This window comes from Sceloporus occidentalis, unplaced genomic scaffold (assembly GCF_023333645.1).
Source record: "Sceloporus occidentalis isolate IW3139 unplaced genomic scaffold, rSceOcc1.0.p SCAF_18, whole genome shotgun sequence".
Classification (NCBI taxonomy): domain Eukaryota; kingdom Metazoa; phylum Chordata; class Lepidosauria; order Squamata; family Phrynosomatidae; genus Sceloporus; species Sceloporus occidentalis.
The window spans coordinates 4,844,229-4,988,407 of NW_028316998.1; the positions used below are offsets into that span (position 1 = coordinate 4,844,229).

The following is a 144,179-nucleotide window of genomic DNA, read 5'->3' on the forward strand; positions in this document are numbered from 1 at the left end:
ATTCAGATCATTTCCAATAAAGAGAAAATTGCGTAATAGGCTATGTGCAAGCTATGCATTTTTCAGTACCAGCAAAACAAATATTTTAAATGTGGTTTTCATAGTATTTTTAGATAACGACCTTTTTTCTTTTATATTAAAGAATTGGTGATATATCATTTTCAGTATCTCAGAACCTGTCCTTCAGGGCTACAATGTGCTAAAGTGTTTCATTTACACTTATATCATTGTGTCACTGTCTTAAATTTGAATTCCTGTTAAATGGATGGAGTTCATCCCAGAGTTAAATCTATGACAAGTAACTGAAAAACAATCCTTGAATAGACTGCAATAGAAAAGTATTTTGGTTTTTTTTATCTAATTTTTGCTTTGCAATCTATGTGAGGAATACTTTTCAATACATTGAATACCGCTCAGTGTGATCAATAATGGAAATATAAACTATGTGATGCAGGAAAATTGGGGGCTTTATTTTAAGTAAGAGCTTTTCATTGTTGTTTTTTAACGTTGACGTATTTTCTACATATGATCTTTTCTTACTCTGCAAACTATATGCTAATGAATGAAAGCTGCATATGTGTAGCAAATACATCCAAAACGTTTAGACGTCATATATTAAAAAGAAAAAAATATCCTAAACCATTATTATTATTATTATTATTATTATTATAGTGGAAATATATATTAAAGTATACATCTGGGGACGTCACAAACTCACTAAAGTAATGTTCTAAATATAATCAACTGTCTACGATACCTGTCTTTATGTAGTTATGTCTAAGGTTTTTTTTTTTTTACTTATGCAACATTCATATGTTGACACAGATTGATTTTACATTACAGTTTATATGCTCCTGCCAGTGCCATGGTGTTACCAAATGATCTTTACTTTATTGATGATGAAGAAATGTCCATTATCATGTATAATAAATTATGACAATAGGTAAGAGGTAGCTTATCGTTTCTAGTTCATAACAAAAGAAAAAGTTGGAACAATATATTCCATTCCAGATTAATTCTACTGAAATTATTGAAATTATTGAAGGAATAAATTAGTCACTAATATATATATATATATATATATATATATATATATATATATATATATATAAATAAATATATATATATATATATATATTTATTTATTTATTTATTTTTGCTTCTTATTGTCCATTTTGCATGAAATTGGCAAATCTATTCTCTATCTAGTTATTGGAGTTAAAAATTGCACTTCTGTTTCATTTAACTCCACTCCCTGCTGCCTCTGGTACATATGCTTTATAGTATTCCCATAGGAATCGATAGAAGCTGAGCTGCTGTTGAAATCAATAAGAGTAGTGGCAGCCAAACACAAGTATGCTGCATGTGATTAGCTGTCACTAATCCCATTTCCCATTAAAGAAGCTCAGTGACTATAATGAGAGTTCTACTGAGCGTGTACGGGAAGCATACTTAAGTATGCCTACTGCTTTTAGTAGTGGTAGGAAGAGTAGTTATTCTCTCAAATAACTAAAGAGTGCATGCATTAATGTGCTGTGATCAAATGCGTTACTGTCTATATAACATGGACTCCGATATGCATTTAATTTGAAAACAGGAGTAATCCTTTAAAGGATGTTCAGAAATGTAGGGGTATTGCATGAAAGTAAAAGACTAGCAGACTTCAACAATACACTGCCCACGGAAAAGAACAAACCAGTAAAGGGATTCAATGACGCTGTTTTAAAGAACAGATGAGTAGACATCTAAAAATGGGCATATTAAATTGGCTAATTAGGATTTACCTGCCATGGCATTTTATTGACCTGTTCGTGGTTTAGCATTTTTTTTTCCAAACTCGTTTTTTTCAAGTTCATATGGTTCAAGAATACATTTCCATCAGGCGTGGTGAAAAGAGCCTGGAAAAAAAATAATAGAACATTATGTTGTTCCATGATACTGTTAGTGCTGTTGCTGGGCAAGAGGTATAGTCTGAGTGAAAAGATAATCAACGGCATTTCATTTCACCACTACAAAGCCAGATGCACATTTTTAATCCTGTCTCTACTGGATTCTGGTGAGGATTAAAAAAAAATACATCAGTGACCTGCTTGGTGCCTATTTATTGACACTTATATGTTACTTCTATGTCTACCTATGAAAGGACATGTCCTCCTGCAATCGATACATGGGTTTATTCTCTGTGTAGAGAGGTGATTTCAGATGTGACTTATGTTATCTGTTTTTTTTCTGCCCTTATTAAGACATGTGAATTACTATTACACATTCTTAATTTACATGTAATTAAGTAAAAAGGAAGCATTTTTTTAAACATATGCATCGTTATGAATTAATAATTATAATATTGCTATCAGCTTGGTTGTTTAATGTAACTGAAATGTCATTACTTATTGACTAACTACTAAAGCTAAATATCTTACATATATATATTTTGCACAAAATGTTTAATTTCTCATTTCATATGCTGGTCAGCTAAGCAAATTTGCAGTTTTTTTTAATGATCAAAGTATCCCTATGAAAAAAAATGTTCAAGTTTAAATATCCTGAAATCGTAAAACCTAAATTTGCAGTTATGACCTTTCTATTTTAAGATACTACTATACATAAACCTTTTAGCCCGCTGTAATAAAATACATTTGACATTTTCTAAAATCAAGGATCAAAAGAAGAAATAAAAAGCTAAAAAAACCCTCCCCCAATTACTTTAAAGTTGCTACATCCATTAGCTTGTTAGTATGGTATAGAGTAAGAATGATGTATATTAAAAAGTTTGCATCTGTCATGTTACATTTCATCTGATTCATGTGATGCACTCTCTTGCCATTTAAAGTACCCGGGGGAACTACTCTTTCAGTATTTCAGTGGTTTGTAAAACTACTTTGCATTAGCTTTCAGGTCTCATGGTAGGAAGATTAATAAAACACTGGATTACTTGTAAATCAAATCAGGCAGAAATACAGCAGTAAAAGATGAACTATTAAATATGTAAGCACTGTTCCCATAAAATTAATCCCATACTCTTTGTGTGTATTCGTAAAGTTTTTAAAACCCAAAACTTCTACAATGCACGTTAATGAGTTCTAGAATTTATTCCCACACTTTATATATTTTATATCCAAGTCTCCTGAAGCTAGTGTTAATTTATATATGATTTCAGTTAACTCAGGCACATAGTTAATTTGTAATGACTGGAAGAAATATTGCACAGAATAGCCCAAAGATGTACCCCTTTGTCGCTTGTGTAAAGTTAATTATACATTGTCATAGCATATCATTTCAAATATTGTTATCTACCACAAATGTATCCTTGCATTATAGTTACATAGTTACATAGTTATATAGGCCGGAAAAAGACATGCGTCCATCAAGTTCAGCCTTTCCTATATCTGTTAATTGCTGTTGATCCAAAAGAAGGCAAAAAACCCCAGTTTGGGTCTTTCCAATTTTGCACTAACCAGGGGAAAAAAATCCTTCTTGACCCCAAAATGGCAGTCAGATTTCTCCTTGGATCAATAAGCTGTTTCCCCATAATCCTGTTTATGAACAGATTTCCACACAATGGTTTGTATTGGCTTGAAATAACAGATTGTGTTTTCTTTTTTTATATTGACTTAAAGGTTTATTTATGTAATATGTATTCTACTGTCATTTCCATTTGGCACAAAAAAAAGATTGGTCATGTAAATATCAACCCTTTAAGTTTGGGGGAAAAAGAAAAACATACCTACTTTAGGAAGAAAGGGCAACTGCAGCTTCCCCTTTGTGTGTTTTGTGCCAATGATAGAAAACATCTCCAGCACAGAAAATAGCTGGGTGCAGGGTGAATCTATATGGAGGTATTCTGCTAGCTAGGGGGTCTCTTTAAAGAGTCAGATGAGGTAGTGATGAAAGAGAGAGCTAAAATACTGAATATTTGTTCTCCCCTGTTTACACAAATGAAATAACCTCGTTCTTGTTAGGTAAAAAGCTAACTCAAGAAAAACGGGTAAATCAAAAACTACGATTTATAAGGCATCAGGTGCTGGTGACATTAGCCCAAGGGTTCTTCACGTGGTCAGCGAAGTTATCGCAAACCCTTCATTTATAGATTCTGTATCCTCGAGGTTATTGTCACAGAGCTCATACCAGGACGGATAACTGGTTTTAAAAAAGAGAGCAAAAAGTTGTTTTAAATGGATACATGTAAATGACACTAAATTTAGAAGGAATATGTTATGTTTGCAATCATTGCCTATTTTCTAGATAGCAGGAAGACATGTAAAAGAGCCAAATTTAAAAATAAAGAAGGACAAATTGCAAACCTCATTTGTATTTCAATAAACTTGGCCTAATTTAGAAGGGTTAAAAATTAAGCTCATGGTGGAAAATGTACTGAGAAAATGGGAGGTGGTATTTAGTATTCATCATTGTTAAGTATTGGGTTGTGAAAAAAAACCCAAATGCTAACTGTAAGTTAACCCCTTAATGACCAATGATGTACCAGGTATGTCATGAGAAATGGTTCCTATGGGACCAGTGACTTACCTGGTACATCATGGGTAAGAAAATGTCCCCACCTTACCGCCATAAATGGAAAATCACTGATAAATAAAGACATAGAAAAAACATTTAAAAAATGCTGCTGTCATGTATTCCAAAAGTCGTAAATTAAACCTGGTACTGATGGGGTTAAGTGTGGTCAAATTGTGAAAAATATTTTGGGGTTCTAATTGTTTGTTGTTTGTGGTCTTTGCAATACTTTATCAAGCAAATTCATTAGTTTACCTTCTACATTGAATAGGTTATTTTTTTGTAAATTTTTGGGGCCATGTACAATGACAATGGAAAATATTTAAAAATATTTGGGTGCACATCATTATATGAATACCTGCTAAATTCAGTTTGGGCTTTATTTTTATGTGGCTATTTTATAATGTTATTGCCCTTCTACTTATGTATTTATTTTTTATTTTGTTATTTTAATTTGAATTATTCAAATTCTAAACAATGATTTACATTCTCAGGCGTACGTGTGTGAGTAAACTTGCCCGCAATGGAAGGAAAGCATCCTTGCTGACAGTAGTAATGACCAACATATTGACCAGAATTTTGTGCTGACTTGGTTCCACTTCATACACCTTCCATCTTCATTAAAAAGGAACGGGGCGGGTATTGGGCTGGGAATTAGTCAGGCAACCTTTCAGCCAGTGGCTGATAAATAAAGTAAAAATAGATAAAGTGCGACTGCTAGCTGGACAAGTCGTGGCCACCTTCTTGAGCTGTCAGTGGAACATTGGGGGACTGGATCTGCTGAATTAGTTGTAGTAAAAGTAAGTGAGTGTGACCTTTGGGCACAGGCCCATACATGGCATTTGCTAAGTGATGGCTTGTTGGGCCTGGACCATCACCAGCTTGCCCAGCTGTTGATATTTTTTGCACCTCAGTACTTCCCAAGCTGATGGCATTTGTATATTTCACCAGTAATTGGCAAAATTGCTGTAAATTGTTAAAACAACTAAAGAAGATCACACGTATAGGTGCTCTTAACATAGGAAAACCTATTAATTGGTCTCAATGTCAACAAATGGAAGACAAGGCCCAGTTCAGGTTTTAAAAGTTTTGATTAAAAATATTATTTCTATATTGTGCTAGTCAATTCACCCGTAAATGTGTGTTTATATCTATATAGAAAGATACAGATGGATATCTCCTTACTATGGTTTCTACTGTGACAGTATTTATCTGTGATTATGCTCCCCAATCTGTAAAGACATTGCTTGAAACTGAACATATATATGAGAATCAGGCATTTTAACAATACATGGAATAAGTAGGTGGTTAAATTATCTATAATCTGTTACAGCTGCAGAAACTGCATTTTAATAACCCAGAATTCAGGTACAATTACAAACATGCTACCATTCAATGTTCTGTTAACCAGCAGCTAGAAAATAATAATGATTATAAAAATACCCTTAACAGGATAAAGTTCATTAACACAAATCGGTTTAGTCATGTCTAGTCATGAGACTGGAAATGTAGTCATGTAATATAGGTTAATGCAGCAACTCCGTCCTTACCCATTACAAGTGGTGTGATTGTGCTACAGATATCTGTACAAAACTATATGTTCTATCACCCTGAATCAAACAGGGCAAATTGCTTGCATTCTCTATTTAAATGGTTTGATGTTCCAAGCAAGATCTACTAAGATTAAGTGGGTTATGCCCTCATATTGAAATCCCAAAAAGTGCAGGTTATTGAACACTGACCATTTATACGAGTAGAAATGAGACATGGAAGAAAGTTTCTGAAGAAGCTACAGATCAGTGAAGAAACATGTCAAATAAATCTTTCTTCTAGAATACTTTGGCTAGGTGTTTATTTCAAATCCTGAGAGCATGTAACGATTCAGTCTATGTGTTGAGAGCTTTGAATAGCCAGGTCTACAAGTTTTAAGACAAACTATGAATTCTGCTGTTTTTTATTTCATAATTTATGTGAATAATATATTGGTGTGACTTATTAATTTCGAGTTAAACTACTAAGAGAAGAGAACTTATCTCACCTGGTAAAAAGATTGCATGATATCATATAATTGGAATGAGCATTTGATAAGTAACATTTAGATCTCAGTGTTTTTTATAAATATTTCCCATTTGACCTGTAGTAAATAAAGGTGATTTTGCACAAATAATCTAAAGTTTATATTGAAATACTAGTAGCATGCAGCAAAGTTTCAACCCATTTTCCTCTCCTCCTAAACTCTGATTACTGAGATATTGAAACACCTCAGGTCTTCCAGTGGCCCAGATTACATATTGCACGGGATAGCGCGCAACAGAGATGTTTTCTTATTTGCACAGCTCAATTAACTTGTCCCCATGCTGATTTACTAAGCCGCGAGGAAGTAACAGATGTGCATCAATGAGTGATAAGGGTGACTGCTATATATAATTAATGTATTTTTATATAAAACCAAAAATAACCCGCAGTTGCACTCAGCAGCAGTGCAGCTGGGAGTCCATTATAATGATTACAAAAAATTCCTGCCCCAGAAAAAGTGCAATGTTTAATTAACCAAATTACAATTATTTTTTATTGTGAATAAGTAAATGCATAACAGAGTATTGTTGGCTTGCCAATTCATGACCGCTGCTTCAAATGCTGCACTATTCTTTGTCTGAACCTGTTGTTTGCCTCTTTGCAAGAGTAGTTTTAGCAATCATCCCTAGAGAGATTATCATATGTTTTAGTACCTTCAAAGTGTGTCATTGTCAAATACCACGAAAATATATATATCTAGGGATATATGTGTTATATTGGACCAGTGCAAATTCGGTTATCCTAAAACCTAAAAGCAGTTTCCATCAATTGTGACTGTATTGGTATTGAGACTATATTGGTTCAAGGCCTTGACCATTAAATAACAAATGTGGCCACCACTACACTCTACACACATTTGTATCCGTCCAGCTGCAATACAAGAAATGGCGGGATCTGTTAGGTTAGTTTAAGCGTGATAAGATATATATATTTAACCCCTTAATGACAACGCCTGTGCATGTAGGGGCTCAAAATACATTGACCTTGTCCTTAAGGGGATAAAGACATATTATAATGCCTTGCTGTCGTATGATACGCTACAACTACTACTGACAATTTTATCCAATTCCGGATAAAATCCATCAGGCAAAGTCCAGTGCGTGTGTCTATGGTATTTGTAGTGTGTGTTACGTGACTGTATAGTGTTTGTGCTGTGAATATACAGCGTTCATGTGGAATCCTTATTCAGTGCATGTGCTGTGAAAGTTCTGACAAAGCCAGACATCGAGGCTCAAGTACCAAAATTTATTTGAAAACAGTACTTTTACATCAAACTTAAAGTGGAGCCTTTTTGTTCTAGTGTCGCTTTAAAAATACTTTTCGTTTATTGAGATCATATTAAAAGATTAAGAGATTTAAGGGTTATTAGCCGTTTCATTACATATCGTATTAATAGGAGTATGTGCCATCTAGTTAGTGATCTAGTTAGTGATCCTTAAATTATCTCAAAATTATCTCAAGTGGCTTGGGGATTTGGTTGGCACTGTCAAGTTTCTACGGCAAGAAGGACTGATCCGGCCCTCCATAATGCACTGCTCGAAGAGTGAGGAAACTTTGAAAAATAAGAATGCTATTGTTTGCTGAGATGACGCTGAGTTCTAGTCTTGGGTCAGGTTATCACAAAATGCTCCAATTAGTAATTATGCCCTCTTTTGCTTTTGCTAATAATGAGTAACAGAAGCCTCAGTTGAGAGCTATAAGCATGATATGAAACAGGACTTCTCAGCTGAGGCTATACCTTCCCGATGTTTCTCAATGTCTCAATTTCTTTAAAGAATTCATAATGCAATTAGTATTTCTCTGTGATTTAAAGACTATGAAATCTATCTTAGTTTATGCAAGCTTTTTTTGCTTCACTCTTAAGATAGCTAACACAAGCTTCCACAGTTGAGGGATGTTCCAGGCAGTATTCAAACAGAAAATCAGGTTATAAGCTTCTTAGACTCTTTTAGGTAATTTAGTCATTTTAATCTATTTTAGTAGTCCTCCATTAAAAATCGTTTAATCTATTTTAGTAGTTTTAGCAATCAGCCCTAAAGAGATTATCATATACTTTAGTACCTTCAAAGCGTGTCATTATGGAACACCACAAAAACCAAAAAAGGCTGTTTTAGGGGAATTAGAAAGTTTGCAATATCTAGGTATATATATATATATATATACATATATATATATACATATATATATATACATATATATATATATATATATTTATATGTATATATATATATATATATATATGTATATATATATATATATATACATATATATATATATATATATATATATATATATATATATATCTCCCTGTTTAAACATATCTCAGATCAATGCAGATTCAGTCAACTAAAAATTAAAAGCAGTTTCCATCAATTGTGGTGATACAAATCATTTCACCTCATTAACCACTAGTAAACCCTTTGTATCCAACTTATTTTAGACATGTTTATTTCAAAGTAATATGACAATTTTTGCTATGTGTTTGCTGAATTATGAATCACATTTTTAATATTTATTGCACCAATGTGTTTTTTGCAGAACAGAAAATGTTTTCTTCAAATATCTTATTTATATACTTCAACATCAGCAAAGATCAGTGCGTAAATCCCATAGATTGTGCAGATTCCTAAAACTAAACCCCTATTCTACCCCAAATGTAAAAAAAAAAATATTTTAATAACTATCAAATAGAAAAACTTACTCTTTCCTCGCCTGACGATCAGAGGTATAATGACTAGTTTGTATTCCTAATGATGTTCCATGTCATCATGATTTTCATGTCACGCTATATCCATCGTAACAACATAAAACATACGAACAGGCGTGGTTGCTGATAAAGGGTCTAAAGATATTCCATTAAAAATCAGTTTTTGATCAATTTGATGTTAACTAGACAAAGTTTGCATTTCTTTCAAAGTGATCCTAGACTTATCAACAGTGTTGTATATCTTGACAAACACTGCAGTCTACACTGGGATGTCAGTTCAGGCATGGGCACACCCGGCAAATACGCAGACTCTGACCAAAGGACACCTTGGGCTTGGATATTATTGAAAATTATGGAAGAGCAGCTAGTTCTGAACAATAGCTTCCTCTGCTGCCTGTTAGCAATAGTCTATTCAAAGTTCGAGCAGTATATTTCTAGGGTTTTTAACAAGAGATTTTTCAAAAAACATTTCATGAATACACATTCATGAATATTTCACTTTTTATCCTTATTTATTATTGACAGGTAAGGTATCAGACTTTCAAAAGCACCAATTGGGGAGTAGTTGGAATCAGTCTTATGAACTGCTTGGTTTCTACACATTTTTAGGTGATTTGTACAACAGAACAGAGTCAATTTTTAAAACTTAATTATTTAAATAGCTAAAAGACTATCAATTTTTCGTTTTCAAACAAGTAAATACCACCACTGATTTGTGTTTCTGCACTCACATATCCATTGCTTAATGTCTATTGACCTAAAATGTTTGGCTATCTGCTAAGGTATTTAACAGATTACCATGTGCTGATATCTCTATTTCTGATGCATATTATTTTATGTTAATACAATAATATAAGACATTTTTGGGTATTGGATATATTTGTTTTATTGACTTAGCTATATTTTTGGCAAACTGAGATGTTTTTTTCTAATGATGGCAATTTTGTGTTTGGAACCCTGATTATTGTACCCAAATATGTTTGACCTTATTTAAGTGAATCAGACCTGCCTACTTTATCAGATCAAACATGAGATATATACATACATGGGGAGTCTCTGGGTTTGATTTCAATATGTACAGTATAAGGGTAAAATTACTGTGTTCCCATAGCAAATCCTTTAATGGTATCAATCATGTTAAATTGTTTAAAGTGCCAGGGCCAGCTCATCATTGCCAATCTGGCCCTGGAATCTTTGTTTATATCTATCTTTCTAGATCAATAAATATATATTGTGCTATTTACTTTGTCCATGTATTATTCTGTGTGCTTATATACTAATTCCCTTTTTATTTTTATTTTAACAGATGTTTGAGACCATGGGAGCAACAAAGATGAATAAAATGGGTGCCAACTTTAACTGATGAGATATAATAGCAACCCCAATATAAATAACTACTTCCATTACTTGTACACATTGGTGAAACCCTTCTACAACTATGTTATCACATTCACTTCTAGTACTTCTTCTCTGGATTTCCAAACCAAACCCTTGCCATACTGAACTTTACTTTAAGAGGACTCCTGATGATCAACCTAAAGAAATCTTGCCACATTTTTCAGTGAATGATGGTAAGCTACTTAGTCGGCACAAGCGGGGCTGGATGTGGAATCAGTTCTTCTTGTTAGAAGAGTATACTGGATTTGATAATCAATATGTTGGAAAGGTATGTTATCGATGCATGCATATTTAATAAAAAAACTGGTATCTTTATACAAATATTACATAGATATACCTTTGCAGCGAATCACGAGCACGGAATTTAAATATTTTAAAAAAAACTGCGGTCTTCAAGGGAAGACGCAGTTTGCCAACGCTGGTCCTGAAGGGGTTAATATGTGAACAATTGTTTGTCTTTCATTGTGAAAAAAACATATTGATACTTATGAATTCACTTTTTTTTTTTTTTTTTTTAAAAAGGGCAGTAAATCTGGTAACTAATTTAAAGGGCAGTCAAAACCATTTGTGTCAGAGACATAAACTGATTCATGTCTTACAACTAACCAGGAAGTGTCTTATGTGGATCAATGGTACAAAAAGGGTTAACAGAGCATCTTGTCTGTCCATGTAGATATGTAAACACATGGTTATATGTGTAAAATGTTTATAATCTTAAATTATTGAAAAGAGCAAATGTACAAATTGCGCGACAGTCATGTAAACAACGCAATTCCTATCACTAATCTTAAATTAGTGAAAAAGGAAAACTGACCAAATATTTTTAATGAAAAAAAACATATTTTTTAGCATTTTTCTTTTATTTTGCACTTTAAATAAGACTGACCAGTACTGCCTCATTTTATTTATTGGTGTACTTAGGTTATGTTTCTGATTTCCAAAGGAAAAAATTAAAAGTTGGGAGGGACATTTTTTTCATCAAGACTGGGCATTCTATTAAAGAACATATCATACTGTATGTGTAAAGTACATGCACGTGGCATTGTTTTAGATTTATAATTTTTCATATTTTTATTTCTCATTTTTTGTCAATTTAAATTATATTTTTCATTTATAAGTAAACATGAGCAACTAGAAAAAAAAAAGTAAGCAAGGAAAAAGTAGCCTGAAACATTAAACGTCAAGGGAATTGTTTGACAGGTTTACTATCATATAACTTTTAGAACAATGAAGAATAGAGGGAGGTAAATATTAAGCATATTAAAGGAACAACCTTGTATTGTTCTCACAGTTTAAAGAATCTATTATTGTTTTACTGGCATTGAAATCTGTTGTGCAAACTTCTCAGGGTTTGATTATTAGCAACAGAGTATTCAACTAAATTTAATGAATAATACATATGTGGCAAAAATGATAAATATAATTTTACCAAAATACACAAAAGAATCTATTGTACTATGTGATAAAAGAAAACCTAAGCTATACTCATAGAGATATACTGTGAAACAGATAATTATTTTTTTTTATCTCTTGTTAAGCTTCTTTCTATGCATATATAATTCCTGCACAATCTAAGACTTTCAATTTCCATATTAATAATTGCACTCATTAAAACATTATCAATGTTAGTATAGTAAGAGCTGATCATAGTATCATGCATCCCAAGCAGCTGCCTAGGGTGCCTGAACCAGTCCTAATAATGAAGGACTACGTCTGTCAATAGCTTAGAAACACATTCACTGCTTCCATAATTAACACACGCTATTTGCTGCTTTGCGTCTTCGCACAAACTGATCGGGACATTCCAAACCAGAGATCTGGCGTACATTTTCATATCTTGCGTTTCATCCCAGTCAAGCAACTGCCTCTGCTGGACTGCAAATGAACTCCCCTCTGCGAATAGAAAAATCCCTAAAGTTTAAAGGTGGATCAGTACTATTCCACCACTCTGCCTAATTTAACACTTTTATAACTAAATGTAGCATTAGAAACATCATCCCTAGTGCCCAGACCCTTTCCAGGAATAATTCTTTAATCGTGTAAAATTTTTGTCTTATTCATATTTTTTGCTACTGTTAGGTTGTTGCCATAGAAACCATATAAAACTAAAATGGTATATAAGTATGTAAAAACATGAAAAAAAATTACAAGGAGGGACCAGGCAGTATTATTTTCTGGGGTGCCATTTGATTATTGACTGGCCCTACCAACCCCATTACCTCTTGATCTGCTCCATATTGGAGGGTGATCCTTGCACAACTTGATTCAGATTAGAGCCAGTGTAAGGTGGTATACAAGGGAGATCTGCATACTCCAAAAGATTGAGGGTGTGACCAGACGTCTCCTCTCCCTCCAACAAAGTAATATAAATTCATGGAAAAGAATCAGATTACCAATCAAGCAACCAACCTTTATCCATGTGGTAGAAGCTACTGCGGCAACAGCTGCATTTTGTTATTCCTTTTTAAATTCTTTCCCATTTCTTTAGTGTCAAAATTCAAGTCATCTGGTAGTTGTAATGTTAAGAGCACCTAAAATAATATTAATTTAAAGTTTTTATGCATACCCTGCAGTGCATTTTAAAGTATCTAGGGCAAAAATACATTTTGGCACCCGTCCATTTTTTATAGCATTGTGGTTTTAATTTAATTTAAAAACTCATTGTTGCTTTACTATTTTATCTAAACATTATTGTAAATTTAAGGGCTATAGAACACTATGATATACTTACACTCACCAAACATTCTCACATCTTAGAAATAAGGGGCATCAAGGAAAGAAATAGGGGCACAGGGGAAAATTCTGCTAGGGGCTGCCACCACTTTGGATATATCTCTTTAGGAAGAATAAGGTGCTGTTGCCTGGGGTGTCTGGTGTTAAAACCGACCATGGCATTAAGCATAGCGTCAATTCTTCATGCATATGGATGACTTGCATTAAAATGATTGGGGAATTAATCCATGGTTCAAAATTTAAATAAAGGCAACTCACAAGAGTAAGCACCCATTTAAAAGGGAACTTTATTTTTTATTACTAAGAGACAACTCAAAAGCTACAACTTGAGCTAAAATATACTAGAGGCACATGCACACAAAGTGTTAAAAGTACACTACATGCTTCTGTAAAGATAGCAAGGGGAGAAATGCATAATGATTAGAAGGTAAAACGGACGCCAAAGTGAAGCAAATTATAAATAATCTATATTTAGGGGACTGTACTATCAAAAGAAAAATCAATTTAGCCATACCCAATATCATTACAATTTGACGCTATAAAAATCTATAAATTATTACTTAGAGGAGAGGAGGATGTCATATACTGATTTTTTTTTCCAGTCGCAGTGATAATAGAAAACACCCGAACAGAAATTTGTAACACACGGAAAAAAAAATCCATGTTATTTAGCCATAAAGACCACCAAATTAAATAGTACCAAGGTACTAGCTTTGTATTACCGTCATAAAATAGCAGAGTTAAATTGGTATCTTTTTTGATTAGATCTGTATTTCAAGAAAATAATCTAACTCAAGGGACATACGCAATCAAAATAAAACCTAGCAATAGAAAGGAAATTGTAAGGGAAATGTTAAAAGTCCTCAGGTCCATACTATTATAAAAGACGATGCTTAGGGGAAGACGCATAGTAATGGCTTCTTATTTTGTATCCATCACTAGACCCATTTAATCATTCAGGTAAGGCTGTTGTAAACTATGTTTGTAATTTATTGCTGCTGTGTTTCAGTAAAGCACTTTGATCACCGTGCCTGGTGACACTTTCATTGACTTACCATTGTATGTGACCTCTACTTCTTTTTCTGGGTTCTGCAGCACATTGAAGTCAAAGTAAAGCTACTTAAACAATATGTTCTACTAAAGTTCCTTATCTATTAAAAAAGAAAAAAAAATGTTACAGTCACTAAAGATTCAATTATCACTTGATTTCCGGAAGAACTATTTGGTGCAATTTGCTGTTGTCAGCTTGAATCACAACATACAGTATAAGTTCAAGGAGGGATGATAGACCATGAGTTAAATTGAATTGTTGCATTTTTCAATTGACACCTTGTTGGGAACATGTTATCTTTAAAAATATCCCTCTCCCCCAATTAGAGTTTCGAATAAGTGAATGGATATAAATAATAATAATTATTATTATTATTAATATTTACAAAAAGGGAAACCTAGTAACAAAATGGATTTATCTGGTTGATTCAATGCATTCATTTGGAAACGGCTGGTGGAGAAAAATGCTTTGCACTTGTTTTTTTATTGTGAACCTGTCCTACCTTCTTTGATCTGAAAAATGTCTGACCATCAGTCTACTGTGCCCCTTTGTTATGTTTCTTTTAGACGTTGCCTGTGATTTTGCTTAGACCTTCTAGATTTTGCTGAATGGTTCTTTCATTCCTGCCATTGGGATCCTTATAATTCTGAGCCATTACAGGGACCTGATTTCTTTAAATCTTACTTTACCCTATGTACGTAAGGTCTGAAACCAGCCAGTCTTCAAGTTTATCTCATATTGCTAAATGCTGAGTTGCTGGTGCCACAACTAGGTGTGGTACACGTGGCCTACTAGGCTGTGGGCTTCAGGGAATTAAAATTGGCTGATTTCGGAGTTAGTTTGCTAACAAAGCACCAGTTAGTGGTTAGTGCAGTTAACATGATTGTGTATCTTTCCCACAAATGCTTCTTGATGTTGCTTGTAATTTTTTTCATGCTCGGTGACCTATGCATGTTTTCTGCTTCCTTGATTTCTGACATTCTTTTTGTGCTGGAGACCCATCAGTTCGGTATCTTCACATTCTCTTTAAGATTTATTATCCAGCTCAAATATTTATACTTATGCTGGCATAGCTGTAGATATTGATCGTTTATCTTCACATGCTCCTGGTACTCAGATTTGTCCAAAGAAAGCCCTCAGACATTCTACAACATTAATAAAGTAAGTGAAAAATGCTTTGTAGTAAATGCCAGCGGTGATGTTAAAATGGTTTAAAAGAACAGTTTTCTTGTATAATAATATCCATTTTGCTCTGGTAACCAGATAGAACTTTTTATTTTTTTTAACTGTACTGTGAAAGGAGGTCTATCATATTCTAGAACCAAGCCTACTCCGCTTTGTGTGGAAGAGGATAACTCATAAAAAAACGGATGCTTAAGAGGTCAACATACAACAACTTGTTTGTTGTATAATGAAATGTAATTGTCTAATTACTGCTTTTGCAGCACTGACCTCAATCATAGCTCCCACATGGCTTACTAGTCATACACTGAAGCTGAGACACATTTTGACACACTGCAGTAAAGTAAGTACATGGCCCACCGAAATTTCCACCTGCATCTAACAATGCCCTTCTACAAAGGAGTCCAACTTTGGGCACCTAAATGTTGGGAGTATGTGCTTATATTGTAGCACCAGTTTAGATTAGCTCAATTATGAACAGGGAGACATTTTAATAGCCTATACTACAGTGTATCTCTGCTCAGGAGAGTCTCACATTTTAGCCCACTTACAGAAAATGCCATTACAGGGAAAAAAATCTCCTTCATCATATCAGTTTAATCCTACTCACACATTCAATACAGAAGTGAAAGGGGCAACCCCCAAGATAGACAGCGGCATGCCCGACACTTGGCTTTCCCTCTTTATGTCCCTAATTTTCAAGAGGAGGCGTAGTTGATTGGGGACACAGAATGTTGCATTGTATGACCCCAAAGATGGGTTGGGCTTTTCAGGCTAAGTGTGTTTCTTTTGTGTGGGGATGTATGTGTGTCTGTCTGGGTATGTTAGTGTGTGGGTATGTCAGTGTGTGAACATGTGTCTTTGGGTATTGTGTGTGCCTGGGTATGGTAGTGTATGAACATTTGTCTTTGTCTGGGTATGTGAGTGTAAGTACCTGGATTTGTTAGTGTTAGTGCCTCGGTACGTTAGAGTGTGTGTATAGTATCTTAGTGTGTGAGCATGTCTTTGTTTGGGATGTAATCATGTGTGTCTGGGTATGTTAGGGAACATGTTTGGGTATGTTAGTGAACGTGTGTGTGTGTGTGTTAGGGTATGATAGTGAATGTGTGTGTACAGTATGTCTGTGTGTATGTTAGTATGTAAGTGTGTGCCTGGGTATGTTAGTATGTGTGTGAGTGTCTGGTTATATTTGTGAGTCTTTGGGGGTATTTTAGTGTATGAACATTTCTTTCGAAATGTTAGTGTGTGTTAATGGGTATGTTAGAATGTGTGTTCTTCTGGGTATGTAAGTATGTGTGTAGGTATATTTTTGGGTGTGTGGGTATGTAGATAATATAACTTATGTAGGTTTCATGTGCAAAAGGAAGGGTCAGAGGTGTATTGTTTAGTATGTATGTGCATAGGGTAATGTGACTGTATAGTATTGTAAAGATGTTTATAGTCTTGTGTGACTACACATGTATTGTGTAGTGTAACTGTAAATTGTATATAGAGTGACTGTGTATAGGGTATTGTTATTGTGTATTGCTTAGTATGCTTGTTGCTAGGGTAGGACTGAATTCTGTACTTGTTATAATGTATTGTATAATGTACTGTATAGTGTATTGTGTAGAGGGTAGTTCAACTATGTACAGAGTGGGAGGTATGGGCACAAGGTAGTGTCACTCTGAATTGTTTGGGACGTATGTCTTTAAGGTAGTGTGATTGTGTATAGAGTAGTAAGCATGTATATAAGGTAGGGTCCATTTTTGTTTATTAATATGCTTGTATAGGTGACTACATTGTGTGGTTTGTATGTGTTTAGGGTCGAGAAACTACAGGGTAGTATACATGTTCACAAAGGGAGAAAGGGTGAGAATATCGCTCCACATTTTTTTCAGACTGAAAGCTCTGGAAATTCAATTTGCTTTCTGAAAATAGATTTTAGCTTTCAACGGCCTCATCAGTGGAAAGCAATTGGTATCCTTCTAGTCGCATTCATGCAAGGACTCACCATTACACTTGAAGACTGATTCATTTTTTTTGTTCTGGACCACCCTCTGCACAGGCAACAAGATATGAGACTAGTCAAATTAACTTACATTTGAGTAAAAATCCAAGAGATCCAACACATATCTTGATAGCCTGCTATATATGCATCCTTACGCTCCCGAGACATTACAGGGATCTGGAGTGCGCTCTTCTCTAATTCTACCCAGTGCATGTAAGGTCCCAAATCAGCCAGCTGCCAAGTTGATCTGATATTGCTGACAGCTAAGATCCTGATGCCATATCTAGATGTAATACAAGATGTACACATGTAGACATGCATGATGCCCCAGGGGGAGCGAAGGCTGGCCTGTGTGGTCAAATCCAGGAGACGAGCTCCAATTGCTGAAAAGTTAATGCTGATTCTGATAGAAAGGTGTAAGAACACATCACAATTTGTTGTGTATGGGTCCGTGTAGACACAGACCAGTCAGAGTGCCTATGCTGACCCCTGTGCACTGCCTAATGCGCCTACAATGGGCACATGAGCATAAGAAAGGTTTTCTTTTACATCACATGGATGGCCACCTGTGTGTGTGCTGCTTACCAGGAGAACACATGGCACCAAGATGCATCCATGGAGGCCCCACTTCTCAACTTAATGGACCTGCTGCTAACATCTTGGTGCCAGATACCACAGGACACCTTCAGAGGTCTAGTGGAATCCATGCCTTGATGGGTCAGGGCTATTTTGGCAGCAAAAGTGGAACCTAAACACTATAAGGGAGGTGGTCATAAAGTTATGGCTGATTGGTGTACTTTTTTTTCACAATGTGGGGTTAGTCTGTTGACATGAATGAAACATTTGAATGGTTTACAGCAATTATAATTGTACATTTTTTAATTGGATTTAAATATTGTCTCCCCATATGTATTTGTTTTTCTCCCTACTCCATAACTTCATAACTTGATTGGCAGAAAGTCAGACCTGTGATATACTTACTGTCAACCAGATCCACCACTGCCTTAGCATATGTCACAGGGGGTCATCCCCCTATACATGCATGGAAAGGGCTCCCATTGATTTCAGTGGCTACTTCAAGCAGCCAAACAATGGTAAGTTAAAACCCAGATGAGATAGGGTCTGTAGCTTTTACCTAAGGTAAGGTTTTTGTTTTATTTATTGTTTACATTTTAAAGAATGCATATTAAAGTACTTTAATGTGCATTCTTCTTTGGGAGGCTGTCAGGGACATTAAGCTGCCTCACATTTAATCAGTTCAAATCGGTGTAAAATGTTCCATATATAGACCAAATGAGATCTGTTTTGGTAAATTAGTAAGATTACACATAATATTTCCTTCTAACCAATTCATGAAAATGATTCATTCAATTCCAATGTTGCATTTTTTTAGCTCTTTGAACTCCTTTGGATTTCTACTGTTCCCATGGGTTGATTTGCTTATCATAATGGCAACTCCGTCTCCATGAATTTCAATAAGGAAGCATGGCATTATGTATAGCAAATAGAATCAGTGAAATGTGAAATTAATTAAACTCTTAAGAACAATGTGGATTCAAACCAAGAAAACAAAAATCAAAGAGTGAAGGAAACCACTGGATTCTTTAAAAAAACAGTTAGCTTTTAAATGAACAATTTAAAGGGTGTGATATATTCTAAGAAAATGAATGCACCCTGTCTGTGGCCTAAAATAATGTAAAGTGTATATATTAGAATGATGATTTACAGAAAGGCTGAACTTCAACGCTAAAATCGAGCTTTTACAAGTTTTATATTTCATTATGCATTATAATGGGCATAGCTCCGTACCCTGGGGGTTTGAGTTTTCAATAAAAAATGTGTTAGGTACTTTAATAATTTTGTTTGAAATTAATGGAAAAATAATGAGGAAGATATTTTTAAGGGGGGGGGCTTGTATTTTTTAGATATCATGTTGTGATCCATTGATTGCCTAACTTTAGTTTATATTGATACAGTATATTAGACTTGTACACATGGACCAGAAAATATTCAGATCTTTTTTTGGATATTTAATTTTGATAATTATATTTGTTTTCGATATAATTTGGAGGGCTTTTTTGATTCAGCAATAAAATTAATTGTAACTCTCTCGGTCACTCTCACTCTCTCTTGTTTTCAGTCGCACATTCTTACTCTCGCTTACACTCTCTCTCTCTTAATGTATCCCTTATCTAACAGCTACTTTTCATCTCCACTTTTCCATCTCTTTCTCTGCAGCTCCTTTTGCATCCAATAACCTACAATTAAAATGTATATGTTGCTTGAAACATATTGCTCATAGAATAACCCAGTTATGAAACAATTATTATTAGGACCTTTAAACAATTTTGTTTATATGATTTATTTATGTGTGTTTGCTCATTAAAAGTTCCTTGGCACACGTCAATTTATGGTTAACCACTTTCACGTAAATCAAGAACTCAGCCGTAATTTAGTGGCCTTCTTTTTTGACACTTTCAAAAATCCAAATTAATCTAATTCTTTGTATTTTTGCGCTATTATTGACAGCCTGGAATATAGTTTGCAGTATATTGCAACATAATTATTTTGTCTGCTCTGTTCTGTTATGAATTATAATGTATTACGGAAATTTCCATTTTTCTCCTTCAGCTGCTGTAAGCTTTTAATCCACCAGTGATAATGGAATCCCTTAAAAAAGTTTAGGACAAATTCAAACTATAATTAGGTGCTTTATTTACTTGAAAATATTAGACATGCTACAATGGAATATTAAATGTACAGTCATTCTGAATATTTTGACTTTTAAATACCTTTGTTGACTTAACCAAATGCATATGAGTGGTCAGATTGTAAAGGGTGAAAATGCAATCACTCCCTGTCTTTCTCCATCATGTTGGCAATTATATACCTCACATGGATGCCTGACCATTACATGATGACATCTCATTCTTAATACATAGACATTAATATGAAGTTGATCACCCCATGTGCAGCTATAACAGCTTCTAGGAAGTCATCTGGGCATGGTTTCCACAAAAGTTTGGTGTGTTTCTGGGGCAATATTTGCCCATTCGTCCAGTAGAGCATTTGTGAGGTCAGGTACTGATGTTGGATGAGAAGGCCTGTCTTGCAATGTCTGTTCCAGTTCATCTGAAGGGGGTTTACTGAGGTTGAGGACAGGGTTCTGTGCTGGCCAATCAAGTTCTTCCACACCAAACTCATCCAACCATGTATTTATGGACCTTGCTTAGCTAGACCCAAGGTATCTGCATACTGCATATACATGCAGATGCATAGGAGACGTGTATCTGTTATCAAAAGCAAACATGTGAAAGGTAAATATAATATTTTTCCTTCTGTCCCCTTTCTAATTATCTAATACCTCATCACCACCAACTACCTGGATATTGTCGATGCCCATTTTTCAACTCTTGACAAAAACATTTGGCTATACTCCACATTCAAAAGTAACTGGTTGCTAAATGTCTAAAAAAACACGATTGTATTACAATCCTAAATTATTATATTTATTGATTATATGATCACCATGACTTGTACACAAACTTTAATGTATAATATTTGTAGAATATTTGACCTTATTTTTATCATAGAAATCCACATACACTCAAATACATACACTGATTTTCCATTATACGCCATACATATTAAATGATGCATGCAGAGTTATTGAATAGGGTTTCATATCTGCAAAGGAAATTGAAAACCTGCGCTAAACACCTGCACCAGATTTGTTGGGTTTCTGTGTAATATTCTAGGTCATGATTTTGCCCTGCCTAAACTCATATTTTACATCAGGAGTTGAATCAGAAGCATCCAATAATATTTGCAGATACACTGTAAATGGGGGAAAGGTAGACATCAATATCCAAAGTTCAGGAAAACAAATTTGTGCCTGTCAAGACCTAGTCAACACATAGTTAAGAAAATGCATTTCAGCTCTCTAGTTGTATAGAAGGTCTTCAAATTATTGACCCAGCATGGCTCTTTCTGTAATAACCCTCTGGAGAGATGTTATATACAATTTATTCCAATGCTTGTCACTTTCATTCAGTTTCATTATTCCTGTAAGTATAAAGATGGCTCTCTAGAGTTGTGTCTGTTGTCATGGACTAAAAATACATATGGAACCATATGTCTATTTAATCCAATTTTATAGGCTTGCGAGTTTGTTTTACCTCGCAGTAACCAGAAGGTATTTTATCAAGTAAATTACTTTTCTACTGTTACAAGAAAAGAAGTTTCTTTATTACCGCTCATACATTATAGAGTATATTATAGTCCTGCATGTATGATTCTACTGCAGTGGTTGCTGCTAAGATTTTTGTTAACTTTATGTTTTGTTAATCCGGTTAATCATGCCTTTTACAACTTTTTACTTCCGGTAGTCTGCTTAAAATTCTAAAAATAAATTAAAAAAAATAATATTGTCTGCTAAAAAACGTTTGAAAATGTACCTATTGCTTAAAATACTACATTTCTAATATACCTGTGTACTTTGCATAATACTTGCACTGCTCATAAATATCACAGGTGGCTATAGTAGTAGTACACTCTATTATTTCTCCTTAAAAATGACCTCTGTTTTAATTAACTGTTTAAAAAATGAATTCATTAACTTACTTTAATGAGATACCTTTTGATATTTGTAGATCTTAAATTAAAATTTAGCCACCTATATTTGGTTTATAAATTCTAAAACAAAATCATATAATCTAAGACCTAACGCAGAGGCTTCCTGTTTCCAGCTGTGGATGAACAACCTGCATATCAGATGCATTTTCTATGAAATGTTAAATTTTATGACAATAATAGTTACATGAGTGAATTTGCAGGAATCATTAACTATAATGCTTGTTTGGCCATTTATCTTCTTTGCTGCAGCTGTGACCTTTCTTATGGAGGTCTCTTGAAGACATTTAAAGTGAAGGTCTAAGTACACTGGTAAAAAACACAGTGTATTTGAATTATATTATGCAAAGTATAAAAGTGATCAAAGCAGTTAACCATATCATAAAAAAAATCCAGAATACCTGACAGCAAAAAGTGACATATAACATCTTATATTGTCCTGTTACAGCAGAGTCCTCATTTTAATATCCTGCTTCGTGATATATATTTGTAGTTGAGCTCACACAATTGTAAAAGGTTTTTCTAATGATCAGTTAGCCTTTTAAAATTGAACTTGGATTAGCTAAAATATTGTGCCATTGGAACACAAGAGTGGTGGTTGCTGATAAAGGTCTCCAGCTACAATATGCATCTTATACACCATAACCATGTTTACACTGTATTTCTGATCCATTTCATGTTAAATTAATGGACACAAAAAAAAAAACTAGGACATTTCTCAGTGACCCCAAACTTTTGAACAGTAGGGTGTGTGTGTTTGTGTGTGTGTGTGTGTGTGTGTGTGTGTGTGTATATATATATAATCATTAAGAGTATGTTTATATATATTTAGTCAAACATTTTATTTTGTTAATGGTCTTTTTACTAATTATCTTTTGTATCATAGTGTTTTAGTTAACTTATTTTGTACAAAAGATGGCTCTACAATATTTACTACAAATAGGACAAGACATTAAAATAAGTTGTCATTGTCATAAGACGATACACCATAGAGGATAAATTATACCCTGTATTAAGTTGCTCACATACTTTTTTACTATAAAATAATGATACTAGGTTATTCATTTTTACTATTGGGGCTTAACTAGTTCTGTGTCCATCAAAGTTCTGCAGACTGCTTAGTTTCCTAGCGCACACACGTGTTAGAATATGGTTCATGACTTTTTTCTTTCTGATTTGGATATCAGTCTTTCTTGTAAGTCTTTAGTGTTCCCACCAGCCTAATGCAGTTAAAGAGAATATGTAAATATTTCCGCAGTTCTATTATCTATACTGAAATGAATTGTTAAAAGAGTAGAATGTATCTAATCAGTTGTCTATGGACAGACTCGATGGGCTGAATGGATTTGCTTTCACATTCTATGTTATATGTTAAAATGATTAAAAACTGGATTAGATGAAATACAAGCAAAAAACCCCGATTTGTTTTAGTTTAGTTTACAAAGGTTTTGTCTACAATATGAGTTTCTTGTCTCAGGTATCAAACAATGATCTATAACAATACATATTTATGATCAATAATTATGTTTGGGTGATATTTTTATACATACATTTAAAAGGAATGACAAAACTACATACATTTATTAAAGAGAGACTGCTAGGAAGCTTACAAACTGGAGGGTGTATATTGGTACAAATTGCAGTAACTAACTAGTTAAACTAACACATCTTACTGAAACAGTTAAAGTTTAGTGATTAAGACACAGGGAAAGACTGGAGAAGTGAAAGAACGCACGTTACGATAGTTTTAATTGATTTCTATAATGAAAACAACCATGACTTAACACATTCTTAGTATTTTAATAAAACGAATACAAAAGTCAAGATTTTGTTGCCAGTCTGAAGGATATGTAGTTTTTCTACGGCATATGAATCGATTGTAGGCTAAAAATCAATGGAATCCCATGGTCCTTGAAGTCTTGCAAGCCAAATGGAAATTGTGTTGACAGATCCCCCAAATTGTTTAACTTAGGGAAAATCACACTTATCTCAACCAAATTTCAAGAAGTATATTAGGTTTTGTTGTTAACACTTTGGGGAAAACAAAACTACTCACTGAATAGAGAATTCAGCCAAATACAAGTGCATTCAGTTTGTATTTGAAACATATTTGCAATGTGATCTATTCAGACAAAACATTTACTGACCACTCTAGCATATTCACCAAAACATTTAAATAATCAAGTATTTCTTCCCATTTTGGAAACATGTCATATGCTTTGGATAATATATTAAAACTAGCTGTTTTGAAAATTTGGTATGCTGGGACATCAGCAAAGTATTTACCACAATGTCCTAGGTTTGACCTAAAACAGGGACCCCAGCCTCCCTCTCCTCATTTGTACTGCATGGAAACTCATGACATGTCTTTAATACATTGAAACGAAAGTGGGCCTCCACGGCCAGCTATATAGGACATAATCGGCAATTATCACCCTCCACAGCCCCATCAGCAGCCTTTAGCTGGTTCAAACCCCCTTCACACAACAAGGCAGTCTTTTTCATGAAAAAAGCTGCATGATCCCCATAGGTGGCTTCAGGGACAGGTTGGAGGGTTTCTCCATTCCCCACACGAGCGTGAGGCCCAGCCCTGACTCTCTTTGCTGAACTATTGCCCTCATAGAGCATTAACCCCCTTCAGCGTCTATGGAGCACTAAAATTTATATAGTAAAAAAATAATTTTTGACATCCGTGACCTGAAAGTCAAAGGTGGTCAATCGCTATCAGAATGTTCAAAGTTCTTCAGAGTTAATCAGTAGTGTGCTGATGATGGTCAGATAACTCCTGACCAATAGGAGCCACTTGATGACACCTCCCATTATTGACAGCTGTCATAGAGAGAGATAGGTCATCCAGATCATACAGGTAAAAACAAAACGCACACACATTATAAATAAAAAAAAATTATTGTATTACTATTTTTTTATTGTTACATTCATTTTGACTATCTGATCACTGATTAGGTCATAGATTATTTAGTGGTCTCAACAACTACACCTCTCACAAGTGATCTAGTTAATTTGTAATTTAGCAATATTCATTTTGTTTTTAATTTTTTTTTTTACCATTTTTCTAACAAATTGCTCGTTGATCATTGATTTACTTTAAGGTCACTTATAGGACTCACCCAATAATATCCAGTGACCTAATCAAATAAACTCTACCACTAACACCATACACTAGCTGTAACATAACCCTAACATCTGTGTTTGCAGTGGGCCACATAGAAAGGGTAGGGTCTTTGAAATCCTCAGGTGATGTGTTTTCAGGGAACATATAGTTTGTGGGGGTTATTTTGTTGTTTAGTGGTAGTTGTACCCCCAAAAATACGTACCTTTAAAAAAAAAGTTTAAATCCCTTTACACTCTCATGATGTGTGAAAAGGTAGAGAAAGAAACCCACGAGGGTATTCTGCTGCCCTAGGCTTAGGCATAGTCAATATAGGCTAGGACATGCCACTGGGTAATATATCTTTAATATAATGCACAAATTCATAAAAAGGCAACCTATGCTGTTTTACAGGGCAGTGTTATATGATAAAATATTCTTTGGGGTATTTTAAAACCCCAGATATCTTCCTTGCAATTAGATGGTCCTCCTAACAATGTCGTAGTGGGATTAACAGTGTTTAATTATTTATTTATAAACGTCTTTTTATTTCTTAATTTAGTTTTTATAATTAGATTTTTTAATTTTTATTTTATTTTCCCTTCTTCACACTCAATAATCCCTTCACATCTTTTCACTCGTCTTTCTCTCTCTCTCTCCCCATTCATTGTATATAAGTTTTGCTGAAACATTTATTGTATATATTTAATAAATTAAAATTATTATAGAAATAATTACACTAATAATAACCCAGGTATACAGCTAAGTAATAATACTTTTGTAATTGTCTATCGTTTGTACTAGATGATTCAAATCTGGCTATTATTATCATTATTTATTTACAAAGTGCCATCATTATTGTTCTACATGCAGTTGTTCAAATAGACGTAATATAAAAAGACATTTGGAAAATATTTTTTAAAGATTTAGACAGTAGTAGAAGTTAAAAAGTGTGAAAGCAAAAAATATTTCCAGCTAATCTTTACATTTTAACATCAACTTTAACACTGTCTTATGTCAGTCTATCTTCCTTTACTCAAGTGCTACATTATTACTCCCTTTCATTATCTCTCACGTGTTAGTTATTGTTGGTCGCAGATTCTCATTGATTGGTTCAAGCAGTCTTTGTAACACAAGTGCAATGGATTAGAAGAGAGTATATTAAGAATCTACCAAAGCAAAGCTGTGTTTCCCACACTATCAATATTGCATCATGTTTACACAATTAATGGCTACACACAAGGGTATAAAAGCAATATTTTAAGTTTATGTTCCAATAGCATAAATAAATTATAGATTGAAAATGCAAAGTAATGGCAAAAGTGTAAAAATGTATCAGTCGACCAAGTTAAACAGACATGTTGAATCCCCATTATATACTGTAGCACTTTTACCAAGGGGGGGATTCGTTTGTGTGCATTCCGAATTGCTCATTAAGCATTAAAAGTACAACTTAAATATCACACTAACCTGGGAGTGCTTGCGAGTTGGCTAAAGGTGCAATTCTGGCAGAAGTTTAATTCCCTGCTTCAAAAAAAAACACCTTTTTGACATAATAACTAACAAAGATGAGCTTCATTTCTTAAACAATTCTCTGTCAGGGAAGACATGCTTGGCAAAAAATGTTTAAAATCAAGTTGTAGTTAAACAAAACCTGGAGAACCATATGTTTCCCAGACTTGAGTTGGGGGTTTATTTACTAAAGCAGGCATATCCAGACGAATTTGTAGGAAATATAGAGTTTCTCTGCAAGCAGAGATGAGTTCACTCAGTATAATTAATAGTCAAATCCGTTCTTGGAAGTTAGATCACTAAATTATGCAAGGCCATCACCACTGCCTTGTAGGAGAAACTCTCCAGGGTTCGACTTATTATGTATAATAAAGCAGGTGAAAGCGCAACATTCCTGCTAACTTGCCTGTAAACGGCTGCTTTCGTAAATAAACCCCTTAAAATATACATATATTTTATGTGGGCAATGATGCAATTTATAATTGGGAAGCCTTGTAAGGAAGACATTGCTGTTCTAATTTACTATGGCTACTTTACAAAATCTGTAAATACTGCTACATAAATTATACCTACTTGAGATTTGTAACAGCACTCAATTTGATTTATTAAACAATGTGTCAAGTAGATAAATTGCTTGCAAAGTTTTATCTATTGTCAGCACTAATGGTACATTAGGCACAGGATTCTGTTAATAGAAAAAAAAAGATATTAGCTAAAGCATTCAGACATACTGTAGTTTTAATTAATGGTCATGGAAAAAATATATCTTAAAGAACTAATAATAGATGTTACAAGTGATGCTGAAGCATACAAAGATGGATGAGTAAACTGACATTGGTAGATGCAAATTTTAATGTAAATGAGAATAAAATTCAGTAGCATGTTTAGATTTATGGATATATTTAGTAACAGTGAAATTAAGGAAAGCAATAATATTATATCCTACAAAATAGCCCTTTGCGACACTTTAATAAATGGTTTTCATTTGATTATGTTGAATGTTTAATCTGCAACTTAAAGAAAGTAATTGAAATTTTAATTATTGTGCATTCTGTGTCTCACTAAGATAATAGTTTGCAACTAACATATTTCTAAAGCAAAGCAGTGACTGTATTCATCGTTCTGGAATTCATAAGATTAGTAACAATTAACTGGGTTATTTTGTCACCTCGTGTATGTAAAAGACAGAGGAAAGTCTAAAAAAGTGGTATGTTTAAAGGTACCCATCTATTCACATGAATGGTAATGTACAGAATTGGTCTCATGAGGCATTATTTTCTATATGATACAAAGGTATGTTAAAGATTCTAACTGGCCAAAAATCTATTCACACAGACCTTCACTTAAGTGCTCCCTTGTGGCACACGCCATTTCATTGCTGAGCATTGGGATATAATCTCATATCCTGGCGCTTAGCATCAATGGCCAGCACACACCGTGAGGAAGTACTGAAGTGAAGGAACAGACCATGCACTCCCACCACAGAGCAATCAAGGGTTAATGCAGGTCAGGAGAAAAAAGGGGAAGTGAGAGAGTGTGAGAAAAAGAAGAGTGAGTTAGAGAGAGAGGAACACAGTAAGAAAGGAAGGACAAGAATATGAGGGAAAAGGAAGAGAGTGAAAGAAAATAAACAGATAAAGAAGCCGGTGTGAGCCTTATAGGGCCATCCGGAAGAAGGAGAGATTTGGAGAAAAGGAAAAGGATGAGAGAGGAGGAAGAGAGAGAGGAAAAAAGACAATAAGGGAAAAAGGAAAGTTGTTAAGGCAAATGTGGCTGTTTAAGGGCAAAAAAGCAGGTGTCTATAGGAGGAGGTTAATGATAGGATCATTATGTTTTGGACCTTTCTTAAGATCATACAATAATTAATTCTAACACATTTTTAACCTAGGAGAACTAGAATAGTACTTTAAATTGAACTAAAAGGTGTTCCTTGAAAGAGTCCAGTAATGTTACACATTTCCGCAAAAAAAAACAAAAAACAATGTCAGTGCCCATTCCTGCAAATGGGTAGCTGTATACCATTCTATCATGTATTCCATTCTATCATTTGACTTAATTATCTTTTTTATATGCTTTGATGGAATAAATATCTGGAGCTTGTATAACTTTATTATTTACTTAGTTTAACTGTCTGTGAGGCCATACGTTTCACTTGTCTGTAGCAATGCTGCCGGTGAATAATGTGAATAATGCTGAGCAGCAGCGAGGTCAAGCGAGCTCCTGGTTAGAAGGAGATCTATGATCTCCCCGACCGGTTTTCCGTTCCTCCAGTGGTGGACAGTCCAGCCATCCACAGAGGAGGTGTCCTCAACTGATCTGTGCCCTAGGTCGGCACCAACCTCGCCTGTAGGCAAGAAGATAAATTGTTCAACTACAAAAAAAATCTTTGGTTTTATTTTTTAACCTAGGTTTTTTTACATACCGAAACTAAAAAATATTGCATTATATGTATTAATATGATTTTAAAAGAATGCTTACATGTCCTGAAAAAAGAAAGGAAAAACATGGATAATCTGTGTAAGCATAGAAAAAGGGTGATAATGGTTTAGCAAACATATGGCAAAAATGGCAAAATGTTTATACCTTTAGGAAATACAAAGCTTTTGGTCATGAATGGTTTAAGCAATCAAACGCTAGGCCAAACAAACTATTAACTGTAATAAATTAACAACAGATGCAACCAAGCAGCATATTCTCTCATTCACTATGTATTGTGTTGTTATACTGAACAGTCAATCAGTGTGTTAAATCTTAATATTTGATATTTGATATTTCTGAATAACAAACATACATAGTTATTCATTATTATTATTATACTTTATTTATAAAGCACCGACAGATTCCACAGCGCTGTACAAGATGAAAATTTGAGAGATAACAACAAGTACAATACAGGAATTGACATACAGATACAAGAGGAATGGAGGGCCCTGTTCCCATAAGAGGAGGACTGTGTGGTAGTGAATGATGATAATGTAGGGCGAGATAAGGGTTGGAAGTGGCTGAGAGGGAAGTTTTGATGTTTTATATCAGTGGTAGGCTTCCTTGAAGAGAAAAGTTTTTAGGAAGCGTTTGAAGGAGGGTAGAGTTGGTGAGAGTCGGACAGCACAGGGAAGAGAGTTCCAGAGGGTTGGTGTTAAGCGAGAGAAGCATGGGAGGAGGTGATGAGTGAAGATGCAAGGAGCAGGTCATTGTTGGATCTTAGAGGGTGGCTGGAGTATATTTGCTGATGAGGGAGGATAGGTAGGGGGGAGCGGTGTTAGTGAGAGCTTTGAAGGATAAAGTTAGTATTTTGAATCTAATTCTGCTATGGATGGGGAGCCAGTGGAAGGACTCGCAGAGAGGTGCGGGAGATGCAGAGCGTCGGGTGAGATAGATTAGTCTGGCAAAGGCATTAAGGACAGACTGGAGGGGGGATAGCCTTAGCTATAGATACAGCACTGTTAAAAGTAGTTGCATTACTGCTTATTTGCCACATTTCAATGTTTCAGATCATCCAACTAATTTTAATACAAGACAAAGACAACACGAGTAAACACAAAATTCAGCTTTTAAACAATCATTTAATTTATTGAAGGTAAAGAGTTAATTGAAATATGTGTGAAAAAGTACGTGCCCCCCTAAACCTGATAACTGATTGGGCCACCTTTGGCGGCAACAACTGCATTCAAACACTTAAGAGGGTTTTTGAGCATGAATTTCAATTGATTTAAACCAGGATTTTGACTGGGCTACTCTAAAGTATTGAAAATCCAATTAAAATTGACCCAGTTCTGAATAAAATTTGGTTAATTGGTAGATCTAGTAACTTAGGGAGCAATTACTTTTTCTCATAGGGCCAATTAGGGTTGTACACCTTTTTTTACCTTCTGTACATGAAAGTTTGATTAAATAGTATGAGAGATTTAACTACGGCAAATATGCAAATAAATAAATAAATAAATGGGGATAGGAGCAAATACTTTACACAACACTGTATATGTTTGTGTCCAAAATTTAGCAATCACTTGTTGAATAAGATGACTTTTAAAGAAGGGCAAAATTAGATCAGGTGTGGCTTTGCGGCACCCCAATCCAGCCTCCTGTTTGGTGACCCTGGCTTAGGGGTACCCCTGTAATGGAAATCCAACTCTAGATACAGCACAAATACAGTAATATATCTGACTGCCATTTTGAACTTTTGATAAACCACTGATGCATTTCAACAGAAAAGGTTTATTGTTTAATTCTTGAATTACATTTATATGATTTTAAATGTCAGAGACCATTAAAAAAATATCTGTATATAATTGGTCAACACACTGTGTCTTGATACAATGTATTAACTACACAAAGATGGCTAGATCAAGATTTGTACCCCAACAGCAATAAAAAGTATCTAAAGGGTTAAACTGCAGCTTTATTTTTTTCAAAATGCTAGTTATTACACACCTCAATAAAATTTACAACACCATAAATATTGAAGGAATAATTTACACTTCATGGAAGATTATTTCATTTTTTATTGAAAAATAAATAAGCAAATGTCAGAAGATAACTCAGCCAGTTAGAAGTCATTAATAAATGGAAAACACTAGATGGTTGAAGATGCTTCTGAAATTCAATAGTTCTGATAGAATATCCTGGAGCCAATGTTTCTCTGTAAAGCTAGGTTTATCCGAAAAGATTTTTGTAATTATTGCAACGAAAGGGAAACACAATTAGAATATATATATATATATATATATACAAAAAACTTGATACAGGAACATCTGAATCCTAATTTTACACTTATTTACATCAAATTTATCAATAAAGTCACCTATGTTAATTTCTAATGGGCTGTATGAGGGCGCTGCCATTCAACACATTTTCAATTGCTGTTCTTAGATTTTTTTACTGAGGGGTCCTTGGAAAGTCGTAAACTTTCTATGAAATCCCTTGTTTTTTGCTGTAGTAAGCTTCAGATTCAGTTGTCGTTTCATCTCTGATGGGATTGTTCTTCTTTAGAAGGATACATGTATGTCAATATTTTATTCTCTAGCCTTCAAAATCTTTAGTTGATACAGCACTATATGTTGTCTTCATTCTAAAAACATGTCAGACCTTCAATACCCAATAGTACTACAATGGACCATTTTTAAGGAAAAGTGGCTAATCAGTCATTAATCATGTTGGTTAATCAGATATTTGTTGGTATTTATTACACTCCAGGAAATCTTCGACAAGCTTGATCCTTCTAGAGAAAACAAATACTGACTGATTCATATATTGGCACCTCCATATTGATGGACTGTTCTCCCTCTATATTGGCCCCACAAATTCCCAGTCTCTCATTTAACCGTTTATCAGAATTGGAAGCAAGTCACCCTGGCCATCTTTCTTTGTGTGTAGTCTTAGGGTTTCTGCTTTCTCATTGATCCATCATGTGCTCTAACGTCTGATGCATACTGATGCTATATAGGTTGTCCCTAAAAGGAAACTGGAATTTAATATGACATCACTCTGATGATAATTAGCCCCATTATCAATGATATTTCATTTATTTCTTGGACAGCATGTATATGCAATGAGATAAGTGTCACAGTTCCTGGTCGAAGTTCAATACCAGACTCTTTGGTTGCAGGGTCTGAACACTGTTGAGAGATGTTTTTTTGCAACTGAGAAGAAGGCTTCTTGCTTAACTCTTGCTAGGGACCTCACATACGTGGAGGATCAGCGTATCAGTTCTAGCTGCTCCTCATTTAAGCCTTTAAATAGCAGCATAGACTGTCAGCCTTTGCCAGTGCATTGCTGGTGATCTAGCTCCTGCTTGTTTTGCACGTCTTCTGATTTATGGCATCCGACCTTGGCGTTAGAATTCAATTATCCGATTTCTGACATTCTGACTTTGGTATCGACCACCCGATTTCTCCTAACCTGACTTTGTGTCTTGACTGACTATCCGGCAGTTATCCAACTACCAGATTGAAGGAGGCGCTTGAGGTTCCTGTTGGATTATCAGCAAGGCCGCTTGAATCGAAGGGATCAACCTGAAGGGGAACCAGTTACAGGGTGAAAATATACACTTTGATTCTAAAGGTGTCTCTCTTCTTTTGATATACATTGATTGCCACTGAATGGTTCCGCTTTGACACGCTGATCGTAACTGTATGTATTTTAGATCGATAGTTTTATTGATAGATACAAAGCAAACAATAAAAGCACATATTTTAGTGTATATTTTTAACAGTATTTTATCAATTAAATGATGCTACTTTATGACCTATACAGTAGATGATTGTGTCAGGATGTGCTAGTTTTTTCTCACCCTTGAATACCACTAGAAAAATATTCTGAACAATGAAACTTCACATTGATAAACCTTATTCAATATTTGTATTTCTGACAACCTTGTAATCTCGATACAAAGACATACTGCATCAAGCTGTCAGATGTTCTCCACATTATGCTCCTGTAAGTACAAATGAAAGAAATGTAGAGCAGGTTCAAGTACGCTGCAGCAGTTTTCAACGTATCTGTCTAAAAGGATATTGTTCAATGAACCTCACCATCACTTTGTATAAAGTCACAATAAAGATGAACCAGCAGTTGGACAAAGGAAGCAGTCCTAAATGTCATGTAAAATAATCAGGATGTTACATTTTTTACATTAAATGAAGCATTACACAATAAGTGGAATTGTTTAGCGTTTTTTGTTTTTTTTACTTTGGAAATATTTCAGAGCTCTTAGGAAAAAAGATGATTAAAAACCACCAGATCTCCTTCAGCTTCATAGAGGAAAACCAGAGCCCAGAGAACCCAGAGAATTAAATGCATTCACACATGCCTACTTTGCTCAAATGAGAAGAGAAGAAAGAAATATATGGCTACATTTCCGTTTGCCAATGTGCATATAATCAACGTTTTTTATGTAGTCATGATTTAAAAATAACTGAATTGAATACTATGTACACACACATCAACCTTAATTTATGTTTAGTGTTTAATAGCAATCCTTGTAAGATAATATAATGATGCCCATTATATACCCACTGCCCTCAAAAGCACGACAGTAGGGCAGCTACTAGGGACAGCAGAACAGTTTCTGCCTCAGTAAATCTAGTACTGTTGGGAGGTATTTAAAAGTACTTAATTTGCCTGTGGCCTCTTTACTGTTTTACTGTTTCTACATTTCAAATTAAACTGGTACTCCTATATTGTGTCTGCCCATTAGGCAACGCTGACAAATGTATTAGTACTAAGCTTTATACTTGTGCTGATGTTATTATATGTACTTTAAGAAGAGCTACGTAAATTGTTGGTGCTTTATAATATAAATAAATATATATATATATATATATATATATATAAAGATAATAATAATAATAAGAAGAAAATGTTCTCTTGAATCGATGCTATAGTTCCTTTTATTGGTTAAAAACTATTGTGTTTTAAGATATTTGCAGTATATGTCACATGTATATAATTGCTGATTCACAAAACGTGTGTCATATGTATTTATTAGTGGGTTTTCCCAACAATACAGCAATGCAACAGTGTGCACACACAGACTTCACCTTGAAGATATGTTCTTTAATAAAATACATTCTGTAAGCTCAACTTTTTTACATTCAATGTTCAGGTTTTCAGATATAAAAATAATAAAGTGGATTACAATTTCAAATATTCTTTGAACTTGTTTCTTGATATAACTCGCTTTAAACATCTTCAGCTAATAAATTACTTTTATGTTAGATAGTATTTTGTGACTCCAGGGTCTTTTTTTATGCAATACTCCTCATTGTCTGAATTTATAGCATAATATATTTCCTTCAGAATGTAAACAGATAGAACGCATACATTTACATTTTCATGTCATGAACTTGGTGGGTGACTTGACATTTTTATCTATCGCAAATGATATTTCACAAATATTTCTGCAAGTTGATGAGAAGAAGACAGGACTCTAGGTGGTAGGAGCTGTACAGGCGGAGCAATGGATGTTGGAAGCAAAAATCTTTAATATTTTTAATATATTTAATATATTAAACCCTATTCGCTTGCGTTGGTGGTTTTCCATATACAGTTTACAAATATGTTCCTATGATGAACCTAGTGTTAAAACTGATTGATTTTTTATTATGACACAAAATTAGGCAATCACATCTTATTGTGGAGAAGACATTCTAAAGTGTCATGTCTTATGTGTATTGCAATACTGAGTTTTATATATATATATATATATATATTATAGTGTATACTATATATATATAGTGTATACTATATATTTATATATATATATATATATATATTGTATACTGTATGTGTACTTTCCTATTTTAATTACCGATTACTTCCTAGTAATTATAAGAACCAAATATCACCATTCTTTCTGTGAACTATATGAAAGTTAAGCTTTTTTTCTGGAAAAGCTGATTCTTTGGTAGACTGGAGATTTATTTGTGCACTATAGGGGCATCAGAAAGAACTGAAAGATGTAATACTAAAGGAAACATAACTTTGAGTCAGGCATGTTCATGAAAGCAAAAGAAATATATGGTTCTCTGGAGAGGTGTCAGATATTGTAAGGCTAAGAAGAAAGCTTTAAGAAATATACCATTAGGCCTAGGAAAAATGAAAGAAGAGCCTATATAAGCTTTCAAGCCTGACCTTGTGAGCCCTAAAAAACTAAAAATATGTAAGTATTTATAGATTCACACATCGTTAAAGAAAACAAGTATTCTACCTACCCATTATATATAATACAAATGACATAAATAGTTATAAAAGTGGTGTAATGTACATAATGACGCTGAAATAATCTAACATGAACAACAAAGGTTCCAGATTATTGGAGATTTGTTAGTGTCATTTTGGGGCTAATAATTGTTGAAAGAGACTATGGCAACTAGCAATTGTAGTGTTTGTGTTAATGAAGATGCTGAAATATTTGATAAAGGCAATGTGTCAGAGACCACCTTTATTTATTACAAGGACATTTATACTGGTTAACAAGAGTAGTAAATCACTGTCTATCTGCTTATGCTAAAAGAAAAGGCAGTGATCTCATTCACATTTAACACTGAATAATATGAGAAAAACAATCCTATACGAGAATACATGTTGTAATTTGTGTCCTTACACATCTTGTAGCTTCTATAGATAGATGTAGACAAAGGGACACTCCAGTTTCTTAGGCAGTGCCTGTAGGATTGTTGATTCGACCTATGACTAATGACACCATCTATTGAATAGACTTTAATACATGGAATTGAAGGATGCGTCTGTTACAGAGTGGTATCTTTCTTTGTATTAGGATTAATGTTTTTCTTAGTAAGTTACAGTTCTTTTATTTATGATTTTAATTGTTGATGGGGTCTCTTTTCTCGAGCTAGAAATGAGGATTGGTGACTTTGCTTGACAACACTTGTCATTTCATTTTTTTTTACAGGTTGTGCCCTTTGAGTGTGCCATGGGAGTGGACAGGGATTTCAGCTTTTTACCTTCCTGGCACCCTTAGGGTGCATTGGCTATATCTCATTGATTGATAGCATTTGAAAGCATGCGACTTGAGGGTGGTCAGACAAGTTAATCCTTAACTCAATTGACCATTTAAATTTTTAGTGAACCGAAAGCATATAGGCTTGTTAAAGGACCATGACCCTAGACAGCTTTTCGCCGATGGGTAGTCGGTGGAGAGTGGAAAGGCAGTGGAATTGGCAAATGCCATACGGAGAAAGAAATCATTGACCCAGAGACCCTGGGAAGCAGGGCTTCAACAGGAGACTCGTTGTCAGGCCCAAGTATCCCAGATATGGTTATACCCCAGAAGACTAATGTTTTGTTGTGAATAATTTGGTCAGTTCACCATTATTAGAAATATTTGTGACGACTAAGGGTCAGCCTAAAAAACATGCTGTGTGATTAGTGTTAAAAGTTCATATACCAATTTATTTTCCCAGGGCTTTCTGGGGCTACCTTAACAGGACCTGCAGAGAGACCAATGAATATCAATTTGCAAAGATGCAAATGCAAATGCTGTCTTAGTATGTTATGTTATTGTAGCTATTTAAAAAAGACAATAGATAATACAAAATTCAAACTATTACCAATAAAATGTACCACAGCTGTCGGTAGTTACACACAAATAAAATATTCACAATGTTTTGACTTTTGGTTATCTGTTTACATGGATCTGTGCTAGCAGATGTTGTGTAAGACAGCTTCTAAAGACTAGCAAGGATTGAATTCGTCACCATCAAATAAATACTTACAGGGACTTATCTGTGGGAAACCTATCAATCTTGTTTGTCAAGTACAACTGGATTATGATTTTGTCTGGGAAAATATAGATCATATTTCTCAAACAGCAAACAAAATTGTTTGGAGTTAGAGACCTGACAATAGCCTCAGGGGTATCATTTTACATGTCAATGTTATTTACATTCTAATTTTGGACAACAAGAAAGCCCCTTAACTAAGATAATAAAACATATTTAAAAAAAATAATTTTTCTTGAGCGTCTGAAAACATAGCTGACGACACTATATATATATATATATATATATATATATATATATATATAATATCGCCCACCAGCCTTTACGCTGACATCTTTCACTAGTTCACTAGGACCACTACTATGTATCTGTCATTGCTGGCTTCTTGTCACAAATGCATGGTCATCATTTCTGTAAGGCAGTAGAGGCGTTATTATGGACTCACTTATGCACAAGAACCCATTTTTTCTACCATTTTTCCTGCTAACAAAATTATCAGACCAGATTATCATCTAGACAAGTGCAGTCTGTAAGACTACATATCAGTAAATCTAAGAAATGATATCATATCCTGGTGATCTGGTTTATCCAGCGACATATGTTTGACAAACAATCTGATGTAACAGCAAGGACATTGTTTTCCATATCACAGTAAATGTATAAAAAAAAAATATCACAAACTTGCAAGGTATTTAATTAAAGGTTATAAAATAATTAATAATAATTTACAATTATTGATTAATAATTTACAAGTCCTTATGATCTAACACACAAATGAAGAATCTGCAACTCTTGATCATTGAGTTATTTTTGATAACTGTAATATATATATATATATATATATATATATATATATATATTCTTTGTGGGTTTTTTTCTTCCAGCTTCATTCAGATCAAGATAAAGGTGATGGAAGTCTTAAATATATCCTCTCAGGAGATGGAGCTGGCACACTTTTCGTTATTGATGAGAGAACAGGTGACATTCATGCAACACGGCGAATTGACAGGGAAGAAAAAGCCTTTTACACCTTGCGTGCCCAAGCAATAAACAGAAAGACAGGGAGACCTGTAGAACCGGAGTCTGAATTTGTCATAAAGATACATGACATTAACGATAATGAGCCAACATTTCTAGAAGAGATTTATTCTGCCAGTGTCCCTGAAATGTCTGATGTTGGTAAGTAAATTGTTTTTATCTCAGCTATTTAACTTGCTCTTAAGAGCATTTAAATATATATACACATTTAAATATAATATACATGATGGCACAAATACAGATAAAAGCCATTTTTACTGAAATGTAAAAAAAAGAGAAGATTGATTAAGAAGAAAGGGTTTTCTGATGACATGACAAAGTCGTTCTTTGCAAAAGTGAGTTTACACTTTAAATGATTATCACTCAGTTGACATTTCTACAGACTTAATTTGAGACAGGGAGGTGGAAAAATAACTGTTAAACATAGCAAGTATTTGAAGCTTTGCAAAGATAGTGTTATTGTAATAAAAGAGAACAAAGGAGATGAAGAATCAATGAAAGAAAGGTATTACAGATAAACAATATAGCACTGTTTCACAGCAACTGGCTTTTTAATTAAATCCAATGGCAGGGCTGTACCTTCCATGGGGTAAGAAAGATAGCTGCCAATGGCATATAATTGTTCTACCAGTTGGAACAAGGAGACAACTTATATCTTGGAGGACAAGTCCGGGACAGGAGCACGTACAGGAAAAGGTTCCACTAAAAGATATATAAAAAAATATAACATATAACATAGAGTAAATGAAGTTTTTGTCACAAAGGGAATTAGTTCTTGATTTTCTAAACAGCCACTATATGTTCTATTAAAACACTCCCCAAAAAGTAATCATGGTGGCCCAATGACTTTTAAATCAGGGCTGCTCATGGGGTATTTCTCATGTGCAGTCCTTGTCAATGCTCTAACTTCTCGTGGTCCAACCATTTGGTCCAATGTGGCAGTGCATGATAATGGGGAAGAATAAACAGTTCTTTTGAGTGTTTTTCATAGAAACACTTCGCCAGGCACAGGGCATATGATACTGTTGTCTTGAGTACTCTTTCCAGCCTGGGAATAAAATTTGACTAAACAAACTTGAATCAATATTTATTGCACCACTTTATACTTAAAAGGTGCATTGTAAAGACTAAAACCAGTTAGGTTTTTTTTCTGTTCTCTAAGAATTTATACAATAAATTAAGTGAATTGCGTTCCAAAATAGCAATCAAACAGGAAAGGCTGCTTATTTTTTATTGTAGCTTGTCATAAAGTTATACGACTGTGGCTTTGGGTTCAATATTAAATGCATGACACCTGTAGTGCATTATAAATAAGATCCAAAATAAAGATCATATATTCTTTCCCCTAAGTATATAGTTTAATTGAAAGATATCTGAAGATCATTAAAGTCTCATATTTTGAAGATTGAAGTACTTTGTATATATTGTACTTTATCAAAAAAGTCAACTTAGTTTATGTCTTACTGTGTATATAGGAACACAATACATTTTAGGAGCTAAAAAAAACAACCTGAATCTCTATAATAATGAATGTTTGAGACATAATGATGCTTCTTTACAATGTTAACAAGAATTGCCTTCTTTCATCTTCAAAACTAAGATGAAAGATCTTCTACACACAATTAAAAGCTGCTTTGGAGTACCAACGTATGGCTATTCTTTCCTACCATTTTCATGTCACTCCTTTTGATTACAATTTCTTGTGAGAAGAACTCTTTTTTTGTTCTTGTGAGACTTTTATAACAGCTACACCAGCTGTAGAATCAATACAGTTTGCCACTCACTGAGAACGGAAGGAATTGAATTCCACTTAATTGCTATATAAACATACAGGGTTTGGGAAACACTGTTGTACTAAAACATAACTTTTACTAAAGTACATTGGAGTCAAAATAAGAAAATTAAATAGTTAAAAATTAGGGTACACAATTATCACTGGCAGGATACCATTTTGCATTACCCCATCATGTGTCTAACTTTTTCCAGATAAATAAATTTCCCTACCTAAAAAAAAAAAGAGAGCCATGGTCCTTTGAAACAATAAACAGAACTAACGTAAGAACGTTATTCTTATTCTTTTACGCACCTTGCGTCTCAGGACTGGGTGACCCCACTTAGTGACTTTACGTGGTCTTCTGCTTCGTGTTACTGCTGTCCCTAAACGATTCCACTTTCCAACAATACCACTTATAGTTGACCGTGGAATATCTAGCAGGGATGACATTTCACAAATTTACATCCTATCACAGTACCACGCTTGAATTCGCCAAACTCTTTTTTTTTTTCATAAATGTTTGTAAATTTAGACTGCATGGCTTGAGGCTTGATTTTATACACCAGTGACAATGAATCTGATTAAAACACCTAAATTTAATAATCAAGAGATGTGTCCCAATACTTTTGTCCACTTAGTATATGAATTATTTTAACCTAAGAGGCATGATTCACTAAAAACCCTCACTTTGCCCTGATCATTCTCATGAAAAACCTACAGTTATCACCAACAGAAAGCATTTTCCTTTGTACAGTAGCAGAATACAAACAACATAAAAGTTTAATCAGACTCCTTTAAGGTTTAGACACCCATCTTGGGTAAATCCCCCCTTACGAAAAAATTACTGCAGTTTTTCTGAAGTAATACTGCAGTTTTTTGGACATGAAAAAACTGCAATACTGCACTTTTACTGCAGTATTACTGCACATTTACTGCACTTTTACTGCATTTGTACTTCACTGTACTGCAGTATTACTGCACATTTAGTGCACTTTTTTTTTTATACTGCAAACCTACAGTTGTACTTCAATGTACTGCAGCTTTATTGCATTTGTACTTCCGTACAAAAATAACTGCAGTAAAACTGCAGTACAGTGAAGTACAAATGCAGTAAAACTGCAGTAAATGTGCAGTAATACTGCAGTAACAGTGCAGTATTGCAGTTTTTTCATGTCCAAAAAACTGCAGTATTACTTCAGAAAAACTGCAGTAATTTTTTTGTAAGGGCCTAAACCTGCAAATACTGAATGTTCCATCTTGGAAAACACAACCCTGTTTTGCCTAATACAGGTACATTTGTTGTGCAAGTGACCGCAGCAGATGCTGATGACCCTTCTTATGGAAACAGTGCCAAAGTTATCTACAGCATACTTCAGGGACAGCCATATTTTTCTGTGGAGCCTGAAACAGGTAGGTGTGTTTTCTAAAGAATAAATGTCAACCTAGGGCAATTGATCCCTGATTTAGTATTAGTATTTGTTACTAAGAATGATATTAAAAAATAGTAAAAACATTAGTAAATGTATATGAAATAGTGACTGCTATAGAATATTGTTAGTAAGGAAACTGGGAGACAATTGAGTATATGCACTCTATTCACTAAATCTCATATAGGTGGCAGCCAATGTAATTTGTAAGAAGAAATACCATATATATGTTTTGTTGGCACTCATATTCCTCACCAATAACTGTGTGTGAAATAAATGTTAAGCTGCTCTATAACAGAAACATACTAATGTAAAACCAAGTCTCCTGGGCACCAGGGCACTCCAACATGTGAAGGCTTCATATGGTAGGAAATAGGGTTTATTAAACCCATTATATTGGTTTAGTTATACTGTATGCTAAGCAGGATCATCTGTTTACATTTTGAAACTTAGCTTTATTTACTTTAAAAATGCCATATTATTGACCCATCGATGGTGGCCAGGGCAGGATATGTCATACCAGAACAATCTAATTGTTGCTCCAAGCATAGTTGAGGATGGCGGACTGAAGTCTTGAAATGTGCCATACGATTAGCATTCCCTTCACCCTACCGATTCCATTCACAGGTCTCTTTACAGAAAATAATAAAATAAACATGCCGAATTATGAATGAGTCCTCTGAATTCCTTTTGCAGACAATGCTATTGTATTACAATAGCAATGCCCCTTTACAAATATTTCATTGTAGCATTGATTAAAATAAATATCCTGCAGTGTAGCGATCAAGGCAAAACAATATGTTCTGAGAAATAAAATAAACTTTTTTTTCCCTCACTTTTAATTGCATTTTTGTTGTTTTGATTTGTTATTTACAACCCTGCTGTTCTAAAGTAGATTACAGCGTTGACTCTGTGATCTTGGAGGAATACATGCTGTGAATTACTTGAGTACTAGGACAAATTGGGATAAAATCATTATAGATGTTTCCTTTCCTTAACCCGCTACAACAATTGAAATTAAAACGGCTTCTCTCCTTGTAATATTAACATGTATTCTGCAAAAGTTGCTGCTACATTAGGAAGATACATTTCCTAGTTCCTTATCAGGTCCCTTGGGTTTTTGTGTAACTGAAAGCTTTTTATTAAAATAATTTGTTTTCCTTGTCACTTTTCCGCAGGAATATGTGAATACTATTCAGAAATTATGAATCCACCCTGGTTGTGTATTTAAATGTATTTACATTAATTAAAGTCATGTGAATGCAAAACTAGTCGTTTAGACAATAATGTGAATAACAAAGCAACAGGAATAAATATTAATTTTGACTTAACCATTGCTTTGTCTTTTAAAATAATTTAGACAGATAAGGGGCTTACTATGGACTAGATTTATATTATCTACCAATATATAACACAAAAAGTGAAATGCATTTTTATCTCTCCTTATAGTGTACAGACAGTGTTGCAATTTACACATATATCATAAATGTATGTGCATGATGATAATAATGAAGGGGAGATGCCAAGCTTTTTTGTACAATTTGTAAGGCCAAAATGTGTGCATACCAGGGACCTTTCTAAATTAAGAAGTGTTTTTTTTTCTAAATTGCTAGACATGCGGTGTTAAAAAGCAGATTGCATGTTTCTTTTATAATAAAGGTATTATAAGAACTGCCTTGCCAAACATGAACAGAGAAAACAGAGAACATTACCAAGTGGTTATTCAGGCCAAAGACATGGGCGGCCAGATGGGAGGATTATCTGGGACCACCACGGTGAACATCACACTGACTGATGTCAATGACAATCCTCCTCGTTTCACCCAGAGTAAGACATTTAAGGATTATTGTAATATGAAATCAATTCAAAATATTAGTTATACTAAATATACTGTATTAATTGCAGATTTTGTTAACATAACATTTAACAAAATAATACAATGTATATCTGTCTACCACAATCTAGTTTAAAGAATAAAGTTAACATTATGTGACATTAAGTTTCAGTAACTTTTATGAACCTAGATGTGGACACTCATAATGTGTGATGAAAGGTTAAAAATACTTATAGATGTATGAAGTCAGCATGTCAGCACAGACCATTACTTGGATTGTGGAGAAGATGGTATTTTCCATGTAGGAACAAAGGCATCCAAAAGGTATAAACTTTGTGAATATAACAGAAAGTTTACTAAAAAAAATAGGGAAAACACAAGACCTAAAAGTGGCTTAGAGTAGTACTGGCCATCAGACAAAGTAGCCAAATTCTGTTTGGGCTGTGTCTAATTGCACATCTAACATACCTTTGTTGCTGCTCATTAGGTAGATCATGTTCTTTAGTGTGTGGCCTTTGGTTCAGTTATTGGGCCTATACTCTTCTCCATCTACACCTCTTCACTTGGACAACTCATACCATCTTTTGGTTTTCAATACCACATATATGCAGATGACACCTTCATCTAATCTCCTCTCCTGACGTTTCACTCTCTCATCTAGCTGTCTTTTTGGAGTTGCATCATGGATGGTGGTGCATTACCTGAAGCTCAACATCTGCAAGACTTAGCTTATGGTAATCCTGCCATCTGCTCTGTCCACAAATCCTGAAATCACTGTTGACAACTCCACTTGTGTCACGTTTGACTCTGCTGTCTCTTTCTTTCCTCACCAAATTCTACTGTCATCACCTGAAAAACATCTCCCAAATCTGCCCTTTACTCACATAAGTAACAACCAAAATACTAATCACCTCCCTTGTGATGTAGCGCGGGAATTATTCCAACTTCATAGTAACTGGTCTCCCCCTCTTACACTGCTCCAATCTTCCTTCAACACTAGAGCTAGTTTAATCTTTCTCTGTCACTGCTACTCATCTACCACTCCTCTTTGTCAATTGTTCTACTCCACCGGCTCTCCATACTTTAAGAGTCCAATTTAAACTCCAGACCCTGACCTACAGAGACCTTAAAAACTCTGCATCACCATCTCACGACCTTTGTCTCTCTTCTACTATCATTACCTCTTCCCACTCCCGCATCCCAGATTTCACCCGTGCTGTTCCCCTTCTCTGGAATTCCCTTCCCCATTCTGTCAGATTTTCTCCCTCATATGCAATTTTCAAAAGCTTTCTCCTCCTTTGAGAAGCATACAACCTTTCTGCATAACACCCTCAGCCAGCATCCTGTCTAAACCACCTGAACAATCAACAACCTTGACAGCTCATCCTAACTCAACCAACTCATCCTCATCCAAACAGTCCTCTCGTACGGTTTCACTTTCCCCTGAGACACCTAGATTGTAAGCTTGTTTATTATTGTTTGTGATTTTAAATTTATCCTACCAACTCTGATTCTAAAATGCTATGGAATCTGCTGGCGCTACATAAATAAATGTTAGGTAATTGTGCATGATCATGGAGCAGATTAAATGTGAAATAGAAAGTTGACCTTACTTGATTCTGTGTTGAAGATTGGAAGCACAGTATGAACCAGCCGTAATATTGGAAATATTAAACCAAACAGGAAGAGCAACTCAAATCTAACAAGAGGTGAATTTCAGGCCCTAGAGCAATTACTAGACGTGAGCGTCGGCCAACTTTTCATGTTCGTCTTTGTGGGGGGAAAAATCTTCGTATTCCATGAATATTTGCCCATTCCTGTGTTCGGTTTGGGCGAGTATTCGTGTACATTCTTTGTGTACGCACTACGCATCAGCTTTGGAGCCAATGAAGTGCACCTGATGACAGACGAGCCCCCTGCTGGCGACCAATAGAGTCGCTCGTACAGACTTTTAAAATCCTGGTGCCGCGACTTGGCCGGAAGAGGTCCGTACGAACGACCAATAGAGTCGCTTGTACGGACACAGAACTTGGCACCCTTCGTGTTCGTTTTCATGTTCGCCCGAATACGAATGCACAAGTCTAGCAATTACAGTACAACCAGTGAATTGTGAACCAGCTGACAAAGGAAGAGTTGTTATACAAAACAGTGAAGACTACTTTTCTGAAATTTCCAGACACTTACCAAAAATGAAATATAGACCCACTACCAAAGATCATGAAGAAATTTTTACAAACTCTTGGAAACGGGAAAGATGTATGGAATCTTGAACGGAAAGGAATTTAACTATATCAATAATCTGCATCCATCTGTATTATACCCAAAATTACATTACATTTATTTATATAGTGCCAGCAGATTCTGTAGCACTGTTCTAACAGTATCAGTAAAATACATTATATATATATATATTGTAGGGGACAGCTCACGCATGGGGCGGCAATGACAGTTTCACACAGGTTTCCAACGTAAAAGCGTGTTTATTTAGATGTTGTAATCACAGAGCACCTTGTAAACAAAACAAACTATAAGCCTGTCCGGCTCTAACTAAACAGCAGGATACCTCTCTAGCAGCCTAAGGTCTGACGCAAAGCAAAGTAACCAGTTTTGTATGGGGTAAAGCTTCATACCTGGTGGGCTGCAGCGCTGGCTGTAGCTGCTCCTTCATTCAGTGTCTCCCTCCCTCTGAAAACCTAACAGCCCTTTCTTTTAAGGCCTCCTCCCCAGTAACGAGCTTAGGAAGCCTCACCTGAGAGCACCTGGGTTTGCTACCAGGCCTGGCTGAGGTAACCAGGTGAGACATATATCCCATCAACCACTCTCCCATACACTTTACCACAATATATATATATATATATATATATATAATTTGTGTAAAGTAAAAATCTCAGGGGTTCTGTGAAATTTCAGTGTGCGCTACTGCTGTGAAGGCAGCACAAGGTTCCCCATATATAACAAACAGTGACTAGAAAACTATTGTTGCCTCACTCAGCTGCCCTAAAATATGATAATCCTAACTTAACAACTAACAGGTAACGTGTATGATGTGTAAACCATTAAGCCCAACGCATTTGTCTGTGACCGCCATCGTGGCTTCGTACCATCTTTTTTTTACCTCTGTGATTAAGTTAGGAATCTATTATTTTAGGGCAGCTGAGTGAGGGAATATTAGTTTTCTTTTCAAGCCACTGTTTTTTATTTTTGGGGAATCTTGTGCTGCTCCCACAGCAGGAGCGGAGACTGAAATTTAAGAACTGGTAGAGTCGTTGTCTGAAAACGAATGAGCCAAAAATGAAACAAAACATTTGTCCGAAATTATTTTGGCCCTCATGCATAAGTCTATTTAACATATTCTGAGTAATCTTAAATATGAATTGCAATCAGGTTCTCTTATCAAGGATTAAATACATTTAATAGATTCAATACACATTTTTAATAATTTGCAGATTTATACCACCTAAGTGTCCCGGAATCTTCTGCTATTGGGAGTACAGTTGGTCACATAAAGGCAATTGATGCTGATATTGGCAAAAATGCTGAATTGGAATACAGAATCACAGATGGAGATGAATTGGGAATGTTTTCTATATCAACAGAAAAAAGTACCCAAGATGGCGTCCTAACCATTAGGAAGGTAAGGGAAATATGAGATTAATTTTTATTGGAATTTATTTCACAATGTGGCAATCAGGTTTTATTTCAAAAGTAAATATTTGTCAAATAACTTTTCTCAGTGACTTTACTGTTTTATATAATAAGTAAATCCAAGTAATATTATTTTCACATATGATGGAAGGAGAGTTAGGTGTGGCGAGTGCCCTGGTTAAAATAAAACAAAGTAAATAGCATTATTGGCTACTGGTAGCCAACAGGGTTACTTACCCTTGTTGCTTGGACATCAGTACTATGTATGGGGGTCACTTCACATGATCCCTCAGAAGGGGATCATGGTGCATGACTCCCCACCAAATAATGGTGGTGCTGGCTCTGCTTTTGTTCTTTGGCATGCACATAAAATATTTATTTACTGTTGCTGGCTTTTTGTTTTTTTTAAATGTATTAAGGTATTTGTTTTAGTCTTAGTATAAAATGCATTTACTGCGGCAGCTGGCTATTTTTTTTATTTTGGTTTAGAGTATTTTATTTATTCTAATATTTAAGTTTTTTTTATATATATTTGATTAATTCTTGTGCTATTCATTAACATCAATTAAATTGTTTTATGTAAAACTATACACAGCTGACGTTTAAAAAATCCATCTAAATAAAAGGTACAAAAACCTCCTTAATGTGTGTATATATAAATATGTGCAGAAGCCAATACAGTTCTTAATCTGGCACTGCTCAGCATTAAGATATCCCACCTCTTCCCTTCGGGCGCAAATAACAACGTACGGTATAGGTAATGTACCATAGTTATCAGATATATCTGAAACAATTACATAAATTAAAAATAAAGTAGTCTTAATAAACAAATTTAATAATTTTTAAAACTGTGAATGTGCTTAGAGCTTTTGACGATGTGGATTTAGGATCAAAACAGGCAGCTTAAGCCAATATGTAATTAGTGCAAAGTCAATGGTAATGTCTATAAAGTATATGTTTTATTATATACTTAGATAGTATTGCCATATATATTTAATGATATATGTTATATACTATTACCATATTTGCTCGATTATAAGACGACCCTGCAAAATCTGAGTATTAATTTAGGAAGAAAACAAAAAGCCTGAATATAAGACTACCCTATAGGAAAAAAGTTTTACTAGTAAATATTAATTCATGTAAACTATTTTTTCATATTTAATAAAAACTATGATTGAGAAAAATATATATTTTTTAATTCCTTTTATTTGCCAACCTGCCCCCCTCAGTTATGCACATCTGCCCCCAGGCTTGCCACTCTGCCCCCAGAAATGCCTTATACCCCCCTATTTGCCACTTTGCCCCATGATGTGCCTTTTAACCCTCTATATGCCACTCTGCCTCCAGAAATGTCTTATACCCTCCTATATGCCACTGTGCCCCATGATATGCCTTTTAACCCCCTATATGCCCCTCTGCCCTATGAAATGCCTTATACCCCTATATGCAACTCTGGCATATAGGGGGTTAAAAGGCATATCATGGGGCTGAGTGGCATATAGGGGGTTAAAATGCATTTCTGGAGGTATATATATATATATATATATATATATATATATATATAAACTGCTAACAGCAATCACACTCCTATCAAGCCAAGGCAGCCAGTACATGCTGGAACCTGGGGATGATAGGAGTGTGAGTACAGCCTCCCTATGCCATGCTACCACCCCCACCCCCCTTACACAATCATGCTATCACACACACACATTCACAAACATTTAAATACTCATTCATTCCATTAATCACACATACTTGCTCAAAAACCCTCCCTCACCCCCTTACCTGAACTGCAGATCTCCCACTCGCAGACTTCTGCAGGGGCCAGGCTGTGAGAGCAACTTCTCTGGCCCTGCCCCCAGAGGAAGGAGGGGGGAGGTAGAGTTATGTGAGGACTCTGCTAGCTTCCTGTTCTCCTGCTGCTAATAGCAGAGACGCTGCTCGCGACCAAAGGCCGGTAAGCAGCATGGCCCCAGCAGACATTTTTTTGAGGTCTGATTAGAAGACGACCTCAATTATAAGACGAGGGGCAGGGGCGGGCTGGGCCGGGGGGCAATTGCCCCCCAGGCCGCCCTGAATCCGGGCCGGCAGGCTGGCCGGGCGGCCGGCAGACGACCATTCATGGCAGCCGCAAAGTTAAAAACTAAGCGGCTGCCACCGGGACTGGCCGCCGTGCCTCCGAAAACGATGCGCGCAGCAACTGTGGCTGTGCGTCGGGACTTGATGTCAAATCCCGGCGCACAACACTGAAGCCACGCCCACCGTCTTCCGCACACCGGAAGGACAGGACACAGAAGAGGAAGAATGAAGAGGAGGAGGAAAAGTGACAGTGTCAGAGGAAAGGTAGGAAAATATTAGTAAGTGTGTGAGAGTGATGGGTGTTATGCTGTAGTTTATGATGAATGTTTGTGAATGAGGGTTTCAGATTGCATGGAAGTGTGGGGGGATAGCATGGCATAGGGAGGCTGTCTAGGTATGATAGGAGTGTGATTGCTGTTATCAATTTTTTATTTTTTTCCGTCCAATAATTCAATAACAGTATTAATAGATATATATGGTTGCAAACAGCAATCACACGCCTATCATGCTAAAGCAGCCAGTACATGCTAGAACCTGGGCATGATAGGATTGTGATTGCTGTTAATTATATGTATATATATATTAATATTGTTATTGATTTATTTTTTTGTCTAATTTTGGTGTGTTACTTTTAATAAAGTCTTTTAAACGTTTTTTTTTCGGTTTTGGCCAAATGAATGCTGAATTTTCAGTTTAGGTCCAGAATTTTAATTTCGGTGCATCCCTACTGTATACTAAGCCAGTCACTGAAGTGGTAGGCCTACACCACATCAATGTATGGCTTAGTATATATTGATAGGGGTTGTACTGCAGTATTGTCAGTGTCTGGCTCAATGTATAGGCACACATTGACGGTGGTACAGCGTAATCCATAAGTATATAATGATAACAGTTATGCTGTACCACCGTCAATGTGTGCCTCAGTATATAATGATAACAATTTTGCTGTACCCCTGTCAATGTTTGCCTAACCATAGAAACTATGCAGTTTTAAAGTGTGTGTGTGTGTGGGGGGGGTCCCACATACAGGATCTGCCACAGGTGCCAAATACTCTAGGTATGCCCCTGCATCATGCAGCAGTCAGACCCAATGGCCATTCCTCAGCTCTTCGTCCCACGTCTTAAAAGGGGTGGGATAAAGAGCTGAGGCACGGCTATTGGGCGGCGCGGTGCGTGCACGCCGGCCGCTTTAATTTCATTAGGCGCCGGTGGAGTGACTGCTATCAATGTCGCTCGCAGCCGCTTTGGTGGCGCAATGGGCCACTTGACTAGACTTGCCCCCCAGGCCTTAGGCTGCCAGCCCTCCCCTGACGAGGGGTATTTTTCAGAGCATTTGCTCTGGAAAAAACCTTGTCTTATAATGGAGCAAATACGGTATTTCACAATACTTAACTTAAGTAATACGAATACAATTTTATATTTTAAAGTTCAACAACAGTGGAACAATCTTGAAAATTGACTTTTAACTGCTATTTTCATTTTGCTTATGTGTACATATTTGCGAAGTTGGTTGTTTATGTATAAAATGTTTTATTGGCTATCACAATGCGGTTAAAACATAAATGTCTAAATAGCGGTTTATGAAATGTTATTAGTGTTATAAGCGTAGATTCTGATTTATAACACTATGTGCAACAAAAATATTCAATATTATATGGAAATTTAGAAAGAAATGTCATTATCCAACATGTAAAAAAATGTTTATGCTAATCATTGTGGTTATCAGCTTCATTAAGTCTAATAAAAAAAAAAGTTTTGGAATTCTCGGAAATAATATTAATTAATCAAATTGAATTGCATGTAAATTAGCAGTATTATTGCAACAGAGAACAGCATGCAGTAGAATACAATATAACAAAGGGAAGCTGTCATTCTAATGAGATGGCAACAATAAATTATCACAAAGCATTTTCTGTGCCTAATTTAACACCTCAGAGAGAAGTCAACAACAGCAAGAGAACACTATGTCCCACAGGCTCTGCCTTTAAACACAGATTTGAAAATTTATGAGCAATGAATTCCCAAACCAGAAAATACAGAATAAAAATTCATTAAAAAGGTGAAGATGAATCACACAAGACAAATCATACATTAAGAACTATACATCAAAATGTGCAGTAAAAAGTTTGCATGGAAACGGTGTTGCTTAACTTACCTTTAGTATTTAACTTTAGGAATTAGAGTATGTCTGGTGTTACTTAATTTCCTGGCCAGTGTAGCAAAAAAAAAAAAAAAACACATAAAAGCAATTTACAATTCTTAAACAAGTAGTACGAAAACACGAGAATTTTTTTAGAACTATCACATTACACTATTCATTATATGTGTAATTGAATTTGTTGTATTGTTATATAGTGAGGGAAAATATTATTTGATCCCCTGCTGATTTTGTACATTTGTCCCCTGACAAAGACATGATCAGTCTATGAGTTTATTTGAGTATATAAGTTATGAATTGATTTGCATTTTATTGAAAGAAGTATTTGAGCCCCTATCAATCAGCAAGGTGTCTGGATCCCAGGTGTCTTTTATACAGGTAATGAGCTGAGATTAGGAGCACTCTCTTAAAGGGAGTGCTCCTAATCTCAGTTTGTTACCTGTATAACAGACACTTGATCACAGAAGCAATCAATCAGATTCCAAACACTCCACCATGGCCAAGACCAAAGAGCTGTCCAAGCATGTCAGGGACAAGATTGTAGACCTACAAAATACTGGGCTACAAGAGCATCGCCAAGCAGCTTGGTGAGAAGGTGACAACAGTTGCTGTGATTATTCGCAAATGGAAAAAACACAAAATAACTGTCAATCTCCCTCAGTATGGGGCTCCATGCAAGATCTCACCTTGTGGCGTTTCAATGATCATGAGGGAATCATCCCAGAACTACACGGGAGGATCTTGTCAATGATCTCAAGGCAGCTGGCACCATAGTCACCAAAAAAAACAATTGGTAACACACTATGCTGTAAAGGACTGAAATCCTGAAGCGCCCGCAAGGTCCCCTGCTCAAGAAAGCACATGTGCAGGCCCGTCTGAAGTTTGCCAATGAATATCTGAATGATTCAGAGGACAACTGGGTTGTGGTCAGATGAGACCAAAATCAAGCTATTTGGCATTAACTCAACTCGCTGTGTTTGGAGGAGGAGGAATGCTGCCTATGGCCCCAAGAACACCATCCCCACCGTCAAACATGGAGGTGGAAACATTATACTTTGGGGTTGTTTTTCTGCTAAGGGAACAGGACAACTCCACCGCATCAAAGGGACGATGGATTGAAAATGGGTCGTGGATGGGTATTCCAGTGTGACAATGACCCAAAACATGTTACCTCCTCCGTTGTCCCGCGGGTAGGGGAGCTGAGAGGCGTCCAGCCTCCCGCTCGTTCCGTCGGCGAGAGCCGCGGCCAGGTCCGTTCTGCGGACAGACGCGCGTCCCCGCAGAGATCACTGGATCCTGACGGGGCGCGCGCCTCGACGGCTAACTCATAAATATTCATGTCACTGCTTAAAGTGACATTTATCTTTTTTCCTCCTCCCCCTAATTAGGTGGGTAGGAGGATCCTGTGATTGAGAGGGATATTTAAACCCTCAGTATGCACTTCACGTTTGCCTGTGATAGTGCCTTATAGCCTTCACTAGCGTTCCTGAATTTGCTTAATATTTATTGGTTCTGACTCCAGGTAGTTTTTGACCTTTGCTGTTTGCTGCCTGCCCTGACCTCTGCTTGTGACCCCGACTACTCTTCTGCCTGACCCCTGTATTTATTATTTTTATTTATTATTTTTGTTCCTGATTATTTGTACTACGCTACGCTCCTGTGTCCGTTATACACTTCGGTGTTCCGTTGCTGGTCTCTCCACCTCCGCCAGGAGGCGCCTTCCAATTTCTGCAGCGCGGATCCTCTGCTGTATTGCAGACGTGACAAACATGGCCAAGGCAACAAAGGAGTGGCTCAAGAAGATGCCTAGCAATAGAAAATCTGTGGAGGGAGCTGAAGGTTTGAGTTGCCAAACGTCAGCCTTGAAACCTTAATGACTTGAAGAGGATCTGCAAAGAGGAGTTGGGCAAAATCCCTCCTAAAATTGCCAACTAGAAGAAACATCTCTGTGATTGCCAAGAAGGGTTTTGCCACCAAGTACTAAGTCATGTTTTGCAAAGGGGTCAAGTACTTAAAATCCAAATCAGTTTATAATTTATTAGAAATGCGATATTCTGGATTTTTTGTTGTTATTCAGAAAGCTATTGCCTGACGAGGGCTACTAAAATGGTGAAATACATAAATACATAAAGGATTTTTTTAGAAGGGGGTTTATTTTAAAGGAAGTGAAATGTAAGGATCATCTAAAACTAGAGGCTTAGATGTAAGGTAAGGAAGATTTACTTTACTGGGAGGGTGGTAGGTAAGTGGAAAGCCTTCCAGCAGAAGTGATAGAGGTTAATACTGTGAAGGAACATGCATGGGATTGAGATAGAGCTATCCTGAATCCAAGATGAGATCAAGGACTGTTTAAGGTTTGATCATAGAACTAATCAAAGAATCTAAAACAGCATTGCTTGTCCTGCCTAAGTGCCTAAGGGTTTCCTTTAGATACAATAATGATACTTCAGTGGTGAAGTATAATACATATTTAATGATTTCACTCATGGGATTTAGATATTTAGAGGTTGAATAAGGTTACATAAACAAGTAAACAACTCTTCAAATTCTCCTTTCAATTCCTGTTTTAGTCAATAAACCCTTCTCCTCTGTTGCTATCTCTGTACTCTGCTTATGTGCCTTTTGATGTTGTCTTGTTAAGGGTCCAAACAGATGCAAGATCTAACGGTTTTGCATGTGTTTATATAGGTTATGAGTTCATAATAACATACACATTTTTAATGGATACAATGTCCTTTTCCTTTGTGAGGAGCAATTTGTTATTTAGCCTTGACCCTATTTAATGTGTCTTTTTGAACCATGTTTTATATGGTTGTGCATGTAACTGGAATTAGCTGGAAGCTAGATAAGTATGGTTTTGTGTTTTATGCCACATCACCAAATTGGGCCCACTAAATCTGAAGAAAGAAGTATCACACAGCAGTAGATAACTAAATAAAGACATGTACTTGTTAAATTTACTAAATTTGTCAGAATATTTAAATAGAAACAACAAACAAGGCAGTCTTGAACATTTTAGCTATTCTAGTTTTTTGGGCATAAAATATAAATCATCAATAAAAATAAATGCATCTAGTTTGTTTTAGAACTTAAAGAAGGACAATTTACTATGATCAATTATTTAAACAATTTATAGCAAAAATGCAAGAGACATTTAAAAGTAAATGTTCCAGTTATTGAACAGCTATTGAATATCTATACACATTTTCTATGCTACAAGTCTCCCTCTGAGCTATTGTACGGTAAGCACACACACTGTTCAATAAACATAGACAAGTCCAAATTAGAAACACAGTTTGTTTTTCCTTTTAGTTCTCTTTGAAAAAAACAATGTTTGGTTTTCTTTGATAATTTATTTAATACCAGGAAAAAGGAGTGAAAGGAAGACAAAATGCCAATGACACATTTCTTTACATCATTCTGCTTAATGAGTTAGTGTTTTAAGGTTGTTTCCAAATTTTATACTGTTTGTTTTTCAAAATTGTCTTAATATTTCTTAATTCTATAAATTTTGGTTATGGTTTATTATTTATTTTAATGGAACAGTCATATCATTTTGTGTATGGACAAGAAGGCCTGGTTTGCAATTGGCATTCCAATTCATCCCAAAGGCCAGGCCACTTGAGTTCCTACAGACCAAACTCATCAAATCATGTCATTATGGACCTTGCTTTGTGCACACGGGCACATCCATGCTGGAACAGGAAAGGGCCTTCGCCAAACTGGTCCCCCAAATATGGAAGCATACAATTGTGTAAAATGCCTTAGTATGCTGTAGCCTTAACATTACCCTTCAGTGGAACTAATGGGGATAGCCTGAACTTAAAAAAATGACCCAGACCAATATACCTCCTTTGCCACACCTTAGTGTATGCACTATGTTTTCCTTTAGGTAGTGGTCTCCTGGCATCTGACAAGTACAGATTCGTCCACCAGACTGCCAAATAGTTAAGCATGATTAATTACTCCAGAGAAAACATTCCACCCCTCTAGAGTCCAGTGGTTGTATGCTTTACACCAGTCCAGCCGACGCTTGGCATTGTGTCTATTTAGCCCATCTTCAATGCAGATCACACACGATGCAAGCTGCCTCGCTACTATTACAGGGTCACACAGCATGACCTTGCTGATCCTCACCTCCTCCAGGAAATTAGGGACTATAAAAGGTAAATCTGTGACTCTGGAGTTACCTCTATATCCCTACCACTGAAGCATACCACTAGAGGGGGGGAGATCTGCCCAATGTCCTTAGTCTTGTCTAAGGGATATTCCATGCATGAGCCAAAGAGAATACACATGCAAAATAAGGAAATACACTAACAGCTATTTATACACATTTTATATAAGAGAACTGTGAAAGGAACACTGGCACCAGAATACACAGATACACTATGATAAAATACTGAATACTTCAAAAGGACCAAATCGGGAAAATGTTGGTTCACCAGTTGATATCTTAGGAAATATGGTTCTAAAATAATATGATATAATCTAAAAGTTGTTTATTAATGATTTGTTTTTTGTCCCAGGATAATGTTTGTCCACAATCATAAGTCTCTGTAACTTGATTTTCCATGGGAAATAAAATGAGCACTCATTAACATAACACTTCCAAGATTTCTTCATGATATGTCGCCAATTTCATTGTAATCTAGTCCTTTTTCTATTTCCATCAAAGCTTCCATCAACCATAACCTATAGATTGGAATTGTTTTAGGCCCACTACTGCAGAAGTGTAGAGGGAAACAATATTGATTTTTTTTATCTTTTCTTTTTCATTTTGTGCTAAGGCTATTGAGGATTGAAATATCCAACTAACGGAATAAGTAATTTATTGATTTGTTTTCCTATATTTTGCTACTGTCTTGTGGATCAGAACTGAGAATCCCCCCCCCCCATAATCAAAAAGATGGAAATTGTGGATATCTCTTTTTTTGTTTTTAGAAATAATTTGCCCAGTCGTTTTAATTTTCTTTTCTCATATCTTAAATGTTTAGGTGATGTAATCAAATTCATTATGTTATGCTATTTTCTATGGATTCCTTTTAATACTTACCTTGGTTTTCTTTACTTTTATTCAGATTGTATTCTGTGTATGTTAAGTACAACAAAGCATCAAAGAAATTAACAGTCATAACAAGTAACCAAGGACAAAGAGACACAGCAACAAAATAGCCAATTCTATATTCAATAGTAACCTTGCCCCATTTCTAATTATAATGCCAAATAATGTTATTCATTTCCCATGCCATTATTTATAGCACTGCAGCAATACTTAATAACAATACTTATCACTTATGGGCAACTTGTAATCACTGCACTTTTTTTCCTTCTTTTAATTACCTCTCTGTAGGCTGACTGGGACAATTAAACAGATTCAGTTTTGTGTCAATATCAAATCTCCCTTGTAACATCTGTAGAATGTTGATCTGAATATGATTTCCGACATTGGTGGCTATAGCACTGTCTGAGGGAGTTTTCACATGGCAGGCCTTTACATTATATTTAATTAGATTTTATTCAAGAAATACAATCATAGATAATCTGAAAATGAGCAACCTATTTTAGCCCCTTGAAATATAGCTTGAATGTCGGTACTTTTAAATTACTGTCTTATAGCACTTGCCATGACAGTTTATTGTCTTTAAGCCCATGCCATCATTTTCTCTATGCTCAGATACAGGTCCAGTTTCTTATAGCCTTACCCTCATCTACTGTTATCTTAGCATTAGACCCCAAGGCCTTCATGGATGGTATGTTTCCAATAGGGCCATTTTTCTTTTGTGTTTTGCCTTGGGATATTTTGAGTAGTAACCAAATAGATTGGTGCCAGTCCTTTACCTTAAAATCTTCTTTTGTGGTTTAGGGAGCCCCACACAACCCTTCGGAAGGTATGTCTTTCTGATTGTATTAGACATTACCTTATTGGGGTATATTTCCACAGTAATTAATGCTGTTACCCTTTTTTAATTAAATAATGGTGAAAAAAACCCAAAAAACAATGTAAGTGCAACCACGGATGAACCAGCTTAATCTTTGTACAAAATTTGACAAATTAGCAGGCGTTCTAAATTGTTATTCTCATGCAAGGTTTTGAAAGTGGTTTACTACCATAACAACCATTAAAACGTTTCTGCTGATTGGACTGATTGAACTATTGGTTGCCATGGTGATAGGACCACCTCCTAAACGTTGCATCAAAATCCCTTTCTATACAAAACCCTTCTTGTTGCTTTGGCCTCACTCAAGACTTAGGCTGAGACAAAAGTATAATCATAACTCTATGGTATATCTAGATTATTACTCAAAAGTAGGAAACTGCTCCATTAGTAAAAAAAAAACAAAACACTCTCTGTTGTCCAAACTGGCACTCTGTATGTGTACTATGATTTATTATTAATTGTCCTGGTATTTCTTCTTCTTGTCTCGGAAACAGAGATTGGACTATGAAAACAAAAGATTATACACTTTGAAAATGGAAGCAATGAACACGCACATAGATCCACATTTCTATTATCTTGGGCCTTTTAAAGATACTGCTACTGTGAAAATTTCAGTGGAAGATTCTGATGAACCACCTATGTTTAGCCGAGCTAGCTATATGTTTAAAGTGCATGAAGATATTGAAGTTGGGACAATTATAGGTACTGTGATGGCAAGAGATCCTGATGTTGCTTCCAGTCATATAAGGTATGTTTGATGCTACTTTTTTATTCATTTAAATACCAGGTTCAAATATTAACAGTAATTGAAAAATGGCCAGGTTTCTGTGAAATAAAACAGCAGAAGTAAAAACATATCATTTTATATAATAAGTTCTGACATACAAAGTGTGTAAAATTGTATACATCGCAAGTAAATTAAAATACACTGTAGCATTCATAGGAAAACATAATAAGAATGATTCAGTATAATGTAATATTTGCATGTGTTACTGGATTATGAGATTATTTACATAATTGCATCAAACCCTCATAATTCTGATGATCATTTGCAATACTAAGCAATTTACAACCTGACACGTTTCACCGACTACACAGCTTCTTCAAAAGTGAGATTAAGTGAGCTCTGAAGAACCCGTGTAGTCGGCAAAATGCACCAGGTGGTAAACCATTTAGTATTGGGCACTGCACAGGATCATCAAAAATATGGGGGTTTGATGAAATTTGGTAAATAACTAAAGAATACAGTAGGACACATAAATATTACTTTATCTTGAAAATTGTTATTATGTTATCCTGTGAATGCAGTCTGTTTTTAAAACATTTTATGATGTATAAAATTAGATACGCATTGTATGTCAGAACTTTTTGACATACAAAGCATTAGGTTTGGGCATGTATGTTAGTGATCTGAGTACGTTAGTGTGTGTGTGTGTCTGTATATGTTAGCATGTGTGGGTCTGGTTGTGTTAGTTTGAGTATATGTGTATATTTGTGTGGGAGTCTGGTTGTGGATGTTATTGTGTTCATGTGTGTTAGTGTCAGGTGTCTGTGCTGAGTGTCTGGATGTGTGTGTTAGTGCAAGTGTCTTGTGTGCTAGTGTCAGATCAGGCTCTGGATAGATCCCCTGGTTTAGCATTTAAGCCATACACATCAAATAGAGCAGTGAGAGAGAGGCCTCATGCTCCCACCACCACAAGTATGTGATGAGGAGAAAAGGAGAGAGATATAGTGAGAAAGGAGAGATAGTAAAAAAATTAAGAGCTAAAGAGGAAGATATAGGGGTAGATAACAAGGAGAAAGAAAGTAAAGGAATTGAAAGAAGGATGACATGATGAGAAAGAAGAGAGATGTGAGAGAAATGAGAATTAGAGATGGGGGAAAAGATGCAGAGAAAACAAGAAAGGGAAGAAATAATGAGGAGGAGAGATGTGGATAAAGTTAAATGAGATAGAGGAGAGGAAAGAAGAGATAAATAAAAAAGAGAGTTAATGAGAAAAGAGGAGGAGATTAAAGAAAATGGGGAGGACTATATACCTATGAATGAGCAGGAGAGATTAAAAAAAACAAAAGGTGACAAAGGGAAAATGGTTGGGTAAAGAGAAAAAGGAGGAGAGATAAAGAGAAAGAGGAGAGATAGAATATATAAAGATAAGGAGAGATAATGAGAATGGATCAAAGAGCATGGAGAGAAATAAAGAGAAAAAGGAGAGGAAGAAAAAGAGAGATAAAAAGAGATGGGAGGATATATGCGTGCTGGGGCAAGTCCAGTGTGTACAATCTGGGTGCTGGGACCAGTCCTATGTGCGCAATCTGAATGCTGTGCCAGTCCTATGGGTGCTGGGCCAGTCCTGTGGATGCAATACAGGTACCTAGGCTGGCCTTTGTGGTGTATGACCAGTGGTTTATGCCTACAATGTAGGTGCCGCCAACACATGGAGGATCATGGGTATGATGCACTCATATAAGGGGCCAAACTATTCACCCATTTTGTGGAAATTGGTTGTAAATTAGCAAATTTCACAACACATACATTTCAAATGTCATAAAAGATGTGATGTCCCTCATCGCTTCAGTAGAAATTACTGCAAAAGCAGCTGAAAAAAGCTAGCTCTTTGTAATAACTCTGACAGATGCAATTTTCAACATTTCACCCAGCTCTATTTATGAATCCATTTGCAGGGTAAAATATTGAGATTTGGGTAATTATATTTTGATTTACTGTGGTTACTGCATTGAGTTGTGTTTCTTTCCAACTATTATATTATATAGCAGAATAACTAACACATTTATGCTTATTTAAACAATTATTGTGCCTAGATTATTAGTGCAAACCAGTGATTGTTTTCATTCTTGACATTTATAGTGCAAGTTACATATTTTTATTTAAATTGCTCCAAAAACAGTATTCTGACCTACCCTCAGATTCAGTGAGAAGATGTAATGCTTAATATAAGGGGAGGCTATACCATAATACATCTAGGAGTGCACTCATGTGCTTCTGCTATTTATTTCCTGCTCATGACAGGGGTAGCCTCGACTCTCGGGCTATGTCATCCAGATAACCACCCCCCAATAAAACACAGACACGAAATGTGGGATGAATAAAGGCCACAGCCAATTTATTAACGTCATTGCCACGCAACCTGTAAACATAAAAAGGTGCATTAACACGGCAATGACCCAAATACCATAAACACCCGTAAGCTTGCCAGGACCAACCGGGGCCGAACCGTAAGCATAACCGTATGGGAGGGCATACCATGATGCCCCTCCCCCACCTGAGGTTCCAGCAACCGCCCAGCCAGGAACCTCCCACCGAGACTTGAACACCAGTGGCAATAACCACATAACACCCCCCGGCAACCTGGCAAGCTACCGCCCCCCCGGCTGTGACAAAATCCTGAAACAAAACAAAGAAAATTAGTAACAAGGTCACATATCCACATGAAACATCACAAAATAAAGGGAGGGAGGGTGGGACAAACACACCGGGTATGCTGGCACAACAAAAAGCCCCGAACCCCCTTAAGCCCCATCCTTATATACCCCCTTCACTTCCTCCCCCTCCCCACTGAACTTTCTATGACCCCCTGACCTAGCCCTGCTCTGCATCCCTGTCAAGGCCCCTTCCGTTCCATTCTGACTACACGGGCATCAGTATAACGGCTGGAATAATTATTACCTATACAAGTGTTCTTCACAATAACAGTTTATGTCCACCCTTTAACCCTACAATTATGTGTCCCATCCTGTCTATTAGCTGACCCATTTTGTCCATATGTACAAGAAAGAAAAAGTTGGGAGGTAATAAAGCCTTTGTCTGATGAAGAAACTATAAAAAAGAATGTTCTATTCCATTCTTTGGTTTACCCTTAACTGTTATTTGAAATTGAGTTCATGGGGTATAAACGTGAGCCTCTATGTTCTCAAACCATTTCTTTTGTTAAACAATTTGTTAACATCCTTTGGCTTGCAGAGTTAAAATCATTAGCTAATCACAGCGGGCAATTGCTTCATGTCACAGAAGTTATACATTTGAAGTGGCATCTCCAGCTTTCATATTTAGGGGGGGGGGCACATGGGGGGACAGGGACCAAAGTAGGGGGGGCAATTTTAAAATGCTATATATACACTATATATATATATATATATATATAGATATATAGATATATATATAAATATATGCATTAGACATGCATTTTTAACTACATAATATGTACTTATCTCTTTGAAGTAAAGATCTTGATTGAAATATGATTTAAAAAGAAGTTATTTTTCATTCTTTAATATTAGACGCTGCTGCCAATATACTCACAGTTAGATGAGTTGCTGAGCCATGTGGACGCTATAGGAAATGGGCGTGGCCAAATCGGCAGTGTGACTGCAGGGAGGGACTGGGAGAAAAAAGGAGCAGGGCCAATAATCAGAGTGATTGCAGGGAGGGACTGTAAATAGTAACTGCTGTGAATCACATTGAATGAAACGGATTATAAAAATTTGCTGTGAAAAAACCCTTATTTTATAATCGATAAAAATCAATTTTCATTATCGATTATTATCGATTGTATTGATTTGTTGTTGCAGCCCTAATATATATATATATATATATATATATATATATATATATATATATATATATAAAAATATTAGCCCCTGCTGCCAATATATATATATATATATATATATATAAATATTAGACCCTGTTGCCAATATATTTTATAGTGAAAAAATTGGACCCTACCCAAGCATTTCCTTGGGCCCCGCTCCCAAGCATGCAATTACTCCCTCCGCTACCACACCAAAAAAAAAAATTTGCCACACTGACTGCAGATTAGGGGAAGACTGTGCGAGTCAGTGCAGTCTTCCCTCCTTCTGACTGCACCATGACATAGAGATTTCCTCTCCCCACATAATCATCCCCTTTGTCTCCTCATTCACTAAGCCATACCTCTCTTTTACTTACTCCCTGTAGTTCAGGTATAGATCAAATAACCAACACATGGAAACAGCACGTGTAACTGAATAAAACATAAAAACCCTGTATTTGCAGGTATACATAAATAATATATGGAAACATAGCATTGCAGGTATAGATTAACAGAACACATAAACCCAGCATTGCAGCTATAGATGAACTGGAAATCACATGTAAACTCAGCACTGAGGGTATAGATCAAATAAACAACACATGGAAACAGCACTCCAGGTATTGATCAACTTAATAAGACATACAAACTCTGTATTTGCAGGAATACATAAATAATGTATGGAAACATAGGATTGCAGATATAGATTAACAGAATAACACAAAAACCCAGCTTTGCAGGTATAGATCAATTGGAATTCACATAAAAACACAGCATTTACAGTATAGATAAAACCCTCTAAATTACAGGCATAGATCACAGGCTGTACACCCCAAAAGCCAGGCTTGGCATTCACACTGCCCACATAGAACCTGACCAGCACCCAAATTACACACACACAGGACGTGCCATCTTTGTCCCCAATCAGCCCAGAGTACGACATCTACCCCATCTCCCTCTTACCTATCTACCCACCATCCCTCCCTTCTCTCTATCTACCCCCTCTCCCTCCCTTCTCCCTATCTAACCCCATTCTCACTCCCTTCTGCCTATATACCCTTTCTCACTAACTACCCCTTCTCACTCCCTTCTCCCTATCTACTCCTCCTAACTATCTACCCCCTTTCCCGTCTCACTCCCACCTCCCTATTTACCCCCTCCTCACTATCTACCCTCTCCCCCCCTTCTCACTATCTACCCTCTCCCCACTTTGAAGTTCACTTACCTCGTAGAAGTCCTGCGGTGGGAGTGCGAGGCCTCTGTCTCGCTGCTCTGCAGCGGTGCTTGCTGCTTCACTGCTGAGCACCGGAATATGACGTCATATTCCGGCGCTCAGCATGAAATGCCGGCACCATGACCACGACAGAGGCCACGCGGAGGAGAGAGAGAGGCGCCAAACGGTTGCTGAAAACTTATTCCTGAGTGACCTTTCGGTGCCTCTCTCCTCCGCGTCTATCACGGCTGCAAAAAAGACAGTGTTTCAATTGGGGGGGGGCCCCCTGCCGACACCACTGCACATTTGACACCACACGTATACGTGCTTGGCGGAGATGTTTTACTATTTTTAAAAGAAAATATACCAAAAAATATAGCATCAATGTTTATACTAACTTATTTGTTTTCTTTTATATTACTTAATAAATAGAACATTAGATACTTTTTAGGCTATACAGATATGCAATGTGTCACTAGTACGTGTTTTTCCTTCTAACTTTTTCTACTTCATATTAGGTTCTCTTTGGATCGCCATACTGACCTTGACAGAATTTTTAATATACACTCAGGAAATGGATCAATTTATACTGCAAAACCTCTGGACCGTGAAATATCCCAGTGGCATAATCTTAGCATCATAGCTACGGAAATTAGTAAGTTATTTCATAATCATTGTTGTTTACTGCATTTTTCAATTCAGTAGCATCTATTGCTTTAATCACTGAAACCTATACTGTGACCGTCTTATATTACAATCTCCTTTAAGCAAGCATGAAGAACCAAAGAAGGGCTTTCTTTTCATTGGGAAAGCCTGGTCCGGAAACCAGGGGGTTTTGACTCTTGGACTGCTTTTATTTTTAAGATTCTGGGCCACTGCCTGAAGCTTTATTGTATCTTTTCCTTGGATGTCCACATACCACCACCAGGGTATCAAGCAAGAAGTGATTTGCAAAGGATTTTCTCTTTGACATAAGGGGTTGAGTGTGAGTTTAAAGGAGGGACAGAGTATGTGTATGTGTTTGATAGCATGAATATGTATGTGTGATGGCATTAATGTACATTTGTAAGTATGTGTGAAGGACTATGTGTTAGCATGAGTGTTTAAGTATGTGTTGGTGAGCACGTATAAGTTTGATGTGAGAGCGTGCGTAAATATGTGTGCCAGTGCGTTTGTCCATAAGGCCACATGGCTTTACCTGCCCCCTGGCCAGAAATCATTACATTTTTAAGTAAAACACAGAGAGGCCTTATGATTATCCCCTTTATGACAATAATAACATTGTGGCTGTGAAAAGTGTGATTTGTGAGCTGCCCTTAATAAAAAAATTCAGGTGTATGATGGTTAAAATAATATTTCACTAACAAACTTTGAATCTACTTGCTCCTTGTGTTACAACTTAAAACCACTATAACAAAGAGTTATGTCTTTGTTGTGTTGCTGTTAATGTATATCTTTACTGTATGTTTAAACTATAATCCTGCGATCTGGGAATTTTAATTTATAACACAATTAGTTGTAACCTGAAAAAGGACACATTTATTTTTTTTCTTACATTTATCGTAAGGTTGCATTCCTCTCTTTTTCTATTCTGTATGCGAATAGTACAACAGCAGCCTTTTTTATATGGCTCGGTTATGAACATAAAGCTAGGATTAAGGCTGATTAGCTGTTATTTAGTATTGTACCAGGGATAATTGGCACACCGTTGCCCGTTTATATTTCTTAAGTAAGAATAATAACCAAAGCTGTTGTAATAGCAAGTGATGATTTTGTTCAAACCCAATTTTCTCATTTAAAAAAGGAAATGTAATTAAACAGATACTGTGAATGTTCAGCAATGATTGTAATGTTCAAGAGTTTTCTTCCTATACTCTAATCAAGGAAGCATATTTCCTTGATTGCAAATGTAAAAATAGACAATACCAGAGCTAGAGACCGCGAAAGGTCTTCCCTGAAAATGTGCATAATATGTTATGCTTGCTTGAAGAGTATGAACAGAAATATTAATGGCTTCATGGCATCCAGTTTAAATGCAAGGGTTAGGTTGAGCTTAGTATATAGCTTCAATATAAAGCTACTATTTCATCTAAAGCAACATTGTTCCAAATTCTATTGGGACAAATAATTTCAACTGACATGGCACCGTATTGGCTCGGATATAGGCCGCCCCTGTGTATAGGCCGCACCCTAAAGGTTTGGTGCTTTTTTAAAGAATTTTTTTTTTTAATAGACATGCTGCCACTCTGTCTCCCCCCCCCGAGATATGCTGCCACTGTCCCCCACCCGAGATGTGCTGCCACTCTGTCCCCCCCGAGATATGCTGCCACTGTCCCCCCAGAGATATGATGCCACTGTCCCCCCGAGATATGCTGCCACTGTCCTCCCCCCCGAGATATGCTGCCACTGTCGTCCTCCTCCCCTCGAGATATGCTGCCACTGTCCTCCTCCTCCTCCTCCTCCCCCCGAGATATGCTGCCACTCTGCCCCCCCCCCGACTTACCAGAGCAGACTCCCGGGTGTCTTGTGGGGCCGGCGGGGGACATCTACGCAATACGCGTATACAACTTCCGGTGCCGGGACTAAGCGGATGTGCCGGCACCGGAAGTTGTATACGCGGATTGCGTAGGTGTCCCCCGCCGGCCCCGCAAGACACCCGGGAGTCTGCTCTGGTAAGTCTTGGGGGCAGAGGTAAAACGCATCGTGCGGACGTTCACCGCTGCCGGTGAACGTCTGCACGATGCGCTTAGACAATCTCCCGTGCCAGCACTCCCCCCGTGGGGAGTCTGTATCCTAACCCTGCTGCCTGCCCGGCGCCCGGAACTGCATGTCCCGGGCGTCGGGCGCTAGACCCCGAATATAGGCCGCACCCCCACTTTAAAGACTTAAAGTGGGGGAAAAAAGTGCAGCCTATATTCGAGCCAATACGTTATTAGATTATTTGTATCCAAAAGCATTTATGCAGTTCTGTCAGACCCACTTTGAGCATTTGCACAGTTTTCTTAGAGGTTTCCAAAAAGCTTTCAAGGATAAATAGGTTAAAAAAGGTAATTCCATTGGAAACATTGGAGTTTTTGGTATGCCAAATTTCCCTTAGTGGCTGGTATAACATTTATCTATGATAGGTGATCCTTATCATGCCTATAATTGCATATCATTTGAAGTGGTTGCGGCTAAGTAGAAGGTGTCCCAAGTTAATTTTTTTTTATATTTGCAAAGTCGCCATTATCATGTGAGTCTGACCTTCTTCAGGCAGCGGCCAACCTTCTTAATCTATTGTAGAACTATGTTGACAGACCCCAGATATCTCCAAGGTTATTTCTTCACGCTATTAAGTGCTACATAAGGTACATCGGAAATGGAAACTTCCCTAGGCTCTTCGGTATATTCACTGTGCATGCAAATTGGCAAAAAAACTCTAATTTACTTACAAAAAGTAACACTCAACTCACACACAGTTATAGTAAAGAGTTAGAAAAATGAATAAAACATTGGGGCATCCTTCCCCTCTACCCAGTGCGGTAAGGCACGTCAAAAAGTAAAATAAAAAAATTGATGATTTGTGAAGCTATGAATTCATCTAAAAAAATAATATAAAATAAATTATCCTGATGCAAAAGAAAAACAATCCACCAAAAAAAAATCAAAGTAATTCATCTTCTTTATTAACATTACCTTTTTGTTAAAGCAGCCTTATAACTTATGCAGTCAAAGAAATATTCACATTCCAATAAATAAATATAGTATATATAATGTTAGAAAGGCAAAATTGATTTTATATTCATAATTCAATATTTTATGCAATTGCCTTTTCCATTCTAATTTACAGGGTATAAGAGAGGGCAACAAAATGTAAATAACTAAAAACTGAAAAGCTAAATATCTGCAAAATAATGGAACATTTCATGATAATGAATAATTCACAGATGGTGTTTGATATGCTCATGAACTTGCATTGGAAGGTATATCACAATGGCACACACATGAAAGCAATTACTCAGTTTTTCTCATTTTCTTTGTTAATTTATCCAGGATAAATCTTGCCAGTGGCAGAGCAAATGTAGCCAATATCCAGTTTTCCCTAAAATGTTTTGTGGCAATTGTGTCTCTGTATGACTGGAATTCTGTGTATTCATTGGTGCACATAGGACATAGGTGGGATTCAAATTAAATGGATATTCTGCAAAGGCAAGCTATGCTATATGCTATTGAACTTGTGAACGGCTATATACTTTTTATACTGTGACCCAGACTCACTCTGCCTTTAGTACCTTTACCCTGCCTCTTTAGCATATATATTTTCACACACTGGCCCCCATGCATGCAATCAAATGAACAGAGCAAATGGAGGATTTGAACCCCTATTGCTGCTTACTTGTCTTTGTGTAATTTCTATATTACCTGCACTATACATCAGAAACATGGTGTTTCTTGTATCAGGTGTTGCGATACAGAAGGGTTATTTGCAGAGATCCGGTCAGTTTACATTTCTGTAGTCTGATCAGTCATATCAGAGGGGCATTCTGCAGTCAGTTGAAGTGGAAGCAGCATGGATCAGGAAAAGTCAAGGCTCAGAGTTACTGTGTCAGGTTTCTCCAGCCTACATCAGACTGCTGTGACATTTTATGGGGATGTCTCTGTATGAATGCATGCTGTTATACTTCTTCAGTGGCTGGATATCTGTGTATGTGAGCATATGCATATCTGTGTATGTGTGTATTATGCGTTTGTTTGTTTGTGTATGTATATGTATCAGCTTAGCAACACAAAGATAGAATATATTTATTGCTATGACATATGTTAAAACAATGTTTTCTCGGTTAACTTTTATTTATTTCTGCGGGAACATACATTTGTGAGACAGTGTCCCTGGGGGTCCTTCCATGACACCTTAAAATGTTTGTTCTGAAAACCAGGAGTTTTGTTTAGCATGTTTACCAAATGCTTGTTAAACTATGATTGCAGAGGTGGCACATGTAGGCTTTTTCAGGGACACAAATAGCACAGGCAGGCTGCTTCAAGGCCTCAGGCAGGCCATTTCAGGGGCAGGGTGGCACAGGCAAGCTGCTTTAGGGGCAGAGGTGGCACAGGCAGACTGCTGAAGGGGAAAGCCCCTTAGAACAGTATTAGCCCAAGGCTTTGCGTGATCCTGATCTGTCCCTGGTTTGTTTTGATATACTATCCACAATTAATTTTAGAATTTCTTACCAAGCTGTATGTGTGTCGTTTACAGTATACCGGCCCCTGAAGGGTTTATCCATATCCAAATGTGTTTGCTACAATTGATTTATTGGAAACATATCAATTGCTACCAACAGGTGATGTGAGCCACACTCGTGTATAGTCATGTGGTTCACCACAAATCAGGTTACCTTATTTAGGGTCATCACTTAATGTTGCATTGGACTTGATTAACAGCTTGGTTGCTAATATCCCATGTGCATTATGGAATAACGCATGGTCAGTAGCATATCTAAATCTCTAGCCAGGCAGAAGGAAATGGCTTTGATGTTCAACTACAACCATTGCCAACAACCTTGTGTGACCTTTCTGAAAATCAGCATGATTTATAAAAAGTTTATAAACATGACCGAAATATGAGTCTTTGGTCACTTTGTGCGTAACAAGAAAGTGGAAATGCCTTCTTTTCACAAATGATATACCCAAATCTCAACGACAGTTATACACTTGAGACATAAGTCTTTCCCACCTTTTTTACCTTGTGCAAATAAGTCCTTGAGATATATATATATATATATATATATATATATATATATATAGGAAGCTTGTTTTGCTATAAATCATAATAATGTTTGAACTTACAGTAAGCTTAGGTTACCCACACCCTTTACTTAATTTGTCTCTCTCTGTAGCATCCTGGTTTTGTTCTTGACTTTGCGTTTATTCACCCTCGGCCCATAAGCACCGTTTCCTCCTATTTTGTTATTCTTCATTGCTCAGTTTAGTCACAAAATGTTCTGGCTTGGACTGAAAAGGAGTATTTGTATGCATGGATTTCATAACCATTAATAAACACTGGGCAAAATATTGTCCCTTTTTATCAATTAGTCTCCCTACACAACTTTTTATTTCTTCACTTACACGCTGTATGTCATTTCTGTTACATCGACGGGTCTCGATTATATAAAAGAAAAATGCTCAAAATGAATAGTTGCATTTCTGAGTCATTTTTTTTGCTCACATTTTGGCAAATCAAAATTATTGCAGATGTCAGGGCCAAGCTTCATGGCTCTGATGGGAATTTCAGGTCATTTCATATTTTTAAAGGACATTGCAGTAATCTATAAAACAGTTGCTTCAAATAAAAATCTTAAGTGATTAATGGCTCAATACTGTTTACATCTCACTGATAATATTTGTATTATACTAGTGTTTTGGACACTTATTTTATTTCTAGTACTGTAATACATATACAGTGTTTTAGATGATAATAACGATAATAAATGGAATAAGTAATATAACTGCAAAACATCTGCATATTTACATCATGAAAGAACACAATGCACTTGCAATTGATCACATTGGTGATAGTAAAATATACCTTTACAAGCACAGATTGCTCAGTGAAGTCAACCATCTGTCTCTGTGGAATAGCCAATTGGCAGAACAACTTACACAGGCAATAGGTCAAAAAAATTAAAGAAAACAAAACTGTGTGTGATTTATTTCCATATATTGTCATTTGGCATGTATTAAAATAGGAAAGAAAAAAAAAAGGAAACAATTAACAACCTGTAAATTAGACAAATGTATCACAAGTAGTTAAATGGCAATTTTCCCACAAACAAATCAGAAAACATCATAGAAATTTGAGCTCAGAACCATTAACTGTGCTAAAATGCATCACTGCTTTTTATCTCATTTTTTCCATCTAATTATTTGTGATCGATTTATCTCCAGCAATTGAATCCAACTCACGGTGTCTTACAGCATATCTCTATCTTGTCCAAACAATAAAATGTAATCTACTGATTCTGGAATATTAATTCGAACTATTTATTTAAAGAAACTATTTTCCCTATCTAAAATGTATCTATTGAATTCTTCCCAGGCAAAGTTGTAATCTGTGAAAGATACATATTTTGGAATAAAGATTCATAATGCAAGTTAACCTTAAGGACAATGGGCGGTCCATAAACCCATTAAAAACAATGCATTTTGAGCCCGTACTTTGTCTTTAAGGGGGTATTAAAACTATTTTATAAGAGTGATAATAATTATTGTAGGGTCAACATACAGATCACATGACATGTTTAATGCTCCACATCTTCTGTTTGCATCTTGGAATTGTGGTTGGGAATATCTGACTTTTCAGCATGTTTTTTAGATTTTTCTTAATCTCCTTTTAAAGTAAATTTATTGCCAAATTTATTTTAATTTGTAGAGCATGTGCCTTTACAAGAAGCCCATAAACTTGGCAGAAACCATATTTATATTATCTATAGCCACATAGCTTACGTTTTGTTTAACTGGGCATTGTTATTGAAATGTAGAAAATGAAGGAGCACTTTATAGACACCCCGGGATACTATGTCTGGAAAGGCTGGCATGAAATACACAAGATATTACTGAAGAAAATGCTTTATTGATGGTTTCTTTGTAATGCCTATGGCGATTATTAATCCCTTGCACTTTCTTGATTCACATTTATCTGTAAAGAACAGGACTGCTGCATAGCGTAAAGGGGTGAGGAACTTGTGACATGAATTGCTCGGCTTCTGTGTTTGCTACAAACACCATCAGAACATGAATACTGTCAGGAAAATATATGAGCAAAATTACATCGCATTAGTATGTATTCCAATGGTTGGTAGAATTTTAAAGTAAAAAAAAAATAATTATGGGTACCTACGTAATGGACAATTAAGCTAAACACTTGTGATCCCCATCTTCCTTTTGACATAATGAAATAAAATATCTACATTTTTGATGGATAACTAATCAAAAGTCAAATTTGTGTTATATTAGGTTTCTCAATTTGTGCAAACATTTTCAGCACGAAAAGAAACAAAACTGTTATTCCTGTAAAAACTTTATAAAACCTGAATAACATGTACAGGATTTACGCTTTGAATTAGTACAAATGCAGTATATGTATAAACATTGCATAATAAGAAATAAATTAATGTCCACGATCAATGAAAAAAAAAATCAAATACTCTCATTGTTATTTGTATTGATGAGATAGGAAAGATAAATTAATGCACTGCTGAAAAGGATCAATATCACAAGGTAAGAAAGAAAGGTAGCGGATTTATTTATCATTGATTGATTGATACAACACAGTAGTCCTCAAAGAGGAAGTCTCATGGAAAAAATATTTTATCCCCTGGAGTGCAGTATACAGTAACGTTCAATAGCATTGGAAAAAACTGTTTTTAGCTTATTTTGTTCCAATAACCTCTGCAGACCTAGAGGCTGCCATTGTGGTCAGTCATGTGAAGTTTTGGGTGACTTTCCCTACTCAAACACAACACAGATATGATTATTTACTGCAATGCTAGTAAAAGTTGTTGCTACATAGTCATTCATTAGTCAAATTGTCTGTATTGGCGATTAAGACTAAGCCATTCTGGTTATCGCAGGCAGTGAGATAATGAGAGAGTATGTCTTGTGGATTAGGCTAAGGTATCAGTGACAGGACACATACAATTGGCTAATATGCAGCTGCCTAAAAGCATTATATTGTACAAAAACTGTAACTGTCAAAAACACATTTGTAATCCTATACTAACAACACAAATGACTGATGTACCCTCGATGTCCGGGCCAGGCCCACTCAACCAATCTAACTACCCAATAATTAACGCAACACCAAATAGTGGGGTTGAAATCGGCCACAGCCGATTAATTTATTTAGCCAAGCCATTGCCAACCTAACAGAGCAATGACTACCAAAACCGAACAAACAAAAAACAACCCTAAATAACATAAATAATTAACATGAATAAATAACAAAAACTGAAAACACTCCTAAGCTCTCCAGGCTAACACAGGGGAGCCAATACCCAGATGCCCAACCCCAGCCCCGAGGCTCCGAGCACCACCAGCGAGGAACCTCCCACTGAAATGCCACCAAATGCTCTCCCCCAAATCATACACACCCTAGATACCTGGTAAGGTTCCGTTCCCGACTGTGACAAAATTAACCACCCAACCAACAGCACAAACACTAGGGAGGGAGGGAAAAACTACACGAAGTAGGGTGACACGAAATGCCCCCTAGTCTAAACAATACCGTCAGGTCTGGCCCTACTCGGCATTCCAGTCAAGGCCCCCGTAGGCATCAATATGGTGGGAGTCTGCTATTAAAGGCAGCAAAATGAATAAGGGAGAAATGATTACACGACATGTCTGTTTCTAAAGTAAGGAGAGTAGAAAGAGCAATTATGGTGCAATGTAGTAAAGGTGGTAAGCTAAAGTATACAGACCCCATTTAATGCTAGTTTTTTAAAGTAGATATGATGTCCATTGTTTCAAATAGCAGAGAGATATATTCTTTAGTCTAAAATTTTCAGTAAAAGTGAAACTAAGATCACACATTAATAACTGAGCTCATGTGCATTCTTTGAAGTGTAAATAATTAGAATAGTCTCCTGGAGCAGAATTACACATGTCCTGGCTGTTCAATAAAGGCAAAATGTCATGGATAAGGCATCTGTGGTACAGGATCTCGGGAGTGCCAACTCAAATGGTATTGATTTCCAGGCACAAGGTGAAAATAGGTTAATGAATCTACAAAAGTGGTGTGTTATTAAGATGTTTGATATCAAGCATTTGTTATCCATGTTAAGACTGGCATTTACTGTTTTATGTTTCCACTTAACTTATGAATACTGAATATTCACAGTTGGCCCTTTTAAGATTAAATATTGTATATATATATATATATATATATATATATATATATATTCCGAGGTATATTTACTCAAAGCATGTACAAATTCATCAAAGCATGTACAATAGGATATTATTGTGCCTAAGTATGATCACCATAGTTCCTTGAAACATTGTGAGACAGTGTAGGGATATGCTGGACATCAGACATGTTTAGTTTTATACACTTTACTTGGAATTAATATATTTCTTAAGAAAAGCTCATGTTTTGCATTTTATAAATGCTATATATATATATATATATATATATATATATATATATATATATATGACAACCTTTATAATGATAGGGCTGAGAAGAGTGGACTTCTGAACAGAATCTAATTATCATGCCATCTGTGTCAAAGTATGTCAAGTTTTGCCGCATGTACAAGCTTCCCTGAGGTAAAATAGTCTGCCTATGTTTATGCCGAATGAGTTATAAGCTATAATTATTTTAAAAGTGAGCTTAAATCTGTGAAGGCTCCTATATTAACTTACTGTCAACTTTGCCTGAATCATTTTAGAATTGGTCACTGAAGTGCATGGATACCAAGTATTATACTTTTTTTTTTGCCAATGTAATATAATTGTTTTAATTGCTGCAAATAAATGTATTGCCTGTGTGTTACTTGTGTCATATAGTCAACAAAATCTTAATCATGTATTAAAACTAATTAAATTGACTTATTTTTTTTTTCTTCATTTTGGACATCCTAATGTCCAAGCATCCGGATAACTTTCCCAGGTTAAATGTTATCTTTTTGATACCTGACATCGATTAACATACTGTTGGTCTTCTGATATTTATATTTGAGGTCTGCAGATATAATCTGTATCCATATAGCAAAGAGTACGCATTATAATGTTCCGCATTATAATGTGTAATATGTCTTTCACCTTATCTGCCTCCCTGCTATCTACATCTTAATTGTAGGACATGACTAAGGTTCTCCAAACACAAGTATACAATGCAATGAGTGACATTCCCGCCTTGCATTCCAGTGAAGAATAAAAGACTGACACTAGATGACATTCCAGTTAAAAGACAGGCTTGTTTTTCCTGTGCTCTGTCAAGCAGAGAACGCAGTTCAATACTTTATGAAAAATATGTCTGCTATTGTATATATCAAGTCATCACATAAAAATAGAAGCATTAAGTAGGCTGTTGTCAATTTGCAAGCTCGGCGAGAAAAATATCAAAATACCGAGATACGAGATCTAGGGAAAAGTATGCATTTTGTTGTGGGAGAATCAATCATATTGTAACAATCACTGTTATTATTTTTTCTCCAGATAACCCCAAGCAAACTACACGGGCCACAGTATACATTTTAATCTTGGATGTCAACGACAATGCACCACAATTTGCAATGTTCTATGACACGTTTGTTTGTGAAAATGCAAGAGCAGGACAGGTATCTATGTGAATAATTAGAAATATGCTTTTAGAATTTCATTTGTATTATGCTTTATTCAAATGATACACGCGTTGCGTGGTTTACACTTTATTAATAGTAAAACTGTTTATGGTCCTTAAGTACTTTTAGGTTCATTTCTGTTACCATTTATTAGGAAATTCACTTATTTCCACCTACTTAGAGGTAAAACCTGTCAAGGAGAAAGTCGTTTAACAATGTCATGTTTAACAAACAACATCTGTTTATCCAATTATTATTAAAGGGGAAATTGTCTATTGGAGGAAAACATGGAAGCTGTATGAACTGAGTACAGAGGTAGAGAAACCAAATGTTTGAGATCATAGAGACGCATATTTTACATTACTAATTACCTTAATGGCTTCCACACCCAAACTGACTCATGCATTGAATTGTTAGCATGATCGTAAATGCTAAAATCACAATTGTAGAAAATTCCCAAATCAATACATCTTTAGAAGACAGTGGACAACTTTTAGTACCAGTGAATGACAAATATTAAGTGTAGAAGAGCTGCTCTTTATGTTATGTCCACTAGACATCTTAACCTAACAGTAAGACAACTTTAAATATACCTATCTCAAACTGAAATTGAATGCATGTTCTTTCTTTTTCTCTGAGCTACCTACTTAGTCACCAACAATTCCTTATATTTGTTACCTAAGAACCTATGCCCAGTCATCAGTTCTCACAGGATAATGTATGCCATGGATTTGATTCAGATATTTACTTATCTAATTTTACACTCCCTTCACATTATTTCTTCCTATTATTTAATATGACTGTCACCATGGATATATCACTATATATCTTGATTATTAGTCTCTTGCTAGTAAGTTATATGCATATCTTTATTTTCCTATTGTAACAAAACCCTGTATCCTGCAGGTATCCAATCTCCTGCAGAATCTGGCATAGACTTTTCACTGAAAGGGAGAATGGAGCATTGGCCCATCCTTCTCTCTAATTGGTCCAACCCTTGCTAGTCTCATCCATTATTTTGTGTTCCTGCTAGCTTCATAATTTGCATTTTACAAACATTGTTTATCCAGACCATATCCTGGGATTGCTTCTCTTCCATACATGCGAATACATTGTCTTTCTTTTTCACTCCCAAGTACAAAATAAGACAAAACTTGCCAACTAATCAGATTCAAAGTATGGTAGATTAGTCATGGCCAACTCAACTAATCTTGCAGAAGAAGCTCTTTGTGTTCAGCCCTTCATAATGCATTCTGTAGGTGGCTTTATCAACTCCATATAAACCATAAGAAGCTATGATTAATTCTCTCCTTTAAAAGACATGTCCAGATTTGCATAGGCATGGTTTACGACACTGGAAAAGTTCATAATTCAAGTAAAGAGAAAAAATAATAGATCCATAGATCCATTATAAAGAGATGGCTTATAACTCATACAGATATGTAAATAACCACATTACTATTGTTTGGTCCTCATTAAATGATTTGTTATGACTGTGTGTATTTCAGTTTTAACTTCCAATCTATTTTTCTTTTGCAAGGAAATTACCCTTGGTATTTATAAAATATTCTGAATTAATTTAGATATATGTGTAACAAAAAAGGAAGATGCATGGTAATATTTGTTTTTTTAATAGTAATAACATGCTTTTTAATAAGCATTTTATAATTGGGAAACATTTTGGCATGGCATTTCATTATTACAGTGATAGATTGCTTTCTATCATAGTGAAAATGTCATGTAAGGCTCTTAAATCTTGAAACCTATTTGTCACAAAGTTGCAGTATCTTAAAATGGAAAGGAAATGTATTTATTTTTTCAAACCAATGTATATCTTTTTATTCTTACAGAAACAGAACAAATTGTGGAAAGTATTTTATTTAAAGTTTAGGTTAACACTTTTGATTTGTTCACTGGTTTGGAAAGAGGGTTATTGATGCATGCAAGAAATCCAACTATACTGGACCATTAAATGCACTATAAATTTAATAGTAGTCACCTGGTGACCTAAAGACACTAACAGACACATCTAAAAGGTCAAAAGACTGTGCAATATTTGCGTGCTATAAAACACAAAGCTAGTTAACAATCAATAGTTTTTTGTTACCATCCTCAGAAACAAATGAACTATTTAATTGCTTATAGTTTTATTATTTTTTTAAATAATATCTTTATTTCTGTTTCCCACTCAGTTAAGGTAAATAATGGTCATATATGGGTCTCGGTTTCAGCAGCATAATATATTTGCATTTTTTTATAATAAGTATAATAGTCTTTTCCATTATTGTAACGGAAATATAATGTTAACATCTACGAACATGGGTTCGTAAAAATAAATTTAGAATTGTACTTTTTGTCTGAGTGTAGATATCTTCGATAAATAGATGGATTGGTTCATATCCAGGAAAAGCGCATGTTATAAATGTGATCATTTTCTAAATCCCAAATAGGCAGAGTTCCTAATACAAATTAAAGATCAAAAGCATAGACATGCAAATATGGAAGCAAGGCTTGTCACGGTGCAAGTGGCATTGCATAGGCCAATGTTCTATCTATGTCCAGCTGTTTTATTGCAATCTAGAATTTCACAGAGAATAAGAACCATACGGGCCATCTAGCCTTCCCATTTTTCCTTCTGTAAACACTGAAATTGAAAGATAGCATTTGAAGGCTGATAACATTCAACCCATCTAGTTTCATTCTTGTTAGAGCACATCACTATAGGCTAGAAACATATCTGTCCCATTCAAATAAATCTGAAAATGGCAGTTATCCAAAGAGTTGGTGCCTTTCAGAGATGTTAGACATGATCCTATTCACATTATTGCTTTTCTAGTTACTCAACTTGTTTTTAATCAATTTGCCAAAGGGGGTAAGCATTTCTAAATCACTTAATCTTACCAGTTCTAGCTGTTTATGTTGCTTGGTCTTTAGGTAGGGCAATTGGTTTAGTATTGAGGTAAATCAAGAAAGTGATAGGTAATGAGAAAGTGATTAAGTAAACGCAGTGTAAAACATGACCTCATTTATTATAATTGACCTTGAAATGCAGTTTACTGAGGGGTTTAGGGTAGTTAATAGGAAATTGATTCACTTTAGGTTTAGTTACAGCTGATTAAGGCACATAATTAGATTAAGGTCTATTGATACAGAAAATACAGTCAAGTAAAGAACAGCCAAATATATGAGGTAGCAAAGCAGTTAGATATTGCCTATCTGTATTCTGTCTTATTTTCAGGTATCACCAATCACAAAAACAATCACAAGAATGTCAGTGTTTATTTTAACAGCATCTTACTGTAGACATTTGAGAAATAATCTTCGAAGGAGGAAAGTCAACTAGTCCTTCTCCTTTTTTTACGTGTCTTCTTAAGACCCATAATAATGTATAATCTAAATAAAATGGTACGCATTTGGTTCCGCTCTAGCAAAGTAATTTATTATCTGTTCTTATACCATATGTCATTGTCATAATGGAAAGAAGGCTGGGGACCGAATGAGAATGTCTACATTAACCCCTTCACTCCCGGTGCTTTTTAGTACATAAATGACCATAGGTTTTTTGACATTTCTACCATATGTGGGTTCAATTAAGATTCCTCTTTTCTGTGTTTGAGGTACCCACACAAATGATGCATCCTTTTTTCACAGAAAAATAGAGCTTTCATTTGAAACAACAGAATCATGCAAAAACCAATTGTGAGTGTTAATATGAAAAAAAAAACCTATAAAACACGTAAACAAATATTTCTTATACATGGTAGGTGCCACTGATGAACAATGACCCAATTTATGTTTGGCAACAACCCCTGATTACAGACATACTCCACATACATATTTTTTTATGTTCTAGAGGGCCACATACATCCCTTACATTACCATGTAAGATAGCATTTTTAATACTTCTGGCTTAAGGAGTTTGGGGGTATTGAACAGTGGGGGTTTTCCTTTTATATGTAGTGCTAGGGCAATGGAGATTTAAGGCCTTTTTTAAGGTACTTTTTATTTTATTTTTTACAATATGGAAAGGACTCCTTTTAGGAATGTTATGTATGCCAGTGATGTCATTTTTTAAATTTCTCGTTTTCATTTATGTTCTGCTTTTTTACTTTTTCCCTTTGTGAGAAGAGGGAGAAATATCTCTTCCCTCTGAGACCCCCCCCCCCCCACACACACCAGTTAGAAGCATGCAAGGTTCCATTGAGTTGCATTACTGGTTGCATTGCTGATCAGCAGCGACATCCATCAGAAGGTGCGATCAGGCATTCATTATGTAATGGTGTACCGGAGCTTGCCGTTACAAGTGATCAGTGATCAGGAAGCTGACTGATGCTGGCACGATAGAGTCCAGAAGTCAAAAGACAGCCTGATCTCCTAAGCCCTTTCCCTGACGCTGCAAGAAAGTCAGGACGTACCGGTATGTCCTAATAGGCCTTTATGCACAGTTTTTTCGGATGTACCGGTACATCCATATGGGAGTGAAGGGGATAAAGACAAAAATCCCAGGCTTCAAGTAATAGAATCTAGGCCTTGAATGAGCATTAAAAGCCACATGAAAGGTGCTGGCAAGGATTGTTTTGCTTTAAGTGCACGCTCATCTTTTTTTTAGGTGGAACATCATTCTAATTGACGGCATGACAGCTAAATAATTGGATTTAAAGAATTGCTTTCTGAAGAACTGTTAGTAGAAGAGGGTTGAGGTTAACCTCAAACATGACAAGATCTACTTGAACAGCTAATCAGCTGTTTTGTATAACACTAAATCTATGTTTAGAGACAGTGATTTTCTTTTTAAATTTACTCTCATATTAAATGTAAACACTAACACAATTTTGTGACTATTTCTGGTAACTATTTTGTTAATTTCTGCTAATGCATGCCAACAGGGGCGTAACTAGACGCCTCAGGGCCCGGGTGCGAGAATCTGTTAAGGGCCCCCCCACCCCCTCACTCCCCCCCCAAAAACATGATTTTTACCCAACAATTTTTTTTCAACTAATTCAACAAATTCAATTTACATATTGAATCATATCTGTAAAAAAAATCGAAGAAAAAGGGGCGCATGTACAAAGGGCATAATCCAGGGGTGTCCAAGTTTTTTCTGCAGTGGGCCACTTCATCAGAATTGTATACGTGCGAGGGCCGCACTCATTTTTCACTGTGACAAAAAATATGGCCTTTAATAAAATATGCAGATTAAAATAAAGTAAATAACACAAAACCTTTACTCTTCCTCTCACTGATTTCTGGGCCTTGAAAGTTTTGCGACTACAAATTCAGGATTCCCTAGATTTATTCTAGGGATGAACTAAAATGAAAATTCTGGACCAAAACATTCAGGGTTCACTTAGCCAAAACCGAAAATGACCCCCACCTTTAAAAAGAATAATAAAAACTCACATGTTTAATAAAAGTAGGTAACACACAATTGGACACAATTAGCAATATGACTTGGCATGATAGGAGTGTGATTGCTAACAGCAATCACACTCCTATCATACCCAGGCAACCAGTAAATGCTGGTACCTAGGCATGGTGGGACTGTGCTCGCTGTTAGCAATCACACCCCTATCATGCCAAGTCAGCCAATACACGCTGGTACAGGGTGGCTGTAAGTGATGTGCAGACCCCATACTGCTGGCAGCATCAATACACAAGGGGGGCAACTAGCCAGGTTTCAGCATGTACTGGCTGACTTGGCATGATAGGAGTGTGATTGCTAACAGTAGTCACAGTCCCATCATGCCTAGGTTCCAGCACTTACACATCCATCCAGTAAATGCTGGAACCTAGGCATGATGGGACTGTGATTGCTGTTAGCAATCACACTCCTATCATGCCAAGTCAGCCAATACACGCTGGTACAGGGTGGCTGTAAGTGATGTGCAGACCCCATACTGCTGGCAGCATCAATACACAAGGGGGGCAGCTGGCCAGGTTTCAGCATGTACTGGCTGACTTGGCATGATAGGAGTGTGATTGCTAACAGCAATCACAGTCCCATCATGCCTAGGTTCCAGCACTTACACATCCATCCAGTAAATGCTGGAACCTAGGCATGATGGGACTGTGATTGCTGTTAGCAATCACACTCCTATCATGCCAAGTCAGCCAATACACGCTGGTACAGGGTGGCTGTAAGTGATGTGCAGACCCCATACTGCTGGCAGCATCAATACACAAGGGGGGCAGCTAGCCAGGTTTCAGCATGTACTGGCTGACTTGGCATGATAGGAGTGTGATTGCTAACAGCAATCACAGTCCCATCATGCCTAGGTTCCAGCACTTACACATCCATCCAGTAAATGCTGGAACCTAGGCATGATGGGACTGTGATTGCTGTTAGCAATCACACTCCTATCATGCCAAGTCAGCCAATACACGCTGGTACAGGGTGGCTGTAAGTGATGTGCAGACCCCATACTGCTGGCAGCATCAATACACAAGGGGGGCAGCTAGCCAGGTTTCAGCATGTACTGGCTGACTTGGCATGATAGGAGTGTGATTGCTAACAGCAATCACAGTCCCATCATGCCTAGGTTCCAGCACTTACACATCCATCCAGTAAATGCTGGAACCTAGGCATGATGGGACTGTGATTGCTGTTAGCAATCACACTCCTATCATGCCAAGTCAGCCAATACACGCTGGTACAGGGTGGCTGTAAGTGATGTGCAGACCCCATACTGCTGGCAGCATCAATACACAAGGGGGGCAGCTAGCCAGGTTTCAGCATGTACTGGCTGACTTGGCATGATAGGAGTGTGATTGCTAACAGCAATCACAGTCCCATCATGCCTAGGTTCCAGCACTTACACATCCATCCAGTAAATGCTGGAACCTAGGCATGATGGGACTGTGATTGCTGTTAGCAATCACACTCCTATCATGCCAAGTCAGCCAATACACGCTGGTACAGGGTGGCTGTAAGTGATGTGCAGACCCCATACTGCTGGCAGCATCAATACACAAGGGGGGCAGCTAGCCAGGTTTCAGCATGTACTGGCTGACTTGGCATGATAGGAGTGTGATTGCTAACAGCAATCACAGTCCCATCATGCCTAGGTTCCAGCACTTACACATCCATCCAGTAAATGCTGGAACCTAGGCATGATGGGACTGTGATTGCTGTTAGCAATCACACTCCTATCATGCCAAGTCAGCCAATACACGCTGGTACAGGGTGGCTGTAAGTGATGTGCAGACCCCATACTGCTGGCAGCATCAATACACAAGGGGGGCAGCTAGCCAGGTTTCAGCATGTACTGGCTGACTTGGCATGATAGGAGTGTGATTGCTAACAGCAATCACAGTCCCATCATGCCTAGGTTCCAGCACTTACACATCCATCCAGTAAATGCTGGAACCTAGGCATGATGGGACTGTGATTGCTGTTAGCAATCACACTCCTATCATGCCAAGTCAGCCAATACACGCTGGTACAGGGTGGCTGTAAGTGATGTGCAGACCCCATACTGCTGGCAGCATCAATACACAAGGGGGGCAGCTAGCCAGGTTTCAGCATGTACTGGCTGACTTGGCATGATAGGAGTGTGATTGCTAACAGCAATCACAGTCCCATCATGCCTAGGTTCCAGCACTTACACATCCATCCAGTAAATGCTGGAACCTAGGCATGATGGGACTGTGATTGCTGTTAGCAATCACACTCCTATCATGCCAAGTCAGCCAATACACGCTGGTACAGGGTGGCTGTAAGTGATGTGCAGACCCCATACTGCTGGCAGCATCAATACACAAGGGGGGCAGCTAGCCAGGTTTCAGCATGTACTGGCTGACTTGGCATGATAGGAGTGTGATTGCTAACAGTAGTCACAGTCCCATAATGCCTAGGTTCCAGCACTTACACATCCATCCAGTAAATGCTGGAACCTAGGCATGATGGGACTGTGATTGCTGTTAGCAATCACACTCCTATCATGCCAAGTCAGCCAGTACATGCTGGTACAGGGTGGCTGTAAGTGCAGACCCCATACTGCTGGCAGCATCACTACACAAGGGGGGCAGCTGGCCAGGTTTCAGCATGTACTGGCTGACTTGGCATGATAGGAGTGTGCCCTTGAGCTTTGTTTATAAAGGTGAAACGCACCTCGAGGTCTCGCGGGCCGCATGTTGGACGCCCCTGCGCTTATTTAAAAAAAACGTAAAAAAGATTTCGGGCGGCCCCTTGGCTTGGGCCCCCCTGCCGCCGGGGCCCGGTCGCAGTCACGACCCCTGCGACCCCGGTAGTTCCGCCACTGCATGCCAATTTTAGATTCTGGACACTTTAGCTTTGAGTCACATTAGGTTCATCAAAATGTAGAATTTATTTTGATAGTAGATAATACAGAGCTCAGTGGCTCTGTTCAAGAGAATTAGAGCCAAACTTATAATAAATGCTTGACCTGCAAAGTATTTTAATATGATTATTAGTGAATGAGATACTATTTATTATTTAGCAAAAATAGTTAGAAAAAGAATGTTTAGGTTTTACTACTTGCAGAATTTTTCCTGGATTTTATAAAAATCTGCAAAAAACATCTGAAATCCATTTTTTCTGTGGTTGGGATTGACAAAATCTTTTTTTTAAAAGGTACTTCTTCTTTTCAAATAGAATTCAAATGATCTGGAAGTAGTTTGGCATTGGTCAAAAAAAAGTACAAGAGCCAAATGTAAAAAACCAGTAAAGTAGACATTTAGATTCAGATCATAGCTCTTCTTACCATTCTACACCGTCTATTTTCTTTTACAGTTAATACAGACAATAAGCGCTGTGGACAAGGATGAACCTCCTGGAGGGCAAAAGTTTTTCTTTAGCTTGGCATCTGTTAATCCAAATTTCACTGTTCAAGATAATGAAGGTTGGTACAAATATCTACAAAATATATAAGGACAAATATGCATATTCCATTCAGCTATAAGAATTATACATATCCTGGATGATACGTAAAAAAAATCATCACATATATCAATGATATGCAATATCTACATATAAAATCAAATATGTAATATTGAGCGCTTCTATAATTTTATGTGGACTCTTTCTGTCATATCTATGAAAATATATGAATTCATTTATTTATTTAGTTTGTGTTTATTTTAACTTTTAGATAATACTGCCCGGATCTTGACAAGGCGAAATGGTTTTAGCAGGCATGAAATAAACACATATCTTCTTCCAGTAGTCATTTCTGACAATGACTACCCCATCCAAAGCAGCACTGGGACGTTGACTATCAGAGTCTGTGCTTGTGATATTCAAGGCAACATGCAGTCCTGTAATGCTGAAGCCTTGCTTCTACCTGCTGGTCTCAGTACTGGTGCTTTGATTGCAATTCTTCTCTGCATCATCATACTGCTTCGTAAGTATAATTATTATAATAATTATGTATTTGTTACAATAACAGAATTTTTTTGTAATTTTTTCATCTTTTTGCTCAATCATGATTCTTTTGTATAATATATTCACACAATTTTGTTTGGTATACTCACAGAATGTGTTTCAACAACCAAAAGGGCTTTCCCTTCGCCAAGTGTGAATAATATGTCAAATATTATTGTGGTCTTGGATCCATGTGCTAAGACCTCTCTTTAGGCCAGTTCTCTTACAGTGGTGGGATCATTTGTTTGGTGCATGGCAAGTGCTCTTTATTTTTTTGTAATCTATTTGTTAACGGCGAATTTATGTTTTATACTGCGTCATTGGCTCTCTGCCTGTTCCTTAACGCAGTGCAGATTTATTTTAAGCAATTAATTACCTTAAGTCTATTAGAAAACCACTATACTTGATTTGTTTGTGAACGTATATTTAAAATTCCACTCACGGTCATTTAATCACATAATTACACTAATGAGGGTTTTGCTTTTTTATGGGTGTGCCTTTGGCCCTTTTTTTTATTAGGTTACACACATTTGTGAAGGAACGTTTCACCTTTATAAACAAAGCTCAAGGGCACTAGAGCTATCACCTCTAAATTATTGTTTTCTCCCTTGAAAAATGTTTGGAGGGATTCAGCAGAATCCCCCTTTGCATTTGCTTCTTTCTTCTTGCATCCCCAGCTTCTTGGCTAGCATCACCTGTTTGCCATTGCATATGTGTGAAATACTCACCACCAGGTTGCTCCTCTGGCTCAAGTGAGGGTTCCAGGGACTCTAATAAGACACATCAAGCACATGCGCAAAAAAAAAATCAGTGAAGGTGCTTTCCTGCCACTGCTTTCAGACAAAAGTGTTGTTAAAAAAGGACCACTAAGTGGGTGGTATACTGCAACTCTGTATCTGCAGCTCCAACTTGCCTAACTTGTCTGTTATACGGTGCATTGGAATATCAGACAATTATTTTATGATAGGGATAATTATCTTGACTTAAGTGCCTCATCAAGCAAGTACATTTATTTTGACAAATTAGATATTTAATTGAAAAATAAGAATCAGCAATATTCATGTATTATAATTATTTTTTTTTACGATATTTTTGCTTATCTAAAATTGCAGACGAGTATTAAAATAAAATTGGAATCTTTGTCTTTTGTCTTTTTTTCCCAAGCATATGAAATCCAGAATGCATTGTTACAAAGCTGTTAATAAGAATATATAGTATATGTTGATATGTATGTACCTGATTTTTTACAAAAATATATTATATATACAGTATGAATGCTCTTCTGTAACAAAAAGAAAACGGAAATTAAAAGCAGACATATACACTCATGCAAATATAATATGTGTCAGCTATATTAATTGATATATAATAATATAATATATTAATTATGTTTTTATTCAGTTATAGTGGTACTGTTTGCGGCTTTGAAGAGACAAAGAAAAAAAGAGCCCTTGGTCTTGTCAAAAGAGGACATCAGAGACAACATTGTCAGTTACAATGATGAAGGAGGTGGAGAAGAAGACACTCAAGCCTTTGATATTGGGACACTAAGAAACCCTGGCGCAGCTGACGATAAAAAACATCGAAGAGATATCATTCCTGAAAGTCTGTTGTTACCACGAAGAACTGCTGCTGTCCCAGACAATACTGATGTTCGTGATTTTATTAACCAAAGGTTAAAAGAGCATGATAATGATCCCACAGCACCACCATATGATTCACTTGCAACTTATGCATATGAAGGCAATGATTCAATAGCTGAATCTTTAAGTTCTTTAGAATCGAGTACAACAGAAGGGGACCAAAACTACGAATACCTCAAAGAATGGGGTCCACGGTTCAACAAACTAGCTGAGATGTATGGAAGTGGGGAGAGTGATAAAGATTCCTAACTTGGACAATAAATTATCACTACTTTTTTTCATTTAGCTTATTTTTATTTCAAGCTAAGTGAAAATACATTTGCGGGCACTTGGAAAATTATTAACATTTTAAAATACCTTTTTCTGGCACTCAGCACAGTGTTAAAATAATAACAATAATACATTAAAAAAAAAACTTTTTAGAGCATTTGTTTCTTTCATCGGTTTTTATTCTCTGTAGAATATCACCTTCTAGTATAAGACATAAGTTTATCACAGACCATGGCGGTAAATCCATGGAGTTTATGTTGTTTATCAAAAGAATGTTCATTTGGAAAACTTGAACAAAAGAATACTTCCTCATGCAAATTCATGCACACAGCTTTTCCAATTGCAGCATATTGGTTTGTTTTTTAGACGGAACAACGAATTAAATCCTGAAGCATTATGTACATTAAAATTTATTGAAAATGTACAAGTGATGTTAGTGTGATGCAGCTGGTGAAGATATATGTTAGTAGAACATCATTTCATCTAATAGTATCTTGCCAATGTTTTATATTTATATTTTTGTATTTATTTTTAAGAAATAAACCCGTTTTTACAACTTGCTTAATGCCTAACTGATTTAGATCTTATAAGCTTGTATACTGGGGAAATAAAAGTACTAAAAGTGATAACATGTCTCAGCTGGTAAAATCCAGTGTTTACAATGCCCTAAGTCTATACAAATAATAAAAAAAACACATTATTGTGCTTATGAAAGCTGTTGTAAATACAAAACATAGCAGAAATACGACATGCTATAATACCCTAGTAACCCCTACTGATGAGTCCTGAGTCAATACTTTATCCCTGTCCAGGAGGGGGAGAAGGAGATATGTGCATTTTTTGGCTCATATTCATGTGTCTTTTGCCTGTTACATGATGTCATATACTTGCACTAACTCTGACAGCAATGTATCAGGCTAAAATGATATGTGCCGTACTGGCTAAAGCTACCACCCCAGACACTAGGTGCAGAAATCACAGCTGGTGCAGAGCTGACTAGACTTGGGGTTGTGTTGCAACATAATTTATGTACTCAAAACAACAGGCAGGAAAAATGCATTATAAAACAATACTTTCCTTGGACTTCTGTCTCTCAGATGCATTTTTTCATTACAAAGTCTGCAGCGTTCATCACAACAACACAGTGATGACATATATATATGTGTGTGTATTATTGGTTAGAATTTTTTCAAAACGTTTTATCCAAACGTTTTATCCAAAAATGTGGCCCGTTCTAAAATGTATGATATTTTGCACCAGGGAAAACATTAAATATAACGTTATGTTTACAATTTTCCTTTGAATGGTCTTCTACTGGCAAAGTAAGCTTATATTAAACTAATATTAATTCTGCGTTTTAGTGTAAATTGTAGTATAAATAAATAATTTCCCTTTGGACCTTTCAAAAAATTTAATTATTCAATTAATGTATTTTCCCTTTTTTCTCATAAGTATCTACTGGCAGCTTAAACATTTGTATATGTAATGTTTGTTTGAACAAAAAAACAATATCAACAATATTCTAAAACTTTTCTTGTGATGTTCAAGTACGAATGTCCACTTTTGGTATTTGGTATTTTATCACCTAATGAATAATAACCCCAAATTAAAATAAAAAGAACAAACATTGAAAGTGAAATAAATGCTTTAGAAATTTTATCTTTTTTTCTTTTTGTAATTTGCTGCATGATGATATGTTTTGTTAACTTGTTTTAGGGATTAGTGGATGTCCTATTAATTTTATTAGAAATTACACTGGGTCACGCACAGTGAGGTTGGAGACACTGATGCAGGTAGAAGACAGGGAGCAAACAGGTTCAAGGTCAAGGTGAAGCCGAGGTCGGTGTACGAGAGGTCAGAATAAACGATAAGCAAGCCGGGGTCAGGAATCCAGAGGTCAGAATAACAGGAACAAGCCAAGGTCAAACAGTAAAGACGAAAACCAAAATGCGCACTGAGGAGTAGCACTATGAAACATAGGCACGGCCATTAGAGGTCAAGGTCTAAGTGTCCACTGAAGGTTTATGATGGGAAGTGGCTAGGCACCAACTGGAGGTCTTCCTCTCCTCTATGGTGGCTGCTGCGGCTGCAAGCTGACGGAGGGATGTCTCCCTCTCCTCCGCGGAAGTGGCTGCAGGTTTACGGAGGGGGGTCTCCTTCTCTTCCGTGGCGGTGGCTGAGGCTGCCGGCTGGCGGAGGGAGGACTCACTCTCCCCTGTGGCGGCAGCTGAGGCTGCTGGCTGATGGAGGGGGGTCTCCCTCTCCTCCGTGGTGGCAGAGGCTGCCGGCTGGCGGAGCGGGGGTCTCCCTCTTCTCCTTGGCAGCAGCTGAGGCTACTGGCTGACGGCAGCTGGTGATCCAGGTAGGTGACATATTGCTTGCATTTTCCCCCAGAGTACCATAATAATCCATAATTTCAGTACACAGTTGAATGGGATGTTTATTTTATTTAATTCAAGAATATTAATTTGCCAAATATTACACTGTATGAGAACCACACCAAATATTGAAAGGATACTAAGTACCTTACAGATGGATATTAGATTTTTGGATACTTAAGCGAAACTCTTTTTTCTGTATAAAAATACAAAAATGTATTCTGCTAACATACCTTAATCTACAATGTCCAAATATTGTTGTATTCCTGTATAGATAGATATTACTGAAAGAGACTTAAATATTTCTTACAGATGAAGAGCATTAATCTTAACTTCTGAACAAAAGGAAAGTTGCAGGCGTTCGGTTATCTAGATGAGTTGTATTAAAACTATAAATGCTTATTTGAATGCGTGTCAAAAATAGATATATATGCACTTCACTGCTTGTTTTTTTCTTGATAAACCTCCAATAATTGGAAATGGTTGGTGCCACACTATCAAGATATAACAATATTTGTTAGTACTTAACACATATGTAGCTAATTACTTTTGTTTTAATTTTTTCCTTATACCTTAAGCTGCTAAACATGCAAAAGTAATTAAAGCAAGGATATTTACAATTTAATATTAGTGTTCCAAAATACATAACTGAGAACAGATCAATGCTCATTTACATAATACTGACCTTTTTGCTAGAAGGGTAATGATTTGATTAAGTCTAAATGCTTAAACAGGATATTTGATGCAGAATAAAATGATAAAGTCTAAACAGAAAAAAGGCACAAGATGTGAGTGATAAGATATTGTATGTAACAGAGATTCGATATTAGAAAGCACAGCAAGGAAAATAGCACACAAAAAGCAATCAGGACAAATACAATTTTGAGTAAATGTAATTAACACAAATGAAAAACAAACTAGGCCACTGGTAATTGCCTAACTACATACTGTTTTGGACAATGTTAAATAGATTTTAATTTTCTCTAATATATTTTTAAATATTGATTTCCTATCGAGGCAGACAAATGTCAGGTGGGGCTCAGGAGCAACCGTGTTACAAGGTACATTTCTATAACATAATACATACATATATATAAATATATATTATATATATATATATATGTCTGTATATTATATGCAGGATACAGGCCATGAAAACAATAGGGGTGCGTCATTCTGCATGTTCCCACAAAGCTACATGGACATCAACACTGAAGTTAGTGTCCAAACATAAACAAGTTTCTATCAGGCTAGCAAGTAGGCATGACATCTTTATATATGTCACGGAATCAGAAATACTTCTTGGTTCCTTGTGCTAGTACACATAGACACAAGTATAGTGTATACAAGAATACACACATGCCTAGATAGGCAGGTACAACCCATGCATCCATCATCAATCTTCCAGAAATGCATACACATATGCGTGGATCCACGGTCCTGCACAGCGTATTTCTCTTCCTATCTCTACAGATTGGAGGATGTAAGCCTTGCCATTTACAGCAATTCTTACTGACTTACTGTGGCCGATACTTTCACACGAAAGGAACTGAGAGCCTTCACTGGTCATGCTCCAGAAATAGAGTCTTGTGTATCTGGAAATACTCCTGCTAAAGATGAGGCACCCTATGCACCAAGTAGACCATTATCTTTGTCCCTGCATCAACTATAAAAACAAGTACTGTGTTCCTGTCGTGCAGTGCAGGAAAGCATGAATGACACAGCAGCAAATAGGGACCACTTACCACCAGGGGCCTTGGAGAAAAATACTCCTTTTGACCCTGTACGGTATATTTGTACCTGAAAAGCACACATAACGTGGAGTATGAGGCATTAACTGTTACACATCTACAACCTTATAATCCGGTTCTGCCTGGAGAGCCCCCCAGGCTGTTTCTTTCAAAAGTGTGCGTTATGTACTTTTTTAAGGATTGGCCTTTCATGTGTTAGTCATCTAGACAGAGCACTGAATATTCTAATATGTTTATCAAAATCCTGTCAGAAATAGATCTGTACTTTATTGTTTTGTCAAGAGGTTTAAAATAACACACAAATGATTGATGCTTTTTTTGTTTTACTATTATGACTAGAAACCTTTCAATCTATCAACCATGTATGCAAAGGTATTCCATTGAGGAACAAAAATGGAACATGATTAAATAATTCATTTAGAGCAAGGTTTGGCCATTCAAAAACAGTTGTGGCCATTTTTGAAGGATATAGGTACTATAGATAGAGTCCTATGAAGACCTAAAATGGCTCAGGGTTTACAGGATAAGGATACAGTAAATACCAAAGGCTCAGAGAAAGGAGACATGACATAATGTAGAAAATAAAGCATAACGGTTGTTAGATATTCTTTGTCTTGAATACCTAAACTTTTCCAGTGACCAAACAGCAATCATGACAACAGCTTCTAAGTCTTCTTAAGTAGATTTATTTAGTAACAAAGTAATACACATACAGTACTGATTGATGAACAGATGGTGATTGTAGGTACTGTAGACTCAGTATTCTTGGTGAGATGAAGGTGAAAAAAGAGACTCAGTACTACATGTTAAGCCTTCCTTCTTGGATCATTATAGAAATAGGAAATACTTCTATCCCCATCATAACATTTAACCTCACATTACTTTGTCTAGTAAAGGTAATTCCAATGTTACAAACTAATAAGTACCCTTTCATTGTACCAAAACACACATGACCATTAAAATCATCCATTTCTCTTTTCTTCCTAATTATGTCTGGGAACACTTGAGTATTGTTAAATAGGCTATGAGTTGGTCGTTGAATCTGTAGATTTTCTTGAATTTGTAGATCTTCCTTAGAATAGTCAATCATCACCATCAGAACTGCGAAAACAAAAAGGATTGTCTCTCCTTGAATGTCAGGTGTCATAGGAACTTTTGTCGTAGTTTGCATCACCCATGGATCAGTTTTGTACATACTAGGAAAAACAAAATATATAATATCAATATTTAGTTATATATAACTTACATTGATCAGAATGAACCCAAAAACATTTTCGTCTGCGTTTGTTACTCGTATTATCCAATGGCCATTGAACTTTTAACATGATCTTACCCATCATATCTATAATGTTATACGGGCCTTCCCAATTTGCCTCCCATGGACCAGTTTTCCCAAAAGTTTTTATCATGACTATACCCCCCTTTGAAAACTTTGAAAAATCTGGAGGTTGTTATGCAAGCCCAGGCAACACAGGATAATGGACCCACTGTGCCAGAACGGTGACGTACTCGCAGATGGACGGCAAGATCCGAGGCAATAGGACAAATCAGGGCCAGAGGCAGAGGCACAAAAACTAAACAGGCTGAGGTCGGGGCAGGCAGCATAGAAGCAGAATCAGGAAACAAAGCCAAGGTTGTGGCAGGCAGCATAGGAGTGATATCAGGAAACAATAGCTGAGGTCTGGTACACGGAAATCAGGCAGCAAAGTTACAGGAACAAAAACACACGGGCACTATAGCACAAGGCAAGGGGGTTTAAATAAGGCTAGAGGCGGGGAAAACAGGAAACTGGCCAATGGACGCGCGATGCCATTCGCGGGCGCCGGGCGCGATGGCAACAGCGCCAATAAAACAACAAGCTCTGCCTGTGTTACCTCCGCGAGCGACGCGGAGGCGCCACATAGGCAGAAGCGGTAATGGACGAGCGTCACGAGCGTGTTGTGGCGGTTCGTTGGTAACCACCCGATCCCCGCAGACACGCATTTTCTGCTGGTAATGGACCTATAAAATCTATTTGCAATGTAGACCATGGACCATCTGCTGGTGCTATGTGTTGAATTGGTGGTTTTTGTCCTTTGTCCTTTGGGCCTAGGATTTACTTCTGCACAAACCTGCTGTACTGTACTGTTTCTTCCATTTGTCCTAATAAAATTTCTCCTTTAATACTTCTAATTACCTCTTTTGTCCTATATGGCCTAAGCTTTCATGATTATACTGTGTAAAGAAAGTCTTCAAATGTTCAGGCATAACAGGATTTAGTTCTCCATTTTGGTCATAACACAAAACCCCATTCTCATGAACAAATGGAGGTTTTGGATCAACCCGAGAGGCAGCAAGGGATGGATCCTTTGCTTGTTCCTCTGCAAATGAGGGAGACTGTGTACTTGCCTTTTTTACCAATGCTATGAGTACAGATTCAGTTTGATGTATGGGTTCACCTGTTAAAGCTGCCTGTTTGGCTAACATGTCAGCTGTTTCATTCCCTACACTGTGAACATCTTTGTCTTTTCTATTTGCTGGCATCCTGTACATTTTCTGGTATGAGACTATGTCTTTGTTTATCTTTCCTTATAATTACACAAGCTTCTTTCAAGTCATTCTGCAACTTTGAAATTAGCAAATTCTTAATTTCCAAACAATCAGACAAATTAGAAATCTCTTCTGTTAATAACTCACATTTAGGACATTCCTTTTCTATTGTACACACATTGTGCATCTCACTTTTAACTACATCATTACTCTGTGAATTACTTTGACTAACATTATTAGTCAGATCATCACCACCAGCAAGTAATGTATGAAAAATCTTTATCATTTTAATTACATTTCCCAACTTTTGTTTCTCCTTATTCACAGAAAACATCTTTTTGTCTATCTTATTTGCATCTTCACATTGACGCCATAAATTATGCCACATACCTGAGTCACAAGCAGTATAAGGAAAACATTTTATTCAAGTTTACTTGCAGAGGAAAAGGTATCAATAAAATCTATACTTACCGTAGATCAGCTGCTTGACCTCAATCTGCTATCAGCACGGTACATGGTTCTGGAATGGACTTTCCTTCTCACCACATGGTCTAGTGGTGTAGAATCACTCTCTCTTGTGGTCACTGCTAGGTTTTTTTAGTCTGAGAATTTGATCTTTTCAAACAACTGCACAATATTCCCCATTTGCTGGAAGAGGAAAATCCAAAAAGAAATGTGCAGTGGAGGCTCGCCACAAAAAACACTGACTGAAGACTGGCTGGCTCGCCAATTTGTTAGTGACAAAACAGCAATCAAGACTAATTCTAAGACTTCTTAAGTAGATTTATTTAGTAACAAAGTAATATACATACAGTACTGATTGATGAACAGATGGTGGTCGTAGGTACTGTAGGCTCAGTATTCTTGGTGAGATGAAGGTGAAAAAAAGAGAGCTTGCCCTTGAAGCCATGAGTATGTATACCCTTTTACATTCAGTTAGGGTATAACTTACTATATATAGGTGACATATGAATTTAAGGAATCCTATTGGCGCAGTCATAGGATACACTGGCATTCCACAGAAGACCCTCTAATAGCTACATTACTTGTTTGAGAACATATGTTCCTAGCACTCAGGCCTAAAGTGTGTTGAACAGAATAAAAGTATAACAAAGGTAAAAATATTAGGGCAAAGAACAAAATCTAGAAGTAGAGGATCATTGGCTTAGATGTCAGAAAGTAAGACTATATTTGAAACCTTCTAAGCCAGGTACAGTACAAACTACAAGCTAAGCATGTGGCAAATTCTCATTCAACAGGTTTTCGAACATTTTGTTTTCTTTTTACTTCTGGCATTACATTGGTAAAATGTTTATCAGGACTACACTGATGCCACTCACAAGAGCAGACCCAATCCAAAATCCCTCTAAACAAGACATGAATTAATTGTGAAATGAATTAGGCCCAACAAGAGGGAAGAAATAACTTAATTGGGAACAATAATTATGCACATCCTGAAGATGTCGCTGATCCCAATGGTATACAGATATAGCATTTTGTATTATAAAAGCCATGATAACTGCAATGAATATTCCATTATTAATGTATTGTTTACAGCATCCATAATATTTGAGTTCAAATATATATTTTGGAATAATTGCTATGCTTACATAATTCTGCTGCATGGGTGTCTACTCTGTGTTGTCTATGTTTCAACAATGTTGTCATAAGAAAAAATGACAGATCTTTAGTTCTAGTTATGTAAACCATTTCTATACCACGAAGAATATAATTTTATATTTGCTTGTGTGTTGTTTATACAACTAATACAAGGTTTACGATTTTCAAATAAGAAATAGGTCTAAATTACAACTGTAGATAATTTCCAGGTTTCCATCAATGTCCATCAAAAACATCAAGAGGCAGACAGCAATATATTCTGCACTAGACTGACTAGACCTGGTCCAGGGGCAGAAGTCTCCCACCATAAAACAAGGGGCCAGATTGCCCTCTTGGTGTTATCAGTGGCCCTGGTCTGCAACTGTTCAGGCAGAACTCTCAAGCTCTCCTTGGTCTTTTATATATTTATATATCCATTGTTGGCAAGAGTCAACACAATTTGAGTTCAAGAAAAGCTATTTAAATGGAGTATTCATAATGAAAATAGAAAGCATTTTAATGTAGATATAGGGAAAATGCACTTACATTTGCTAAAAGAGGACTAACTGAATAGCTGGAGATCACAATTTAATATTAAAAAGGGACTTGATTCAATGACCTGTCTTAAAGTGAATTGATGTATATGGTGGTTGAAAGGCATTGGTTTGTTATTCAACTCCGTAACTAATCTCCAAATAGGGCTTTAATAGTACTGCTAAAAGCTAAAAAATGCATTGATATCAATGGAAAGCAACTTTTGCAAAGTGTTTCAAGCAGTGCACAGTTTATAAACACAACTAAAATTCATTTTTACACAATCCATTCAGACATGGCTAAACCTACCATAAAAAGCTGAAATAAATGGTTTGTACATGCACATACCCGGGATTATTTAACCCTTTTAATGCCAGCACATGGATTGTAGTTTAACAAAGTATGTAATTTATGTAATTAATTTATGTAATGAAAATACAAGTACAATAATACAGTTAAGTGAAAACATAGGACTGTAAAATATATATTTCCATATGCCTTATCTATGGACCATGGGATAAATTTGGCAGAACACATGTGCGCGCATGTGATATACTCACATCCAGTTCACTCCAGTATTGGCATTTGAGAATTTATATAATACAAAAATAACTGCCTAAAGTCTACCCTGCAGCCAACTCTCACAAAGCACAATGACCATGTTGATACACAATCTTATAGATTATTATCAAACGCTACTACTACACTGACCCAGCTGAGACACAATCATAACTAGTTGTAGAGTATGATGAATAATGTACCAATGAAGGATGAGGTCACCCTCTCCAAAGTGCAAAAGTCAATAGTATATTGCCCAACAAGGTTTCCTTGACTAAAGTCTGCAGCCTAACGTGTCATGGTTTCACAGCCACACAGATTGCTCTAGTGTCGTGAGCTCTTTGCCTTTTCACTGCTTGCTGTGAGCAGTTCTTTGAAACTCTATATTTCTCTGGCTACCTAGTGCTTTCCCATGTTCCAGATGTTCCTGTGTATGACCTAGGTTCATTTATATTATATATGCCTACCTTTAATCAGAGATTAAGGGTTATACTATACTCTGAGCTAGTACCATGCAAGACAGTTAACAAAAATTCAATCCAGGATCTCTTCCCTGGGCACCTGAAAATGGGTAAACCCAGAAAGTGGATTTATGCTACCGGATATATTGGATATATCTTCATGATATGCCACAATACCTAATGCCCAAAACATTATGCATACTTAGGCCACACTGGGGAGGAATACATTTTACTCCCAGCGGCTATTTATGCAGCATGTTGACACTCAAGACACTCACATATTGGACATTTCCATATGTTGCCTGATGGCCAGTCTGAGTCTGAACAAAATTATATTTGCAGGAAGGAGTGTCTGATTAAAACCCTCTATGCTGTATACCTGAAGGGTGCCATTTCCTAGATCAAATGCAAAAGACTACAAAGATGCATGGCTCTTTCTTTTATCGTGGCATTCTCCAAAATTGATGTAATGCAAATATATGCTGAAATAATAGCAGAAAAGATGCTTGGGTACTTGGAGAACCATTGAGGTATTCTGGTCCAAACTTTTGATTCCAAAGTTGTTGATATTCCTGGATAAAATTAACAATGCTTTACTGATAGATAAACTTCTTCATGCTGTGCATGATGCCACTTCATAAGGTTGGGGGGCACTTGATTTATGAGTGCATTTGAGAGAGATAAACTGCAGTTCACTGCCAGCATTGCAGCTTCTACCCTCTCTTACCAGGTACCCCTTTCATACCAAGCCTGTCTGCACACATCTATTTAATTGGCTAAAACATTACAGATTATATGCTAGATCTTTATTTAACGACTATTGTGATGTTATTATTTCTGATAACATTGTATTATTTATTTTATTCATCGGCTCTTCTTTTTCAACTGTTTTGTTTTTGTTTCTTTCTTATTTTATCTTTTCTCTTGTTTTTTCTCTTGTTCCCTTATGATACCTTATGATACCAATATGATATGGAAATATTAGGATATATATATATATATATATATATATGCTTTAGATATAGCTGCCTTGCAATGTATGAGCCTTCTTTTCTTGAAACAAGCTGAATATTGTTTTTCTCTGTTTTGTTTTTCTTTTTGGTTTTCTGTTTCTATAATAGAAAAATCTGAATCTTGTTAAACAAAGATCTATTAATATTTAAATTGACAGTACCATGCTAGCTAGCACTGCTTACACAGATAATTTTAAAAAACAAACATGAGCACTTTATTCTCCAAACTTCTTCTGTCTTTAGTGTGAAGTAATAAAACAATAACAGAGTGACAGCTTCTGGAACCCATTATTCATGGAGTCAACTGTTAACAACTTTCTACTATGAAAGAAACATAACTTACAGTAGATATATAGTGTTTGTTGATGTTTTTGATTGTGAGGTCACATTGTATGCTATTAGTTTTCTATAATTTGAGCCATGTGTCCTAAAGCTGAGGTTTGGCATAGACACTTGTAGATGTAGCTGTAGATTACATATGTATAAAAACAATTCCATGATACATCACTAAGGCTCATGTCCCCACTCTTCCAAAAAACTAAAGATGGTCACTGTACTATATATAGTTTTAATCAGTGGCCTACATTTCAATTTTTAAACATACAATAGATACAAAATTTCTTTCTTCCAGCACCTAAAATGTTTTTTAGGGAGTTTAAACATGTGTGGGATAGGCATACAGCTAGCCTGAATCCAACAGGAGATCAAAGACTGATTATGGTCTGAGTCTTTACAGCAGGAAAAACAGCAGACTAGTTGGGCTGAATAATTGTTATCTGTCATCAAATAAGAATAAAAAAAAATGATTTTATACAAATGTCTGCTTGTTTTTACATTATTACGTATTATCAAGTATTATGCAAAGGATAGAGAAATTGTAAAGTTTATGTTCTCTCCGTGAGCACAGATTGCAAACCCTAAAGGCTGATATTTAATCCATAAGTGTACATGAATCAAGTTTTACATACTAATGATGTTTCTTTTATATGCCTCTATTATATAAACAAAAAGTTAAATACCCCTTTCTGTTTCTTGTACTGCCAATTTCTTAAATGTATTACAATGCTTTTATAACTAATTGCCAATTGTATTATGATATATTTAAACAGTTCCCTTTTTTTGCACAATTTAATGTTTTCAGACTGCGGCATATCTATATGTATGGGTTCTAGACTCAAATCACCCAACAAGACACTCTGAATAATGAAAGTCTATGGAGGAACAGACTCCATTCCCCCCACTTTAAGTCTTTACAGTGGGGGTGCGGCTTATATTCGGGGTCTATATGCATGCAGTCCCGGGCGCCGGGCAGGCAGCGGGGGTTAGGATACAGATCCCCGGCAGCGGTGCAGGGGACCTGCATCCTACTCTCTGATACGCTCAGACAGCCTCCCCACGGGGGGAGTGCCGGCATGGAAGATTGTCTAAGCGCATCGTGCAGACGTTCACCGGCAGCAGCGATGCACGTAAACAGCCTCCGCTGCCGGCACGTCTGCACGATATGCTTTAACAATCTCCCTTGCCGGGAATTCCCACGGGAGTCCCGGCAAGGGAGATTGTTAAAGCACATCGTGCAGACGTGCCGGCAGCGGAGGTTGTTTACGCGCATCGCCGCAGCCGGTGAGCGTCCGCACGATGCGTTTTACCTCTTCCCCCAAGACTTACCAGAGCAGACTCCCGGGTGTCTTGCAGGGCCAGCGGGGAACACCTACCCAATACGCGTATACAACTTCCGGTGCCGGCACATCCGTTGAGTGCCGGCACCGGAAGTTGTTTACGCGTATTGCGTAGATGTCCCCCTCCGGCCCCGCAAGACACCCAGGAGTCTGCTCTGGTAAATCGGCGGGGGGGGGCAGAGTGGCAGCATATCTTGGGGGGGAGGGGGAGGACAGTGGCAGCATATCTTGGGGGGTGGGAAGGACAGTGGCAGCATATCTCGGGGGGGACAGAGTGGCAGCATATCTCGGGGGGGGGACAGAGTGGCAGCATGTCTATAAAAAAACTTTTTCTTTAAAAAAGTACCAAACTTTTAGGGTGCGGCCTATATACGGGGAGGCCTATATCCGATCCAATATGGTAGAAGGAAAATCTACAAAAAAAATGTGCAGTTAAAATAAGCGCCAGAAATTATGTCCTCATCTCAGTTTATGAAGCAGGATCAGTTCTCTTTCATAAGGAATCAGAACTTCAAGGAAATGAAAAATAAAATAAGAATAAAGTGTATAGTGCAGTATTGTCTGTTTCAAAACTACGCATAAATTAAGAAAAGATGCATTGCATTCGCTCCATAGTATGTATGTTGACAAATGTGACAAATGTATGCTATTGATATATCAGTTTATCAATTATATGTTTCATGCCAGAAATTTATCAATCTTAACCTGTGAAAACCCACTTGAAAATAGAATATCAAAACACTTACCACTGATACATTTCTAGCAAGCAATTCATTTTCATTTGATGAGAAGGTTTTATGTGATACTTATAGTGATACTTTCCAGTTATAGAAATGCTTCAAGACTCTGTCGACCGTAAACCATTATCACTTCCTTCCACTTGATAATCTCCAGGATTATCCCTGAGCTGGTCCTTTTCTCTGGAAACCCCTATCTGCTTCTGTCAGACTTTCCCTTACACATTGAGAGAAGCAAACAATCTGTTTAACTGATACCCAAAACCTACATCCTGCAAAAGAAACCATCTGTTATCCTGACCTTTAAGATCTTAACACCCCTGACCACCACTACAACAGAGTCATCTTTGCCCATGCAGTCCCTGATGTTCTGCCTCATTTCCCTCAGCCTCCCTTTCAATGCTGGTACATATTTATTCATCTCAAATGTACATGCACAATGTATCCATTTAAGATATACCAATACACCCATTACATTAATCAGGTGTTAATCATGTTATCTATGGCTGGTTTAGTGGTCTTAAAGTTATTTTTAAAGTTATACAAACCATGCATTTGTATCCATAGTTATCATTAATTAAGAAACAGAAGACTCATTGAATCAAGATCCTTCTATCTGAAGAAGAACATATATATATATATATATATATAAACAAATACAAAAAGGAAGCACTCACCTGAACTAGCATTAATTATAAGGGGGTGCTGCTGAAGACCAAAATCATACACAATCTCTAAATCAGCGCACACACATCAAATAGATTATAAACTCTCATGACTGTAGTTAAAACTACTTAAAAACACCTTTCTATGATGACAAAATTGGAGTTTTAGTCACATTATATGGCCATATTATGCTTAGCCCACCACTACGCCAAAGTACTCCAATGTAGGTGGGTCCTAACCTAACTCCTTGCAGGAGTGTCTGTATTTAGGAAGGCCTTTTGGCTCTTGGTAAGCAATGTATTTGCAAAGATTTAGCTCCATATAAGCAACAGTATTTAGGTTAGGACCCACCTACATTGGAGTACTTTGGCGTAGTGGTGGGCTTAGCATAATATGGCCATATAATGTGACTAAAACTCCAATTTTGTCATCTTAGAAAGGTGTTTTTAAGTAGTTTTAACTACAGTCATGAGAGTTTATAATCTATTTGATGTGTGTGCGCTGATTTAGAGATTGTGTATATATATATATATATATATATATATATATATATATATATATATATATATATATATAAAAGTACCATCACAAACAATTCCCCCCAAAACACATCATAAAAGTTGACAATGCACATTTCGTTAATAAAACTTTATTATGAAGTAGAGGATTTTTGTTTCCTATTTAGTGCAATAACCATCATTAGCATGTTGATGAGTAGCTTTTAATAACAGCTGTGGACGCTTGCATGAAAAATATTCCCATAACATGACATTCCTTGCTTTTCAAAGATCATCTCTGACACATATATTTGAGCTCTAAGAAAACAGACTATAGAGAAAACGATTGATCATTTACATGGGATGACGTCTGTCAAAACAAAAAATAATTTCTATTTCTATAACGTTGGAAAGGAAAATATAGTTACCTGACAAAAGTAACTTTTTTTGGATTACATTGGTTGTATCATTTGCAGCAACATTATCACAGGAAAATCACAATTTGTATAACTTTAACTTGAAGTGAAGATTTTCACATTTGTCTCTCTATTCTCTATGTCTATGAATCAATCCATCTTTCCTTTGTAGTTGTGATTACTGAAATGTAGCCTAGAACAATAGGTAAAAATTCCTCCAAGAAATATTTTTTTATATGCAAATATGTAGATTAAAAATATAATTCAATTGTTATAAAATGCCACGAGTAATGCCCACAAACGCTTAAGATAATTTGCCAATTTTAGTATTATTTCTAGTACTGGCTATTGACAATGGCTCTGATAAACTATACCAGAGTATATGTAGATTTTGCACTCAATGCTCATTCCTCTTGGTGGTTCCAAGTGGAAAATGATGATGATAATATGTTATCGTCTATTATGATATTAAAATGAAATAAGAAAATGAATTGCTTAACAAATAATTATTTGATTATATATATATATATATATATATATATATATATATATATATATAACCAAAAGCACACCTGTATGAGCTTGTTGGACATCTGATTCCTAAACAATAGGCATTCATATGGAGCCTGCCCCCCTTTTGTATCTGTGGGAATTTGTGCCCATTCAGCCAAAAGAGAATGTATGGGATCAAGCATGAATTTTGGGTGAGAAGGACTGACTTGCCAAGAAATTGAATGGGGTTAGGTTACGACAAGGGCTCTGTGTGGGCCACTCCAGCTCATCCACACCAAAACTTGTCAAACCATGTCTTTATGGATCTTGGGGCACAGGGACAAAGGGGCACAGTCAAGCTGGAAGCATACAATTGTCTAAAATGGCTTTGTATGCTGTAGCACTATATTACTTGAACTAAGGAGCCTGAAACCCCTAAAAAACAGGCCCAGACCATTATTCATCCTCTCCATAGTAGGGACAGGATACCACACAAGGACACAGTCTAATAGTGGAGTCCAGTTGCAGGAAATGCATACTCTTGTAGGCTATAAATCGCACAAGCCGTGTGAGTAGGCACAGAGATGGGCCCAGTTGGATAATCAGAAGTGTATTCAGACGGTCCCGATTCAGCACAGATTCATAGTAAGGTAAACAGGCAAGAAGTAATTTACTATATGACAGGCCACACCACAAGCTCAACAGGGAAATTATCACTGAGCAAGGAATTCATATGAGAAGCAGGTTTAAATAGTCAAATAAACAGGTACCATGTGCCATGACTAGTAATCAGTGGCTGCAGGTGGAAGAGTTCAACAAAAAAACAGTAGAACAGGTGTTAACGTCAGTACAGTGGGTCAGCAGCACAGCTTGACACTGAAATTCAATAATTAAGAGAGGTGCACACATACTTTTGGTCATATGTACTGTATATAACAAGACTTATTAAGATGTAGCTGAAAAGTAAAGTGGCTGATGAGATACACTGTAACAACATAAGCCAATTTATTTCGAACTGTCAATTAAACTTAGTGTGCAGTTTGTGCCCTGAAGAACTGTAATCATGTGACAAACAACAGACTAACCCTTGAATCTATGTACTTATACATTGATTTTTCCTGGTATATTGTTACATTTTCTATGTATAGAAAAAGAGAAAAAAATATGTTGTGACATAGCCATGTTGGTTAAAGTTCAGATTAAAATGAAACCTATGTGGGGCACTCTACTTTCCTAATAAATATATATCCCTTGCAAAAAGCAGAATGAATTAAAATTATGAAATTATTCAGGCTTTCATTCATTTCACTTTTAAAGGGAAATAAATCAGACACAAATATAGTTACTAGTACAAAATGTCTGGTTTCTTCTGTCACCAGAATTTAGCTTTTCAATGGTTTGAAAACATCACAATAGAATGAAAAAGTGATTGAGCAACCATAGTGGTCTATTGAAGTATTAGTGTGGATGCTATCATTTCAAACTCAAAATAAGGCAGATTAATTTATTAGTCAGTCGAGAGGTATTAAATGGACAGTCCAGCCATCATATGTACTTTAATGTGTAGTCCCTTTAAACTCTCACTGTGTAATTTTTTGTAAACGGATGGAGGATTCTGCAGAACCCTTTCATATGCAGTTGCCCTGCCACCCCCTTACTAGTTGCTGTGCAGGAGATGGTGATGTACTGGCTTGGAGAATGGTACAGATGGGGCTATCCAATGCATCCTTTTGGTGCCATGAGGATGTACTGTCCAGCACCTTGGCACTCAAAGGGAGCAAATAGTTGGGACAGATTTTTACTCTAAATCATGAAGTTTTCTGCAACCGCTCTGCCCCACAGTCTCCTCCTCGAGACCTCTAGCTCTGTCAGAGCAGACAGAGGCCTTGCACTCCCACAGCAGGACTGAGACGGGAGGGAGAGGGGGTAGATAGTGAGAAAGAGGGTAGAAAGAATATTAAAATAAATAAGGAATGAGGAGTGAGAGAATGAAATAATTAATGTGTAGATGAATTGTGTGAATGAGTGAGAGAATGAAAGAAATAATGTGTGGATGAGTTGTGTGAATGAGTGAGAGTATTAATTAATGTGTGGATGAATTGTGTGAATGAGTGAGAGTATGAATTGATGTGTGAGAATGCATTAATGAATATGCGTAAATGATTTGTGTGAATGAGTGAGAAAATATGACTATGTGAGTGAATAATGTTAATGAAAGTGTGAATTAGTGAGTGACTATAAAAGTGTATGTATGTGTCATAGATGTATATTTAATTTGTGGAAAGGCAAAGATTACACAAGCAGGGGGCTTGAGCCTTGGGGACCAAGATGGCACAGGGAGGGTGTTTATGGGACAAATATGGCACAGGCCGGGCTGTTTGGGGACAAAGTTGACTCATGTTGGGCTGTTTGGGGAGAAAGATAGCAAGTCCTATGTGTGTTATCTTGGTGCTGGTCAGGTTCTATGTGGGCAGTATGGATGCCTGGGCTGGCTTTGGGGTGTGCAACCTGAGATCTATGTCTGTAATTTAGGGGGTTTTATCTATACCTTTAATGGTGAGTTTATGTGAATTCCAATTGATCTATACATGCAAAGCTGGGTTTATGTGTTATTCTGTTGGTCCATATCTGCTTTGATATATTTCCATACATTATTTATATATACCAGCAAATAAAGGGTTTGCATGTCTTATTCAGTTTATCAATACATGCAATGATGTTTCCATATGTTTATTTGATCTATACCCTCAGTGCTGAGTTTACATGTGATTTCCAGTTGATCTATACCTGCAATGCTGAGCTTGCGTGTTCTGTTGATCTATACCTGCAATTCTATGTTTCTATACAATATTATTGTATACCTGCAAATACAAGATTTGTATGTCTGATTCTATTCCTTCAGTGCTGAGTTCACATGTGAATTTCAATGGATCTATACATGTAAACCTGGGTTTGTGTGTTAATGTGTTGATCTATACCTTCTATGTTTCCATACATTATTTATGTATACCTGCAATTATAAGGTTTGTATGTCCTATTCAGTTGATCAATACATGCAATGATGTTTCCATATGTTTATTTGATCTATACCCTCAGTGCTGAGTTTACATGTGATTTCCAGTTGATCTATACCTGCAATGCTGAGCTTGCGTGTTCTGTTGATCTATACCTGCAATTCTATGTTGTTTATTTTATCTATACCTTTTTTGTGTGGGAGCAGAGGGAGTGATTGCATGCTAGGGAGCTTGCGTAGGGTCCAATTTTTTTCAATATAAATGTATTGGCAGCTGGGTCTAATATTTATATATATTGGCAGCAGGGGTTAATGCATCCTCCAGCATGACCGGTTTGGCGGTGGGTCAGTAATGGTGTGGGGTGGCATTTCTTTGGGGGGCTACACAGCCCTCCATGTGCTTGCCAGAGGTAGCCTGACTGCCATTAGGTACCGAGATGAGATCCTCAGACCCCTTGTGAGACCATATGCTGGTGCGGTCTGCCCTGGGTTCCTCCTAATGCAAGACAATGCTGGACCTCATGTGGCTGGAGTGTGTCAGCAGTTCCTGCAAGAGGAAGGCATTGATGCTATGGACTGGCCCGCCCGTTCCCCAGACCTGAATCCGATTGAGCACACCTGGGACATTATGTTTCGCTCCATCCACCGCGACATTGCACCACAGACTGTCCAGGAGTTGGCGGATGCTTTAGTCCAGGTCTGGGAGGACATCCCTCAGGAGACCATCTGCAACCTCATCAGGAGCATGCCCAGGTGTTGTAGGGAGGTCATACGGGCACGTGGAGGCCCCACACACTACTGAGCCTGATTGTGACTTGTTTTAAGGACATTACATCAAAGTTGGATCAGCCTGTAGTGTGGTTTTCCATTTTGATTTTGAGTGTGACTCCATATCCAGACCTCCATGGGTTGATAAATTTGATTTCCATTGAGGATTTTTGTGTGATTTTGTTGTCAGCACATTCAACTATGTAAAGACGCAAGTATGTCATACTATTAGTTCATTCATTCAGATCTAGGATGTGTATTCTTAGTGTTCCTTTTATTATTTTGAGCAGTGTATATTTATATATATTCACAGCAGGGGCTAATCTTAATAAATATCAGCAACAGGGGCTAATATTAAAGAAACTTAATCAGGAAAGGGGTATGGTAAAAATAGGGTGTTGCTAAAGGGAGGGGCTTTTTGTTGCCTGAATGGGCTCAGTCTGTCCCTGTTGTGGGACTATACTGTTATAAACTCACATTGTCTGCCACCACTCATGCATTTGTTGTTTCATGAATAGACTTGCCCTTAATTATTTTTTTATTGTTTAATAGCATTATTGTGAACACTTATTCACACTACTATTGAATGCACATTCTTGAATTCTCTAGAATAAGATAATATAACACTCCAATTTTTAACATTCAATAGTGTGCCATTATATTAAATTAGCGTATCATTAGCTGGGCTGTCAATATAGTGTGATTCTGTGTTAAATTCGATACAAGTTTCACCAGTTTATATACTGTATATATATATATATATATATATATATATATATATATATATATATATATATATATATATATATATATAGATAGATATAGATGTAGATATATATATATATATAGTACTGTGCAAACATGAAAAAATGCTGTAAAGTAAGAATGCTTTCAAAAAAACATGCTAATAGTTTATTTTTATCATTTAATAAAATGCAAATTAATCAAATAAATATTTGGTGTGACCAACCTTACCCTTTGAAACACTATTTGAGTGTTGCTGAAATGAGCAACAGCTAAATACTAGTTGACGATATACACACAAAAAATGTAAATGTTATTTCATTATTGAATCACAGAACACTAATATTCTATTTTTTCACAACTTCTTAATTAAAAAAAAAAAAGTTTTTAGTAACCGTCTAGTTCTATAAACCTTCATGAACCTTTGTCTCTTATTGATAAGTCTAATTTTTCTTGCTTCTGCCAGCAGTCTTTGTCATAACCAGAGATTCAACAGGGTCAGCAATTTTAATAAAAATCCCAGAAAATCAAAGCATTCATAATGTGCCTAGTTGACCCAGATTAATAAAGTAATTGTAAACTGACAGGAATTTGTAATGAAGGCACCTTAATATTGTGTTAAACTTTAATATAAGCAATAATGGTATTGTTTTCTTAATATTGATAGATCTTTATATTAACACTTAATGAAATATAAAACAAGGGGGATGAAAAAAGTGCTAGACAGGACTTTCTGAAGTTAATTCTTTGTTAGAAACATATTAAACAGATTCTTGAAAATCCTAAAAGTGCATAAAATAGAGCAGCAGACACTTCTTGGCTTGATTAATAGTAGACATTCACAAAGAGGGTTTTGGTTGCACTTCAACAAGTAGCACAATGGATATCACCAAGGATATTGGAGCAGCAAGTGTCCTTCTTGATAAAAAAGAAAATGTAAAAATGTTATTTATTTATACTTTAAAGAATAAAAAGTATATAATAATATAAAATAGCAAAGGCTTTTTCAAAGTGTTAAGGCTAGAACACTTGCTGCTCCAATATCCTTGGTGGGGATTATACCACCTACGCCCGTAGGAAAGAGCAACCTTTAAATTGCTCTTAACCACGATTTTAACACCTGAGTACCACACCATTGCTGCTATTTCATACTTAGGCAAGGATTGTATCGCCCATACATGCATTTTGGAGCTAGGATAGAGTACCACATTTTTATCTTATTTATCTACTGCCTGGCTCATTAATTTTTCATTAGTTTCCAAAATGATTAATCATATTCCCAACCAGTTTTAGCGTTTCCTATGCCATTATCAAGGTAAGTATTCAATATATATAAAAAAAAACATACTATTTAAGGGGATAGGCTCCACTCTCTAATTTAAATATCTACCTAGCTCGTTATAATATGTTATAGCAACACAGATCAGTTTAATTCCCTGTTCAGTCCTGCCGAACAGGATGTAATCCATTAAGCTCTAGGATGCAGAAAGTCTCTTTTCTGATAATTGTGTTTTTTCTATAACATTCTCTGTTAAAGGGACCCATGTCCATCCTCTTTACAATGCACAAAATGTAATTTTGTTTAACTTTTTACAATCTGTACCAAGAATAGATTCTATATTTCTTAAACTCGACATATGTTGGCAAATACAATCTCATAAAAGTTGTATAGTGCAGCCTATATGGAACTTTGCACATGGACACGTAAGCATGTATAAAACATACTCTGTTGCACAGGAGATAAACTGTTTTATGTAATTCTTGTATTCTGGCACTGCTTACAGTGTCCAAATTTGAATTTCCCTTTAATCTGTCTCCCAGCAAGTCTACAGTAGGCATAGCATTCATGCTCGTAAAAAAAATTTTCTGAATAGGTAATAAAGTCATCACACATATAGCTACTATGGACACTAATGCTTTGTACATGAATTTTGAATTGCCTATTCTTATTTTACATGATTTGTCTCTTGGAAATACATTGTTATATGTTTTCCTCTGCTTAATATTGATGTGACATAACCAAGTGCCTCATATGATATATATCTTTATTGAATTTAATCTAATTTTCTACTTTTAAGCCGTCCTTGTGTTCTCATGTTATAATAATGTGGGACATTTTAATTGTATAATCATCTGTATCTTACTAACAAATATACATTTTTGGTATAGTTTAGAAATTTTTGCTCTTTGCATTGTCCTGCAAAGAGCAAGAGTTGCTTGGTGAATATTGTACTTACCTAAATTGCCTTCCTAGCAAACCAAAAAAAGTCCCTCTTGATATTGGTATAGTTCTAAATTTGTTAGTAAGCATGTTTGATATACATAATGTAAGTGATAATTACTGTTTTGTATACAGTATCTCACAAAAGTGAGCACACCCCTCACATTTTTGTAAATATTTTCATGTGACAACATTGAAGAAATGATACTTTGCTACAAAGTAAAGTAGTGAGTGTTCAACTTGTATAACAGTGTAAATTTTCTGTCCCCTCAAAATAACTTCACACAGTCATTAATGTCTAAACCTTGGCAACAAAAGCGAGTACACCCCTTAGTGGAAATGTTCAAATTGGGCCCAATTAGTTATTTTCCCTCCCCGGTGTCATGTGACTCATTAGTGTTAGAAGGTCGCAGGTGTGAATGGGGAGCAGGTGTGTTAAATTTGCTGTTTTCGCTCTCACACTCTCTCATACTGGTCACTGGAAGTTCAACATGGCACCTCATGGCAAAGAACTCTGAGGATCTGAAAAAAGAATTGTTGCTCTACATAATGAAGGCCTAGGTTATAAGAAGATTGTCAAGACCCTGAAACTGAGCAGCAGCACAGTGGGAAAGACCATACAGCGGTTTCACAGGACAGGTTCCACTCAGGACAGGCCTCGCCATGGTCGACCAAAGAAGTTGAGTGCATGTGCTCAGTGTCATATCCAGAGGTTGTCTTTGAGAAATAGACGTATGAGTGCTACCAGCATTGCTGCAGAGGTTGAATGGATGGGGGTCAGCCTGTCAGTGCTTAGACCCTACGCCGTACACTTCGAATTGGTCTGCATGGCTGTCATTCCAGAAGGAAGCCTCTTCTAAAGATGATGCACAAGAAAGCCCACAAACAGTTTGCTGAAGACAAGCAGACTAAGGACATGGATTACTGGAACCATGTGCTGCGGTCCGATGAGACTAAGATAAACTTATTTGGTTCAGAGTGTCATGGTCTGGGCCCGCATGAGTGCTGCCGGCACTGTGGAGCATGATCCCCTCCCTTTGGAGACTGGGCTGCAGGGCAGTATTCCAACATGATAACGACCCCAAACACACCTCCAAGATGACCACTGCCTTGCTAAAGAAGCTGAGGGTATAGGTGATGGACTGACCAAGCATCTCTCCAGACCTAAACCCTATTGAGCATCTGTGGGGCATCCTCAAACAGAAGGTGGGGGAGCGTAAGGTCTCTAACATCCACCAGCTCTGTGATGTAGTCATGGAGGAGTGGAATAGCACTCCAGTGGCAACCTGTGAATCTCTGGTGAACTCCATGCCCAAGAGGGTTAAGGCAGTGCTGGAAAATAATGGTGGCAACACAAAATATTGAAACTTTGGGCCAAATTTGGACATTTCCACTCAGGGGTATACTCACTTTTGTTGCCAAGGTGTAGACATTAATGGCTGTGTGAGTTATTTTGAGGGGACAGCAAATGTACACTGTTATACAGGCTGTACACTCACTACTTTACATTGTAGCAGAGTGTCATTTCTTCAGTCTTGTCACATGAAAAGATATAATAACATATTTACAAAAATGTGAGGAGTGTACTGACTTTTGTTAGATATTGTACCTACACTTGGTACAATAGTGTCGATAGAGAAAATGGATTATGGTATAGATTTTGTTACTGCTGAATGCCACATTTCACTTAAGATGTCAGCTTGGGTTGAAAATATCATGTAATTTTCAGACCATTATATAATAGTAACAGGTCAAATAATTAAATAGGTGTTCTGTAGATCAAGAACTCCAAAAAAAGAAACAACTCCATACCACTCTGCAATTTCGTTCTTTCTGTTTTAGCTCAGGTTATATTCCAAACTCAGGCTTCATGAAGAACTTGCTGTTAAACACACTACACTTAATCATGCATCTAGCTGTATGTTTCCTCTATCCCTATGTTCATTGAATGTCTGCTCTTCAAAAGAATGGTTGTCCTCTTCTGGGGTCTGTAATCTCAAATCTACCACTAGATTTTCTATTAGCTATGCAGTCCTAATGTTGACAAAGTGCTCCTTAATTATAAAACCTTTTTCTGTAGAGTACAAACAGAGGTCTGAACATATATCGTAAGGTGGATATAGTAGACCGCTGATTCCATTCACTGATGCCACAATGCTTTTGACAACTCAATTGACTTCATGTAATGTTGCCTGCATTATGATGTAAACATCAATGAATATGACAAATAGCCTTGAAAACTATGCATGATAGAGCAATAAAAAATCTATAGGGCACTATTTTTAGAATATGGATGAATGTACTTACTCACCTCTTCTTCCCAGATATCTTCTAGAATAACGTATAATCAGTACAAGTTAGGGAAACTTAGAGAAACTTCTGCCCAAATGAATTACCAAGTCAAGCTTCCATGAAAACAATCATGTCTCCAGGCATGAGTTTCTGTATTACACACGCTTTCTGGTAGCTTCCACCAGCTTTAAGGACTGGTACCGGAGGAAACCAAAATGTTATTTGTTTTTGTGTAAACATATTAAAAGTACCTTTTTGTCTACCATTAAGATATTTATATACTTGATAAAAAAGAGGCATTGGTTCTGAACACATTTGTTATATGTTTTCCATTCTACTGATCAAGTTATTGATTAGCAAGCATTGCTGGGTGCATACTGGACATTAGAGTATGTCGTTTGTATATATATATATATATATATATATTGATTTATATATTTGATTTCCCCTTAAAAACTTTGCTGAATTACAATTTTATCTTCACCTTGAGAAAAGTCCTGAAAACACACTGACAAGTATATTCCAACATGGGAGTTCGAACAAATTAACTAATGTTAATGCCACCCTTCTGAAGTCATTTAAATAGTATATATTCATAAAATGTATTAAGGTGAAAACCCTTAGATTTGGCATTAAGCCATTTTATACCCTTACCAATCATATTTACTCTTAATAACCTAGGTGACGACATTGATTACTTCAAATACTTAATTCCATCATCTAAAAAACAGAAATGTAAGCTACCTTTTGACTTTGTGAGTAAACGTCTTCCTATTATCAGTGTGTGACAAACCTATGCTCAGTTGATTCTATATATTACACTATTAGTTATTCATAATTTATGGTTACTTACTTGTGAAAATAGACAAAAATGTGCATTCTGCATATCTTATTTTGAAGATTTGTGAAAAACTCAGTCGTCAATATTCTTCCTCCAGCAAAAATATCTATTACAATTTTGAATTATATACTTTTTCTAAAATGCCAAAAATGCTGATATACTGTGTGTTGTGTAAAGAAATATTGAATATGGCTGCATAATTACTCATTAGTTTTCTTTCCTCTGGCTCTTTTCATCTTTTTTTAAGTATTCTAGATAATTAGAATTTTCAAAACAAGTCTTTGGTGCTTCTTCAATTTTGTATCTGTATTTATATATTAATTATTTTTCTCGGTCTCTGTAATTATTCTTTTGATTTTGCTTGAATATCATAAACTATATATTGTAAACATCAATGTGTTCAAGTGAAAAGAGGCTGCTATCATAGTGTGAATCTAATATAATCATGTATACTAAATGCAGTTTTGTGTGGTTTGAATTATTCTTTTAAATATTTATCTAACAATAATACATTTCAGAGCAGTAATAAATTAATCAGAAGTTATACAGTTTTATACAGTGTATTCAAAATGTGTGAGATGTTTTTACCTTTGATGGTAATAACCTTCAATCTATAAACTGTGCTTGGGAAATTAATAGATCTATAATTAATTTGGAACAATAGTTATAGAAATTAGCAGTTTTAGCTTTCTGCATAAACTAAAATAATTTGTGTGCTATTTAATAAAACAACCCTAGAACACTTCATACAAATCAAAATGAAGTCAGATCAGGTGCTTAATTGGGCCACCCACTTTGGATACGGATTCCACCCAAATTGAGCTACTGCTGGAAAACTGTCAATATACACCAACAATATACACCTTAATAACATTATGACCACCTACCTATTATTGTATAGGCCACCTTTTTGATGCCGAAACAGCCTTGACCTTAAGACCTCTGAAGGTGTGCTGTGGTACACCTTCATTAGCACCAAGACATTAGCAGTAGATCCTTTCAGTCCTATAAGTTGCGAGTTGGATCCTCCATGGATCTGACTTGTTTGTCAAGCACATCCCACAGATGCCCTGAGAACCAGGGTTTGACCATGCCCACTCTTGTATTTTAAATGTCTGTCAGAGTGACTCTATTGGTCACCAGCAGGGGCCTCCTCTTGCATCAATCAATGAAGGGCAGCTGCTCTTCATTGGTTGATGCCAGACGAGCCCCCTGGTCTCTATTGGTCGCTGGCTTATAATCTTAATAACCTTCATTGGTTAATTCCACAGAAGGCCCCTGCCGACCAAGTTCCCATTCGGGGCAACTTAGCCTGGGGAGACCATAGAGTAGAGGACCTTTAACTCCTGACACTGAAACTTGGCCTGGAGAGGTTCCAGGAGTTAAAGGTCCATATGAGGGAATCTATTGGTCACTGGCAGGGGCCTCTTCTGGCATCAACCAATTAAGGGCAGGCCTGGAGAGGTTCCAGGAGTTAAAGGTCCGTATGAGTGACTCTATTGACCGCCGACAGGGGCTTCCTCTGGCATCAACCAATGAGGGGCCGCTCAGTGCCGTTGACCAATAGAGTCACTTATACTGACCTTTAACTCCTGACGCCGAACTTGTCTGTGACCCTTCTGCTCACTCACTCATTCCTTTACCCATTCATCTGGATCACATCATATCTGTCAACCCACTCCTTCTCTGTAATCTTCTCTGGCAAGACATCTTCACCTCTTCCACTTTCTGTTGGCATCCTCCAAGGATGACTCCTTAATTCTATGTTGTTCTCCCTTTACACCTCATCTCTTGGAAAACTGATTTTCCTCTAATTTGGCTTCCAGAATTATCCATATGATTCTCATATCTACTTGTCTTCTCTTGATCTCTCTCCTTCTCTCATGTCCTGTGTTACGAACTGCTTGCCTACTACCATATTTGCTTGAATATAAGACAAGGTTTTTTTCACTGTCATGTCATACTCTGAGAAATACCCCTCATTTTATATTTGAGGTCGTCTTATAATCGGACCTCACATAGAGGTCTGACTAAAGGCTAAGGTCCAGATCCCCTGCAGCGCGGCAGGGGACCTGGATCCTGCTCTCTTCCTCTGGGGCTTCTATGACCAAACATCTGCACAATGCGCACAGACAACCTCTGCTTCTGTCATCACTTTCGCTAGGGCTTCTTTGATGGACCGGTGACATGACCTTCCGGAGCTCAGTCATAGATGCCCTGGCGGAAACGCTGGGTGACGGCAGAGGTTGTCTAAACACATAACGCAGACACTCACCGGCTGCCCCACTAGACACCAGGGAGTCTGGAGAACAGGGGGCAAATCTGGGGATGCATTAGTAAGTCAGGGGGGCAGAGTGGCATATGAGGAGGCAGAGTAGCATATAGGAGGGTATATGACATATCTGGGGCAGAGTGGCATATAGGGAGCATACAGTGGCATCTCCAGCTTTCATATTTAGGGGGGGGCACATAAGGGGACAGGGACCAAAGTAGGGAGGGCAATTATAAAACCCTACATATACACTATATATATATGCGTCAGACATGCATTTTTAACTACATAATATGTACTTATCAATACATTTTATGTTGAAACAACTGCACCACAGGAAAGCATTTCCCTGGGCCCTGCTCCACGCTCCCTAGCATGCAATCACTCCCTCCGCTCCCGCACCAAAAAAAAATATTTGCTAAGGGAAGACTGTGAGAGTCAGTGTAGTCTTCCCTCCTTCTGACCTTACCGTGACTTTGAGAGGTCCGCTCCCCCCGTAATCAAACCCAGAGTGCCTTTGTCCCCTCATTCACTACCCCACACCTCTCTTTTACTTGTTCCCTGTAGTTCAGGTATAGATCAAATAAACAACACATGTAAACAGCAGTGAAGGTTTTGATCAACTAAATAAGACATACAAACCCTGCATTTGCATGTATACATAAATAATGTATGGAAACATAGCATAGCAGATATGGATCAACAGAACACAAAAACCCAGCTTTGCAGGTATAGATCAATTGGAATTCATAGAAAAACTCAGCATTGAAGGTATAGATAAAAACCCCTAAATCACAGGCATAGACTACAGGACGCACACCCCAAAGCCCAGACCTGGTGTCCACACAGCCCACATAGAACCTGACCAGCACCCAGATAACGCACATAAGACTTGCCATCTTTGTCCCCAAACATCCCAACATGAGTCAACTTTGTCCCCAAACAGCCCAGCTGTTACACCTACCATGTCCACCGGGGTCCTGTGGCGACGTGGCCCAACCCCTGCGATCACAAGCAGACACGCGCCTGCCCTGACCTTGGACTTCCCTGTTCTCCTCACCACCCTCATCACATCTACCACTGGCCATGTCCTGTCCTCCCCTGATGAACCCATGGAGATGTACCGTACGCCACCTGTCCGAAACCGAGAAGAAGCGGAGAAGGACCTATGGCCTTTGTTTGTATTGCGGCCAAGCAGGCCATCTGTTACGCACCTGTCCGGTATGGTCTGGAAATGAGGCCTGGGACTAATATCTCCTCCTCCAACGCGTATGATGATTCCTGTTTCATTTAGGTGACAAGACCACTCAGTGGTCACCCAAGCTCTCATAGATTCCGGTCTTTTTACTGATAAACACTGGACACAAATATACCCAGAGTTGGGGCGCGAGAATTCAATTTCTTAAATCTTGAAAATTTTCTACAGTGATTACATGGAAATGTGTTGTTCTAGTATGTGTATTTTTATCATACATACTATTCTAAAAATATCAGGTAGATTTAAATATGCAATTTCATTGAGTTTGCAAGTACATGGTTATGCATTGGGCTAAATTAAACTCTTTTATGATTTCTGAAAGGAGAGTGATGAAGTCATTATTCAGTGAATTTAAATCCTACATTTCTTTATTGCTTTTAATATTTTAAAAAATATATATTGGGGTCTATGTAAAGTATTGTGATTTTTACTTTATAATGTAATCACTCTCTAACTATTTATATTTGATTTCCAAGATTAACCCCTAATGACACATTTTTCAGTGTTGCTGTTTAGTGGTAATTGTCTTCTTTCTCATTTTGTGCACCCACACACATTTTATTGCGCCATTGCAACGCCTTGATTCTTTTCTTTTTTAGCCATTCTATTGTAGATTTGCTGGTATGCTTGAGATAATTGTCATGTTGCATGACTCAATTTCGGTCAAGCTTTAGCTGTTGGACAGATGGCCTCACATTTGAATCTAAAAAACTTTGGTGTACAGAGGAGTTCATAGTTGACTCAATGACTGAAGGTCTTGTGGCTGCAAAACATGCCCACATATTCACCCATCCACCACCGTCCTCGACAGTTTGTATGAGGTGTGTATGCTGTGTTTGGTTTTCGCCAAAGGTTGTGCTGTGCATTATGGCCAAACATCTTCGCTTTGGTCTTGTCTGTCTAAAGGATATTGTTACGGAAGTCTTGTGGTTTGCTCAGAAGCAACTTTGCAAACCTAAGCCAAGCTGCCATGTTGTCTCCTGACAGCCCTTCCAAACAATACTTGTTCAGTCTTTGTGTAATTGCACTTTAACATTTAACATGCTAACTGAGGCATGTAGAGTCTGAGATGTAACTCTTGTTTTTTTTGGAGAGCGTTGCATGGTCTGACGTTGGGGTAAACTTGCTGGGACATCCACACTTGGGAAGATTGGCAACTGTCTTGAATGTTTTCCACTTCTGAATAATCTTTCTCACTGTAGGATGATGGACTTATTTGGAAATAGCCTTATAACTCTTACCAGATTGATGAGCAGCAACAATTACTTCTCTAAGATCATTGCTGATGTCTTTCCTTGTTGGCATTGTGCTAACACACACCTGAGTGCTCCAGACCAGCAAACAGCTAAAAGATGGTAACACTTGCTTATGATGAATTCATCAAGGGGATTTGATTAGCAGGAATCTTAATTCCTATGGAAACACTTAGTTTTTCACACATGGTTTCTCCATTTTGGCTTTATTTTTGTTAAATACATTGTGACACAGTGTAATATGTCACGTCTTGTTGTTCATCTGAGGTTATATTTACAGCATTTAATATTTACACCTGCCAAGGAACAGATAATTGTTATTATGTTCTGATATGTAAAACCATAGGTTGTACCTTCTTTCTCACATGCTCGCCAGAGACTACCCCCAGTTAAATGTATTTAGCCGCAGTATTTAGATTCTTACTTCATCTTTATGTAACAATAGATAATTTGATAATCTGATAATCTGCAAATAATGGTTTCTTTTTTGTTACTTTTTATTTGTTATGCTCTTACCTTAACAGCTCATATAACTCACTATGTGTGTTGCCAAATACAACAATAATAATGTAGTAATATGCTGTTTAGTGTTTCTTTCCAAACAATTTGTACTTGACAGATATCTATCAAGTTGTGGCATAAGGTTTAAGGACGGGTAAATGGCTTTATTTCTTTAAACAATGTCAGGCATATCTTTTGAAATAACTCTTGTGATAATGTAATATCTTCAATATCTGATGTTATGATGAAGATAACCTAAGTCTCAATAGAAAAGACATTAAACAAATTGTCAGCATGATTTACATACAAGTTGTCAACAGCATCTGGGTTGCCTTTCGTGGGAATGATGGGTAACAGATGTTCAGGGAAATGCTGCCATCTGCCCTATTTGGATAATATCTATCAAGATATTATATATATATATATATATATATATATATATATATATTGTTCAAAAAGTATGACCTTCTTTTGTAACATCAGCTCATATGGAAGTAATATAAAGTGCTGTTTGCAGCACAAGTTAATTTGTTACAATGTCAGTCATATAATGAGACACAAAAGAGTTTATGCATGAAATCAAAGCCTCAGAACATATTTTCATATGACTTTGCGCAGTGAATTAATACATACATCTGGTTGTCTGTAAGATGATAATTTAAATATGTTCCAATTATTATCCTAAAATACAAAATAGCCAAAAACTGTGCTGAATGAATATAAATGAAAAGTCAAATGCCAGAGGTAAAGTTTTGATGTTCATATTCTATATTTTGTATTCCTTTTTTATCTATAAGATGCATTAGAGAATGTATCCATTAAGATTAAATTAAGACTGTGTCTAGGTTAATAGGAATGCTGAATAAAATAGAGTTGAAAGGTATATTAATACTTTTTTCTTGTCTTCAGAATTATTAGGTTTTATTTAGGTTTAAGCTACAACGCTTTTATACGAAAGCATTTACTAAAATGTATTACAGAACTCAGTTGATTTTCTAGAAGCTGTTTTTGCATCTGTATCAAAACATCAAACTAAATGTCTACATTAACAGATGTGTTGTATATATCATATTGATCTGATGTTTGTTATCCTAAAAGTGTTGTAAGTAAGAAGGCTAGGGAGTGGTATCATGTGGACCACCACATCTCTGTTCATGATTTTTGTTATGCAAATCCTCTATTTGACATAAGAAATGTCTAGAACATTTTTCATGGAACACAACCAGATGTTTTGTTTTTTGTGTTTTAAAGATTTGATTCATAATGTCAGACCATATCTTTACAATTCCACAACCTGATGTTTCTAATCAGTTTATTATAAGCACAGGATGCCTAGCAGCTAAAATGATAGTGAGGAGGGTAATCTAATGTAGTATATTATTACTTGGAAGTTTTAGCTGTCTATTGGGTCAAGTGACAAGATGGCAAGACAACCAAATTCGTAGTTCATCATTATGTATACCACTATACATACTATTTCATTACTAGAAAAGTGCATATCATATCACAAATTAATCAATAATCCTAGAATTGACCTTTGCGGTTCTCAGTAAGGTTTGGTAGACATTGCTCAAAGCATTGTGAGTAAGGGTCTACAAAAGGGTAAATTGAGTTTTTAGAAAGATTTTAACTGTACATTTCTGGGAGACCTATGGAGGTAAAAATATATATTTGGGGTTGCAGTTTAGGTTTAGCCTTTGCGGATAGGGTTAGTCTGATATGCTGATTTTTACAATACGCTTAATAGAGTAAATCTTTGGATTTGCAGATAAAACATTATTTACTGTTGTCCAAGTAGCTATAGTTATACTGTTAAGTATCCATGGGATACAAAATAAGAGAAGGTCAACGGTAAAATAAGGGGATTCGTTCAATAACATTTAAAAAGCAGATTTTGTTTAATATAAAATGAGAAAAATCATGCCAAAATAATAAAAACAATTAAGCAATTCAACTCCAGAGTCTACTTAACCCATAATTCATTAGCATATAATAAAGCATTTTATGCAACTCATGTGTTGGAATTGGAAAGGTTATATTGGCATATTAAATTGGAATACTGCTTTTGCCTCTAAACATATGCACAGGGTGGTAATTTCAGCTTTTTATGGTGCCTTATGTTTCTTTAGAATTGTCTTGAGGATTCTAGAAAATTTTGTTGTGGCCTGGAATGTAATTGTAAAAGTATAGCCATTAAAGTCATGCTAATACTTTGTCTACCGTTTTCTAACGGTTTCCTGTTTTTACTGTTGAACAATGGGTTATACAGATGATACACAACTTACACAAACAGAGATAGAATATTTGAGGAGCCACGGTCATCACACCTTACAGTTCAAAGCATTAGCTTTCCTAGGCACAGTACTCGACAATGTATATAAGCCAGTTACAAATGAGATCTGTGATCCCTGCAGCCAGTCCATGGAGGACTGGTAAGCTAGGGAGCCAGATTTCCCCAAAAGGCAGTGTCCTCTGCTTATGTGGCAGAAGAGCTGCGGACCTAGCTTTTGGCCTAGTTGACATAGGCCATAATAAGCCACTTTATATGCTTAGCTTTGTATGAAATTGTCCACAGGGAAACAGCCAGATTGCTCAAGAAGCTCAAACTGTCTCTGAGTTATTTTGATTCGTTTTATAGAAATGCATTTGCACTTTGTTATGAATATATATTTCAGACAACTGATTTGGGAATAGACTAAGTTAAAACATCAATACTACTTTTATTTTGTAGGTTTGTTTAACAACAAAAAGACTTTCAGTGCTCAAATTATTTTTTTCTCTTATTTCTTTCTGCTAGTTTGAAACTATTTCAGAGGAACACTGAAACATTAAGTGAGAGTGGTTACTGCAGCAAAAAAAGTCTATATTCAGTAATGACAGTAATGACAAAATGTCTAATCAGGAATACATTTAATCACATTGTTTTTTATAATCATTGCAGAGGTACATTGAAGAGGTGTATTGGGAACTGTTTCAAAGATGAAATGTTCTTATAAATGAGTAGTGTTGCTAATTTAAGTATCCAATCTGCAAATGCATATATAATTATATTTGAATCAAGAAGACCATACCTAAATGCATCCATATGAAATTAAACAATCTCTATTGACAAAAGTGAAACAAATGTAGCAGGTTTTAGTGATTCTGAAGAACAATAAGGGTACACATTTAAATTAGCAAAATGGATATTGATATTGATATTGAAGAATATATAGATGGAAATGTCTCTTATTCCTGCATTTTATGTGCGTCTACAAACCTATGGTTTACAGAATTTGATTTCTTTGACCAATAACTGAAACAGCAACAAATAATAGCTTTAAAATTCCAGCTGCTTTCAATACATTTTACTACATGCCAACTGGTGCCGTAGGTTTGTTCAGGGCAACGGTGAGGCAGGTGTCGGGGTGCACAGCATCCATGTGGGGTCATGTAAACATGCATTATGTAACCCCATTGTAATAGAGAAACAACGATGTGGCAGCTCACTTAAAGTGCGTGAACTGCAGTGGAGACAGGACTTTGTGAGGTAAGTGGGAAAGGGGAAGGGAGTCGGTGTAGTGTTTTTGTGTGCATGTACTGTCCTTTAGTTAATGTTAGTGTGTATATATGTATAATGAGAAGGTAGGGAGGTATTCACAGAGAACATGACAGAGAAAGTATGTGAGAGTGAGTGACAAGAAGTTTAATTTCCAAATGCAAACAGCTCTACAATTTATGTCCTAAACAAAGGGCAGAAAACAAAATTCCGAATGGACCTAAAAACAAAATGGAAAATGTATCCGGATCAGTTTTGGTCCATTTGCACAAGTCTAATACATACTATATCTATTGTACTGGAGGGATACCCCTCAGGATAAAATGTATTATTTTTTATCAGAACCACCTAACCTATAGGAGTAATTAAAAAACATAGGCATGCCATATACAGATCAGGGAAATGAAATGTGGAGCTGTAATTTGATGCCACCTCTGACAAATTTCTGGCCTGCTAGATCTGCCCCAGTCCATTATAAGTACTTGTGTAGTGGAAGCGTCTAGGACTAACAAATACACAAAGCGTCAGACAACACACACACTCACAGAGTACTGAAGCACGCACCAAGTCTTCTGTAGCATCACTCACCATAGAGGCTTCATGAAATGGGTATCCAATGCTGAGCGGCTGCACACAAGCCAAAGATCACTTTGTGCAGTAAAAACTTGGTGTCAAAGTTGTTTATTTTATCTACTTAGTGATTAAAAATTGGACCAGATTATTAGTTACAATAAATAAAAATATTCTGTTTAAATTCAAAATAAAGGAAAACGGTGTCAGAAAGTAAAAAGACATAAATATAGAGGCTTAAATTATGACCGCATATTAGATCACGGTGAACAATTCAAACAGCGCACAACAAGACCAGATCCAAAATTATAGTTAAATGCTGTAGTTCCTATATGAGGCTTAAAAGGGTAATATATCACTGTAGCAAATAATAAAACACCCAGAAAAAGAACAATATTTCTGAGTATCAGAGGTCCGCCATAAGATATATAAAAACTTTACTCTAACTAAAAATTTACTCTAGAATACCTGACCTGTATAGATTACAAAATGGTAACTTCCTTTGTATTATAAAGGATTTCTACTTTTTTTTCCGTTTTGGTTGTTTTCCTGCATTGGGGACTTTAAGTTAAATACTTGTATTGTTTAAATTTTCTTATTATTAAAAATGTATTTTGGCCCTGTTGCCCCTGTTGTATCATCTAGTGATCTGTTAAGTGGAGTAGGCCAAAACCGTGGCCTAAAGTTCCAACAAACCCGAGGAAGGACTTCCAGGTGTTGCCCAAACATCAACATAATTATTTCCCTTTACAACAGGTGGGAAAGGTGTTCAATTTGTTCTTCCAGGAACCTAGGTATCAAAGAACATCCACCTGCCAAGTCCACTGGGATCTCCATCAATATATGAAATTCATAAGCGTGATCATAAGCAAAATCCTGCACATATTAAATGATCAATAAACAGATCTATAAACATCAAAGTTGCATGACAGAACATCCTCCGCAGCTTTACCATAAGTTGGCTAGAGAAGGCTACAGTGTCTCGTGAAATATCACCTCAAGTGATTCAATAAAGTATTTTTTTCATTGAGATTTGTAGTTTAAAATTGTTTCTGCTCTTTGAATTTGGACACTTTCCCATTATTTCTTCAGATCATTTCCCATTGATGTCATGGTGGAGTGCTTAAGGAATCTTAGAGCTACATTGTACAGTATACAGCATATTCTTCACTAATTGCTTAATCTGTGAGCCCAATTAAATGAGAAACCACATAGAGTTTAAAAATTGTCCTTCCTTGAGGGTGGCAGCTAAAGGGGGTATTGCATAGTTTATATTTTTTCATCTGCCAAGTAAGGATTGGGCTGTTGTGCCAATAGTTTAAATATACCTTGCGGGATCCCTTACAAGTTAAAAAGTACATTTGAAAGATAACACATGCATTACACAAAAATAGTAGAGAAGAGGTTTGGACAATTCTAGGCCATTCATTAGCTAGTTACTACTGTATGTGAGGAGTTTTGTAGATTCAATCACATGCACACAAGGTATCCACAGATAGCTCGGAAGCAGACATGCCACAATGATTTTGACATTGCTATTATTAAAGCACTCTGGACAAAAATGAATGACTACGCTCAATGTTTAAATCTTACTCAATTTAATCTCATACATGAACTAAACAAATTACCCATATTCTAGTGGTAGCAACCAACAGGATGATAAAATAAAATAGGATAACACCTACCCATAAGCTAACATAACATAAATAATATGCAAATAATATGCAAATGGTAGTTAACCATTTAGTGCCTGTAAGGAAAGCTGTGCATTAATTTACCTCTACAGACATGCATGGATCATGTTATATTTTATGACATCTTCTACTGAATGCTTTTATTGAATGCCTCGATAATGAGGAACTTCGGCTACACCAGTTGAGCAAGCTCATTTAATGCATGACGTGCCAGACAAAATTGGTAAAATTCATACAAATTTGAATTCACAAGCCTAATATGGTGCCAAAAGTTTGAATGCCCTGGCAGAAATTGTAAAATGTTGGCATGGATTTTGAAAATATGACTGATCATGCAAACTAAAACCAGTTTAAGGCTAGTGATCATATGAAGCCATTTATTATCACATAGTTTTTTTGGCTCCTTTTTAAATCATAATGATCACCCAAATGGCCCTGATCAAATGTTTACATACCCTTGAAACTATAAACCCAAAAAAACGTTTGACTTTGCTTTTTTAACAAAGTATAATAATAAGGCATTTGAGATCAAAAAGGCAGTGACTAAATGTTGGCCGATTTTACAACAAGATAATGTTCTAAAAGATTATCTTCCAACAAGACCAAACATTATCTATAAAAAGGTAGAAAGTTTAAAATCTATTTTGGCCCCAAGCATTTTACCAGAAATAGATACAACAGCCAAAAATGATAATGCCTTATTTAAAAGGAATCCAGGGTTTTATAGGTGTGGGAAATGCAAACTCCGCAGAACATGCTATAAACAAGAGAAAAAAATCACTAAGTTTAAATGTTTAAATACCAAAAAGGAATACAACATCAGACATTTTATCCATTGTAGATCAACTAATGTTATTTATCTTCTGGAATGCAGTTGTGGGGTCCAGTATATTGGAAGAACTATAAGGGAGTTGAAAGTGAGAGGCCCGGAGCACCTCGGTGGGATACGTAATAAGAGCCAAAAACACAGTGTCCCGAAACGTTGCAATACATGCAAGAAGTTCTCCTTGGTAGATTTTAGAGTGATAGGAATTGATCTCATCTCCCCAAATTGGAGAGGTGGAGACGTAAAGCAAACACTAGCAAAAAAAGAAACGGAGTGGATTTTTACATTTCAAACACACAAGCAAGGGGGTTTAAACACTGATTTAGATATTCTAGCCTTTATGAATGATTAAAAAAAAAAAAAAAATTCACTTACCTGCACTTTATAGATTGTATTGACTACATGAATACAACTTATGGTGAAATATTGTCACGGCACTTTAAGCACAATTTGCACTTCACGACGCACTTTATCTTTTAATGTTATAAAGCACTTTAATGTATGTGCAATAATGAAATATTATATGAAGCACTTTATGGTATGTGCAGTAATGAAAAATGAAATTTGCATTTATTGATAATACTTGTGCAATACTAATGATTTTTTCTTCTATTTATTTATTTCTATTCCTGTATTTGAAGTACTATATTATCTCTGGCTGAGTATAACAGATATAGAATATATATATATATATATATATATATATATATATATATATATATATATATATATGTATTTCCTTTTATAATGTTAAGGATCCCGTCTATAGCCATATTTCTATTCTATTTTAGTAGTTTTAAGATATATTAATGTTTATGTACATCTATATCAAATGATCAAACATACAAAAAACCATTACGATTACATTCAGTAGTGGATTCGATTTTATTTATTGCTTGTGATCTCCGGGATACTGTACGATATGACAGCTAGTAGCAAAGCCCCATGGGACAGACGTGCCGGCCCGCCCGACAAAAAGAAGATCTGTACGCCGCACTTTAATACTTGTACGGCATAAGAAGCGGATACGTAACTCCAACTAGAGACGTAATGACGCCAACACGCAGCTCCAGTCCGAGATGCGGTGACGCCGACATACAGCTCCATCTACTCGGACGTAGAGACGCGGTGACGCCGGCACGTAGCCCCATGCAGCTGCACTGAGGACGTGATGACGAGACTAAGGACGCGATGACGTACCCGGAAGAGCTCACAGCTATTTAAATGGACGGTTGATGCCATATGGAACTCTTTATGATTTATGCTGCCGTTTGAGTTCCTTTCCTCCTGATGAAGCCGACGACCCATCGGCAAAACGCGTTGAGAGAGAGAAAATAAATTGGAGAAATTTTACTACCATACACCGGATGCTTTATTTCTACATGCTTTTGCACAATAGTCTTTGAGTTGTGCTACATCTCAATTGTAAGTGCATTTTGATCTTTTGAGATCAGTTAATTGAAGATACTGCACCATCCTGGTTTTTGTTTGTTTTTACAGAATACAGTTTTAGAAGCTTGACATTTGATGAGCCTGCTTTATCCAGTCTTTTTGTGAGTGGAACCTACACCTTATGAATATATAATTTTTTTGACAATATTACACTATTGTTTTTGTTTTTTTCTTCCCCTATGTATATGCGCTCCATTATTCCTGGCTCGTTAAAGTAGCTTTATTCAGATATTCAAGTAGTGGATGAGGGAGTAGATAAAGCCAAATGCAAAGCAATGTTGATTGTGATTTATATTGCCCTATTTTAATTAATTATTTGTTTTATGTATACCCTCCTTCAGTGAATGTACCCCTCACTCATTCAACTTTTTTCTTTTTTTTAATTAAATTTATTTTCCTTTCATTTACCAAACCACACTATTTCTACACAACATTTGTAAATAAGAGCAAAAAATGTGGAAAAAAGTTTTGAAATCTGCATAGGGTTCCTTTGAACATACTCAAGTTTATTAGCGCTGCCGTGGGTAACATACCATAAATGATTGATGTATTTAAATGTTTGTCAGTTACTATAATATATTATGGTATGTTCCTGTTGTTTTTATTTCTGTTCTAAATAATTGTCTTGAACAGTCCTCTCCAGTAACATACTGTGACAGTTTAGCTAGTTTCACAAATACATGAAACAACTCAGCTAGAATATCTACTTGTAGGGATCTGGAACAGATATACTAGTAACTACACTAGAACAAATAGACTAGTAGCTACTTGACATTGTAGGCTATGTATTACCATTTTAATCAGTTAATTCCATGACACATGTCTGATAATTAACACATTTTGAATTGTATTTAGGACCTACTGATCCAACAAGGCCAGCCCTATAATAGGGATTTAGGGCATAGGGGTGGTAAGAGTTCCTTTGTCAGGTTCCATCCTCTGTGTGTAGTACTAAGCCTTCAAACCCAATCTATGCAATAAACTGTCCTATCGCCATTAACATTTAACTTTATTATTATCCACTAAAATAATTTATACAGTAGTCCTCCTTAGAAAGGGAATGTTGCAAATTCGTCATTCAGATTTGCTACAGAACTACTTCATTGCTGTAGAGCACAATAGATTCTTCAATAAAATGCCATTTAGATCAACCAGGATCAGTAATAAGAAATAAACTCAACACATATCATCATCACGGGTGAACTCCCACCCTACATATTTCTTTATTGTAGTAGATGAAAGCTCTAAATACAGCATACACTTGTCTTGCTCGATAAATAATCCTGAAAAAAAAACTATGAATGAGTAAACCAAGTTGACTAGATATCTAAACAATAAGTCAGAGAATGCAGATGTATCAAACATGCAGATTTAAAGAATTATTTTTATTTATTGGTACCAGAACAAACATATAAAAAAATAAACAAAAACAAATAAATAATCACAGGTTTATTAAGATGCACTGGAGGTGACAGGAAGGAAAAGATACATTTATTTTCCTATTTATTCTTTGTACTAGATCAAATACTATATGTCCTATTGTAAGACATAATAATGTTGTCTCATTTACCTGTTTGTTATACAATGTCATAACCTACAAGGTGATAAATATATATATATATATATATATATATATATATATGATAAAGCTATCAATTGATATTACTACAGTATATTGTTCTATAATCAATGCACATAATCAGGGTTCTCACCTAATACTTGACAACTAAAAAGGTTACTTTCAATATCACAGCAGCAATAATGTAATCTGTCACAACAGAGTCTTTTTATCCTTAAATTTGTCTTCTGCCTGTGATGCCATTCTTTGAATTAACATCAAATGAAGAAAAAAAAAAAAAAAGATGAAAGTGTAACAAGAATTTATCACTGCTGACATGTTGGTGACTTAGGACCATCAATTTTTTGCAGTGGCCAAAAGCCAGACGTCATCACAAATTAACTAATGTCATTCTATTGAAAGTAGTATATAAATGTCGACTTATTTAATTGCGTGTTGCTCCTTCTGTGTTAGCAATCTTGAGCTATATTTCATGTAATTTATATTCTGTAACAAATTGCCACAATGTACATCCAAAATTTCTTAATGTCAAGTAAACTTTTACAAAGTTCAACAAACCTTCCACTTAATAAATTGGACACCAAATAAACTTTGTTAACAGTGTCATCAATGAAAGTAGAGCAAATACTTTCTTAGCCAATGTGTTGAACCTTGGTATTAAGCAAAGATAAATAATATTTGGGTTAGAACTTCATTGGGACAAGTCACAGACTCCGTTTATGATGAACCAATTTGCCAAACATGATGGATTTGGGTTTGTTAAAAAAATAAAATACAGACATAATCAAAATACAGTACAGAAATACAGATATTGCTCGTAGTTCAGAACAAGGGAAATAGTACATTTCTGGAGCAGGGAGACTCAAAAAGAAGGTCCATAAGGTATAATTAGAAAAGGGCCAATTTATTAAACTTTAAAATTCACAGAAACCATAAACAATATTTTATGTAGCTCTTCAGTGTAAAATTTAATTTATTTCACATTTTCCTACTCAGTATTTATTTAAATAATATTTAATGTTATGAATCTTGAACATCTTGAGCTTTAATAAATGTAATTAATATTCTGTAACAAATTGCCACAATGTGCATCCAAAATTTAAAGTAAAATCTTCCACAACAGTTTTAGCAACAAAAGTAGTTAGTGAGCAAATATTTTAAAATGTTCCTCAGCTATTTAGCTTTTGATCTAATAAACAGTTATCAATAAAATTGGTTTCAGAAGAGGACATACAGAAAGGAGTGTGCGACCCAGGTTTTACCAGAAGAGTTGCTGAGAGCACTTAGATGTATCCCTTCTAGAGACTCAATATAAGTTAATTAACAAATGGTACTTAGTCCCGGCCAGAAAAGCAAAGATGTTCCCATTGAGTTCACGAATATGTTGGAGATGTAAGAGTGCAGATGAATCATATATCCATATTTGGTGGTCATCTGAGAAAGTTGTCAAATTGTGGATGTGACAGAACCCTCCATCACTGGGGCCATAGTCGATAGGGAGGAGGCTGGCTCTCAGACCTCTCCAGGGGCCCAGTGATGGAGGGTTCTGTCACACTGGAAAATGGTCCTAGATTTCCTAAAGAAGGTAGATAACATTATACCTGCAACTTCAACCTCAGCTTTGTTACATATGTGATGGTCTCCTCTAAAGCAGGCCCAGACAATTTTAGTGATCCATAGCCTTCTTGCCACAAAGATAATTATAGCAAGAGAATGGAAACAGCAGAAAGAATTTATATGATCACAATTTGAGTTATCCTATCAATTAAAAATGGAAAGGAGGATTTCCCAAATAACAACTATATCACTGAAAAAAATATCAAATTTATAAATTTTGCCTAAACAAAATAGAGATTGCGAAACAATACATATAGGTCAGGTTTAAAAAAGATCTAGACTCGGACACAAGGCACTCCCTATCCCCATACCCAGATTAGTTAGGTTGACGAAGCAGGAACGCAGCAGGGTCATGTGGCGTGACTCCGCTGGGTTCCTGCATTCCGTTGGCGGTACAAGAGACACTGTTTGGGCACAGGTAAGCAGTAGGCTTCTGCGGAAGTGATCACATGGGTCACCTGGACCCCATAGAGTGGTGGTCCCGGTCACAATTGCCACCCCTGCGACCGTGGTTGCTGTGGGCTCAAGTAGCAACTGCTATGGGCCCCCCGGGGATGACAGGGCCCAGGGCAGCTGCCTCTTTTTCCACACGTTAAAGATGGCACTGGTGGTTGTGCGGCTCAATTGGCCACTTCAGTGCTCTATTGGCCCTCGGACTGGAGAATCTCCCGGTTTTCCTGTAGGCCAATCTGGCCCTGACTGGGCCTATTTTCAGGTAGGGGCCTGGAGCTGCAGCTCCATTAGCTTCTACGTTAATCCAGCCATGACATCTAATAAATGCCAAAAAACAAAAAAAAAACTATTACTTTTCTTGGTGTGGCTATATCTAATATCAGTAACACAGGGTCTACAGTACTAGGATGAAATCTGCCTAGCCATCTTCTTTTGCATATGCCTCTATTTTGTAAGTCAGGCTGTTAGAGCAATGAGATATTTCCAGAATTTTTTATAGCTGTATTTAATGCTTCTGTCACATGTGCTTTCAAGTTTGAATAATGAATATACCTAATGGTTACAATATGGAATACCATATAATATAAATGGCTGAATTAATTTATTAGTGCCAATATAATTTAGTCTCAGCTGGCAGTTTTATCTCCTATATATTCTTAAAATGCAGCTCAAGCTCTCATGTTCTTGGCTGCACGATTATTATTTTACACTGCAGGCAAAGACAGGCATGCTAAAATATGCTGAGTAGAAACGAGCCTTCCAGAATCCAAGGCAAATGCTAACAGTAAATCTAGCAATAATTTTAGAAAGAGTTATCATAAGAATCTGCTGGGAGTGTAATGCAGAATGGCTGTTAGGCTAGTTTGTAGCCAGATGTATCTGCCATACATATTATGGGTGGAAAATGCATCTCTTCTAGCAGTTTCTAGATGCCCTCACCCTCAGTCATCAGTGTGTACGGGTCCCCATAATGTTTAGGTAACTATTGCTTCTCATCTTCTTCTATCTTGGCTTCTCATCTGTCTTTTTGAAACTTATGTCCCTGTTTTGAGCGCCTTGTTAAGGCAGCATTGTTTTACTATGTTATTCATATACAAATGGCAATTATGTAAGTAAGATTTCCAGTCTTGGTATTGCACACCCAAATTGGGGTTTGTATGTCTTATTCAGTTGATCTATACATGCAAGTGCTGTTTTATGTGTTAATTTGATCTATACCTGAATTACCGCGAGTAAGTAAAAGAGAGGCATAGCTAAGTGAATAAGGGGACAAAGGGACTCTGGGGATGATTACGGGAGAGGACCTCTCAATGCCACGGTAGGGTCAGAAGGAGGGAAGACTGCACTGACTCCCACAGTCTTTCCCTGATCTGTAGTGAGTGTGACAAATATTTTTTATGGTGTGGTAGTGGATAGAATTATTGCATGCTAGGGAGTGTGGAGTGTGGCCCAAAGAAATGCTTGCATAGGGTCCAATTATTTCAAAATACAATTGTCAGCAGGGGCTAACATTAATATACATAGGCAGCAGGATCTAATATTAAATCATGAAAACTAACAGCTGTTCAATCACAGTCTTAACTTCAAAGAGATAAGTATATATTAGGTAGTTACAAATGCATGTCTAACATGTGTATATATATATGATGTCCTGATGAAAGTCAGTAATGACTGAAACGTTGACTTTGAATAAAATGAAATTGTCTATTTAAAGACCTGGAGTGCTGACCATCTTTTTGAAAGTGTTTTACATGGAAACTGCTGGTTACTAGCACCGGGCTTGGAATATTTGGAATGGTGTGCAATGGACTCTGTGAGTAAATATATATATATATATATATACACACACATATTATTATGATTTATTATTTAATGTTTTATATAGCGCCATCAAATTCCGTAGCGCTGTACAATGGGTAGACACGACATAACAAGTATTATGTAACATAACAAATTGACTTATAGAGACAACAGGTGAGGAGGGCCCTGCTCAAACGATCTTACAATCTATAGGGATTTAGGGTGTATTACACAATAGGTAAAAGTGTCATTGTAAGGGATGGACCATCTAGTGTAAGTATTGCATTAGAGGGACTAGGAGAGGTGAGCTAAGGGAATATGGAGGTGTTAAAATGCAACATTATAAGTGTCCTTGAAGTGGGTCTTGAAGGATTTTTGAAGGCATAAAGGCAGGGGGAGAGACGGATAGACAGGGGGAGGGCATTCCAGAGGATAGGGGCAGCCCTGGAGAAATCTTGCAAGTGTGCACAAGAGCTAGAAATCAGAGGAGCTCCTCATCAGTCTGGTTGCAGCTTGCTGTCCAGGGGTTAAATGGGAGGAGGTTTAATTGCACCTCCCCCAACACATTAATAAGGTTTTGGTAGCAGTATAAACTGCTTTGTGTGCCCACTATGTAGGAGGTGAGAGTAGGATCTCACCCTATTGAGAGTGTGCCTTGACGTGGCGGGTGAGCTTAATTATGCTTTGGCCAATTCATATAACCAAAACCTCTCATTTATATTATGTTTATATATTTGTTGCCAACTTTATTAGGGTGAGAAGCGCAGACAGTATTTTGTTTTTTGTAATCTCCTTATATAAGCCTGCCCATATACACTGGCCATATACACACACCTGCCCATACAAACAAATATACACAAACACTGCCGGTAAAGCCGGGGTCAGGATACCAGAGGTCACGGGTGGTCGTATAAAAAGCCGGGGTCAGGATACCAGAGGTCACGGAACAAATCAGATACATGGGAAATGCTCAGAAGTATGCTGAGAAGCAGGAACATCCACTAGGGAGCCACAGTACAACTGAGCACTGGCATAAGGGTGAGATAGCTTTAAATAGCTTTTCATGTGACAACACTGAAGAAATGATACTCTGCTACAAAGTTAAGTAGTGCGTGTACAGCTTGTATAACAGTGTAAATTTGCTGTCCCCTCAAAAATTTAACACATTAATGTCTAACACCTTGGCAACAAAAGAGTACACTCTTTGGACATTTGGAAATGTCCAAATTGGGCCCAAAGTTTCAATATTTTGTGTGGCCACCATTATTTTCCAGCACCGCCTTAACCCATTTGGGCATGGAGTTTGCCAGAGCTTCACAGGTTGCCACTGGAGTCCTCTTCCACTCCTCCATGACGACATCACAGAGCTGGTAAATGTTAGAGACCTTGCGCTCCCCCACCTTCCATTTGAGGATGCCCCACAGATGCTCAATAGGGTTTAGGTCTGGAGACATCACTGTAAGGTTGAGTTGGAGTGCTGATTGCAAACCAGGCCTTCTCATTCAACATCAGTGCCTAACCTCACATATGTTCTTTTGGTTGAATAGGCACAAATTCTAACAGACAAATGGAGGCTGTTATAGCCATTTAATGCCCATGGTGTTGGAGAAGAATGTTTAACAATCTCATATAGGTGTGGTCATATAGTGTACCTTGTAACTTAGAAGTTTTACCCCTTACCTCATACTAAACTCTCTAAATTTCATCCATAAGCCAAAATTCCCAGTTGCCCCAATGCCACCCTGTACAAGAAATAAAGCAGATTAATGCACTAGGGTCAGGTGATATATCACTCTTCACTTTTCTCTTTCTTTTCTCTGTCATTCCCAAACCATTACATATGCCCTTTACCATAGCTCACAAATAAAATCATTAGGGGCGAGCGTGCATGGATTTAACTTGAAGTCTCCTGGTGAAGTACTGCTTCCTCTGCCTCCAGGTCACTTTCCTTTTACTCCAGAAAGGGAGACTGTGTTTGGTCATGCTCACTTCCCCTCCTATTCCCAGCCTATTTAAGACTATCTGGGGCTAGCGCTGCCGCTATGTGCAACTAGTCCTGCATAGTTGCCCAAGATATGGAGAACTTTTGGCTAACGTAACCTGGGATGTTCTTATGTATGCTACTATGTTTAAATCTGCAGTTTCTTCTTCATGTGCTACACGTCCTACTCTGTTAATAAATTGTCCCTGCTTATGTGCTACATAAACTTTTAGAGTTTCTGCTGCCAATATTGCTGATTTCCTGCCTAACATCAATTGGATAGCCTTATAACAATAATTACCTCATGCTTCTTTCTTATCTTATATGTTGTAGATTTGGCAACACAAATCAGACATCTTCAGAGTGGTGTTTGACTACATTTCTGTACAGTTTACAGGTTATTTGCTTCCGGCTCAGTCTCAGCACACAGGATTCTGTCCCCTGTTATAGCTGAGGTGCTCCATAACCCCCCAAAAACAGATGGTACATAGATTTGTAGTGAATTAATTAGACTAATCTGTGAAAAAACACAGCTGCTAAGATTATTTTTATTTTGGAAGAAATGTGGTGTGTGTAAATCAGGGGGTAATTTGGACTCTACAATAACTGGCAGAAACAACAATGTAACATAGATATACATTCCAATAACTGTGATTGAATAGCAATCACTGTCTTAATAGATATGAGGTCTCATGGTCATTATCTAGAATGAATTATATTGATTGATCTTTCTTAATTACACACTGTAAAAATAGCCTTCATTAATCATTTAACTTTATAGGAACCATTGTGGGCAATATTAGGCAATTTTTTTAAGGCATTGTCAATGAGCATATTGTTTAACTACTTTTGCAAATTTTAATGTCTATAGAACAATAATAATGAATGACAACTTTGCAGTAAACTTGATAAAATGGCTAAAAAAACACACATAGTATAAGGTTCAGATAACATTTCAAAAATATAGAAAACTGCACAATATGAATTGAAAGTATGACAGCTAAAACCACACTTAATTAATTTAATGTGCCATTTGATCAAAGGTTTCCCTTGCAGCACAAACACAGATTGATCAACAGCTGGATTTTGAAATGCATGGCAGTTGCCTTAGGTTACTACTGTAACTCTCTTGGGAACTAGAAATCTTTAGTTTCTTATTTTATATACGGCATATATAATTCCTTTGATGAACCACTGTAAACTTTAGCACATATATTGTATATTCTACCAAATCGGATCTGTGGATGTACTAAAAATGTAGTGAACTTAAATTTTGTGCCCTTATTGATTTGTTCTTGTTACAGTTTTACATTACACTTTATTTATAGCGTTCCAGCTGATTCTGTTGCACTTCTTAATATACACTCTACTTTAATATCAAGTTTCAAAATTACGATATTAAATATTTGTGTTTTTTCCTAATCAACTGGAAAAATGTTGCACATAGAAGATTAGTTAAACCCTTTATTCCATTTTGAATGTTTTATTACTTTTTAAAAGAAAAAACAACAATTTACCTCTTATAGAAATAAAGATTTGGACAGATGATAGATGTTAAATTGAAAAGTATAAACATGACTGAGGTCCACACCATGAAAATGACCAAGCCAAGAACCTCCTCTTCCTTAAAAAGGCAGGAAAACATTAGTAAAGTTGACAGGGCATTCATTACAGATTTATTAACTTCAGCCATCAACATAGATTAAAGTTGAACTTCAGCCATAGAGGCTAATATAATGCAAGAATTTAAACAAGCATGGGATAGGCATAACGTAATCTTGAATGTAGGACACGCCAAAGAACAAAAGTAAATTTAGGGATAAGGGCAGACTGGATAAATTAATATATGTTATCTTTCTAAATTATTTGAGTTTCAGTTTTTATGAACTATGAACGGCTTTAAACACTCTCACACTCTATGGACGAGTATCTTAGCACTTCTCAAATTATTTGTTGGTTAGAGCCCACAGCAGATTTGAGAGCAGTGGGTCCGCCTTGGGACCGGTCGCCGGGCACATTGCACATATACACACAAATATTTGAAAAACATTTTGATATCATCAAAATTCATTTTTCTTCATTTCCAGCAAACTCTGATGTTTCTCGTAAAACTCTACATCAAAAAAATCCCATTTAACCAAAAAGTAATTGAACAGGTGTACCCAATAAAGTGGCCAGTGAGTGTACATGCTTACACACTCTTACACATCTATGCCCACACACATCCACATTCATGCTCACACACACTTACACATCCATGCTCATACATACTTACACATCCATGCTCTCACACACTTACACAAACATATTCATACACTTACACATAGATGCATGCTCACAAACACGTATACACCCCCCCACCCCCTAGATTTTCTTTGCTGCTTGCACAGTGAGGGAGCAGCCTCACTTTACCCCCAGGGTCACATGACCTCACGTTATGTGACCACTATCTGCTCCCTTATGTTCGCCACTGGGGGCATCATAACCCGGCACTCAGCATTCATGTGGGGACGGTTAGAGAGAGATCTATGATCTCCCAAGTTGGCCCATAACCACAAATGGAGGCTCTGGGGCTAAAGTATGGGTTAGCCTTATAGTCTTCATTTCAGGGCTATGAAGTTGGGACTCATGGTGTCAGCCCCAGTAGTGCCCCCCTAGTGATGCCCTTGCTGGTTAGAGTAGAAACATCAACAAGCTGTGCCCACTATGTAGGAGGTGAGAGTAGGTTCTCACCCTATTGAGAGTATGCCTTGACGTGGCGGGTGAGCTTAATTATGCTTTGGCCAATTCATATAACCAAAACCTCTCATTTATATTATGTTTATGTATTTGTTGCCAACTTTATTAGGGTAAGAAGCGCAGACAGTTTCTGTTTTTTGTATACATTGTACAGCCAATACACTGTTTTTGCAGCATGCTTACACCTGTTTGGTAGGCCTCGTATTATACATTTGTATTATTTGAGTCTGTGACTAGCTCAGCGCACCGACATTTTCTTTTCCCTGTTTGCACATATTTGAGGTTGTTGGCTCCTCATCAGTCTGGTTGCAGCTTGCTGTCCAGGGGTTAATAGGGAGGAGGTTTAATTGCACCTCCCCCAACACATTAATAAGGTTTTGGTAGCAGTATAAAACTGCTTTGTGTGCCCACTATGTAGGAGGTGAGAGTAGGTTCTCACCCTATTGAGAGTGTGCCTTGACGTGGCGGGTGAGCTTAATTATGCTTTGGCCAATTCATATAACCAAAACCTCTCATTTATATTATGTTTATGTATTTGTTGACAACTTTATTAGGGTAAGAAGCGCAGACAGTTTCTGTTTTTTGTATACATTGTACAGCCAATACACTGTTTTTGCAGCATGCTTACACCTGTTTGGTAGGCCTCGTATTATACATTTGTATTATTTGAGTCTGTGACTAGCTCAGCGCACCGACATTTTCTTTTCCCCATCAACAAGCTGTGACAACTATAAATGAGTTAATAAGCCCACATTAAGAAAACTATTTTTGAAAAGAACAGTCTACTTGAACAATTTTGATTCTTCTACCTATGAATAACCAAGGGTCTTAAATAACACATTTGTCCTGTGGGAGGACATGGAAATTCCTGCAGTATCCATTAGATGTAGATGTGCAAACATGCACACAACCTCTGTAGATGGCCAGGTATGTGTGTGTTGCTTACCTGGAGAACCCATGGCACCAGGATGCACTACGGGAAGAAGGCAAGTCGGCTGAGGCAGTGTGATGGTTTGGGCAATGTTCTTCTGGGAAACCTTGGGTCCTGCGATTAATGTGGATGTTACTTTGACACCTACCTAAGCATCGTTGCAGACCATGTACACACTTTCATTATCATGGTATTCCCTGATGACATTTGCCTCTTTCAGGATAATTCGCGCTGCCACAAATCAAAAATGGTTCAGGAATGGCTTAAGGAATACAACCACGAGTAGGAAAACAACGACAAGGTAAACTTGTCCATTTGTATTTGGGAGAACATGAAAACAAACATGAAAGTTGCGTTTTCGTTCTTCAAATCGAATACTGAATAAACAAATATGACGGGAGATAAACGTACACATAGACAAAGATGCACAACATAAAGATTCTTCGTTTCTTGTTGTTAGTTAAGACAACATCCCTAAATATCTCCTAGCTAATCTGTATAAAGCAGGGGTTAATACGGCAATCTACAAGGGAGAAAAAACTAATACTGTGAGAAAAATAAATCCCTATAACTCTAAACCAAGAAAACTAATAGCGTGAGAAAAATAAATACCTAACATTCTAACCCGACGCAACTTGGCTTCATTAGGGCGGAGAATCACTAAGCTGAAAACCCGGCTTTGGCGCCAGGACTTAAAGGTCCGTAAGAGCGACTCAATTGGTCGCCGGCAGGGGGCTCGTCTGGCATCAATAAAGAAGAGTCTCAGCAGCTGCCCTTTCCCATACATTCTTTAGTGTAAAATTAATGGAGCTATGTCAATGCTGCTTAATGTTACAGTTTTATACATTTGTATCATTCATAGGTTTATTTTATGAATGACAGACAGCATTAGATCATTCATATAAATCGACGGAAGCGAACCTATGAATCAAACTAATGTATAACGATGTAACAGTTAGCAGCAGTATTGACATAACTGCACTCAAACTAAGAAATAATGAGAAAGGGGAGCTGCTCTTCATTGGTTGATGCCAAACAAGCCCCCTGCCCGCGACAATAGAGCTACACTTACGGACCTTTAAATCCTGGCAACAAAACCCGGATTTTTTGCTTAGTGATTTCCTGCCCTGATGAAGCCGAGGTGCATCAGGTTAGTGTTAGGGATTTATTTTTCTCACACCATTAGATTTTTTTTTTTTGGTTAGAGTGCTACGGAGTATTAGCTTTTTTTTCCCTTGTGGATTCCCGTATTAGCCCCTGCTATACTACAAAAGACTTAAAACTAGAAAACTGGCAGAAAACAAAGAGAACAATGAATTCAAAGAACATATATTTGCCTGAAACAAACACGGGAATGGGTGAATATTCGTAGAATATTTTTTTTCCCTGAAGACTTCGCCGGAGCCCAAGTCTAGTTCAAGGTGTTAACTTGTCTTAAAAATTCCCCAGATCTCAATCCAATTGAGCATATGTGGGATGTGCTGGAGAAATAAGTCCAAACCATAGATGCCCCACCTTGCAGGACTTAAAGGATCTGCTGCTTACTTCTTGGTGCCAGATACCACAGCACACGTTCAGAGGTCCATGCCTCGAAGGGTCGGGGCAGTTTTAGCAGCAAAAGAGGGACCTACACAATATTAGGCAGGTAGTCATAATGGTATGGCTGATCGGTGTATGTCAGCTAATATCAATAAAAGTAAGCTGACTGTTCCAAGAAGTGGTGTTTTAATTTCAATTAGGCCAAGCTCTAAATCTAGAATTATCTCATCTGATTTCTGAATGCCCCCCACAAGAGTTCTTGCGCAAGCTCCTAATGAGCCAGTAGGTCTGCTGTTCAGACCATCCCTCATCAACATTCATCTCTATAATATTAGCTTCAACTTACCAGTCCAAGATCAGACTGGTTCAGCTCCCTAATGCTATAGCCAAGGATAACACTTGCAACACTTAGGAGCATACCTGGGAGCTTCCCAGGGCAGGCAACACAGGGCTGGGTCGATATTTTACCTATTTAAGATAAGAGCAAAAATGTAATTTATCACTTATGGAAAAAAAGAAATGCATATGCCTATAGTGGCTACGAGTTACACCTTAACAGTTCCCAGAACAATATTAAAACACAAGGGAAACCTAAGGACAAAAATTGATTCAACATTATCTAAAATCAATTTTGAGCATTATATTATGTAAAAAACTGAAGATATTGATTGGTAATATATATATTTTTTAATATATACCAGGCTTGGCTGATTCATACTAATGCTTAGATGAAAGTAAGTGGGTTTATGATAATAAATCATTTACTTACAGAGAGAGGACATTAAACAATCTGAAAAATACATAATGCAGCTGTCTATTTTCAGTATTAATCCTTTTTTGAATAGACATTTGTACAGCAAATGGAATTTGGTGGCATTTTATGACTTGGTTTCTCTTTAGCAATTATCCTTTACATTGTGAATAGTCTATTATTGAAACTAAAACCCGGGTCTTATTATAAATTTAGATTATTTTAATTAATTTGATGTGACAAAAACATAATGCATACAATCACTATAACTGCACAAATTAAGCTCATACAAGTATGATACAGTGAAATATTCAAGCATAATAATACCACTTGATTATCACAAATAATTCATGTTTTAAATACCCATAATCAAATTAACACCGGATGCATTCCCAAATTTTATTATATCACCTAACATTGCAAAATCAATACATTTACCACAGTAAAAAAAATATGTATAATAATCAGTGGCTAAATTATAACTGATTTCTTTAAGAGTAGTGAGACAACCAGTGAATATTCCAATTCAATTTGCCATGAGAAATTCTTGCCGTGATACAGTGATTGAGAGGTAGATGAATAGGATAATGGGAATAACAGGTTGTCTAACTCAGAGCTATGGGCTACACCAGAACATTCGGACACCAACATGAATGTTTGATGTGTCTGTTACTAACTGTTTTATACTAAAAAGTTAAACGGCTGATCTCTCAGACATCTTTATGTATGAGCTAGTGGTGGTGCTACCAACCTTATATTTATTATTTACATGAAAAGTATAAATAGAATATTTGACATACTAAATGCATAAATGAAAGTTACAATACAGCAGGACTCTGTATGACAAGGCTCAACAAACCCTGGGTCAAAGGAAAATAAAAACATGAATGAGGAAGAAAAAAAAGCTGCCTCCTAACTTTTTTGGCAAGATCCAAACCAAATTTGTTGACTCCTGCTTTAGAGATGAATGTACTTTAACCCCTTGATGACAATTGCCGGTCCGGGCACGTCACGGAAAAACATGTCGTTAACGACAAATGACGTACCAGGACCGTCATTTGTTAAAACGGGTAAAAAAAAATCGATCCGTGATCGATTTTTTTACCCAAATGGCGTTGCTGCAATGCCTCAACCTCGAGGCATTCAGCAACGCCATGATCGGAATCAGGAGCCATGTCTGGCCCCTCCCCGGGGCGTCAACATCCGCCATACAATGTATGGCGGCGGACGCCCGTTTTAAAAGCGTTTAGGAGGCGATCAAGCGGTCACAGTCCATCCCCAGGTAAGTGTTTGGTGTCGCTGGATGCCTCCTGATCGAGGCATTCCAGCGACACCATTTAAGTTTAGGAGGCGATCGTTGATCGCCTCCTAAACGCTTTTAAAACGGATGTTGACGCCCCGGGGAGGGGCCAGAGATGGCCCCTTTGTGCCGATAATGGCGTTGCTGAATGCCTCGAGGTCGAGGCATTACAGCAACGCCGTTTTGGTGCAGAAAGCGAAAATAGATCGCTTTCTGCGCCCGTTTAAAGACGTGCCGGTCCTGGCACGTCATTTGTCGTTATCGACTTGAATTTCCGTGACGTGCCCGGACCGGCAATTGTCATCAAGGGTTTAATGTAAACATAAATCACCTCAAAGTAACTCTAATAGTGAAATCATAAACCTCATCATAAAAACAATGTGACTTAAAATACAAACGTATGACACTTTTTATCAGCAGTATTGAACATTAATCCTATTAAAGAAAACTACTTGATAATGACTTCAATGCTTTATTACAGGCTTTCTTGATGCAGTGAAGAAGTGACAAATAAGCTGTGACAAGTGTTTACATTTACCAATGAGCAATCATAGCCATAGACGTTTTCCCTATATAATGAAAGATTTAATTTTCATTCTCATCTTAAATGTAATTTTTGCTCTCATTTTTAATATGTAAAATATTAACACAGCTTGAAATTATACCCTAATCCTTCAAACATTACTTATGCAAGTATAACCACTTTTGAGGTTCCCCACAAAGATCTTACACCTTCACAATTAAGAGGCTTCTAAACAGCATCATATTTGCCAACATGTTATTTTATTGGATCATTTTACCTCATTTTCATTTTACATTTTACCAAGCCTCACCGGGCCCCTTCCTCTTTTCTGCAGTGGCTTCTTTGATCATTCTGTCCCTTTATTTAATTTTTCACAAAAAGGATTACATCTGCTGTATTGTATTTTCATCTATGTTGTTTACTTGTGGTTTATAATGCAAAATGCTAAATATTTCCTGTTCATATATTCATGTAGTGTGTATAAAAAAACCCATATAAAATATCATGTCATTTTTTAAGTTATTTATGGGGAAAAAGAATAAGCCTGAGCTTGAGGGCAGCAAAAAAATATCAAGAAAGTAACATTTGCTAATCATTTCAGTGGACAAACAAGGTAAAACATTTTAGTAAACAAACTGTTTGTTAATGGTCACAAGTAATCCATAAATATATATAATGTACCGTATTTGCTCGATTATAAGAAGACCCTGAATATTAATTTATGAAAAAAAGAAAAAGCCTGAATATAAGACGACCCTATAGGAAAAAAGTTTTACCAGTAAATGTTAATTCATGTAAACTATGTGAACAATTTTTTTTTAATAAAAGCTATGATTGAGAAAAATAATTTTTTATTTCCTTTTTTTAAAACTGCCCCCCCAGTTATGCGATCTGCTCCAGAAATGCCTTATACCCCCTATATGCCACTGTGCCCCATGATATGCCTTTTAACTCTCTAAATGCCACTGTGCCCCATGATATGCCTTTTGCCCCCTATGTGCCACTCTGGCATTTAGGGGGTTAAAAGGCATATTATGGGGCAGAGTGGCATATAGGGAGGTATAAGGCATTTCAGGAGGCAGAGTGGCGTATAGAGGGTTAAAAGGCATTTCTGGAGGCAGAGTGGCATTAAGGGGGTTAGAAGGCATTTCATACAGCACTCTGCCTACAGAAATGCCTTATGCCCCCCATTTAACACTCCCCCGCCCCCCCAACTTACCGGAGCTTCTGAGTCCCCGGTGCTTAGTCCGGGCAGCGTGTAGAGCTCTACGCGATTCGCGTAGACAACTTCCGCTGCAGCCAGGAGGAGGTGCGGTTAGCTGCGGGGGTTGTCTGCGTCCATCGCGCAGACCTTCCCCGGCTGTTAGAGATCACGGGGAACTCTGATCTCCGACAGCCGGGGAAGGTCTGCGCGATGGACGCAGACAACCCCCGCACCTCCTCCCGGCTGCAGCGGAAGTTGTCTACGAAAATAGCGTAGAGCTCTACAAGCTGCCCAGACTAAGCACCGGGGACTCAGAAGTACCGGTAAGTGGGGGGAGGGGGAGAGAGACAGGAGGATCCAGGTCCCCTGCATCGCTGCGGGGGATCTGGATCTTAGTCTCATAGTCAGACCTAGTTTAGGTCTGATTATAAGATTATATTTTTCAGAGCATTTGCTCTGGAAAAAACCTCGTCTTATAATCGAGCAAATACGGTATATTATAAATGGCTAAATGAAACAAGTCTCCTTTAATGGACCTTTAAAAAAGCTCTAGTGTAGACTACAATTAAAACATTTGCTCACATTCTCACGCGCACGCTTACAAGATTTCTCAAGGGCTGCCCCTATCCTCTGAAATTGCCTCCCCCCGGCCTATCCATCTTTCCACCTGCCATCGATCTTTCAAAAAAAATCCCTAAAGACCCTAAAGACATTGCACATTAATGATTGGGCACCCGATAAGCAGGACTGGTTGGGGAGATCAGATTCTCCCTCTAACCGGCCCAATATTACGGAGCATGAGGTCTGTCACTTCAGTGATTAGGGAGTAATAATGCAGAGGTCTGAAATGACAGACCTCGCACTCCCACAACAGGATGTAAGATGAGAAAGGGAAGAAATGGGGAAAAGGGGTGTGTATGTATATATCTATATCTATATATATATATATATATATATAGATATATATATATATATATGTGTGTGTGTGTTTTTAAGCCGGTGTGTGTAAGGGCAGTGTATGTGTGTGGGCAGTTGTGTGTAAGAGCAGTGTAGGTATATATGTGTTTATAGGCAGGTATGTGTAAAGGTAGTGTCTGTGGGCAGGTGTTATAAACATAAACGTCTTTGTATTTTATGAATCTTACTGTTATTATTGAATAACATTTACTGTATGAATATATATATATATATATATATATATATATATATATATATATATATATATATATATACACTGTTATGCTATCAATAACCACTAACTATCGAGTGTAAAGTCGTAGAGTCCACACTCTTTGTTTTCTGCAATTAACAATATTTATTAAGAGAGGCTAAACAAACTAACAATACATATACAAATTACTATAAGTTAGTATATGCTGTTACCAAACTATCTATTCATTGATTGAATCGAAATAACAAAGAAACAGCAGGATAAGCCTGTAAACACGTAATACAATTACCACTCCCTTGTGATCATCTCCACGCAGACTCAGAGAGAGAGGGAGAGAGAGAGAGACAGAGAGTTAGCAGGACTTTATAAACACAACAAGTATCCTTCTGCTGGACACTCCCCTGGTAACCTATCTTCTCCAGTGACCCTTAGAGACCAAGGTGATAGAAAGGACATTGCACTGGGGGAGGGAGTGGGAGGTGACGAAATGTCCTAACTGATTTGCCATGTGTTCTGCAGAGAAGAATCTCCATTAATGTTTGAGACCAGGCCCGGACTGGGACAAAAAATAGGCCCGGGCATTTAAGCCCGAGCAGCCCATCTTTATTTATTTCTTTATTGTTAAAGCCCACCCTTCATGTACCATCTTTGCATTTACTCATTCACACAAACCATTAACACATTCAATAATGCAGTCTCACAAATCATTCAAGCAATTCATCCACAGATGAATTCATTAATTGTCATACACATTTACACAATTCATCCACACATTTATTCATTCATTCATTCTCATATGCATTCACACTACCCCCTCTGCCCATCTTATCTGCCCCTTCTCACTATGTTCCCCCTTTTCACTATGTACCCCTTTTCACTATGTACCCCTTCTCACTATCTATCCCCTCTCCCCATTTCTCACTACCTAACCCCCCTCTGCCCCTTCTCACTGCACCCCCCTCCCTCACCCTACTTACCTTGTTGCCGAGCAAGCAGCAACTGCGGCCGGGCCCGCGACAGGACCGGACTGACTGAGCCTATGCGGCCTCTACGGCCGCATTAATGCAGGGCATAAGGGGCACCTGCCCCTTAAGCCCACCGCAACTGCGACTGGGTCCGCCACTCTAAGGGGCCGGGAAGCCCCCACCAGGGCCGGCCTTAGGGGTCTGCGGCCGCACAGGGCTTACATTAAAACATCGGGGTTTTTTTTTTTTACTTTATTCAACATCCTCCATGTTAAATAAAGTTAACAAAAACTTTATTTAACATGGAGGATGTTAAAAAAGGAAAAAAAAAAACCCCGATGTTTTAATTTAAACCATGTGCACTGGTGGGGGCTTCCCGACCCCTTCCCCTTCCCGACCCCTTAGAGTGGCGGACCCGGTCGCAGTTGCGGCGGGCTTAAGGGGCAGGTGCCCCTTATGCCCTGCGTTAATGCGGCCGTAGAGGCCCCATAGGCCCAGTCAGTTCGGTCCTGACTGGGCCTATTTTAAGGTAGGGACCTGGAGCTGCAGCTCCATCAGCCCCTAAGTCAATCCGGCCCGGCCCACCGATGGCCAGTCCGGGCCTGTTTGAGACCATTTTAAGGTCTTATATAGAGAGGCTTTGCCCATTGGATCTCTGCATCATAACACCATTACACTTCATTGGCATACATTGGTTGTCAATCATGCCTTCCTTTTTACAGCAGGCGTGTGTAAGGGCAGTGTATGTGTGTTTATGGGTAGGTGTGCAAAGGCAGCGTGAGAGCCTGGCGTTCTGCCTCTGCACTTATTTGTAAATTATAAAGAAAAGCTTTTGAGACTTTTTCTCTCTTTCTTAGGTCTGAAGCAATACGTGAGAAAGAGAGGAAAACTATTGAAAGCTTGTCTTTAAAGTATTATGTTAATCCAATAAAAAAAATGTATAATTGCATACTGCAATACTCTGGTATTTTGGCAACTTATTGATATAAATGCATTTAGATTTTTCAGTGGAATTTATCAGTGCCCCCCCCGCCAAGTTTTGACTGTGGTATCTTATGTGTCCCTCCTATATACTGTTCACCTGTTGTTTCTGTAGGTCAAGTTGTTATGTTATATACTACTTGTTATGTCCTGTCTACCTATTATACAGCACTATGGAATATGATGGTGCTATTTAAACAATAAATAATAAGTCTGGCATCTACTGCATAAAAGGATGTGTGGTAGTGTGGGTGGGATCTCAATTATATAATCTGTGCCATAATAACTAGGTGGTGCTAAATTATGCTTATTAGGTGAGTTGGGTAGAAAGGGAGAAGCTTTGGGGCAGTGGGTGTGGTATAATTTTAAGATGGATTTTTTTTTCAAATGTTGGGAACTGTGCTGGTCCTTTCCATCCCATAGTAGAATCCACCATTAGCGCACAAGAGAGGACACGCCCCATCGCCAGAAGAAGCCATGTTACACTGCCGGACATGGTTGCACAAGCTACATGAGGCCTGGGATATGGCCTTGTCTGGGAGCATGCACCACAGTCACGGCTGGAAGCAGATAGGGGTTTATAGTATCCCCACAAAGAAATCCTTTCTCCAAAGAAAACAAATCCAATTTGGACAGCCTT

General features: G+C 36.8%; 1 protein-coding gene across 1 annotated transcript; it reads left to right on the forward strand.

Moving 5' to 3' along the window:
• The first annotated feature begins 10,889 nt into the window (after positions 1-10,889).
• On the forward strand, positions 10,890-85,434 carry LOC149302554 (cadherin-10-like). Its single transcript, XM_089482327.1, has 10 exons — positions 10,890-10,958; positions 38,025-38,319; positions 43,039-43,206; positions 46,660-46,847; positions 57,535-57,788; positions 63,361-63,497; positions 74,036-74,157; positions 82,913-83,021; positions 83,271-83,522; positions 84,944-85,434. Exons 1-10 carry the CDS (start codon positions 10,896-10,898, stop codon positions 85,432-85,434), a joined length of 2,079 nt encoding a protein of 692 aa, XP_089338453.1. The 5' UTR covers positions 10,890-10,895.
• Positions 85,435-144,179: the final 58,745 nt, after the last annotated feature.

Excerpts from the sequence above, each read along its gene's own strand:
- LOC149302554 (XM_089482327.1), top strand. The coding sequence starts at position 10,896 with ATGTGGAATCAGTTCTTCTTGTTAGAAGAGTATACTGGATTTGATAAT. Across the intron at positions 46,848-57,534 it reads GCGTCCTAACCATTAGGAAG|AGATTGGACTATGAAAACAA; the intron begins GTAAGGGAAATA and ends TCTCGGAAACAG. Across the intron at positions 57,789-63,360 it reads GTTGCTTCCAGTCATATAAG|GTTCTCTTTGGATCGCCATA; the intron begins GTATGTTTGATG and ends ACTTCATATTAG.